The following is a 140708-nucleotide window of genomic DNA, read 5'->3' on the forward strand; positions in this document are numbered from 1 at the left end:
TGCTGCTGTCATTACGGAAACTTTGCATCCTCCGTCCCTCTCTCTGTCCCTCACTCTCAAAAATAAACAAACATTAAAAGATAAATAAAAAATAAAATACACTCAGATAATCCCGCCAGGACTATCTCACGGGAAGAGACAACCGAAATTCCGCCTGATGGAGCTCGTTCCCACTCAAACCCTCTGGGCCACAGGGTCGCGCCCACGGCCTCTGGGGGGGTGGGGGGGAGGGGGTACGCAGGGCTTCGGAAAGCCGAGAGGCTCCCCGACCTCAGACAGACCCAAGTGGGAGCACTGCTGGGTAGGCCTCCGGGTCGCGAGACCGTGGATGCAGTCGCGTGTTCTGCGCTTGCGCTTGCGCTTGCGCTTGCGCCTGTGCCTGCGCCTGCGCCTGCGCAGAGTCGGGCGCGCTGGCGGCCGGGCCGCGTGTTGCCGACGCCCCTGGGACGGTGGTCGCGGAGGCTCCCAGGGCCTGGCATGGCGCGCCGTCGGTCGTTCAGCGCCCGCTGCGAATTAGTCGCAGTAAGGGAAAGAGTCGGCGCCAGGTGAGGCGGGGGCGGACTCGTGGGGGTAAACCTGTCGCCCAAAGCCAGGGCGCGTGGAGTCCAGAGCCTCAGACGCGTGCGCGCGTGAGAACCGGAGGAGGGGCCTGTGCGACCGATTGTGACAGTCTGTGTGCGTGCGTGTGCGTGTGGCGACGCCGGCCCTGTGGTTTGTGTCACTGACCCATATCCCCGCTGCTTGCCCCGCCCTCCCCTTCGCAGCCCCGAGTGTCTGCACAGAGCCCCGTGGGCACGTTTCCCCCAGAGGACAAACCCTGGGCCCTGGGATGAAGGCTCCGGGCAGGAAAGCACAGGCCTGGGCTTGCGGTGGGACTTTTAGAGCCAGAAGGGTCCCTGGGACGGACTCCTGCAGGAGATGATGGGCGAGCCCCTACTTGGAGGCGCTGTGGACGCAGCTGCATTTTTCCGAACCACAGCGTTCCCATACCTGCAGCCTCCCTCTCACAACTGGTTGTGCGTGTGACTGCAGGGCCGATGTGGCCCTGCAGGGGATTTTCTCAGGTGCATGGCTCTACAGAAGGCCTGGCGTCTCATGATTTCCTTCTTCCCCAGTCCTGCCATTCTCCAAAAGGAGGAAGCATTGTCGTACATCAGAAAGTCTAGCGCCGAGTTTGTTTCCGCTTTGTTCATAAATGCGCTTTTGGTTTTAGTACGTCGAAACGTTTGCTTGCTTTTCCTGAAACGCCCAGTGGCTCATCCTAGGTCTGCCTTCCCAGGGGAAGGGACGATGGGCCATGCAGATGAGTGCCTCCCCTCATCTTTCATATCATTCTTCAGCATGCACTTTTTGTAACAGAAATGCCCATTCTGCGGTCTAGTTAAAGCTTTGTTTTACTGAGAATTATGTTTAGATAGAATCATACCCTTAATCTCCAAAACCTCACTTTAAAAAGTAAAATAAGGGGCACCTGGGTGGCTCAGTCGGTGAGCGTCCAACTTCCGCTCAGGTCATGATCTAACAGTTGGTGGGTTCGAGCCCCGTATGGGTCTCTGGGCTGACAGTGCAGAGCCTGGAGCCTGTTTCCGATCCTGTGTCTCTCTTTATCTGCTCCTCCCCTGCTCATGCTCTGTCTCTCAAAAATAAATATTTAAAAAAAATTTTTTAATTAAAAATTTTTTATTTCTAGGAGAGAGAGAGAGAGAGACAGCGTGAGCAAGGGAGGGTCAGAGAGAGAGGGAGATACAGACTCTGAAATAGGCTCCAGGCTCTGAGCTGGCAGTCAGCACAGAGCCCGACGCGGGGCTCGAACCCACGAACCGCCAGATCATGACCTAAGCGAAAGTCGGACGCTTAACCGACTAAGCCACCCAGGCGCCCCTAAAAATTTTTTTAAACAGTAAAATAATATCAGAAGTGGTTTGGTGTAAGTGAGAAATGACATGGTCATCTGCTCTTTAAGACTTTTGGGAGCAGGAATGTGCTTGGAAGACTTCGCATGGAAATCTGTGTCATAAAGAGGCAGGGATTTTCCCAAGGAAATCAATGGATTTAGATTTACATTGATAAAGATTTTGTCATTAGAAAAAAAAGTACATGAGTAGAGTAATATTCAGTGATGAACTAAGTAATACTCCAATTTTAAATTTCATATGAATTTCATTTACTAATATTTGAGATTGTAAAACATTTTACAAGGATTATATCCAAAGGGATATTTCCGTTGGTTACTCAGTGGAGAAGTAGAGAGAATCAAACACTGCTTTGTCTGCTTTGACCAAATTATATTTTTTAGTCTGCATATGCTGTTCACCCGATTAATGTCTGCTTAAAGAAACGGACATAACACCCTCTGCCCCTTCCCTGCTTGTGCTCTGCCTGTCTCGAGAAATGAATAAAGGTTAAAAAATATAACTTTGGGATTAACTACTTGGCCTCCCTTCTACACTGCAAGGTCTTAGACAACAAGGACTGAGTCCGCATCACCCCTGAAACCTCGGTCACTCCCTCCAGAGTGCCAGGGAATAGACTGTTGGGCGAACAGTTCTCAACAGCAGCAAAATAAGACAAAGCGCCAGACTGCAGGCCTGTTGAGGGCACCGTGTGTCACGGGGACTCAGGGGACGATCTTGCAAGAGGAGAGGACTTCGTGGTTGTCATGAAGGACTTGGGTTTTCCCTGTCTACTTCCAAGAGCCAACTACTTCCCGTCCTCTTGAAGTTTACTTCCATATTTCTAAATTACATGCTTTTGTAATATCATTAGTTTTAGGTATTAGCTGCTACCGAGTGTGAAAGATGAGGACTTATGGCGTCTTAACCACCCATTCTCCTCTCTTTTCTCTCCTGCTGCCAGGTCTCCTCAGCAGGAATCCTTCGGCTTCCTGCCCAGGGCTCTCCCTGAAGCCCGTCTTCTGCACGGCAGCCCCTCTCTCACCCGCACTCCGGGCCTGCCAGTCCAGGGACCCGCGGTCCAGCCTTTCCTGGAATAAACCTCCAGCCAGGCTGGATGAGGGTCACGGGCCCTGGAAGAACAGCTCATTCCTTACGGAGCGCCCCGGCCTGGCACACTTGGTGTATGAATCCGGATTTCCATATAGCCTTCCAGGTAGTCCCTGTCTCCAGCCCTCATCTCCAGCACCTGGCATTTCTAAAGTGGGCATGTTTCTGGGCTCCACTTCCTCAAGTCCGCTGCGTTAACGAGCAGCCATCGCCTCTTCCCAAAACCGTGTTGCCGCCAGGTCCTCTCTCCTCCTGCGTCCTTGTGAATGTGCATCCCACTCTCTTATCACCTCTTATTTTAGGGAGGTTCCAGGAAGGAGGAAAAGTTACCTTCTCCACTCCACCTGCTGTGCTCATCTACAGAGGAATCACCCCCTCACCTGCCGTCTCTTCAAGGACCTGTGACTACCGTTTTTCCTCCTACCTTCTTCCTATCTCACCTACAAAAATAGAGTGACATTCATGGGTTTGTTCAAGAAATGTTAAGTGAACACTTACCATGTGCTGGTCCTGGGACTTGAACTGTGATCGAGCCACAGTCCCTGACTATAGGAGGTTCCAGTCCAGAAGAGGGACAGGCAAGCACGTGAGAGTCAAGGGGAAATGCCAAGCAGAACGAGAGGTGTTTAAAGTAGAGACCTCAAGAGACTGGGAATTGGACCAACCAAACACATTTGTGCTCCAACAAGACCATATGGAGAAGAGCCAGAGAGACTCACAAAAGCCAGCCATCCCACCTCCTCCCATCAGCCCTCATCCCTGCTCTTGGGGACTCTGCAGGGCTGTCTCCCCGTTCTTGATACTCCAAGTGTGAGGAAGGTAGGAGTCATCAAAGACTCAAATGATCTTCTACCTCCTCTGGGAAATGCAGGCGGGCAGGTATGCCGAGGCTCTATTTTGTGGGCAAGGGCTGTGGTCTGAGGTTTGATTTCTATCCCTTTCCCCCAATTTTTTTAATGTTTATTTATTTAAAAATTTTAAAAATCTATGTTTATTTTTGAGAGAGAGAGACAGCGTGAGCAGGGGAAGGGCAGAGAGAAAGGGAGACACAAAATCTGAAGGAGGCTCCAGGCTCTAAGCTGTCAGCACAGACCCAAAAGTGGGGCTTGAACCCATGAACTGTCAGATCATGACCTGAGCCAAACTCAGATGCTCAACTGACAGAGCCACCCAGGCACCTCAGTGTTTATTTTTGAGAGACACAGAGCGTGAGTGGGGGAGGCACAGAGAGAGAGGGAGAGGGAGACACAGAATCTGAAGCAGGCTCCAGCTGTCATCATAGAGCTAGGTGTAGGGCTTGAACCCACGAATTGAGATCATGACCAGAGCCGAAGCTGGAGGCTTAACTGACTAAGCCACCCAGGCGCTCCCGTTTCCCCAAATTTCTACTGTCATTTGGTTTGAATTTTTTGCTTCTCTCTCAAACTGTAACCTAGGCCATGTACCTCACCCACTCATCTGTAGGAGAGCAGGGGGACAGAACATCCTATTCCAGGCCCAGTTTTCTCTGAGAGTTAAACTTTTAGGAAGAAATGAAACAGATGCAATCTTGTATGTTTACTGAGTAAACCAATCCTGGGTAAAGAAAAAAAAGAACACTAGGTTTTGGGACAGAGGTCGGGGAGGTGAGAGAAGTCCCCGGCCCCTTGGTGTGGGGGGAGGGGTCACTTATAAAATTCATGCTCCTGCTCGTCCTTCTTGATGACTGTCTTGTATGCTTTCTCGAAGTCCTTCGCCAGAACAATGTAGCGGTTCTCCCGGACGGCCAACATTCCACTCTGTTGAGGGAAGGAGGAGTTAGAAGTCTACTCCCCAACGCTAGTGCTGGTGGAGGGTGAGGCCGGGCCCCAAGCCCCGGGGAGGCACTGAGGTACACGAGGACCGCAGCAGGACAGCCTCAAAGAGGAAAGGTGTTTACACACGCCCTGCCCGGACCCAGAGAGAAACCCTCACTCACCTCCTGACAGATGGAGTTGATATCGGCTCCTGAAATCTTATCCGGCCGGGCTACATCTGCAGCAGGAAGTTAAGGCAACCATTCCCTGCACAAGGGGGTGAATGCCTGCAGTCGAAGTCTCCCATGAGCTTTGTTACCACCCCCTTCCCTGGACCTTGGTCTCCCAACGTGCACAAGTTGGGTCATAGAGAAGGCAGTGGTGGAAATGAAGATCCGGTCCCCAACCCAGCCGGGACCATCCCCTCACGTCTAGAGCAGGATACAGTCTTCCAAGTCAACCTCCTCAGAGAGATTCATCTTGCTGGTGATAGTGGAGAAAATCAATCTCTTCTGGCGGCGGTCCGGGAGTGGAAATTCAATTTTGCGGTCAAGGCGTCCTGGCCGCAGCAGGGCAGGATCCAGAGTGTCTGCTCTGTTTGTAGCCATGATCACCTGGCATGGGGGACAGGCCAGCTCAGACCTCTGTCCCCTCTACACCCTCTTTCCTGTCAGGATACCTGCCCCCTCACATGCCAGGCACCGCCCTTCCCCGATTCCCACACCACACCTCCCCTTGCCCATCTTGAACCCTGAACCTTGACGTTAACGTTCTGGTCAAATCCATCCATTTGATTCAGCAGCTCCAGCAGGATTCTCTGCACCTCCCTGTCGGCTGGAGAGTGTGCCACCCCGTCAGTCCAGGGCATCCCGTAAAGGGCAGCCCGAGACCCCAGGCCCCGATTAGGTATCACTCACCCCCCGTCTGGGCATCAAATCGCTTGGTGGCAATGGCATCAATCTCATCTATGAAGATGATGGCAGGCGCATTCTCCTTGGCCAGGCGGAACACGTCCCGGACCATGCGGGGGCCCTCGCCCAGGTACTTCTGTACGAACTCTGAGCCCACAACCCGGATAAATGCAGCTGATGGCAGAAGACGAGGGTTAGATGAGGAAGGGCCTCCCATGGGGCCCAAACTGCTCTCCTGGCACCGAGAATGCCCTGCAGACAGCCCTTCCTGTGAGCATTCACTCCAAGTAGCCAGGCCACCCTCTCGTGCCCCGGGAGCTGGGTCCCAGGCCCGCCAGGAGGACCAGCCACCTGCTTGCACCCCAGGGCAACCCAGCAGTGCCCATCATGAATCCTACCACAGATGTGTTGTTTTCTGACCCAACATTTAAAAGTCAGGACATTCTAAAAAAAATAAAATAATAATGCACCTGTGGCTCAATACACCACATGGGGGAGAGCAAGACACATTCATAGAGTCCAGGATAGAAAAAAATCTGGATCTGCAGAGTGCTGGAAAAAGCAGGAAGAGCATAAAGACAGGCCGTCCGTACACTAAGGCATCGATCGCACTGCTTCTCTAAGAGCTTGGCGTTCCGTTTTGGATGGGAAAGGACTGCTGCTGAGTGTCGTGCAGGGACTAGGGACCAGGGGCATGTAATCAAGTGGCGACATGGCCGAAGACAGAATTGTTCTGGGCCTCTCCTTTTTTAACTTCTTAAAGTTTAACTTATTTGTTCATGGCTGCACGTGGCTTCGTGTCACATGCAGCAACTCTCAGGACCCTCTTTCTGCCACCACAGGGGAGGGGGCCCCGCAGTCCGTGACGCAGGCCTGGTGGTTTTATGTCCTAAAGCAGGAGTCGTGCAGATGGTGGTCCTGATCACACTGCTTTTTTAATATGCTGGCCACTGGCCGCGCTGGCCACGTGTGACTGCTGGGGAACCAAAATGTGGCTGGTCCAAAAGGAGACACGCTATAACTGTGACATACTTAGGTTTCCAAAGACTTAGTACAACAAAGTTTAAAGTGTCTCAAGAAATGACCATCAAGGGGCGCCTGGGTGGCTCAGTTGGTTGAGCATCCGGCTTCAGCTCAGGTCATGATCTCACAGTTTGTGATTTCGAGCCCCGAGTTGGGCTCTGTGCTGACAGCTCAGAGCCTAGAGCCCACTTCGAGTTGTGTCTCCTCTCTTTCTGCCCCTTCCCAACTCATGCGCTTGTGTCTCTCCCCCTTTCTCCATCTCAAAAAGAAACGTTAAAAATTTTTAATTAGTTAAGATGATAAATTCTATGTTACATATATTTTACTAGAGTAAAAAGTTTACAGAAAAAAAAAAACCCCTCAAATTTTGTATCTGCTATATGTTAAAACAATAGTATTCTGAGTATACTGTTTAAATGAAATATATTAAGTTCTATTTCCTCTAACTTCCTTATTGCCCCCTTATTTTTTAAATGTTTACTTATTTTTTAACGCTTATTATTTATTTTTGAGAGAGAAAGTGTGAGTGGGCGAGGGGCAGAGAGAAAGGGAGACACAGAATCTGAAGCAGGCTCCAAGCTCTGAGCTGTCAGGACAGCACTTGACGCAGGGCTTGAACCCACGAACTGTGAGATAATGACCTGAGCTGAAGTCGGACATGCAACCGACTAAGCCACCTAGTTGGGGTGCCCCTATTTATTTATTTTTGAGAGAGAAAGCACATGAGTGAGGAAGGGCAGAGGGAGAGGGAGACAGAATCCCCAGTTCAATATGGGGCTCAAACTCAAGAACTGCAGATTCAAGATCTGAGCTGAACCCAAGAGTTGTATGCTTAACGGACTGAGTCACCCAGGTGGCCCGGGTACCTAAATCTTCAATTATAGATGTAGGGGCACCTGGGTGGTTCAGTTGGTTGGGCACCCGACTTTGGCTCAGGTCATGATCTCATGTTTACAACGAGTTCGAGCCCCATATCGGGCTCTGTGCTGACACCTCAGAGCCTGCTTTAGATTCTGTGTGTCTCTCTCTCAGAAATAAACATTAAAAAATTTTTTAAATTATAGATGTAGTGTGCATCTCTCTCTCGAACCCTGCCTATCTAAAACCACCCTGCTCTCAGTGCAACGTGCAAACTCTCAGATTAGTGCTAAGACTATATTTACCCTTTCTGATCTCCTCAGCCTCACCTCCTAGACCTGCCAAGCACAGCCCTCCTTCAGCCAGCCCTCCAACAAACATTCGCTGAGCAACTCCCACAGTTCAGTTACCAGGCAGGCACTGGAAATGTAGAAAAACACAAATATATAAGGTCCTTGCTCTCCTGGACTTCAGTCACGGTGTACTCATGACACTAAAAAGTACTTTCCTGTCCCGGGCCTTTGCACATGCCACTCCCTGTGTCTTGGATGCCTTATCCCAACTGTGTGCCCCACAGATCGCTTATACCTCGCTCCCTCTGGGAACCCCTACCCAAGAGGCCTGGGCAGCATGGACCTGTGTGCCTTCCTGCCAGGGCAATCCCACCACCTTCCCTGCTTCTCCAGGGCGTTTGCTACTCCGCAGACTGTTCCCACTCCACCTCACCTCCCATTGTGAGCCCCCTCGCCTACTCATTGGGCTGTAGGGGCCTCCATTATTCCTGCCTCACCAGATAGTCCGTCAGCCTGATATAGTTCCTCCCCCAGACATCCCTGTGATTCGCTCCCTCAGGTCTTCTGGGTCTTTGGGTAAAGGCCACCTCTTAGAAAGTCTTCCCTGACCAAGCCCCAGTTCTGGCACAGAAAGTTGCCACCCGTTACTCTCTCCCCCCTTGTCCTGCTTAATCTCATCACGCATTCAGCGCCATGGATATATAATCTGTTCGCTTGTGTATCTGCTCAAGTTCTTCCCTCAACTAAGGCATCACCTCCATGAAGAGAGGAGGCTTTGCTCCGCTCGCTGCCAGGTCTCCTGCACCTAGGACGCAGCATGGCATGTGTCAGGCGCTCAGTAAGTATTAACCGAATGACTGAGCTCTAAGTGTTTCTTTTTCTTTTTCCTCAGCCATCCTGGGAGATTCTCCACCACACGGGACATGTCTGATTCAACGCTGCATCCGTGCTCTGGGCTGGGAGAGCGGAAGTCCAATGAACTGCTAAACAAAGGAGGGACCGCGACAATGCCTATCAGTTACTGTCCACTCCCTACGTGCCAGGTATGGTTCTAGAAGCTTTATATTGATTCAGTCTTCTGAATAACTCAGACAAATAGGAGAGGGGAGTCACAGAGAGACTAACTTATTGAGCAGTTACATTAACTTAGAGGAGCCAGACTGCAAACCCAGTCAGCCTGGCTCAGAAAACACTGCTTAACTATGGCCTTCTACAGACAGGCCCCTGGTTCACACATGGTAAGATGTGCCGAGCCCTATTCTTTAGGCTTTACAAACAGTAATATAGCGACTTTTGGATGTTTTTGTCTGGAACCTACAATAAAAAAATACATCAGGGGGCATCTGGGTGGCTCAGTAGGTTGAAGGGTCCAACTTTGGCTCAGGCCATGATCTCACGGTTTGTGAGTTCAAGCCCCGCATCAGGCTCTGTGCTGTCAGCCTGCCTCAGATCCTCTGTCCCCGCCCCCTGCTCTTCTCCTGCTTGCTCACACGCTGTCTCTTAAAAATAAACACGAAACAAGAAAAGAAATATATGTATAAACCACCACAAGTGTGTTTGTGTGTGTGTGTGTATGTGTTCCTGTGTGCAGGTATGCACCCGCAACAAGTTTCACAGAATCAGAGCTCTTACTACGTGGGATGGACTCTGAGGTTTCATTTTCTGAAATGCTGGTTACAACCCATGAATTTGAACTCACGATTACTCATGGGTCACAACCCCCTGCAGGAAAAGCGCTGCATTATTTCATTCTTCACAATAACGCAGCAACACGAGTCTTCTACAGATGAGGAAACTGAGGTATGTGGACATGGAAGTAACCCCCCCCCACCCAGGACGGCACAGCCAGTAAAGAGGCACACGTTGGGGCGCCTGGGTGGTTTAGTCGGTTAAGCGTCCGACTTTCGCTTAGGTCATGATCTCGCGGTTCGCGGGTTCGAGCCCCGCGTTGGGCTCTGTACTGACTGCCAGCTCAGAGCCTGGAGCCTGTTTCAGTCTGTGACTCCCTCTCTCTCTGACCCTCCCTTGCTCATGCTGTCTCTCTCTCCTAAGAAATAAGCAAAACATCAAAAAAAAAAAAAACTTAAAAAAAAAAAAAAAAAAGAGGCACACGAGGGCTCTGACCCCACAGCCCCTATTCTTCATCACATTGCTGCGCCACTTCCCAGGGAAGATGAGAGAGCAGGGAGGAAGGTCAGAAAAGCCCAGAAGGTCAGGGCTCTGAGGAGCACCAAGGGGCTCACCTGTCGTGTGATGAGCCACAGCCTTCGCCAACATGGTCTTCCCACAGCCAGGCGGCCCGTACATGAGGACGCCTCGGGGAGGGTCGATGCCAATCTGAAACGCAGAGGGGAGGGAGGCCGAGCGGGGGAGTCCCGTCACCAGCTCAAGACACAGTGGGGCCTCTCCCTTCCTTGCCCCTCCCAGCGCCGCACCTGCTTGTAGAGCTCGAAGTGCGTCAGTGGGAGCTCCACTGCCTCCCGCACCTCCTGCTTCTGGATATCCATGCCCCCGATGTCCGCATACATCACGTCTGGCTTCTGGTCTGGTGAGAGAGCAGAGCTGGGGCTCCCAGCCTGGCCCCCAGATTCCCTTCAGCCCCCCCTGCCCTCCCAGCCCCGGGCTTCCTCCCCCACCTGAAGTGAGCATCATGATGCTGCTGTCGGCCTCGGGGGGCAGCACGTCCACCAGGGCGTTGCTGTGCTTGTGCAGGGCTACCGAGGCATTCGGCTTGAGCAGCTCGCGGTCAATGGTGCTCAGGATGCGCACATAGTAGTTGGAGCCTTTGGGAGACAGGAAGCACGAAGGGAAAATGAGAAGTGCCAGAATCTCAAAACTGTCTCCCCACCCCCGGCAAACCTCACGGCTGTACTGTCTAGGCCACCATATCTCTCACTCAGACCCTGACTGGGGCTCCTGGCCTCTGGCCTCCTCTGACTCACCCCATGTTCACGACGACAACTTCCCTGACCATCTGTAGCCCCGACTTTCTCTCAAGCTCCAGCCCGAGGTGACCAGCGGCCTCCCGGAATGCCTCCTCCTGTGTGACCCTAGAGTGTCTGTCACTCACTGTGTCCCAGTGTGTTCTCGGGGTCTTCTCCCAGATTGTGCTGCTCTTCCTGCATCTGTTTCAGGAAGGCTCACGGTCCCCGGTCACCAGCCAGAGTCCCAAGCCTCATCCTGGACCTTTCTCCCCTTCTCTCCATTGCCCATCAGTCACTGCGATCTTCCATCCAGCCTCCTGACCGTCTCCAACCAATCTCCTCTCCTCCCCTCAGAACCTCCCTGACTCAGCCCACCACACCCATCTAGGTCTCTGTGCCGGACTTCTCCCTGTTCGCCCAGCCTCGGGCTCCCCTCTCCCATCTACCTTCTTCTACAGTGCTGATGCACCCCTGTCCGGCGTCAGTGTCTCTCCTGACCTTCAGACCTGGCTGTCTAGCGGCCTCCTGACCCCTCCCTGCAACGTCCTCGACTGCCCTCATGGTCTCCCTCCAAACCTACTCCTTTGCCCATGCTGACATCTCAGGAATAGCCCCACGGTCCCCCAAGTCCTACAGGTCAAAGACTCAAGCCTCATCCTCAGTACCCACCTCCCTTCGCCACCTCACCTCCAGCCCATCAGTCCAGTTCCAGGCCCAGTCACCCACCTCTCCCCACCTTTACAAGAACATGGCTCGGTCCAAAGGAGCAGAGGCCAGAAGCAGGGAAAGATGGGTAACACAGAGACAACAACCATCATTAAGGCCAGGGCCTGAGCCCATGTTAATAACTGCAGCTATTGTATACCAAGTCCTTCCAGAGCCCAGTCTCTTCCCACTTCACCCACGGTTTCAAATGGCAGGTCCCACCCCAGTAACGGTCATGAAATCAACTGAGAGGGTCACATCCAGAACACTGTTTGAAACAAAGGCAGGCTAGAACAGAATGGAAAACATCAGAGTATATTGCACACAGGAAGGCTAAACATCATCTGGTGAAACTTTCAGTATATGTGTAGTATGTATACGTATATGTGTACAGTTGACTCTTGAACCATGCAGGGGTGAAGGGCACTGACTCCCCGTGCATTTGAAAAATCCATGTATAACTTCTGACTTCGCAAAAAGTTACCTAAAGCCCAGTGTGGACCAGAAGCCTTACCAATACCATAAACAGTCAATTAACACGTGTTTGTTATGTTTTACACATTATATATTATATTCTTGTAAGAAAATAAGCTAGCAAGGGGCGCCTGGGTGGCTTAGTCGGTTAAGCGTCCGACTTTCGCTTAGGTCATGATCTCGCGGTTCTTGGGTTCGAGCCCCGTGTCGGGCTCTGTGCTGGCTGCCAGCTCAGAGCCTGGAGCCTGTTTCAGTCTGTGACTCCCTGTCTCTCTGACCCTCCCCTGCTCACACTGTCTCTCTCTCTCTCTCTCTCCTAGAAATAAGTAAAAACATTAAAAAGAAAATAAGCTAGCAAAAAAAAATATTAAGCAAATTAAAATACATTTACAGTACTATATTGTATTTACCCCAAAAATCTGTGGCTTAGGAGATCCCATCCCGTTCAAACCTGTGTTGTTCAAAAGTCACTGTACACACACACACACACACACACACACACACAATACATGCATACATACACGTAGAGAATGTAAAATAGATGTCTACTTTTACATCAGAGTTTGAGAAGCACCATTACACTGTCTTGCCTTGTCTATTTGCTTTTCTCAGACCCCAGCACACTTCCTGGTGCACGGCAGACAACAGGTGACAGACGCTGAACAAACAGATGAGTGAATGAGGGGCCCCACGCACCTGTGGTGGAGCCCACAATGGCTGTATTCTGATCCACAGCCTCCAGAAACTGCCCAATGACCAGCGGGATGCTCTGGATTCGCTTCACCTCCTCCTGGGCGTGGAGGAATTCCTTCTTCAGGTTCTTCTGCTCATCCTTGATGTACTCCTCCTGCACCTCCAGGAACTCCAGCTCCTGCTGCAGCTTCTGTGAGCGGAGAGGGGAAAGGTGGGGGGTTGGCTCCAAGCCCTGCTAAAGCAGGCAGTAGTGGAAGGTTGTGGTTTGGGGGGGGGGGTGTGCAGGGTCCGGCTTGGGGTCGAACGTACCTTGTAGCGGCTGTACAGGTCCTCCAGGTCCTCAGGCTCCGGCCCCAGGAAGGAAAGGCCAGTCTGGGGCCGAGACACAGACAGTGCTGGGATTTCATCCTAGAACAAAGGAGAAAACTCAGGTTGGACGAAGAAGGTCCCCTCAAGAAAGAATATAGAGCATCTTCCCCACTTCACCATGAACCACTCAGCCCCTAACAGGCTCCTGACATCATTCAGGTCCCTGTAAAGAGACCCTGCAATCCTCTCCGCCCCAAAAATAGGTTCCTGATGTCACCTGGCCCCTAAGAGGGCGCCTATGTCAGCTAGCCTCCAAACCCTATTTTATTAACACGTGCCACTTGTAACATATCCCTAATGTCACCGGACTCCCAACTCGGGCCTAAACGTCACATTCACTCCTTACCAGCGCCCAATGCCCCTCAATCCCCTTCAACAGGTTCCTAAGGTCACATGGCTGGCTCAGTACAGGCTGTTAATGTCACCATGCTTTCAAGCATTCTTTTATCATCCAGTTCCCTAGGAAGGCCCCAAACCACAGAATTTACTTAGCCTCCGAACATCAGGTAGCTCCGAGGCCCAACTTCGGACCTCTTTCGGCCCACGGCCGCGTCCAATCTTATCACTCGCACCCCGACACAGTCCCAGCCTCGCTAGGCCATCGGTCACCAAGCACTCCTAGCTAGTCCTCGAAATCATTCCGTGCCAAAGAACCTCTAATGTCACTCATTCCTGTAGCCGCGCTCTCTGCGCCTTACTGCCCTCCTAACATCTTTCAGTCACGGAGCCAGGCCTCGGGACGGCACAGAGGTCTACACCGAAGGCTCCTGAATCACCCAGACCCGGGCCGGAATTCTCGAAGTCACTCAGCACCCCCACTCAGGCCTCACCCTCCCCACGAGCCAGGCCCCACCAGACCTGAGCTTTCTCCACTAAAATGCCTATCTCCTCCATAGTGACCAAGCCGGCCTCTGTGCGGCCCAGCCAGATCTAGTCACCGCTTCCGCTGACGCTGCCGGAAGACTAGCGCCCCAGCGGATTCTGGGAAACGTAGTTTAAGACTTAGGTAGAGCGGGCCGATAGGTCGCAAAGGATGGAGGGAAGGGAAGATTTCGTCCCTGGCTCCGCCCCCAAGGCATCCCCGGCGCGCTCTCGGACCGCGGTTTGGGGCGTTGCGCGTGCGCAGTAGCGCGCGGTGGCCCCATCTAGCGCGGCATCTGGGCTGGCGCTTTCTCGGCAGTAGGCGGCGCTGCTTCGTTGGGTTTTCCATCAAGAAACTCGCAAATCTATCTGGGAGAGCTTGTTGGCCAAGAGCTCCTGGATCTCATTTAGTGACGGGACTGGAGATGCTTTGGGCGGGGTTCCCCAGAGGGGTTCCTTGAGGGCGTCTCAGTGTGAGCTGTGCTGGAAGATTTCCCCCCCGCCCCTAGAGTGACTCCGCACTGGGATCCGCCCTGGGAGTTGATGTGATGTGGACTGGGAACAAAAGATGGAGAAAGAATTCTTGAGAAGTTTTCAGTGAAAGATGCTTTATGGGCCCATGGGCAGGAAGAGCTGCCCTTGGGTTCGTGAGAAGTGACTGTACATACTTTATAGTTTGGGGTGGGATGATGGTGCCAAGGATAGAGTAAGTCGCTAAGGAATTTGGAAGTTAAGCGTTCAGGACCTTGAGGGGGCTAGCTGCTGCTAAAATAAAGGTTATTTACCACCGCCTAGTAAAACATCAGTCGTGAAGCCCATCAGTTGGACATGAGTGGGCCGTATAATCTGGAGGTAATTGCGCGTAGATCTTGGGGAGTGTTTAAAGCTATCAGGGGAAGTGACACTAACGCGCAAAACTGTAACAACAGCTTTGGTAAAGCGATAAAGGAAGTCCGTGAGAGAGCCGGAGGAGTGTTACAATCTGTGAGCCTCAGGAATTCTGCAGCCTCAGGAATTCTGCCCGGAGGCTACGAGCTTGCAAAGTCTGGCCTTTGTTTCTTTTTACCCCCGTGGGCAGAGAGGAGCCCCAAAGCCCACAAGACCCTCAGCGCAAATCAGCGCGAAATCAGTGCCAATCAGGTGGAAACGGCGCAGGCATGGGGGCTGGAGAAGATGATGCAGCAGTGCGGGGACTTGGGTCCCGTGGGAGGCCTGCACACCCATGCCAGGGCCTGTGCCTGAGTCCTGTGTGCCTCAACTCATTGAATCTGAACAGGCTTTAGGTTCCCTTTTACAGAGAAGGAAAAAAGCTCAGCGCTGTGAAGCTGCTTGCCGGTCACAAGCGACACCAGACCTGTCTGTCCCCAGACAAGGGATACACACTGGCCAGTGGGGATACACTGCTCAGTGTTTGTTAAGTCAATAGTTTTATCGACGTATAATTACAGAGAAGTGTACAGATCATTAGTGTGCAGTTCAATGACTTTCTACAAACTGAACACACCTTATAACCAGTACTCAGATCAAGAGGCCAGACATTAGCCACCCCTAAAAGCCCCCCACATTCTCTTTTTCTGCCATCCAATCCCTTCTGAAGATTATCCTTTACCCGATTTTAACACTGCGGATTACTTCTGTGTGTTTCAGCCCCTGCAGCGTGTACTGTGTATTTGGCTTTTTACTTAACATCATGTTTGTGACGTTCATATTGCATGTAGGAATAGTTCTTTCGGTTTCATTTCTGTATGCTTTCTATTGAGTGGATATGCCTAAAACTGGTTGTTTCCCAGCCTGGGGTTATCCTGGTGCCTTGTACATTTCCTCGATAAACATATGGGAATATACTAAGTAGTGGAATTGCCCATCAAAGGGCAAGTATGCGGTTGGCTTTAGTCAACACAGTCACATTACACTAATTTATACTCCCATCCCTTGTGCACACACTTGATATTGTCTCTCTGAATTTTTTTTTCCCCAATCTGGTGAGTATGTTATGGACTGTCACACCACAAACCATTTGTGCATTTCCCTTTAGCTGGACAAGTTCCAAACTCTGAATCCTTACAATTGCATGCAGAGGTAGGTTTGCTTTTCCTCATTTTACAAGTGAGGAAACTGAGGCTCAGTCAGGGGACAGTCACGCCCACTGAGTAACAGAGAGAATTAGTGGCTCCTGATCGATGCCAGCCCTGTGCTAGGGGAGTTAGAGATCAATCAGATCTGGCCCTTGCCTTCCTCATTTAAAGACCCAGTACTTTTTTTTCTTGCGTTTAATTTATTTATCTTGAGAGAGAGAGCACACAGGGAGGTGGGGAGGGCAGAGAGAGAGAGAGAGAGAGAGAGAGAGAGAGAATCCCAAGCAGTCTCCACACTGTCAGCACAGAGCCCGACATGAAGCTCAATCGCACAAACTGTGAGATCATGTCCTGAACCAAAACCGAGAGTCAGATGCTCAACTTGTAGCAGGATTCACGCCCAGAGAGTCGTGACCCCAGGTTTTTTTCTTTCTAGGAAGCACCTTCATTCGTGTCGGCACGGCTCAGTTGGGTTCGTACGCAGAACTGAGACCTGAAAGCCATGTGGCATAGTTTTTTATACATTTTCTATTTCTTTGTCTCCCTTATATGTTAACACACAAACATGCAGTCTGATTACAAGGTCTCATGTTACAAGGTCATGAGGGATGTTGCCACATGGTATAATAGCCAAGTTGCCTTGAGGTGGTGTTTTTTTTTTCTCTTTAGGGAGGGGACCCTACCAGAAAATGATTGAGCTACCCAGGTCCCAGGTCCACACCCCCCCCCAAGCACTTTTATTTCCACACATAAAAATAAAACAATGAGGACAACAAATCCTCTCTTTTCTCTGCATTGGCAATTCATAGTTCTGTCTTCCGTACCTCCGCCTCCCCCAAGCGCATCCCAATTTCTACTTGAGTCTTGGAATCCATCACCTAAAACAGGATTCATTATCTCCTTCCTTGCCTTCTGTTCCCTATCCTCCTAGTTTCCAGATTTCAGACTTAAACCTATGTGAGAGCCTTGCTTTTATTCCCCCAAACCCCGTCAAGCCATCCCCAAACTCTCTCTGCCGTCTTTGACAATGATAAATCAATGAATCCCTTTGACATTTTTATGGCTGATAATTGTAAGTAACCATTTCCTGAGCACTGACTGTGGGCCTGTCTCTTTGCTAAGCACTTTACTGTATTATCTCATTCAATCCTCACAACAACCTTACCCAACAGGTAGTAAAAGTAACCAGCATTTATGCAGAATCTTTACCTTCTGCCAGGGAAGCTCAAGTGTTTTACACACATGATCTGATTGGATCTCATATTAATGTGGGACTTGAAATGGAAACTGTTGTCTTACTTCCTACTTCCTCAGGCCCAACATCAGTTACCAGGCTCAGAGGAGGTGTGAAGTCACTTGGCCAAGATCACGCAGCAAGTAAAGGGTAGAGCTGGTATTCAAATCCCGGACCTGGGCTCTTACCCTCACGTGATAGTTATCATTTGGATTGCAGATGACCTTCAACAAGTAAACTAGTCATTCTCAAGCAGGAGGACATTGAATCATTTAGAGAGTTTTTTCAAGCTAGACTCACCTTTACCTTATTTTAATGATATGACCCTTCCTCCCGTCTACTAGTTAAGAACCACCCATCTAGATAAGTTAACAACAGGCAAACAGGACCCAGGATCAGCCCAGCCTAGCTGACTAGAATTTCTCCCTCCTGGTTGAAGCCAAGGGCTTTCTTCCTCTAGACTACACTGCCTTCTAACACAAGCCCTGAGCACCTCTCAGCTTCAGTGAGGGTGTTCCTGGGTTGGGGTCTTTAGAGCCCTGCATGTGGCTGGGGTAGTCCAGGGGCCAGCAGACAAGAAAGTAAAAAGAGCCAGGCTGCCAGACAACCTATTCCCCATGGACAGAGAGTAGCTGAACTCCAGCCATGATAGCCGTGCCAAAATGTGGGCCCGGTGTTGCCAGATCTGATGTTTCCAGAGAAGTCAACAATCTAGAATTTCACGAGAATTTTTAATTTTTAAGTGTTGATGATACATTCAAACACTTCAAAACACTGTGCAGGGGAGGCTGAGCCACCATTCAGTCGGTTGAGCAATGTCAGGTCCTGGCCTCATGATTCATGAGGTGGAGCCCTACATCAGGCTTCTCTCTCTCCCTCTCTCTCTGCTCCTCCCCAGCTTGCACTCTGTCTCTCAAAAGTGAAGAAACATTAAAAAATTTTAAAAACTTTTTCAGGGAAAAGCAAATGTAGATATCTAACAATAGCTGATTTGTTAAATAAACTGAACCGTCTTTTTTTTTTTTTTTTAATTTGGAGGGGTCTGGGTGGCTCAGTCCGTTGACCATCTCACTTTGGCTCGGGTCTTGAACTCATGGTTCGTGAGTTTGAGCCTCGCATCGGGCTCTGTGCTGTCAGCTCAGAGACTGGAGCCTGCTCCAGATTCTGTGTCTTTCTCTCTCTCTGCCCCTCCCCGATTCGTGCTCTGTCTGTCTCTGTCTCTCAAAAATGAATAAAGCTTAAAAAAAAAATTTTTTTAAACTGAACCATCTATCTATTATGGCCTCTGACACAGTTTTTAAAAGTGGTGTAGAGGAGTGCATGGGTGACTTAGTTGGTTAAGCATCTGACTCTTGATCTCAGCTCAGGTCACTATCTCAGGGTTTGTGTTTGAGCCCTTTGTTGGGCTCCTCGCTGATGGCATGGAGCCAGCTTGGGATTCTGTCTCTCCCTCTCTCTGCCCCTCCCCTGCTCTCTCTGTCTCTCTCAAAACAAATAAACTTAGGGGCGCCTGGGTGGCTTCGTTGGTTAAGCGTCCGACTTTCGCTTGGGTCATGATCTCGCAGTTCGTGGGTTCGAGCCCCGCGTCGGGCTCTGTGCTGACAGCTCAGAGCCTGGAGCCTATTTCAGAGTCTGTGTCTCCCTCTCTCTCTGACCCTCCCCTGCTCACGCTGTCTCTCTCTCTCTCTCTCCTAGAAATAAATAAAAATATTTAAAAAAAATAAACTTAAAAAATAGTGGTGTGGAATATTTAATATGCCATGTGTTCACAGAATATATAATACCTAAAGGAAAAAATAGATGACAAAGTGCTAAACTATAAACCCTTTAAAAAATCTTTTTATTTTGAAATTTCAGTTCCAGAAAACTTATAAGAATGGTACATAGTCTTTGCCCAGATTCCCCAAACGTTACCATTTAACACATATACTTTATCATATAAATGCATTCTAATCCTATATATGCATTCTTATATGTGTGTCTGTATACAGATACATATTACACATATATTTTGCCATATATATGTATTTTTTTAAAACTACTACTGGGATTTTTATTTGAATTGCATTAAATTTATAGATTGATTTGGTTAGAACTGGCATGTTAATGATACCGAGTCTTCCCATCCATGAATATAGTATGTCTCCACATTTATTTAGTTCTTCTTGATTTCTTTCTTTGGTGTTTTGTTCCTTTCCTTTATGGTAGATATATCCAGGCAAACTTTGGAGATATTGCAAGTTTGGTTCCAGACCATTGCAATAAAGCAAAGCAATAATGTGAGTCAAATTACATTTTTGGTTTCCCAGTGCATATAAAAGTTATGTTTTCAGGGGTAAATGGGTGGCTCAGTTGGTTAAGTATCCAACTTTGGCCCAGGTCATGATCTCTCATGGTTTGTGAGTTCGATCCCTGCATTGGACTGTGTTGATGGTGTGGAGCCTGCTTGGGATTCTCTCTCTCTCTCTCTCTCTCTCTCAAAAATAAACATTTAAAAATTTATGATATTCAGTAAGCCATGTTGTAAACAGATGTGCTGCCATTCAGGCTTTTTTACAGGAAGACTAGTTTAGCATAATTTTTTTTTTAATGTTTTATTTATTTCTAGGAGAGAGAGAGAGAGAGAGACAGCGTGAGCAGGGGAGGGTCAGAGAGAAAGGTAGTCAAAGACTCTGAAATAGGCTCCAGGCTCTGAGCTGGCAGTCAGCACAGAGCCCGACGCGGGGCTCAAACCCACGAACCATGAGATCATGACCTAAGCGAAAGTCGGACACTTAACCGACTAAGCCACCCAGGCTCCCCTAGTTTAGCATAATTCTTAAGTGCCAAAGGATTTTAGAATGGTCAGTGAGTACTGGCTTCAACCTAAAGTCACCAGCCGCATTACTCCTAACAAGAGTTAGGAATGAAAGTTTAAATGAAGCTTTAAAGCCATGTATTGACTTTTCTTCTCTACCCATGAAAGTCCCAGATGGTATCTTCTTCCAATAAAAGGCTGTTTCATCAACATTGAAAATTTGTTTATGACAGCCACTTTCATGGATTATTTTAACATACCGCAGCTTCTATAGCAGCACTTGCCAATTCACCTTGCGCTTTTATATCATGGAGATGAGTTCTTTCCTTAAACCTCATGAACCAACCTCTGCTAGCTTCACACTCTTCTCCTGTGCTTCCTGCCCTCTCTCAACCTTCATCGAGCTGAAGAGAGTTAGGGCCTTGCTCTGGATTAGACTTCGGCTTAAGGGAATGCTATAGCTGGTTTGATCTTCTCTCCAGACTGTTAAAACTTTCCCCATATCAGCAAGAAGGCTGTTTTGCTTTCTTATCATTCGTATGTTCACTGGAGTCGGACTTTTCATTTTCCTCATGGACTTTTCCTCTAACTGGCCAACTGTTTGGCATGAGAAGCTGAGTTTTCACCTTATGTTGTCTTTTGACATGTTTTCCTCACTGAGCTTAATTATTTCTAGCTTTTGTTTTAAAGGAAGAGACATGGGGCTCTCCCTTTCACTTGAACTCTTAGAAGCCATTGTAGTGTTATTAACTGGCTTAATTTCAATATTGTGATTCAGGGAATAGGGAGGCCTGGGGAGAGGAGAGAGACAGGGGATCAGCTGGTCAGTGGGGCAGTCAGAACATATACATCTATCAATTAAGGTCACTGGCTTAGGTGTACCCAATTATAATAGTAACATTAAAGGTCACTGATCAGAGACCACCATAAAAGATATGGTAATGGAGGGGTGCCTGGGTGGCTCAGTCGGTTAAGCGTCCGACTTCAGCTCAAGTCACAATCTCACGGCTCGTGGATTCGAGCCCCGCATCGGGCTCTGTGCTGACTGCCAGCTCAGAGCCTGGAGCCTGTTTCAGATTCTGTATCTTCCTCCCCCTCTGACCCTCCCCTGTTCATGCTGTCTTTCTCAGAAATAAATAAAACATTAAAAAAATTTTTTTGTTAAAGATATGGTAATGGAAAAAAATTTAAATATTACAAGATTTACCAAAATGTGACACGGAGACACGAAGTGAGCAAATGCTTTGGAAAAATGGTCCCAATAATAGATTTGTTCAGTGCAGGGTTGTCTAAAACCCTCAATTTGTAAAAAACACAATGTTTGTGAAGCACAGTAAAGAGAATTCAATAAAACCAGGTATGCCCTTAAATACATCATTTTTTCAAGCTATTTAAAATAGTATCTTCCTAGGGGCATCTCGGTGGCTCAGTCAGTTGGGTGTCCAACTTTGGCTCAGGTCATGATCTCACAGTGGGTGGGTTCGATCCAGCGTCAGGCCCTGTGCTGACAGCTGGGAGCCTGGAGCCTGCTTTGGATTCTGTGTCCCCCTCTCTCTGCCCCTGCCCTGATCGCACTCTGTCTCTCTCTCAAAAATAAACATTAAAAAAGTAAAATAAAAGAGTATCTTTCTCAAAATAGGATAATTGATACATGATAAGGTGCACATATTTAAAGTCTGCAATTTGGTAAATTTCGGTATGTGTACACACGCAAGAAACCGTCATTAGAATCAAGAGAGTGAACCCATCTGTTGCCCTCCAAAGTCATTTTGGGTCTTTCTATACTCTTCCTCCAGACTCTCTGTGCCTCTATCCTAGGAAACTCTAATTCATTTGCAGTTTTTAGGATTTTAGAATTTTATGTAAATAGGATCATACAGTATACACTCTTTCATTCCACCTAAGTAGTCTCAAATTTATGCATGTTACTGTATATAGCATAGCTCAATCTCTTGCTTTGCTGAGGACACTGTACTGATTAATAGTCTTTGGAATGACAAGTACAGTTGCCCTGAACATTCATGTAAAAGTTGGACACGTGCTTTTATTTCTCTTGGATAAACACTCAGGAGTGGAATGGCTGGGTCCTATGGTAGGTGTCAGTTTAACTTATTAAAGAAGCCACCACATGACTTGCTGGCATGGTTCTTCCATATCACATTCCCGTCAGCAGTATGAGACTTCTAGCTATTCCACATCCTCCCCAAATACTCCCTGACTTTCAAATCAGTCTTTCAATTTTAGACATTTTTTTTGAAACTGCTTTGTTTTGGGGCACCTGGGTGGCTCAGTCAGTTAAGTGTCCGACTTCGGCTCAGGTCATGAATCTCACAGTTCCTGGGTTCAAGCCCCGTGTCAGGCTCTGTGTGGACAGCTAGCTCAGAGCCTGGAGCCGGTTTCAGATTCTGTATCTCCCTCTCTCTTACCCTCCCCTGCTCACGCTGTCTCTCTCTCCAAAATAAATGAAACATTAAAAAAAAATTTTTTTTATTAAAAAAAACTGCTTTGTTTTTATTTTGAGAAAGGGCATGCAAGCAGGGGAGGGGCAGAAGGAAAGGGAGAGAGACTCTTAAGTAGGCTCCACACCCCATGCAGAGCCCAATACATGCTCTATCTCACAACCGTGAGATAATGATCTGAGCTGCTATCAAGAGTCCCATGTTTAACTGACTGAGCCACCCAGGCGCTCCTCAATTTTAGACATTCTAATAGGTGTGATTTTCACTAGAATTTACCTAATGACTAACAGTACTGAGCCTTTTTTCATGTGCTTATTTACTATCCATTTATTTCCTTGGGTGGGGTGTCTGTTTAAATATTTTGCCCATTTTTAATTGTGTTGCTTTTTCTCTTTAATTGTGTTTCGACTGTTCTTTATTTATTCTAGTGTCTTAGTCAGGTTGGGCAAAATCATGGACTGATAACTCAGACAAAAGCAGTTTATTTCTCACAGTTCTGGAGGCTGGGAAGTTCAAGATCAACGTGCTAGCTGTTTTTGGATCTTGGTGAGGGCTCTCTTACTAGCTTATAGATCTTATATATGGCTGCCTTTTTTTTTTTTTTTTTTTTGAGAAAGAGCACACTCAAAGTTGGGGAGAGGGGAGAGTTGGGGAGAGGGAGAGAGAGAGAAAGAATCTTTTTAAAAAACAAATATATATTTATTTATTTTGAGAAGTAGAGTGTGACCGGGCGGGGGGGGCAGAGGGGCAGAGAGAGAGTATCCCAAGCAGGCTCCGAGATCTAAGGGGCAGAGGGAGAGAGAGAGAATCCCAGGCAGGCTCCTGGGATTCTTCTTCATGACCTCCATGATGAAATCAGGAGTTGGACGCCTAATCAACTGAATCACCCAGGTGTCCTGAGAGACAGACAGAGAGAGAGAGAGAGGGAGAGAATCTTAAGCAGGCTCCATGCTTAGCACAGAGCCCAATATGGGGCTTTATCCCATGATTCTGGGATCATGACGTGAGCCAAAATCAAGAGTCAGGCACTCAACCACCTGAGCCACCCAGATACCCAGATGGCTGCCTTTTTACTGTGTCCTCACATAGTGGAGTAAGAAAGGTGTGGAATCTCTTCCTCTTCTAATAAGGATTAGAACCCCATGCTTAGGACATCAATAAACTTCTATCACCTCCTCACAGGCCCTATCTCCAGATACAGTAACATTGGGAGTTAGGGCATCAACTACAAATTTTTTTGGGGGGGACACATTCAGTCCATAAGACTTACACAAGTCATTTACCAGAGGTTATTTACAAATACCTTCCCAATATGTGGCTTGCCTTTCCATCCTCTTAGTAAACTCTCTGAAGACAGCAATTCTTGATTTTAAGTCCAGTTTATCAATTAAAAAAAAACAGCAACGAGATCATTCTGTCAATGTTGTTATCTAAAAGAATCTTTGCCTAATGGAAAGTCACAAAGATTTTCTTCTAAAAGTTTTGTATTTTCATTTGCATTTAGAGCTATAATTCATTTTAAGGCTGTGGGGTTTTATTTTTGCCATGGGGTACAAAGCAGTGCTAAAGTTCACCTTTTTTGCCTCTGGATACTCACTTGTTCCAGCACCATTTGTTGAAAATACTATCGTTTCCCATGGAATTGTCATGAAATTTTGTCGAAATTCAGTCCGCTATTCAGGTGTGGTTCTACTCATAATCTGTTCTGATCTATTTTCCTATCTTGACACCAATACTACATTGTCTTAATTACTTTAACTTTATAGGGGCACCTGAGTGGCTCAGTCGGTTAAACGTGCAACTTTGGCTCAGTTCATGATCTCATGGCTCATGGGTTCAAGCCCCGCGTTGGGCTCTGTGCTGCCAGCTCAGAGCCTGGAGCCTCTTTTGGATTCTGGGTCTCCCTCTCTCTCTGACCCTCCCCTGCTCATGCTGTCTCTCTCTCTCTCAGAAATAAATAAAACATTAAAAAATTACTTTAGCTTTACAAATCTTGAACTTTGGTAATGGAAGTCTTCCAACTTTATCCTTCTTTTTCAAAGTTACTTCGGCTAGTCTAGGTACATAGCATTTCTATAACAGTTTTGGAATCAGCTTTTCGATTTTTTTTTTAAATGTTTTACTTATTTCTAGGAGGGAGAGAGAGAGACAGCGTGAGCAGGGGAGGGTCAGAGAGAGAAGGAGACCCAGAATCCAAAAGAAGCTCCAGGCTCTGAGCTGGCAGTCAGCACAGAGCCCGACGCGGGGCTTGAACCCACGAACCGTGAGATCATGACCTGAACCAAAATAAAGAGTCAGATGCTTAATCAACTAAGCCAAGCTGGAGACCTTATTTTTCCCTTTTCAATCTATATGCCTTTTTTTTTTTTTTTTCTTTCTTGACTGCTTGCACTGGCCAGGACTCTCAGAACAATATTGAATAGGATAGGTGAAAGCAAACATTCTTTTCTTGCTCCCAGTTTTAAATGGAAAGTATTCAAACTTTTAACATCATCTATCTTTCTAAATACCCTTTGACAGGTTAAGGAAGTTTCTTTCTATTCCTTGTTTACTGACTTAAAAGTCAATTTTGTTGAATGTTTTTTCTTTATCTATTGAGATGATCACACAGAGTTTATTCTTTAGTTTGTTAATACGATGAATTTCATTGATTTGCTTTTTGAATCTTGAATGAATCTTGTATTCCCAGAATAAACCCCAGTTGGCCTTTTTATGTATTATCATTTTTATATATTGATGGATTTAATTTACTAATATTTTGTTAAGGATTTTTGTGTCTATGCTCATGGGGAATATTGATTTATAGTTTTCTTGTAATGTCTTTATCTGGTGTCCAGTATCAAGGTAATGTTGGTCTCATAAAATTAGCTGGAATGTGTTCCTTCCTCTTCTATTTTCTGGAAGATATTTTTCAGAATTTAGATTATTTTATTTGATGGAATAAATATTTGAATATTTGATGGAATTCTCCAGTAAAAGCATTGGCCTGGAGATTTATTTTTTGGCAGATATACATTCAATTTCTTTAATAGTTATAGAATCCTCAAGTTATCTTTTTCATCTTTGGTGAATTTGGGTAGTTTTGGGTAGTTGGTATATTTCAAGGAATTGATATATTTCATGGAAGTTGTCAAATTTGTGGGCATTGAGTTTTTTGTAGTATTATCTAATTACCTTTTAATTCATGTTGGTTCTGTAATTACAGCTTCTCTTTCATTCACAAAGTAGATAATTTTGTTTACTCTCTTTTTCTCTTGGTCAACCTGGTTACAAGTTTATCAACTGTATTGATCTATCAGAGATCGCTTTTAGTTTCATTGATTTTTTTTTCCTATTTTTTTTCAGTGTTACTGACTTCTGCTCTTTGCTGTGTTTTCCTTCAGTACTCTGGGTTTCATTAGCTCTTCTTTTCCTAGGATCTTAAGGTAGCTAGATTTGAGAAATTCTTTTGTAATATATGTTTACTGCAATGAGTTTACCTCTAAAAACTGCTTTAATTGCTCCCACAAATTTTGATATTTTTAGATTTATTTAAAAGCATTCTTTAGGGGTGCCTGGGTGGCTCAGTTGGTTGAGTATCTGACTTCAACTCAGATCATGATTTGGCCATTCATGAGTTCGAACTCTGCATCAGGCTCTGGCTGACAGCTCAGAGCCTGGACCCTGCTTTGGTTTCTGTGTGTGTGTCTCTCTTTCTGCCCCTCCCCTGCTCATTCTCTGTCTCTCTCTCAAAAATAAATTTTTAAAAATATTTTTTCTATTTCCTCTTAACTGACTCATGGATTATTTAGAAGTCTGTGATTAATTTCCAAGTATTTGGGGAATAGTCCAGCTATCTTTCTATTATTTTTAAAACAAGTTTTAAAAATGTTTATTTATTTTTGAGAGAGAGAGAGGTGGGGGGGCAGAAAGAGGGGGACAGAGGATCCAAGGCAGGCTCTGTCACTGACAACAGCAAGCCCGATGTGGGACTTGAACCCACGAATGGTGAGATCATGACCTGGGCCAAAGCTAGATGCTCAATCAACTGAGCCACTCAGTCACCCCACTATCTTTCTATTATTGATTTCTACTTTAATCCCATTGTGGCCAGAGGATGTACGTTGTATATGCATATTTTATATGATTTCAATTATTAAAAATTTGTTCAGGTGTTCACTTTATAACACAGGATATAGTGTATCTTTTTTAAAAATTATTTATTTTGAGAGAGAGAGTGTGGGAGCAAGGAAAGGGGCAGAGAGAGAGAGAGGAAGAGAGAGAATCCCAAGCAGGCTCTGTGCTGTCAGTGCAGAGCCTGATGCAGGGCTCGATCTTGGGGCTCGATCTCTTGAACCATGATATCATGACCTGAGATGATATTAAAAGTCAAGATTCTTAACTGACTGAGTCACCCAGGTGCCTCAGGATATGGTCTATCCTAGTAAATGTTCTATGTGCACTTGATATTTATTTTATTTTTGAAAGAGAGACAAAGACAGACAGAGCATGAGAGGGGAGGGGCAGAGATAAAGGAAGACAAAGAATCCAAAGCATGCTCAGACAGAGCCTAACATGGGGCTCAAAGTCACCAGATCACAAGATCATGACCTGAGCCAAAGTCAGGCACTTAATCTACTGAGCCACCCAGGCACCCACTAAGTGCACTTGAAAAGAATGTGTTTTATGCTATTGTTGGGTGTAATGTTTCGGAAATATCAATTTGACCAGCTTAGTTGATAGTATTGTTTATATCTTCTCTATTCTGCTGATTTCTTATCTATTTTTACTATTGATTATTGAGAGATGAGTGTTGAAGTTGCCAACTATAAATATAGATATGTCTACTACTTTCAGTTCTGTCTGTTTTCGCTTAATGTGTTTTGAAGCTCTGTTGTTAGGCACAGGCACAGTCAGGGTTGTTAAATTGTCTTGGTGAATTTACTTTTATATCATTATATAATGACCCTGGTAGTTTTTCTTGTTCTGAAGTATACTTTTTTTCTGATATGAATAGGGTGACTCTTGCTTTATTCTAATTGGTATTTGGGTAGTATATCTTTTTCCATCCTTTTACTTTTATTCTGTCCACATCTTTTTATTTAAAGTGAGTTTCTTGTAGATGGCATATAGTCTAAATTTAATCTGACTATCTCTGTCTTTTATTTGGTATACTTTGATTATTTACATGTAAGGTAATATTGGTACATTGGATTTAGGTCTATCATTTTATTGTTTTGTTCTCTCTTTCCCCATTTCTGCCTTCTTTTGGATTTGAATGCTTTTCATTTAATTTTTCCATTGGCTCCCCACTTTGCCCCCACATACTATCTGTTTATAGGTGATCCTTCCCAGTTCTCTGACCAGAAAGAGAGCATTTCTCAGAATTTTTCTGTCTGCATCTGCTGCCCAGGTCTGGTATTTGGATCATGCTCTGGTTAAAGTAGAGAGGTACAAGAGGGAAAAACCCCACAGAAACCTTACCTCCACGTCAGTTCTTTTTCAAACTTTGACTTCCCTCTGCAATCTGCCTGCTCTCAATTACTTTTCAGTGTCCTTGGGTAGTTATTTTATGTATTCTGGCCAGAACTTTTAGTTGTAATCAGTGAGGGGTTACGTATAGTAGCCTTAATCAATGTTTTTTTTTTTTTAATTTTTTTCAACGCCTATTTATTGTTGAGAGACAGAGACAGAGCATGAGCAGGGGAGGGGCAGAGAGAGAGGGAGACACAATCCGAAGCAGACTCCAGGCTCCAGGCTCTGAGAGGTCAGCACAGAGCCCAACGTGGGGCTCCAACTCAACCAACCATGAGATCTTGACCTGAGTCGAAGTCAGACGCTTAACTGACTGAAACACCTAGGCACCCTGGCTTAATCAATCTTAATGACAACGCTAAGTGCGTGCACACACACACACACACACACACACACACACAAATCTTTTGAAAAGAGTGATACTGGGGCACCTGGGTGTCTCAGTCGGTTGTGTCTGACTTGGGCTCAGGTTATGATCTCACGGTTCATGGGTTCGAGCCCTGTGTCTGGCTCTGTGCTGACAGCTCAGGGCCCGGAGCCTGCTTTGGATTCTGTGTCTTGCTCTCTCTGTCTCTCTGCTGCTCGTGCTCTGTCTCTCAAAAATGAATAAACGTAAAAAAAAAAAAAAAAAAGAGTTGACATTGTTTTGAGTTTTTGCAAATCTTTTTAATGTCCAGCTTAATAGAAAACAACTGAATTCTGGGGCACCTAGGTGGCTCAGTTGGTTAAGGGTCCAACTCTTGATTTCAGCTCAGGTAATGATCTCCTGATTGGAGAGGTCAAGCCTCCCTTCAGGCTCTGTGCTGATAGTGCAGAGCCTGATTGGGATTCTCTCTCCCCCCTCTCTCCGTCCATCCCCTGCTCTCTCTAAAAATAAATAAATATTTTTAAAGAATGATAAAAAATTTTAAAGTAAAGAGACATTCTCGAAAAATGCAAAACTACAGGAACATAGGAAAGAGTAGTGGTCGCCAGGGGTTAGGGGGAGAGGGAAGGTGTGACTGAAGAGGGAAGCACGAGGGAGGATTTTGGATGATGGAACTGTTCTGTATCCTATAATAGTGGGAATGTAAATCCATACATGTCAATTTTACTGTGTACTAATGTAAAAAAGAAAGTACTCTTGGGAAAACTATTCTCCGGCTTGCAGAACTGGTGCCAATGGTAGCATCATTCAAAACAAGAGAGGGACAGGGTAGGTGGTGGGAGACAATGAGATTTGGGATCTACTGAGTTTGAAGTGACTTTGAGACATTCAGTAAGTATCAAGTCGGCAGTGAAACACACCATCTGGAGCTCAAAGGATAGTTGTGTCTGCTCTTAAAATTTTCAGAATCCTCACTTGGTATAGAATCATGGTTTTCTTATGAACTTGTATGTGACTTACCAGAATTACCATTTCACGTTCCTTATCACTGTTGTCTATGTTGGCCTAGCACCAGCAGAATCAATCCTGTCTCAACCAGTATGTAATGATAAATGAATTTTGGCAACTTACCATATGAGTGCATGCATGGGAAGAGATGTCTTGTTTCTGATAAGATATAAAACAAAAGCAGAAGGTCATTTAGAACCATCATGGGGCATGAGTCAGCAGGAGTCAGTGGTATCTGAAGCCAAGAAAGAGTTTGGGAAGGCTTAGGAAGACAGTAGACTATAAAAAGAGGCTTGAGAATGAGGGGTGACAGAAGATAAGGAGCTTGAAAGTTGCAGCTGGAGGGATTGATGGGAGATAAGGTAAGTGTGTGTGTGTGTGTGTGTGTGTGTGTGTGTGTGTGTATGTACATAAGTATGTGCTACCAGAAAAGCCAATGGAAGAAAAATTTAAAAAGGGGCACTTATTCTCTGAAAGCAGGAAATGGTCTCAGGACTTAATTACAAGGAGGTTATTTGCAGCCTTGGCTGGCATCAACTCAGAGCAGGGGTGGGGGTGGAAGCCAGACTAGAGGCATGGGGCAGGAGGTGGAAAGAAGCTGAAGTCAGGACTGTACTGAGAGGAATAGTATTCTGATGGGGGTGCCCTTCATCTTCAGTCTCTTTCACTTTATGTTGGAGCCAGGAGCTCTAACACCAGTTAGAGACATAAGAATTGGAAACTAACAGGGGCAGGTTAGGAAACTAACAGGAAACTAACCTGGGTGGCTCAGTCTGTTGAGTGCTCAAGTCTTGGTTCATGCTTGGATCATGATCTCACGGTTCATGAGTTCAAGCCCTATGTTGGGCTCTGCGCTGGCTCTTAATTTTAGCTCAGGTCATGATCCTAGGGGCATGGGATCAAGCCCCATGCCCGGCTCTGCATGGAGTATGGAGCCTGCTTGAGATTCTCTCTCTCCCTCTGCCCCTCTCCACCCCTCACACACACACACACTCTCTCTCTCTAAAAAAGGGAAGAGTTAGAAAAAAACCTCTGTTTGATTATAATATGATTATAAAACAATCAATGGAAAAGCAACCACAAATAGAACTTAGTGAAGTAGCATGACATAAAATTAATATACAGAAACCAGCTGTCTTTAACAGGATCCAGTTAGAAGAAAGAACAGAAAGGTAGACCCTACTCATGAGAACAAATAGTAATAATAATAAAATATATAGGCATTAGGGGCGCCTGGGTGGCTTAGTCAGTTAAGCGTCCGACTTTCACTTAGGTCATGATCTCGCGATTCGTGGGTTTGAGCCCCGCGTCAGGCTCTGTGCTGACTGCCAGCTCAGAGCCTGGAGCCTGTTTCAGTCTGTGACTCCCTCTCTCTCTGACCCTCCCCTGCTCACGCTGTCTCTCTCTCTCAGAAATAAATAAAACATTAAAAAATTAAAAAAAAATATATATAGGCATTAGCTTAACAAGAAATGTGTAAAATTTATAAGAGGAAAACTATAAACACTCCTGAAAGACACAAAAGTAAACATGAACAAATGCAATGGCAATGTTTTTGGACAGAAGGCCCCTGTAATAAAGATATCAATTCTTCCAAAGTTAATGTATACATGTAGTGCAACCTTCCCCCCAGATGCCATCACTTTATCTAGAATTAGAAAAAGGTTGGTTATAAAACTTATTTGAAAGAATAAGCAAACAAGAACAGCCAGGAAAACTCTAAGAAGACCATGGTAAGAGGACACCACTGGCCACACCAGATAGTACAACATGTTATAAAAACCCCTGTAATTACAATAATATGGTATTGATGAGGGACAAAAGGCAAGCTGAGGGTCAAGCACAAGCTGGCACCCCCCCCCCCCAGGTGGGATGTATGTGACATTCCTCAGCCACCCCTGGCTGCCCAAGGACAAAGGAAAAGACAGAAAACAAATGGTTAAGCAGATAAGAGTCTCCATCAGTTTTGTTTTTTTTTAAATTTTTGTTTTAATGTTTTACTTATTTCTAGGAGAGAGAGAGAGAGACAGCGTGAGCAGGGGAGGGTCAGAGAGAGAGGGAATCACAGACTCCGAAATAGGCTCCAGGTTCTGAGCTGGCAGTCAGCACAGAGCCCGACGCGGGGCTCGAACCCACGAACCGCGAGATCATGACCTAAGCGAAAGTGGGACGCTTAACCAACTAAGCCGCCCAGGAGCCCCAGTCTCCATCAGTTTATAAGTATCTCAGTAGTATTACAGGAAAAGGGCAATAGTATCAATAATCCTAATCCCCAGGAGCTCCCTGCTGTCTTAATGTTAATGCTTTGCTAGGGGGAAAAAGAGCCTTAGGTTGACAATAGCTCAGCCTCCACTAAACTGTGGGTCTTTAGCACATGGAAAATCCCTTTAAGAAACTTCTCTTGACTTTATCTCCCCCAGCCTCGTAGTATATAACTAGTCAGTCCTCACAACCCCAGTGCAGCTCTTCCTGCCCAAGGGTCTTGTCTCTGCACTTTAATGAAAGCACCTTTTTCCACCAAAGATGTCAGCAAGAATTCTTTCTTGGCCGTCAGCTCTGAACCCCACCAGCACCTCAAAACCTCATCAGTATTAGCACATGGATGGACCAAAGGAACAGGATAGAAAATTCAGGAAGAGAACCAAATGCATATAGAAATTTAGCATACAGTGAAGATTGCATCTCAAACTACTGGAGAAAAGAAGGATTTTTAAAGTAAGTGGTACTGGAGTAAGTGGGTAGCTATATGGAAAAAGTTCAAATTTGATCTGTTCCCTACCACATACACAGGGATAAATTTGAAAAGGGCCAAGATATCTAACTTGTTAAAAGTGGGGGGCGCCTGGGTGGCTCAGTCAGTTAAGCATCCGACTTTGGCTCAGGTCATGATCTCATGGTTCAATGGTTCGAGCCCTGTGTTGGGATCTGTGCTGACAGCTCAGAGCCTGGAGCCTGTTTGGGATTCTGTGTCTCCCTCTCTCTGTCCCTCTCTTGCTCATGCTCTCTCTCTCTCTCTCTCAAAAATAAATAAACATTTAACAAAAATTAAAAAGAATATAAGGCCACAAGTCTAAACGTCTAAACCAAACTGACTCCATGACAGGCTTTAAGTTTCCCCTCTAAACTAGAAGGCCTGAGTTTCAGCTTCCCCAAAACTATCAGGTAGTTACACATTGCCCAAGGCAGGAGAAACCACCCTTGCAACACCCAATCAGGAAAGTCCAGCGACCACCCTCCACATTACTAAGGGAGAGGCCTGGAGATAGAAACTATAGATAGGACCCTGTCACCTAATGTTAAAGTTAACCTGTTAGTCGCTGAACAAGACCCTAGGCTCGCTCTGTAATTGGTTGAATTTAAAGGTACTCTAAATGTTGTAATTGGATCCCGCCAAAAGTAACGAATACTCTAGACAATGTGTATGGTAAAACCCACTGTCAATAATGTTGAATAATTATGATTGGATCACTGTTCCCATGTCACAACTTCTGTAACTCCCCCATCTCAAACCCCATAAAAACCCTACTCTGCCATTATTCAGGGCTCTCAGCATGGATTCATTGCGTTGGTGAGGTCTGGGAGCCCGAGCTTAAGCCCGTAATAAAGCCCTTTGCCTTTGCATACGTGACTCAGACTCCTTGGTGGTCTTGGGATTTTGGGGAGATCGCGATCTGGCCATAACAAGAAAAAAGAAGATCCTCTTAGAAACTTCCTTTATCCCTACGCACCCCCAACTTAAAAGTATATAATCATTCCGTGCAGCTCTTTCTGCCCACAGGTCCTGTCCCCGTGCTTTAGTTAAACTACCTTTTTGCACTGAAAACATCTCAAGAATTCTTTTTTGGCCACTGGCTCTGAACCCCAAAACTGCAAACCATATAATGTTGGTGCCTGAACATGTGGCCTGAGTCTTCTCATCTGGACTCCAAGCCTCAATGCACATTTGGCGAGTAATTCATCTTCTCTTCCTTTACTTCCATTTCAGGGGCTTTTTAAAGAGCATAGTGTTTTGGAATATGTTCATGTCAACTGCTCAGGCTATGGTCCTCTAGCCCGCAGCTGCTCCCTGAGGAGGAAAAAAACCTGCCTTTTGGCTGAAAGTTAGCAGCCTGGCCAGAATGGTAAATAAGACCTAGAAGCTTGATGCCCTCTCTTTCTTTCCTGTCCTTATACAAAGTTGTCTTTCTTGGGCAAGGGACAGCCACTTAGATCACCAGGATGGCTGCCAATCTTGAGTCCCATGTGACGTTTCCTCCTCATTGGTCTAACGTGATCCCCTCCGTATTTCTGTTCTAGCCGCTTCTGGCCTCAAGGCAACTGAAACCAGCATCTGATTGAATTAAAATTCAACCAGGGACCATTTCCTAGGAAGTCGGCTGTAAAGCCGACATGTGTTAGAACGTTGCTTAGATCATGTTGAATTTCTATTTTTACTATTTTCCATCAGTGTCCCCTATTAACTACTTAAATTACAACATTGGGTCATTTCCCCTTGTAAAAGTTTTCTAGTGTTTTCCATGGGTTAAAAATGGCATGTTCTTCACAACCTTCATGGCACAGCACGACAGAGTATTTTGGTCCATTCACTGGCACCCATTTGTAGCCTAGGATGACGGAGAAGCTGTGGGGTTGGGGTGGGGTGCTGGCAGGGCAGTGATCACAGTGATTTCATTCAAGGGCCACCTCTTGTTGGCTTCTTACTAGGAATCTCTGACATATCCTGTGTAGGATGCCTCCTGGGAGTCATTGGCAACAGTGATTTTCTTGGTAATGGACCTTCTCTACTTTTCTAGAAGCACGAGATCTTCAGTTCCCAAGAACTCTCCATTGGGATGCCTTCTAACCCACTGGAAACAATTCAGGTTGCAAAATTTAAGGGGAAATTTTGTAACATTGCATACCTCAGTATTCCTTAGGAGACAAGAAAAAATGGCCCATTAACGAGATGTTAAGATTCAGTACGATTTATCAGATCTCTTCTGCAGGAAACAGGGCTAATAGACTGAGGTACCCTGTTGCCAGGTCTGCGTGCCCCTAAATCCGGACCTTGACCTAAGGACCTCTTGCAGAATGTGTTTGGCCACTAGCCAAGCTAATAAATTTCCTCCCAACGTTTTGGTTGACGATTATCTAAGTAGGGCTCCTCCTAATAAACCCATGTTGTTGGATTACACACGGGCTACAGAGCTTAATAGAGCCAGATTAATGGCTATGATAATTGTAATCAATGATCTCTGGTTAATCAACCTCGGGATGGGCAGCCGCCAAAACTTTGGTTTCAAGGAAGTTTCCTGTCTTCTCCAGCTCGACATGGACTGCCCATTTCTACTCATTGGTGAGAAGAAAACAAGTGTCTGCTCATCTGTCTTAGCTGATGAGCTTTAGAACCAGGAGCCTTTTCTCTGCCCTCTGGGCTATCGTCCACCTCCAGCTGTCTGGTGGCACCTCAGCTCTCTGCCCCCTCCCTTCCCTCCTGCTTCTGCACCACCCTGGGCGCGGCCTGCAGAACTGGTCCTGGCACCGTTGTCTCCTCCTTCCTCCCTGTCTGTCAAGGAGCAAAGAGCACCCCCTTGGACTTACACCACCCACTTCAGGTTTCCCCACCAGTGTCCCAGCTAAAAAGTTGACAATGGGGAACAAATTGATTGTCTTTTAAGTGGACCCAGGTGGAAAATATTTGGTATTTTTTAGAACTTTATTTATTTAGTTTGAGAGAGAGAGAGAGAGCAAGCGAGCAAAGAAGAGTCAGAGAGAGAGAGAGTGACAGAGAGAAAGAATCCCAAGCAGGCTCTGCACGGCCAGCATAGAGCCTGACATGGGGCTCAAACCCACAAACCATGAGTTCATCCTGAGCCGAAATCAAGAGTTGGGCACTCAACCAACTGAACCACCCAGATGCTCCTATATTCAGTACTTAAACTAACTTAAGTTTCTTAGTTTAATAAAGATGGATGTGTCTTTAGAGTTATCAGCATTAAATATAAAACTTTTATATACTACCAAGTATGACTGAAGGTCAAATAACCTTGTGTCAGCAAAAAGAGGATTTCAAATAGGGCTTAATTTTGTTTTCCTCAAAGTTTTCATGGGTAATTGTTTTATTTTATTTAATGCTTTTAAAAAAATTGTTTCTGAGAGAGAGAGAGACAGCATGAGCAGGGGAGAGTCAGAGAGAGAGGGAGACACAGAATCCGAAGCAGGCTTCAGGCTCTGAGCTGTTAGCACAGAGCCCGATGTGGGGCTCGAACCCACAAACCGTGAGATCATGACCTGGAAGTCAGACACTCAACCGACTGAGCCACCCAGGCGCTCCTTTCATGAGTAATTGTTAAGATAGCTTTCAAAGTCTTTGGTAACCTGAAACTTTAAAGTTTTCTTGGAGATGGTAAATTGCATTGAATTCATTGGACATCTAAGTCTTTTCCAAATAAGATACTGAAGCATTGATTACTGATCAGGAGGTTTATCTGCTTTTGACTTCCGATTGCAGAGAAGCTGAAGATTACTTGGGTTTGTTGGTAAATATGCTTTGTACTTTATTAAAAAAGTTGAACTATGGAAAAACATGTTTTTAAAATTGTGAAATTATTTGGGGTTCCTGGGTGATTCAGTCGGTTAAGCGTCCGACTTCGGCTCAGGTTATGATCTCACAGTTTGTGGGTTTGAGCCCTGAGTTGGGCTCTGTGCTGACAGACTGAAGCCTGGAGCCTGCTTTGGATTCTGTGTCTCCCTCTCTCTCTGCCCCTCCCCTGTTCATGCTCTGTCTCTGTCTCTGTCTCTCTCTCTCAAAAATAAATAAACATTTTAAAAAATAAAATAAAATTGTGAAATGTATTTATAAATTTCAGATCTAAAGAAGTCTGATATAACTGTTCACAATTGGTTGCTACTTAGTTTTCACTGGAAACTATGGTTTTTAGGAGTTAAAATTTGGCTGAACATAATTAAGAGTAATGGAATAAGGGCAGCAACTCTCTATGTAGGAAAGCAGGAGATATACGAGAAAGATCTAAGGAAAGGGAATACATCGTGTTGAGGAAAAAAGAAAGTCATTTTGTCCTAAAATGAGACAAGTTGTTTGGAAAGAAAAGGCCTAAGTCAAAATCTGAATGAAAAAGTGATAGAAAGTTTATGAAGGGAAATCTTCAGAAAAGAATTTTATGTGCAGTTAGGACTAAGATTGAAATGAATGGATTTTAAAAGTATGCTGGTGGGGGCGCCTGGGTGGCTCAGTCAGTTGAGTGTGCATCTGACTCTTGATTTCGGCTTAGGTCATGATCTCATGGTTCATGGGATTGAGTAGGGCTCCCTGCTGAGTGTGGAGCCAGTTTAAGGTTTCTCTTTCTCTCTCTCTCTTTCTCTCTCTCTCTCTCTCCCACTTTCCTGTCTCCCACTCATGCTCTCTCTATCAAAAAAAAAGTAAACAAAAGGTTTTCTTCTCTTTTGTCTGCCCAGAACACCAAAACTTTCAGGTTTTGTCTTTATCAGGTCTTGATCCTTAACAAAGTTATAACTTCTCAATATTAAAGGAGCTAACTTTTGCTAACAACTATATAACCCTACCTATCTGTCTTTGGAACCTCTTACTGCCATGTCGTTGTGACATGTGCTTTATAACTTCTGAGTTTTTTGACAAACCTCCCTGCAAATGAAGTCTTTTTGACTAATTAGACCTTTTTATTTGGTACATTAAGTTATTCCAGAAGTTGGGGCGCCTGGGTGGCTCAGTCGGTTAAGCGTCCAACTTCGGCTCAGGTCATGATCTCACGGTTCATGAGTTCGAGCCCCGTGTCAGGCTCTGTGCTGACAGCCAGCTCAGAGCCTGGAGCCTGCTTCAGATTCTGTGTCTCCCTCTCACTCTGCCCCTCCCCTGCTCATGCTGTCTCTCTCTCTCAGAAATAAATAAAACATTAAACGATTTTAAAAAAAAAGTTATTCCAGAAGTGCAGTAAAACTAATAATGATAAGCTTTAGGTTACACTGTTTGGGTAAATGCTATAACTATTCTGGAGATATATGCAATTCCTAAAGTTTTAATATGTTTTGGTATCAGATCATCACTCAATATTCTGATTTTTGAAGTGTTATGTGTCACAGAAATAACGGGATTTCCTTGCCAGCTACACCACAGTGAACTCTCATGTCAAATCATTACCAGTGTCCATTTTCAAGTCTTTTGTCATTTACAGCTATTGTTCTTATTCTCTTGCAAAATCTGTTTCATCTTCAAGGAGATTCATAAAAAGGGCTTTTGACAAATTCAGGTTTTTGGTAGCTTTAAATCATAAAACTAAACTGGGTAAAAATTTCTGAAACAAACAAACAAAAAAAAAGCTGCATTCAACCTGAACAAGAGTTAGTAACATGGGGGTGGCGACTGGGTGGCTCAGTCCCTTAAGCATCTGATTCTTGATTTCTGCTCCGGTCATGATCTCTCAGTTTGTGAGTTCAGGCCCATGGAGAGCTCTGTGCTGACAGTGAGGAGCCTGCTTGGGATTCTCTCTCTGTCTCTCTCTGCCCCTCCCCCATTCGTTTTTCCTTTTTCTCCCTTTCTCTCTCTCTCTCTCTCTCTCTCTCTCTCAAAGTAAATAGACATTAAAGGAAAAGAAAGAAATATAACATGGGACTGAATGAATTGAGGAAGATGTTACAGTCTTTGTGACTCTTGTTTGAAACACTGCTGGCTCTTCTGTTTGCTCTTCCAGAGTAAGGAGACTTTGTCTTAAGATACCCATGATAATATAGAAATGTGATAAAACATCCCTGTGTGAACAAATTGAAGCTTTCAACTTTTCTCTCTACCTGAATCCTCTGAAATTCAAAAGCTCAGTGAAGGGCGCCTGAGTAGCTCCATCGGTTAAACATCTGATTCTGGATTTAGGCCTGGGTCATGATTTCACAGTTCGTGGGATCAAGCCCCACGTTGTGCTCCACTCTGACACCACAGAGCCTGCTTGGGGTTCCCTCTCTCCCTCTCTCTCTGCCCCACTCCCCCTCCTGCTTGCCTAATCTCTCAATCTCTCTCTCTCTCTCAAAAATAAAGAAATACGCATTAAAAAAAAAAAAAGAAGTGGTGACTTCCAGTTTCAGACAAGAAGGCAGAGACTGATTTCTCCATACTCCTCTTCAAGTACAAGACAACTAAAGCATTGTCTGATATGGTGCTCAATGCAGATGGAAGAAATGCTTAAAACAATTATGTATTTTTAAGTGGAGGAGGTAGGGGCGCCTGGGGGGCTCAGTTGCTTAAGTGTCCGACTTCGGCTTAGGTCATGATCTCGCAGTTCGTGGGTTCGAGTCCCCACGTCGGGCTCTGTGCTGACAGCTAGCTCAGAGCCTGGAGCCTGCTTCAGATTCTGTATCTCCCTCTCTCTTTTACCCTCCCCTGCTCATTCTGTCTCTCTTTTTCAGAAATAAATAAAACATTAAAAAAAAATTAAGTGGAGGAGGTAAATGGATAGACGTAGAAGGAAAGTTTCAGTACTTCAGTCCAAGTGGTAAAATACTGATGCTAGACTTATGTGATACATCACATATTCATATTGTAATTCTTAGATCAAATGGTAAGAAAATTGTCCAAAGGAATACACTCACTAAGAATATAAATCAAAATGGAATTCTAGAAAAAAAAAATGCTCATGTAACCCACAGGAATGTAAAAACAAAAAGACAGGAATAAGAAACAGAGGAAACAAACAGAAAATGAGTAATAAAATGTCAAACTTAAGCCCAAGCATCAATAATTACTTTAGATGTAAGTTATCCAAATCATGCAAAATCAAAAACAGAGATTGGTAGAGTGAATTTAAAAAACATGATTCTGTCCCCCTAAAACTCACCTGAAATATATCAATATTGGCAGGTTAAGGGTAAAAGGGTGGGAAAAGATGTGCTGTGCAAACATGACCTTTAAAAAGCCAAACGTTACTACATTAAAATCAAATTAAGTAGACTTCAGGACAAAGAAAATTGCTAAGACGAGGAGGGGCAATTACATGGTGATGAAAGGATCGTTCCCCCAAAGAGACATATTCTGGAATAATAATAATAATTCATATAATAATATAATGTAACAATACATCTGCAGTTAGCTGCAGAGAGTAAATTCTCTCCAGTTGTGCCCTTTCTGTAAACCCCAGGCAAGCCAGAGGGTTTGGGGGTCTCCAGACGTCTTACTAGTGTAAGCCTGCCCCCTGCAGATCCTGGAGCAGAGAGAGGCCAGAAGGCTCAGATTCAAACAGCCATTTGCGCTCAGAATGAGGACTGGGGGTTCGGGGAGGGATGGATGTGTTTCTTTGACCATAAGGAAGGGTCCCCACAAGTTATATACAGGGGTTTTCCAAGAATAGACAAGGGAGTTCTGAGAATAGATGTGATACGGGGTAGACCACAGGTGTGTCATACCACACACACATATTCACACGCTCACCCCCTTGGGTCCTGAAAGAAGTGAGAAGAAGGCCCCAATAGGTGTCAAATCCAAAATATTAAATGGTGAGGTTCCCCATTTCCACCCCATTTCTAGTACAAAGGGCAGCAATGGATTTTGAGGGGACAAAGCCTCCCCTCCAGGGTCAAACTAGGGGAGACCTCAAGGCCTAGAGGAGATTGGGGGGCATGGTCACTGATGAAATATGAAGTGGGGTTTGCGAGCCAACGGCTAAGAAGGAATTCTTGAAGACGTCTTTGGTGCAAAAAGGTGATTTCATTAAAGCACAGAGACAGGACCCATGGGCAGAAAGAGCTGCACTGGGGTTGTGAGGAGCGATTAATGATATACTTTCAAGTTTGTGGAGGGAGAGGAGGCAGATAACGCGGGTCTCCAAGGAAATTCTGAAAGCAGGGTTCAGCTATTGTCAAGATAAGGTTGCTTTTAGTTTCTAAGGAAGGGTAAAAATGGAGCCATTCAGGAGCCCATAAACGCCTTGGGAAGTGTTACACCCTCGGTCCCTGACATCTGTCAATGGGCTGCAAGCTAAGGTTTTCCTGCCTTTGCTTCCCTCTTCAGTCACCCTGAGGCCCACCCTAATTCCCTGCCCCCTGGCCCACCCCCAGACCCTCAGAGACCCAGACACTACTCCTCCCCAAGCTCCCACTTCCATGAGCCCCCCAACCCCCACCCGTTTCTTGACCTTCCTGGTTCTCATCCAGTCCCCTGTTTACTCACTTCATTTTCCTGGTTGACTTTGGGAGCCATTCAGCTGTGAGCCTTTCTCTCTCTCCCGCTCTGGGAGCCTGCCCTGTGTGGCGAATGCCAGAGTCCTCACCCACCCCAGCCACCACAAGGCCCAGGCTTTGGTGATAAGAGAGGAGGGAGAAGTCCTGGGGGCAGCAGCTGCTGGGTGTTGTCCAGGGCTCCCAGGCCCTGCAGCTGCCTTTCCAGGGGAGACGCCCCCAGCAAACAATGAGTCTGATGTTGGGAGGAGGGGAGCAAGACCTGGGCCTGGCCGGCTCCCCTGGACGAACAGACCCGGTCTCAGAAAGCCCACACCACCTCTCAGCGGCCCCTTCTGCTCCCCATGTGCGACGTAGGCCCCCATTTCCCATCCCAGGCAGATCCTGGGTGATGGGGGCATAGAGTTCCCCAAAGCCTGTTCTGCCAGTCTCTTCTCTGGGCAAAAAGACCTCCCAGAAAACAAATAATTCTCCAGGAAGTAGATCCCGGTGTCTGCGTGGAACCAGGAAACAGAGGCCCCCATCCTTCTTCACACACAGCTCCCAGCCCCCAAGCTCCCACCCTGCTCTCCACGGGGGAGCCCCACGAGAAGAGCCTGCCTCCCACCTACAGTCCTCAAGGGTGTACAGAGCACGGTCCGGGAGATAAGCCCGGTGAGGCTAGTTTTGATGTTCCCATTTTGTAGACTGGGGTGGAGGCACCCGCTGGCCTAGGTCAGGTGCCCAGATTCCTGCCCACCTCAGACACCTGTCCCCACCCCCACAGCGCTGCCTAAATGCAGAATATGGATGGCTCGGGCCCAGGAATCAGCTTGTGGGGACTAGGGACCAGCCAGAACCCGGATGTAGGTCCTTTGTGATTCTTCCTGGCAAGAGGGAAAAGAAGAAATCCAACCATCGAGCCACCAAACAAGATCAAATACCACCTTCTGTCCCTACTCCCCACCCTGCCCCCGGGGACTCAGACCTTCAGCACCCTGCTCCCCAGCTGTTTTCCTCAGGGACACCACCCTTACAGTTCTGAAGTTTCCAGAAGGCCCCCAGGCCACAGCCACCAGCTGTTCTCACACCCCTCTCAGGGCCCAGGTGTCTGGGCTCGCCCTCCACCCTTCCCAGGCCTTCAGGGTCCCCATTCCACCTGGCCCGGGGATCATCAGCCTCCTCCAGGAAGTTGGCACCATCTTCCTGATAGGTGGCCCAGGGTGTGGCCCAAGGAGGGCAGAAACTCCGCTATATAGCCCAGCTCAGGGGCCAGCCCCACAGCTCCAGGGACCTGCAGGTGAGACAGGCTGGGGTCCTCTTTAGAAGTGGGACATCGGGTCCCCTACTCTGGCCCCTGGCTCCAGGCTTCCTCGCCCCAACCCCAGACCATTGGACACCCAACTCCCCATCCTTGCCCTGTCCTGACCCCCCCACCCCCAATCAGACCTACTGAACATCTGACTCCCCTATACACACACACACTGGCCCTAGGATCCAGCCCACCTCAGCCTTCCTGGTGCCCAGGTTGCCCCTGTCCTGAAACTGGGCCCTTCTGTCCTCTCCAGGACAGTGTCCAGCCAGAGGGGCCAGACTGGCCTCCTATGACGCCCTCTCTTTCCCCACTGCAGACATGGGGTCCCTGCGGAGCTGGTGGACACTCTGGACCGGAGCAACCCTCCTGTGGGGTAAGTCAGACCCAGATCCCATCCCTGTCCTTGCTCTGGTCTGGGGCACTCTGCCTGCGGGGGTCAGCAGCCTCCGTCCATACGCCCCCCACGAGCTAGCCGAGATGGAGACGGGTCCCGTGGGTTCTGCAGAGGAATGTGGTGGAATTTGCCCATTGTCTCCCTGTCCCAGAAGGAAGCACATAAAAAACACGGTCCGCAAACTAAAGTATGTGAGAACTACCACTTCCTCCATTTTCTGTAACTCAACCAACGTTTTGACTCTGAGTCTCATTCTGCGGAGGTGATGGAAATTTTCTCTAAAGTCATTCTTGGAGGGCTTGGTGCCCGGTGCCCCAGGGTTATGCCCAGGCCCCAGAGTCTCAGATGAAACCAGGGCACTAGGGGAAAGGTGGGAATCTGTCAGCATCTGCTTAGGTTACTTTTGAAGCCTTCATTGTCCCTGATCCCCTGGCCTCGTGGGACACTGGGACATCCTCCCCGCTCCCCTTATTCAGCAAACAGTCCTTCTATAAACCCCCATGCCCTCTCCCAGGCCCTGCTGATCTCCCCTCCTTCTCCCCCCCTTCCCAGCCCTGGAGAATCTCTTCCTAGTTGGGGGTATTGAAAAGCACACACTCCTCTCTCTTTCTAGGAGATATATTGTCCACACTCCTATAATCTTCTTCCCTTTATCCCCTTTATACACCCCCACCCAAGTTTTATCAAGACAGAAATCTGTAACAGGCACCTGAATCCAGCCAGTTTGAGCCCCAGAGTACTTAAAACAATTTGGGGTTGGAGATTTCCCAGGGAAATTCAAAGAGCCAGCTTCTCTTGAAAACATGGTAAGATCTGGCATAAACAAAGAAAAAAAAAGAGCCCATAAACCATCATAATAACAGGCCGAAGCTGGTAGCAGCACCCCGCTTTCCTTGGTGTATGAATGCTCCGGTTTGCACACTCCCCACCCAGACTGTTTCTCACACTCACATTGCTCGCCTGCCCCCATCGGCCTTGGAGTCTGAGATCCCCTTTGGAAGTGTTCAGGGTTTTAGAAAACCAAAGCCAGAAAGGCCGGTGGGTGAATAAAAAGAAAGGAGAGGGAGAAGGGGGGCGGGGAGTGGGGGGCGGGGAAATGCTCCAGTCACTATTTCAACCTGGCATCTAGGCACAGTGCAAGCGGTTACTTGTCTGCTGGGGAGGGTTGGACAAGCGGAGCCATAACTCATTCTCTCCCCCTCAGGGGTGACCCAGGGGGCCTCGGTGAACCCCCAGGACACCGGGGAGGTGGAATTCTTCGCAGCCTTCCTACAGAACTACCTGCCAGGGTACCGCCAGGCCTCCCTCCAGCTCCTCCTCTCCAGCCTGTCGGACAGCCCCGCCTCAGTCTCCATTGCCAGCCAGGCAGATGGCACCTCCCAGAATGTCATAGTGAAGCCCGCGCGGTCAGTCATGGTCACCATCAGCGCCGAAGCTGAGATGGTCGGCAGTAATACCTTCCGACGAGCGGTGCTGATCCGCTCAGACCGCGCGATCTCTGCGCAGGCCGTAAACACTAAGCCCGACACGGCAGAGCTGACGCGGCTGTGGCCCGTCCATACCCTGGGCACTGAGTATTTTGTGTTTACGCCTCCCAGCACCTCCTCCAAGCACTTGAAGGAGTTCGCTGTGGTGGCTGGGGCAGCGGGAGCCTCAGTCAGTATTCAGCTGGTGGGGGCAGTGACCTTCAACAACAAGTTCTACCCAGCGGGCAGTGTCCTGAGCCTGACTCTGGAGCCCTACCGCGTGGCCCAGGTGCAGGGCACCGCTGAACTGTCGGGCTCAAAGATCACGGCCAGTAGCCCCGTGGCTGTGTTCTCCGGCCACAGCTGCGCCCAGAAACACACCAACTGCAACCATGTGGTAGAGCAGCTGCTGCCCACGTCCGCCTGGGGCACCCACTATGTGGTGCCCTCTCTGTCCTCCCAGACCCGCTACGACCTGGCCTACGTCGTGGCCAGCCAGCCCACGAAGCTCACCTACCAGCAGGGGGGCACCACCGGCTCCCGCGGGCTCCGGGCAGGTGATGTGGCCGAGTTTGAGGTCCGACCGTCCCAGCCCCTCTACCTATCTGCAGACGTGGGCATCCAGGTCCTGCAGTTCGGCACAGGTGCCGTGAGGGATGGAGTCACCTATGACCCCTACCTGACCTTGATCCCGGACGTGGCGGCTTACTGCCCTGGCTATGTGGTGAAGAGCATGCCAGGCGCTAAGGGCGTGGCTGTGGTGGTGGCCCGGACGAACGCTGTTAAGGAGCTGACCACGGAAGGGCGCAGGGTGGGGGCCGATCTCTTGTGGACAGCTGTGCCAGGCAGTGAGTTCTCGTACGCCGAAGTGGAGCTTGGCACTGCTGACAACATCCACATGATTGAGGCCACTACCAACTTCGGGCTGCTCACCTTTGGGCTGGCCAGCGCCATCAGCTACGGGACAGTAGGTGCCTGCGGCCGAAGTAAGTGACGGGAAATGACCCTGGTGCCCCTTTCCAGGCTAGCTTGACTCTTCCCTCTTCCCACCTACCTGCTCCCCTGTGGCTTCCTGGCTAGGCTGGGCTTTCCCCACCTCACCTCCATCTTCTGCCACCCCTCCCTTCCCTAAGGCTTCCCAGCTCCTCCCTCCCCTGCTTCCCCAGGGAAGAGCCACGTGCCTGGAGGGAGGGAGGGATCTCTGGGGAAGGGGGAGGGACTGGATCAGGTCAGCTTCTTATCAAACAATTTGGAAATATTTTGATATATATTTTTAATGCTTATTTCTTTATTTTGAGAGAGAGAGATAGAGATCGAGAAGGGAAGGGAAGGGAGAGAGAGAGAGAGGGAGACAGAGAATCCCAAGCAGGGTCCTCACTGTCAGTACAGACCCTGATGCCGGGCTCGAACTCACAAACCCGTGAGATCATGACCAGAACCGAAATCAGAAGCCAGGTGCTTAACCGACTGAGCCACCCATGCGCCACGGAAATACTTTAATATTTTAGCCACTATACCAGTTGCTAACTACCATTCCCCCACCTTATATAGGAAAGTTTATACCGTAGCTCAGGAGGTCTGAAAGTATGATCATAATGATGGCTACCATGCTGGGGGGAGTTACCTCTCAACATACCAGAGACTATTCTAGGTGCCTTGCATGTGTTAATATAGTGAATTTCTAGGACCCGGCCTTATGTGTAAACTTAGGCTCAGAGCTGCCCCCAAACAGTACACTGTGGTGCCAGAGTCATACATGCTAAAGCCAGACTTCCTTGGTTCAAATCCCACCTCTGCTTGGGCGACCTTGGGCAGGCATGTGACCTCACCTCTGTTGGCCTCAGTTTCCATGTCTGTAAAATGGAGATAATAGCTGTCACAGGATTGTAGTGAGGGGGTAATAAGTGAGATTTGTAAAGTTTTTAGGGGGTGTCTAGTACGTTTTTATGAGCAGACAGAAAACAAGAGCTTTTGAAGACTGGGAGGCAGGAAATTGCTATTTCTTCCTGTGTGGACCCCCTGCCTCAAGCTAGGACCCTGGACATTAGGGTCCCCAGCACTGGCCAAAACGTCCCCTCCGACCCCAAGCATGGAAGCCCCTCAACTTTAAAGAGCCACTTTGAGTTTGCATGGTAGAATGGGGGAGGGGTGGGTGATTAATCATAACAGGGACCAAACACTCAGAGGACCTGGGGGTGGGTCATGCCTGGGCGGTTCTCTCCCTGTGAAGTTCCAGACCTCAGTTTCCCCACTTCTAAAATGGGTCCTCGCAGCAGGAGAGCTCCGGGATTCCCACCAGCAACGATACTCCTGACTCTTTCTCTGCTGCCCCTCCCCCGCCTTCCCCAGCCCAGGAGACCTGCCAAAACGTGCAGTGCACTCCCCAGCAGCAGTGCCAGGTGGTGGGCAGGCAGGCCCGGTGTGTGGCGGTCCCCGTGGCCACCTGCCGCGCCCAGGGTGACCCGCATTACACCACCTTCGACGGCCGCCGCTACGACATGATGGGCACGTGCCTGTACACCGTGGTGGAGTTGTGCAGCGAGGACCAGAGCCTGCCCGCTTTCAGCGTGGAGGCCAAGAACGAGCACCGGGGCAGCCGCCGCGTCTCGTACGTGGGCCTGGTCACCGTGCGCGCCTACAGCCACTCCGTATCGCTGGTCCGCGGGGAGGTCGGCTTCGCCCGGGTGAGTATCCAGAGGCTTCAGGTTGAATACCTAGGAGCCTCCAGTTGGAAGCAGGAGGCAAAGGCTGGGGCGGAGCGGGCGGAGGGGGCAGAGGGGGGAGGTGGGAGGAGGTGGGGGGAGGCGGGAATTTGAAACTGGCAGAGCGTTTAAATCCATTTCGTCCGGTAATTCTACTTCTAGAAAATTAAAGGATACTCAGAAATATGGTTCAGAAAAAATAAAAGTTTCTGCCAATGTCAATTGTGATAGCAACAGGAAAAAAAGGCAACAAAATGTCCAATAACGGGGAATTTCTTAAGGGACCAAACACTAAACTTAGTGAGCCCTGCTATGTCCTGGATTTGTTTCTTAGTGATTTCCATGTATTAATGCATTGAGTGCTCACAGTGATCTGTGGGGGTAGGTGTTATTGTTGTTTTCGTTTTTGTTTGTTTGTTTTTGAGAGAGAGCACTCCTGAGTGTGAGCAGGGGAGGGGCAGAGAGAGAGGAGAGAGAGAGAGTCCCAAACAGAAAATCCCAAGTCCCGACCACAGGGCTCCATCCCATGATTTTGGGGTCACGACCTGAGCCAAAATCAAGAGTCAGACGCTCAACTGACTGAGCCTCCCAGGCGCCCCGCATTATTATTATTACTTCTAGAAAAGGAAACTGAGGTCCAGGGAGAGGGGTGACTTCCCAAGGGCCCAGAGCCAGTAAGAGATGGAGCTGGGAACCCAGGCAGGCTGGCTTCTGAGTCTCTATTCTTAACCTCTTCACCATTCTGCCTTACACAATATTTTATCACTGTTTTGTTCACTTTTGATATCAAATGTGCAAATAATAAAATACATAAATCTCAAGTCAAGGAGTTTTGACAAACGTGCAACCCAGACCTCCATTAAGATACAGAATATTTTTGGGGTGCCTAGGTGGCTCAGTCGGTTAAGCGTCAGACTTTGGCTCAGGTTATTATCTCATGATTTGTGGGTTCTGGGTTTGAGCCCCACGTCAGGCTCTGAGCCGTCAGCACAGGAGCCTGCTTCTGGTTTTGTGTCTCCCTCTCTCTCTGCCCCTCCTCTGCTCACCCTCTGTCTCTCTCTGTCCCTCAAAAATAAATAAACATTAAAAATTTTTAAATAATAAAAAAAGATACAGAATATTTTCATCATTCTGGAACATTCTTTCATTCCCCTTCCTAAACAATCCCAACCCACTACCAGTGGCAACCACAGTTCTGATTTTTTTTTCCACCATGGATTAGTTTTCCCTGTTCAGGAACTCTGTGTGTGTGTGTGTGTGTGTGTGTGTGTGCGTGTTCAAGAACTTCACATGAACGGAATCACACAGCATAAGGAGCTCTTTGCGTAAAGCCTCTTTTGCCCAGTACAATACTCGTAAGTTTCTTCCATGATGATGTGATTAATTTTTTTTAATAGGTAGAGCATTCACATAGCTCAGAACAAACAGGGTATGTTGTGAAAGGTCTGACTTTCTTTTTTTAAAAATTTTTTTTGATGTTTATTTACTTTTTGAGAGAGAAAGAGACAGAGTGTGAGGGAGGGAGGGACAGAGAGAGAGGGAGACAGAATCTGAAGCAGCCTCCAGGCTCTGAGCTGTCAGTACAGAGCCTGACACGGGACTCAAACTCACAGACAGTGAGATCATGACCTGAGCTGAAGTCGGACGCTGAGCCGACCGAATTACCCAGGTGCCCCTGGTTTTCTTTCTGTTGTTGGTTTTTTTAATGTTTATTTATTTTTGAGAGAGAGAGAGAGAGAATATCCCAAGCAGGCTCTGAGCTGTCAGAGCAGAGCCCTGCATGGGGCTTGAACACCATGAACTACGAGATCATGACCTGAGCCGAAATCAAGTGTCCTAAGACATTTAACGTGCTGAGCCCCAGGCGCCCCTAGGTCCGGCTTTCATCCCCGTCTTCATCTGCTTTGCCCCTGCTCCCCACAGGTAGCTAGTTTTGTTGATTCCTTGCGGGTTCCCCTAGGGTTCCTTTATGCCAGTACAAGCAGCGTAAACAGTGCATTCTTCCCTCTCACCTTTCTTACCCAAGAGTACTGTGCCGTCTGCTCTGTTCTGCTCTTTGCTTTGTGCACTGAGTGGTACCTTTTGGAGCGGTTTCCAAATCAGCCTGAAGGGAGCCTCTGCTTTCTTTCCTTTTTTTTTGTTTTTGTTTTTGTTTTTTTACATCCGCACGGTTCTCCATTGGATGGATGCCTCGTCATTCATTCAACTCAGTCCCCCGCGGATGGAGGCTTTTTCCACGATAGCCACCAGCACAGCGCTGAACAGCCTTGTACCTCCCTTGTTTTGTGCGCGTGTGGGTGGATCTGGGAGCCGGATCAGTAAGTGGATTCAAGTAGGTGTTCTCCAGACCTAGAGGGACTGAGCAGCAGTGCAGAGGGACTTCCAGCTGCAGAAGTTACGTGAGGAACTTTGAACAGGCTGTGCAGGTTTTCAGAGAGAGAGAGAGGGAGAGAGAGAGAGAGAGAGAGAGGCCCTCTTCCTTTTGTCAGATCCTTACAGAGGTCGGTGACTCAACAGAGGTTTAGAGCTCCTGATAGAATCATGATCAGGGTGCCTGGGGCAGCTCAGTCCGTTAAACGTCCAGCTCTGGATGTCAGCTCAGGTCATGATGTCTTGATCTTGAGATCAAGCCCCGAGCTCCATGCCGACCACGGAGACTGCTTGGGATTCTCTCTCTCCTTCTCTCTCTGCCCCTCCCCTGCCCTCTCTCTCTCTCTCTCTCTCTCTCTCTCTCTCAAAATAATAAATTAAAAAAAAAAAAACATTAGGGGTGCCTGAGTGGCTTAGGCAGTTAAGCGTCCAACTTTTGATTTCGGTGCAGGTCGTGATCTTGCAGTTCATGGGATCGAGCCCCACATGGGGCTTACAATGTGTTATCACGGTGATAGTGCAGAGCCTGCTTGAGATCCTCTTTCCCTCTCTCCACCCCTTCCCTACCTGTGCTCTCTCTCTAAACAAATAAATAAATAAACTAAAAAAAAAAAAACATTAAAAAAAATCATGATAGGATATCCCCGAAACATTGCTAGGAGAAAAGAGGGCTTCATGAAATGGGGACTTCAGCAGGGTCTCATTATTTAAAAAGAAAAAAAAAATCATGAATTAAAAGGTAGAAAAAACAACCCCAGCAGGCAGATTTTTAAATGTACCTCTGTGCGCATGCATGCACACACGTGTGTCCACAGCAATGTGAGTGATTTCTCTCTCCTGATTTTTTTCTCATGAGGATTTTGTAAGTTTTCTGTGATGAGCGCCTATTACTTGTGTCATTTAAAAATAGAGATAAGTATAGGCTCCCTGGGCCCAGAGCCCGTGAGTGTCTTGGTCACGGCTGCATCCACAGCACTGCCCAGCACGGTCCTGGACACACAGGAGGGCTCACGGAGGCCTTGCTGACCCACTGACTGAATGAAGATCTATCTTACCTCCTGCGGTCCCCTCTGCCTCTTTTTCCTTTTATTTTTTTCATACCCCATCCTCTTAGCTAAGATAAGCATATGGGAAGAAAAAGTTAAAAAGAAACACTCAGAAAGAGGAAACTGGGCCCAAAAGACAGAGAGACACACTCCTTATCTCCTGGCCTGACTCTGTCTCCACTTAGGATATTTGCGAAGGAATCCCCTTCCCCATGTCTCTCTGGCTCTCCCTCACTGATCCTTTAACAGCTCAGCTCAGCTGTCCCTGCCTCCAGGAAGCCTCCCCTGACCTGCAAGATTGCGTCTGGCTCTTCTTCTAGACGCCCACAGCGTCCTGCGCGTCCACCATCCCAGTCCTGATCACTCTGATCTGTCGCTCTGATCTCGTGACAGTTCTGTCTCCCTTGTTGGACTGGGAGCCCTATGAGAGCAGGCTCTGGGTTGTGTCGATGACCACTGTGTGCCCGGGATCTCCCGGCCAGGGCCAGGCACAGAGGGAGTGCCCAGTGAATGGTCGTCTAACGCAGCAATGCCTCCCTTCACTTACTGAGCACTTGCGATCCTACCAGGCACCATTCAAGACACTGGAGACGGAGCAGTGAGCAAAGCAGACCAAACTCCCGTCTTCGTGGGGCTGACAGTCTACGGGGCAAGGCAAACGATAAACATGAGAAGTGTGCCGATGATATGTTAGAAGCCTTAGAAGCTATAGGAAAAAAAAAAAAAACAGAGCAGGGAAGAGGAATACAGCATAGGGAAGGGTTGCCGCACAGAATAGGGGCATGTCACTGCCATGGTGACATTTGAGCAAAGCTTGTGTAAGGGACCAGGGAGTGAACCACACGTACGTCTCGGGGAAGAACCTTTCAGGCCACAGGGAAGCAAGGGCAGGGAGCCCAGGGCTTGGTTGGTGGCAGCAGCAGGAGGAAGGAATCCCGGCTGGAGCAGGGGAAGGGAGAGAGGGGGGAAGGGGCGAAGGCAGAGCACACGGGATCTGACCACCCGCTCCTCCCCCCCACAGATCGACAACCAGCGCTCGCGCCTGCCCGCCTCCCTGGCCGACGGTCGCCTGCGCGTGTACCAGAGTGGGACGCGGGGCGTGGTGGAGCTGGACTTCGGGCTGGTGGTCACCTACGACTGGGACTGCCAGCTGGCCCTGAGCCTGCCCGAGCGCTTCCGAGAGCAGGTGTGCGGACTGTGTGGCAACTACAACGGCAACCCCGCCGACGACTTCCTCACGCCCGAGGAGGAGCTGGCGCCGGACCCCATGGAGTTCGCCAGTAGCTGGAAGCTGGACGACGGGGACTTCCTGTGTGACGACGGCTGCCAAAACAACTGTCCCTCCTGCACCGCGGGCCAGGCCCAGCACTACGAGGGCAGCCGGCTCTGCGGCATGCTGACCCAGCCCGATGGCCCCTTTGCCGCCTGCCACAGCGCGCTGCCGCCCCGGCCCTTCCTGGAGGAGTGTGTGTACGACCTGTGTGTGCTCAGCGGGGACCGGTCCAGCCTGTGCCGCAGCCTCAGCGCCTACGCCCAGGCCTGCCTGGAGCACGGCATCTCTGTCGGAGACTGGAGGTCACCAGCCAACTGTCGTGAGTCGATGCCCTGGGGGGGCTGGGAGCTCGCGGTGGGAAGGCCCGGGACTCCTTGCAGCCCCTCAGGGTCTGAGCACTTCTTGTGTGTGGTTCAGCCTGAAGCTGGACCGCGCCAGGAACACAGGGATGGCTGAGGTGGCCAGACGGTGCCCGCGCTGAGCCTGAGGTTGGGGCAGACACATCACTAGCCAGTGACAGTCCCGAGTCATCCCCGCTGGGCTCGGGGAGGCACAGGCCGAGTGGCCAGGAAAACTGCTTGACTCTGCCTGGCGGGGTCAGGGAGGATTTCCCAGAGGAAGGGATGCCCAATCTGAAAGCTGCAGGAGGAACTGACACTAGGCAGAATAAAGGGGAGCAGGAAGCAGGTTCGGGGGTGAGAGAGGAGCACGTGCAGGAGCCGGCATGAGACATCGTCCTCGGAGTCCCAAAGCAGAAATGTGAACAGCTCTTCGTTTGTAGCCCTTTCGCGGCTCCCCCGATGCCCTCTGGGTAAAGTCCAAGCTCCTTAGTCAGGTTCCATCCACTTACTCATTCACTCATTCATAGGGGCCCCTGTCTGGCCCCATCCCTCTGCTGGTGTGTGCTGGCCCCCCCTGACCCTCCCTTGTGAGGCTCCCAAAGAAATTTTCTGGAGACAGAAAGTCTAGTGTGCAGGGAAGGAGATGTGCCCAGACCCAGGCCTAGGGCTTGAGACAGGGACTCCAGAGGAGGAGTAAGTCTTGGGGAGACACTGAGGCCATGTGGGATTTGTCTTGGTCACTCCTGTGTCCTCGATGCCCAGCAAACGCCCGCCCCCCCGAGCTCCCCAGGGCCTGGTGCAGAGGTGGAATGAGCGAGCATCTCCTGTGGGCCAGACCTGTCCTTGGGGCTGGCGAGTCAGCTGAGGTTGAGGCAGATCAGATCCCTGCTCTCAGAGTTCATATTCCAGCAGGGGGGACAGACAGTAAGCAGTAAACTGTGGAATATCTTCAAAGAGCAAAAGAAAGGGCCTTTGTGTAAGAAGAGGAAATGGGAGGCTCATAGGAAGGCCTTTCTGAGCAGGTGACATGGGAGCCGAGAGCAGCAAAGGGCAATAGAGTGAGCTAAGTAACAATGACACAATGGGGTGTCTCTGCATAGATTAACTCGTTTACCCCTCACCACCCTGTGACGTCAGTACTATTACTATCTCATTTTACTGATGGGGAAACTGAGGCATGGAGCCAATGGAGTCGTTTGCTCACAATCACACAGCTTAGGAAGGGGAGACTGGGATTTGAACCCAGGCTGTCCAGGCTCCAGCAGCTTTCTCTTAGCCACATGCTGCACTGCCTTCGGAGGAAAGGCCACTACACGCATCAGGAACAGCCAGTGCAAAGGCCCTGAGGTGGGAGCGTGAGGACCTGTGAGGAAGCCTCTGTGGCTGGGACAGAGTGAGCCAAAGGGAGAGGGAGGGGGGAGGAGGAGGGAGGTGATGGACTTCCTGACAGATTGGTCGTCTGTGAGCGAAGAGGGAAAGGAGTCAACTGTGTCTCTGAGGTTTGGGGTCCCAGCACCTGGAGGGATGGAAGTGCCATTCGGAGCTCTGGGGCAGGAGCATGATTGGGGGCGGGGGGGAGGGGGGAGTCCCTGTTGAGCGCTTTGGGCAGGGCGCCCTGCCAGGAAAGGGGACAGCCAATGCAACAATGCAACACCCTCGCACCCGCCTGAGCACCCTCCCCTTCTCCGTCTCCCCGCAGCCCTGTCCTGCCCTCCCAACAGCCGCTATGAGCGGTGCGGCCCCGCCTGCCCGGCCACCTGCAACTCGGAGGCGGCGCCGTCCAACTGCTCCGGCCGCCCGTGCGTGGAGGGCTGCGTGTGCCTCCCAGGCTTCGTGGCCAGCGGCGGCGGCTGCGTGGCGGCCGCGTCGTGCGGCTGCACCTTCCAGGGCCGCCCGCTCGCCCCGGGCCAGCAGGTGTGGGCGGACGAGCAGTGCCGACGGCGCTGCACTTGCGACGGCGCCACCCAGCAGGTGCGCTGCACCGACACGCAGGGCTGTCCAGCGGGCGAGCGCTGCCGTGTCCAGAATGGCCTCCTGGGTTGCTACCCCGACCGCTTTGGGAGCTGCCAGGGGTACGGGGACCCGCACTACGTGAGCTTCGACGGCCGGCGCTTCGACTTCATGGGCACCTGCACTTACCTGCTGTCCGGCTCGTGCGGCCAGGCCGCGGGGTTGCCTGCCTTCCGGGTGCTGGTGGAAAACGAGCACCGGGGCAGCCAGACCGTGAGCTACACGCGCGCCGTGCGCGTGGAGACCCGCGGCGTGAAGGTGGAGGTGCGCCGGGAGTACCCCGGGCAAGTGCTGGTGAGTGATGTGGGGTTCCCGGCTGGGGGGGGGTACTAGAGGGGAGGCAGGAAATCCCTCTTCAGGAGTAGGGGCTCTGAACCCCAGGTAGGGCTGGGGATCTGTTCAAAGACATGTGGTTATGTCCTGGGCCCCAAGCTGGCGGTGCTGCCTCTCCTTCGCCCTGTGGCTGTCTCTTCCGTTGACTGTCTCTCCAGGTTTTGTCTCAGGGCCGCCTTCCGTCAGCACGTCTGCCACACAGCAGAAGTCACGAACCACTAATTTTCTCTTAAAAAAAAAAAAAAAGATAAAAATCAAGAGGTGGGGTTGTAAGATTCACAACTCCAGTGAGAGAAGGATGAATTGGAAATGGATGGAAAACTGAAAGAAATCTCCGTGTGTCAGGCACCACCCCTGAACCCTTTACAGGCCTTAAGTCATAGTCCTCAGAATGACCTCACGGTGAAGGAAGTTTTGCCCATAAAGCCGAGTGTTTGGCATAGAGAAACTTCTAGATAAACAGAGGGCATAACAATTGATATTTATGTTCCCATCTCTCTGAGTCTGAAATAATAATAGCCAATACATATGACATTACTCCTAGGTGTTAAATGCTTGACATAGACTAACTCACTGAATCTCTACAACAACTCTGTGAAATAGCTAGATGAGGAAACTGAGGCACAGAAAGGCTAAGCCATCTATTCAAGGTCACACAGCTAATGAGTGACCGAGTCACAATTTGAAGCCAGGCTGTTTGGCTCCAGGGACCATACTCTTTTTTATTTTTTTTTTAATATTTTATAGTTTATTTATTTTTTGAGACAGAGAGAGACAGAGCATGAGAGGGGGAGGGGCAGAGAGAGAGGGAGACACGGAATCAGAAACAGGCTCCAGGCTCTGAGCTGCCTTCACAGAACCTGACGCGGGGCTCGAACCCATGAACTGCGAGATCATGACCTGAGCCGAAATCGGTTGCTTAACCGACTGAGCCACCCAGGCGCCCCATCCAGGGACCATACTCTTAACATGACATCCTCCTGCCTCTCCTGAGGAAAGAGATGAAATAGACAGGGACAGAAGTAGATGAAAGAGTACTCCAAGCAGAAGGAACAGTGAGTGCAAAGGCCCTGAGGCAGGAACAAACATGAGGGGCAGAGGAACAGCCTGGGGGCCTAGGGGGCTGGAGTGGGGGCAGGGGATGATTTAGGGGACAGCTGTGATAGAGGTCTTGATTTAAACCAAAATCTGAAGGACAAAAGAGAGTGAAGGGTGGTGGTTTGGAAACAGGGAGCAGCAGATACAAAGGCTGAGGCTGGACTGAGCTTGAAGACTCAAGAGAGCAGCATGGAGCCAGTGTGGCTGCACCAGAGAGTGAGGCTGGAGAGAAGGGGCAGAGCGGGTGGTAGGAGATGAGGTCAGAAAAGTGGGGGGAGAGGGGGTCTGTTTTAAGCCAAGACGTAAAGGGTGATGGGGAGGTAACCAGGCAAAGAATAGGGATGCGGAAGACAGTAGGAACGTAGGAATGTCGCGAGCAGAAGGTACCGCAAAGGCCCCAAGGCTGGGCTGAGCTTGCTGGGTTCAGGAGGTCAAAATGGCTGCGTGGCTGGAGTCGCAGGGGCGGGGAATGGGACAGTACTATAGAAGAGATTGGAGAGTAGCGAGGCTCAGATCACCTGGGGCCTTTTAAGCCATCATAAGGGGGTTGGATCGAAGCTAACCCCTAACAGATGAAGTAGCACTGGGCAAGGAAAGAGTACTGGGGAGAGGGTATCTAGGAGGAGGGCATGGCAAGTGCAAAGGCCATGAGGTGAGAGTGCATTTGATGTGTTCAGGGAGACAGCAAGGAGGCTGAGTGAGCAATATGGTAGGTGATGCCGGTACAAAGGTGGACAGGGCCAAGGTCAAACTAGACCCTGTCGGAAGGGGCTTGGATCTGCACCAAGTCCTGAAGGCTGAAGGACAAGCAGCCAGGAGAAAAGTGGTGGGTGATGTTCTCAGCAAAGTGAAAAGGCCCTAAAGTTGGACTAAATTGAGAGAAGTGGAGGAATATCAAGACAGCCAGTGTGCCTGGAACAGACTGAGTGAGGCGGGGGGAGTAGGAGGCAGGAAGGTCAGGGAGGTAATGGGGAGACAGATGCTGTAGGCTCTGAAGGCCATGGGTTAGGGATTTGGATTTAAGCCAGTAAGAGAGGTAGATGGTGTGCCAGACAGAGGGAATAGCAAGTGCAAAGGCCCTGCGGGGGAACCAAGTATGATGTGCTAAAGCAAACGGCAAGGAGTTGAGAATATTTGGAGGCAAGTGAGTGAAGGGTGGGACACAGAGCCATGAATACGCTGACCCCGTGGACCTCCTTCACCTCTACCCAGGTGGATGGCGTCCTTCAGCACCTGCCCTTCCAGGCCGCAGACGGCCAGGTGCAGGTGTTCCTCCAGGGTCAAGACGCCGTTGTGCGCACGGACTTTGGCCTGACCGTCACCTACAACTGGAAGGAGCGTGTCATCGCCAAGGTGCCCAGCAGCTATGGCGGGGCCCTTTGCGGCCTGTGCGGGAACTTCAACGGGAACCCAGGTGACGACCTGGCCCTGCGTGGTGGAGGCCAAGCTCCCAACGCGCTGGCCTTCGGGAACAGCTGGCAGGAGGAGACGAGGCCAGGCTGCGAGGCCACCGAGCCAGGTGACTGTCCCAAGCTGGATTCCCTGGTGGCCCAGCAACTGCAGAGCAAGAAGGAGTGCGGGATCCTTGCCGACCCTCAGGGGCCCTTCCGGGAGTGTCATGCCAAGCTGGACCCACAGGGCGCCCTGCGTGACTGCGTCTACGACCGCTGCCTGCTGCCGGGCCAGTCGGGGCCACTGTGTGATGCACTGGCCACTTATGCTGCTGAGTGCCAGGCCGCTGGGGCCACCGTGCACCCCTGGAGGAGTGAGGAGCTTTGCCGTGAGTACCTGAGTGACGGCGGGGGGCTCAGCCTCGTTTGTGTCCACTAACATATAAGTATCGTTAATTCATGTAACTCCGACAGAAGTATTATGAGGTGGGGACTGTAGTTATACCCATTTATCAGATGAGGAAAGAGAGGCTTAGAGAGAGTCAGTTACACACCCAGGATCACGTACAGCTAGAAAGTCATGGTTGCAGTAAATATTTGTAAGATGGCCAAAAATATCTGATGGCCCTGGGTCTAATTCCTATGGCAGGGGTCATTCAGAGATAAGTAGCAGTGCTGCCTTTAGAAGAAGCCTGACCCTGGTCCCCTCTCCCGTTTTTCTGGACCATCTGGTCTACTTCACTCATTTACAGTATCTGCCAGGATGGTACATATCGCTCTCTGTTGAAATACACATGATAAATACATGAATGTCACATCATTTCTTTTTCCCCTTCAACTTATATTCATTCATTCATTTATTCAACACATATTTGTTGAACACCTACTATGTTCCAACCACTGAGGATATAATGGGGGAGAAAAAAGGGGAAAAAATTCTTGCTCTCTTGAACTGACCATCTTATGGTTTTTAGTTCCAGCAGAACATAACCTAATGTAATATATATATATGGAAATCTCTTTTTAAAAAAAAAAGTCATTTTTTTTTTTTGAGAGAGCATGCACGTGCATGAGTGGGGAAGGGACAGAGAGAGAGAGAGGCTTTGGGATGTCAGTGCAGAGTCCGACATGGGACTCCATCTCATGAACCATGAGATCATCACCTAAGCCATTTTCAAGAGTTGGATGCTTAAACCACTGAACCACCCAGGTGCTCCAGAAAGTGTATTTTTATTTTTTTATTTAAAAAATTTTTTTTAATGTTTATTTACTTTTGAGAGAGAGAGAGAGGAAAGAGACAGAGTGAAAGCAGGGGAGGGGCAGAGAGAAAGGAAGACACAGAATCCAAAGCAGGCTCCAGGCTCTGAGCTGTCAGCACAGAGCCTGATGCGGGACTCAAACCCACAATATGTGAGATCATCATCTGAGCCAAAGTCAGACGCTTAACCAACTGAGCCACCCAGGCACTCCAGAAAGCCTCTTTTTAAATCACTGCATGGGTTAGTTTTTGCTGTGTAACAAATATCCCCAAAGTTAAAAGTGATATTGTTTTCTCATGAGTCTGTGGGCTGGGCTGTTCTAATCTGGGCCAGCATGGTTTATCACTGCAGTCCTACTGGCAGTCCTGTGAGGGCTGGACGGTCTACAGTGGCCAGACTTTACACAACTGGCAGGCTGGGTGGTTTGGGGGACCTTATCGAGGACGGCTTGCCCCTGCTCCACTTGGCCTCATCTTCCAGCCAGCTAGCACAGGCTTCCTCACACAGCAGTCTCGACATTCCAAAGAACAGCAAGAGTGGACAAGCCTCAGTAGGCAAACACACTTCAGGCCTCTGCTTGGCGTCACATCTGCTGTTATTCCATTGGCCAAAGCCAGTAGTGTGGCCAAGCCCAGAAGACCGGGTGGCTGTTCTCAGTCTGTCCCAATCCCCATCATACTTCTCTGCCACAAACATATACACATGTGAACATTTCATTATTTTTAGAAATTCCTGAGACCATCAGATTCTAAGTGTTAAAAAAAAAAAAGTAGGGGGGGCTCCTGGGTGGCTCAGTCGGTTAAGCATCCGACTTTGGCTCAGGTCATGATCTCACGGTTCGTGGTTTCGAGCCCCGTGTCGGGCTCTGTGCTGACAGCTCAGAGCCTGGAGCCTGTTTCAGATTCTGTGCTTCCCTCTCTCTCTGACCCTCCCCTGCTCAAGCTGTTGATCTCACTCTCTCTCTCTCTCTCTCTCTCTCTCTCTCTTTCTCTCTCTCTCAGAAATAAAGCATTAAAAAAAAACTCTGGCCTATATCAAGGCCCATCTTTAAAAAAAAAAGATGAAATGAGTTATCATTGCAAATATCATTAGTACACAACTGATAGAGCATATAAAACAGTAATATATTAATATTTATATAAATATATTAAAACAGAAAAATACTAAAAGATATAAACATGAAAACATATAAAAACATAAAACATATAAACATGAAAAGCAGAATGTATTGGAAAGGCATCTCTTAGTGAGATGGATGCAACTTTCCCCCCAATAGTTCCCTTTGTGTTTTTTTATTTTGCTGAAATATTTTATTTTTATTTTTTTATTTAAAAAATTCTAAAGATTTTACTTTTAACCAACCTCTACACTCAGTGTGGAGTTCAGACTTAAACCCTGAGACCAAGAGTCCCATGCTCTACCAGCGGAGCCAGCCTTCGTTGAAATATTTTATTTTTAAAAAAAATTTTTTTTAATGTTTTATTTATTTCTAGGAGAGAGAGAGACAGCGTGAGCAGGGGAGGGTCAGAGAGAGAGGGAGTCACAGACTCCAAAACAGGCTCCAGGCTCTGAGCTGGCACAGAGCCCGACGCGGGGCTCGAACCCACAAACCGCGAGATCATGACCCAAGCGAAAGTCGGACGCCTAACCGACTGAGCCACCCAGGCGCCCCATAGATAGCACCTTTAAAGAAACATGCCACAATGCGGTTATTACCAGTAACAAAAATAACACTGATTCTTTAACATCATCTAAAATTCAACTGAGGTTCAAATTACCCCAATTGTCTAAAATTTTTTAAAAATGTGTTTTTTCAGTTTATTTGACTCTGGATCCAGACCAAATCCACATACTGCATTGGGTTGGTTTTTCTTACATCATTAAAAATTTTTTTTGTAAGTGTTTATTTTTGAGAGAGAGAGAGCACAAGTGTGGGGGAGGGGGCCCAGAGAGAGAGGGAGACAAAGAATCCAAAGCAGGCTCCACACTCCATGCTGATAGCACAGAGCCCGATGTGGGGTTTGAACCCACGAACCCGTGAGATCATGACATGAGCCAAAGTCAGACACTCAACCACCTAAGCCACCCAGACACCCTTAAATCATTTTTATCCTATAATAGCACTTTTCCATTTTCTGGCAACATATTATTATGAAATTTTTCAAGTGTATAGAAAGATGGAAAGAATTTTACAGTGAATACCCATACACTTACCAGCTAGATTCTACAGTCGACATTTCACTGTACTTGCTTTATCACATATCTGTCCCTCTATCTGTTTTGTTTGTACCATTTATTTATTGGTGAGGGGAGGAGTCATTTGTCCTGCAGAATTTCCTACTTTGTGGACTTGGCTAGTTGGTTCTTTGTAGTGTTATTTAACTTGTCCCTCTGTCCCCTGATTCTCTTGTAAGCTGGTTATGAGATCTCAAACAGTGCTGTCCAATAGAACTTTGGTGATGATAGAAATGTTCTGTCCCTGAGCTACGCTGTATGATTGCCACCAGTCATGTATTGAGCACTTGAAATGGGGCTAGTGTGACCTAGGAACTAAGTCTTGTTTTTTTTTTTTATTTTATTTTAGAGAGAGAAAAAGAGAGAGAGCTTGTGCACAAGCTGGGGAGAGAGGCAGAGGGAGGGAGGGAGAGAAAGAGAGAGTGAGAATGAATCTTAAGCAGCCTCCATGCTCAGCACAGAGCCCGACACCAGGGCTCAATCCCACGACCCTGGGATCATGACCTGAGCTGAAATCAAGAGTAGGACACTCAACTGACTGAGCCACCAGGTGACCCAATCTTCTGTTTTTAAAATTGTAATTAACTTACATTTAAATGGCCACAAGTGGCTATCACATCAGCACAGATAGAGACTTTATTTGGCTCAGTTTTAGTTTTTTTGTTTTGTTTCAAGGAAACCACCTGTTGTATAGTTTGGAGCGACTGGAGTTGGGACAGAGGAATGATTATTCTTTTCCTCTTCACAACACAGGCCACATATTTTAATTTGCTACTACTATATCTCTCCCAGAGAAGGAAGAAATCAAAAACACTGTATTCATGAATACATTGCATTGATCACACACACACTGTACCTGCACATATTTGCTTAAAATACGTCATTAAAGGGGCGCCTGGATGGCTCAGTCATGTAAGTGTCCAACTTCAGCTCAGGTCTTGATCTTTCAGTTCATGAGTTTGAGCCCCGTGTCGGACTCTGAGCTGTCAGCAGCTGGAGCCTGCTTTGGATTCTGTGTCTCTTCCTCTCTCTGCCCCTCCCCAACTCATGCTCTGTCTCTCAAAACAAACAAACAAATAAACATTTTAAAATATGTCATTAAAGACATTACAGATAACCATCAACCACAGTGAAATTGGAGTCGAATCCTACTTATCAGGACCAGATTCACTGTGATATCATCCCCCCCTCCCCGAGAAGATGATCTCACAGAGTAGACAGATTATACAGAGGGCTCCCTGCACGGGCCGCTTACGTGTGAGCATGGGAGCACGCGTGTGCCTGCATGAGCGTCGCCAGGGAGCGGGGCCCGTGATGCTCACAGCGGCTCTCCCCACAGCTCTGAGCTGCCCGCCCCACAGCCACTACGAGGCGTGCTCCCGCGGCTGCCCGCTGTCCTGCGGAGACCTCCCAGTGCCCGGGGGCTGTGGCTCCGACTGCCACGAGGGCTGCGTGTGTGACGAGGGCTTCGCGCTCAGCGGTGAGTCCTGCGTGCCCCTGCCCGCGTGCGGCTGCACTTACCAGGGCATCTACCACCCGCCGGGCCAGACCTTCCACCCGGGCCCCGGGTGCGATTCCTTGTGCCGCTGCCAGGAGGGCGGCCTGGTGACCTGTGAGCCCTCCACCTGCGGGCCGCACGAGGCCTGCCGGCCAGCCGGAGGCATCCTGGGCTGCGTGGCCGTGGGCTCTGCCACCTGCCAGGCATCGGGAGACCCCCATTACACCACCTTCGACGGCCGCCGCTTCGACTTCATGGGCACCTGCGTGTATGCGCTGGCTCGGACCTGCGGGACCCGGCCCGGCCTGGAGTCCTTCGCCGTCCTGCAGGAAAATGTGGCCTGGGGCAATGGGAGGGTCAGCGTGACCAAGGTCATCACTGTCCAGGTGGCTAACTTCACCCTACGGCTGGAGCAGAATCAGTGGAAGGTCACGGTGAGAGCAGGGGCGGGTCGTGAAAGGGAGGGGGCCTGGGATAGAGGGTGCTGGGTGGGTGTGACATGGGCAGGACTCAGCCCAGGGGTGGGGGCGGGGGTGGGGGAAGGGCTCGGATCTGGGAATGGATGTGGAAGGCACAGGGTTCCCGAGGAGAGGAGGTGCCGGTCAGAGCCCCAAGTGGAGAGCGGAGGGGTGAGGAGGCCTTTGGGACCTGGGACCTGCTCCCATGTGACTCAGTTTCCCCCTCTGTCTGCTCCTTAGTCTCTCCTCTCCCTGCCTCTGACTATCCCCTCTGAGCATCTCTCCCAGCCCCTTCCCTTCCCCTGCACCTTCCCTGCACCTGGCCCCTGCCCCAGCCACCTCCCTGGTCTCCTAGCCAGCAACATGATACAGTCAGAGACGGGGCAAGTTCAGGGATGGGAAAGGTTCAAGGACAGAGGACAGTCTGGGGTTGACCCCCTCCCCCCTCCCCAGCCATAATGACAGTAACAGTAGCTACGGTTTTTACTCGGCTGATCCCTGACTTTGTTGGCCGCTCAGCACTTCACATCCACAGTGTCATTTCATCCTTGTCGCCGGAAGTAGGACGAGTTGCTTTATTCTTTAGAGGGGGAGGGCCCATCACTGGCCCAAAGTCCACCAGCAAAGACAGGACTTGAGCCTAGGACAGCATGCCAGGAGACAGCACATGGGATCTTGGGGGCTCCGTGCTGCCTTTCTGAGAAGGACTTGGTCTCATGTAAAAGCTGGAGGGCTTTCCCCAGAGATCTCACTAAAAGGCAGGCGCACAAGTCTCGTACTCGTGCAGTATGGGCAATGAACATGCTGAAAAATAGCCGACTTTTTCAGGTGCCTATATGCATTACACTGGCCACACATTAGATGCTTTAACAGAGTCCCTGAGGTGGCGCAGGCTCCTAGGATAGTGACTGACATATAGCTGACTGTGAATATACGAGTGGTTGGTGTTATTTGCATCTCCCTGAATCCCCCAGCTTCTCCATGAGGTGGAAACTATTATTATACCCACTTTACAGGTGAGAAAACTGAGGCACAGAGTATGTCACTTGTCCTTAACTGCTCCCTGTCCCTGCTTGAGAAGTATGGCAGGTGACAATGTTTTTAGGAGCCACGGACAGGATCGTGTCTGCCTCTTGCCTTCTCTGATTCCTTAATCTTCCAGAAGACTCCGATGCTTGTCATGTCTGCATTAAGGAAGGATGAGCAAACGTGTTAATCAGGAGGGGATTTATAAGACTTGGTTGGTGCCCAGCAGCCTTCAATCACAACCACTGGTTCTTGGCTAGGGGGCCCGACGTTCATTTCCCATGAGCCTATGGTCCACCCCCTGATGCTTAACGCAAAAAGCCTCAGCACCCACTTATTTGGCAAAGTAAAAATCTTCTAATCATAGTTCATCCCAGTAGCAGATGCTCCCCAAACACCCATTCTGTGCCAGACTCATTTCCCTGCACTTGACAAATATTGGTTTATCTAATCCCCACTGCAACCCTGTGGGCCCCACTCCGTAGATGAGGAAGCAGGAAACCCAGAGAGGGGTCTTCACCTGCACAAAGTCACAGAAAGAGTAAAGCTGTGTTAGAACCCAGGCTGGTGGCTCTGGGACCCTTCACTGCGTTATTGATCGGTAAGTGGAGAATCAGGGGTAGCCGGTGAGCATGTAACTCTGTCGAGACCTGTATGAGCATCCTGTGGCTGCTGTAACAAGTTACCACAAGCATGGTGGCTTAAAACAATGGAAATGGGGGCTCCTGGGTGGTTCAGTCGGTTAAGCGTCTGACTTCGGCTCAGGTCATGATCTCACGGTTCGTGGGTTCGAGCCCCAAGTCGGGCTCTGTGCTGACAGCTAGCTCAGAGCCTGGAACCTGTTTCAGATTCTGTGTCTCCCTCTCTCTGACCCTCCCCTGCTCACGCTGTCTCTCTCTCTCTCTCAGAAAAAAAAAAATTTTAAAAAAACCAAAAAACAGAAATGTGGGGTGCCTGGGTGGTTCAGTTGGTTGAGCATCCAACTTCGGCTCGGGTCATGATCTCACGGTTCATGGGTTCGAGGCCTGCATCAGGCTCTGTGCTAATGGCTCAGAGTCTGGACCCTGCTTCGGATTCTGTGTCTCCCTCTCTCTCTCTGCCCTTCCCCAGCTCATGCTTTCTCTCTCTCTCAAAATAAACATTTAAAAAATTTAAAAAAAAAACACCAGAAATGTGTTTTCTTACCCTTGTTGAGGCCAGAAGTCCAAATTCAAGGTATTGGCAGGGCTCTGGAGGAGGATCCATCCTTGCCTCTTCCAGCTTCTGGAGGCCCCAGGCTCCTTGTTCCTTGTTCCTTGGCTCACGGTCACCTCCCTCCCATCCCTGTCTTTGTCTCCACATCTCTGTCTGTCTCCTCTTCTGGCTCTTATCTTTATATAAGGAACCTGGCCACTTCCGGCCTTCCCTAATCCAGGATGATCTTGAGATCATGACCCTAAGTACATCTGCAAAGACTCTTATTCCAAATGAGGTCATATTCAGGGCTTCCGGTAGGACATGGCCATTCCACCCACTGCAAAGACTCGGCCATGCTGCCCATTTTACAAATATGGAAACAGAGGCCCAGAGAAGTGAGGTCACATGGATCTCCAGTGTCAGGCAGGGGCTTGAACTAGGGCCCACCCTCCCAAAGTGTGCCCCCTGACACGTGGAATCTCCCACCTCCCAGGTGAACGGCGTGGACATGAAGCTGCCCGTGGTGCTGGCCCAGGGCCGGGTCCGCGCCTTCCAGCACGGCTCAGACGCTGTGATTGAGACCGACTTCGGCCTGCGTGTGGCCTATGACCTCGTGTACAATGTGCGGGTCACCGTCCCAGGCAACTACCACCGGCAGCTGTGTGGCCTGTGCGGGGACTATAATGGTGACTCCAAGGATGACTTCCGGAAGCCGGACGGCACACAGGCAGGCGGCCCCACCGAGTTCGGCAACTCGTGGGAGGAGGCGGTGCCGGGCTCTCCGTGCCTGCCGCCACCCACCTGCAAGCCGGGTGAGGGCTGTGGCCCGGACCTGGAGTGTAGACCTGAGCTGCAGGAGAAGTACCAGCAGGAGAAGTTCTGTGGGCTCCTCACCAGCCCCACTGGGCCGCTGGCCGCCTGCCACAAGCTGGTCGATCCCCAGGGTCCCTTGAAAAACTGCGTCTTTGACCTCTGCTTGGGTGGTGGGAACGAGAGCATTCTCTGCAGCAACATCCACGCCTACGTGAGTGCTTGCCAGGCGGCTGGAGGCCAGGTTGGGCCCTGGAGGACCGAATCATTCTGCCGTGAGTAGAGGGCAGAAAAAGGGGAGCACAGGGAGGGGAGACTGAGGCACAGAGGGGGCCAGACTCTGGGCCCTGCAGCCCCTCCCTCTGACCAGCACCCTCTCTTTGTAGCAATGAAGTGCCCCCCCAACAGCCACTACAAGCTCTGTGCAGATACCTGCTCCCTGACTTGCTCGGCACTCAGTGCCTCCCCCCAGTGCCCGGAGAGCTGTGCCGAGGGCTGCCAGTGCAACCCCGGCTTCCTCAGTGATGGCCAGGCCTGTGTACCCATCCAGCAATGTGGCTGCTACCACAACGGCGTCTACTATGAGGTAGGACCCCGGTCATTGCGGGCAGAGCCTGAGGCCTCGCGCTGGACCCCCTCCCACAGCCCATCACCCCACAGCCTGTCCACTCGGCCTCCTGAATGTCTCTCCTCACCTTCCCTCCCCACCATCATGGCCCCACCGTGGTACCTTTGTCCTCTCCCACCTGCTCCCTCCACACCCTCACTTTTGCCCCTTCTGGGCCACCCTCCTAATGGCAGTGGGAAGACCTTTCTCAATACAGCCATGGGTCCTGCAGCTTTAAACCCTCTCCTGGCTCCCCAGCTCTAGACTGTCTCTGCGACACAGTAGGCACTTCCAGCTGCTTCCCTCTCCAACCCTCACCCACTTACTCCTTTTCTTTTGATTTGACTGTGTGTGTGTGTGTGTGTGTGTGTGTGTGTGTGTGTGTAACATCTGTCCCCTCAGAAGACCACGAGCTCCATGAGGCCAGGGACCCTCTCTGCCTGCTCTCCTCATACAAAGGACAGTGACAATAAGCAAATAGGTGGTACTTCCTACATGCCAGTCACTGCTTGCACTCCTGGTACACAGCACACATGCGTTACACACACATAGGAACGTTTATTATGAAAAATTTTCAAACATGCAGACGTCAAGAGAACAGTGTAAATCTCCATGTATCCGTCCCTTGCCTTTCGCGACAACCACGTTTTTGTGATCTTGTTTCATCTCTTATCCCTGTTTCTTCCCTAATCAGGATTATTTAAAGGAATTCCCAGGGCGCCTGGGTGGCTCAGTCAGTTGAGCATCCGACTCTTGATCTGGGCTCAGGATCTCAGGGTTGTGGTAACGAGCCCCGTTTCGCCCTCCGTGGTGAATGTGGAGCCTGCTTGAGATTCCCTCTCTCTCTCTCTCTCTCTCTCTCTCTCTCTCAGTCTCTCTCTCTCTCCATCTGCCCCACTCGGCGACTCATGTACTTTCTCTCTTCTCAAATTAAAAAAAAAAAAAAACGAACTCCCTTTCCCCTGTACCTTATGAGTATTATTAATTAAGTTATACTATCATAGGTAGGTGCTATTAGTATAGACAGTTTACAGATAAAGAAGCTGAGGCATAAAGAGGTTAAGCAATTTGCACAGAATGATACAATCTGGAAATAGCAGGATGAGGCTTCAGACCCAGGGAGTTTGCTCGGGGCCTTTGCTCTTAATTAGTACATTATACTGTTTTTTCTGTACAGCAGACATTAAGTGGATATTTTGGAAAAATGAATCAATGAATGAGTGAATGAATGAATGAATTGGATCCCAAGGCCACGTGGTGCCTTAGTTTCACAGACAGGGGGCCACCCTGCTGAAAGATGTCCCTTTGATGTCCTCTTTCCCTCTATCCCTGGGACACTGGAGATGCCGATTCAGTTCCCGCCCTGATGGCCGTGCCCTCTGTCCTCACAGCCGAACCAGGAGGTCCTGATCGACAGCTGCCAGCAACAGTGCGTGTGCCACCCCGGGAAAGACCTGGTGTGCCAGGCCCACAGCTGCAAGCCAGGGCAGGTGTGCGAGCCTGCAGGAGGCGTCCTGAGCTGTGTCACCAAAGGTGCTGGGCCCCCTGGGGCTGGGAACAGAGGATGGGGACTCTGGAGCAGCGGGAGGTGTGAACTCAGATTCTTACAGTCGGCAGCACAGAGGACTAAGGACTGAAGTCTCCGATCTGGGGCCCCCCAGGCTGGGATTCCCAGGGCCAGGGGCACAGGGCCTCCAGACCGCGAGGTGGTCTTCCTTATGGTGGAATCCAGGTTCTGGGGACCCTCAGGGTGAGGTTCCCTGGAGCAGAGGTCAGAGACCCTTGGCATAAGGCAAAGACAGGCAAACTTTTCCCTTAAAGGGCCAGATGGTAAAGATTTGAACTTGCAGGTCTTATAGTCTCAGTTGTAACTACTTAACTCTGCCACTGTGGCATGAAATCAGCTGTACACTGTGTAAGTGAGGGGGTGAGGCTCCAATAAAAGCCTCGGATATGTATAAAAACAGGCAGCTGGCTGTGGCATGGGTCGCTGACCACTGGTATGGAGGATTAGGCTCAGGGCTTCTACTACCACCTCCCCTTAAAGGTAGGGGAAAGGGGGACCGACAGGTACAGAGACAGAAAGCACAGTCCTGAGGTCTCAGGCAGAGACCCCAACAAGGCTTGGGTCTTAGATTCAGGCCCTCCCGCCAAGAGGAGGATCAGGATTTATAGGGAAACAGTCTCAGACCTGGGACCTCCCCCAGATTACATCAAAGTCACAAAGCTGCCCCCCAGAACTGGTTTCTTAGCATGAAGGGCAGAGAATAACTCCTTATTCCCAAAGATACGAGAATGGAGCCCTCAGAACTGACTGAGCCTTGGTGCCGCTGCACAGGATAACAGGGTCTTGAACACGGATAACTCTGGGGCTATGGATGCCCTCAGGGCTGGCATTGCAGATACTGGGAGCCCCCGGGCTGGGTTCTGATGCAAGGACCCTAGAGTCTGAGTCTTGGCGGTCAGGTACTCGGGCCAGGGGTCTCAGACAGCAAACTGCAGGGCCTTGGGTGTGGGAGCCTTTGATGGGGTCTTAGACACAGTCCGCCGCAGGGCCTGGATTTCCAACGCGGGGGACCCCAGAGGCCTGGTCTCAGAAACAGCCAACCGCAGGGGCTGAGTCTCAGATGGGAGGCCCCTGGTGTCTGTCCTCACCTTCGGGAGCCCTTCCGGGGCCAATGCTGGGCAGCCCCACGAGGTCCTCTCTCCCTGCCTCCAGACCCGTGCCACGGTGTGACGTGTCGGCCACAGGAGACATGCCAGGAGAAGGACGGCCAGGGTGTGTGCGTGCCCAACTACGAGGCCACGTGCTGGCTGTGGGGCGACCCGCACTACCACTCCTTCGATGGCTGGGACTTCGACTTCCAGGGCACCTGCGACTACGTGCTGGCGGCCGCCGGCTGCCCAGGGGTCAAAGCCCAGGGCCTGACCCCCTTCACCGTCACCACCAAGAATGAGAACCGGGGCAACCCTGCTGTGTCCTTTGTCAGGCGCGTCACCGTGTCTGCCCTCAGAGTCAACATCTCCATCCACAAAGGCGAGATCGGCAAAGTCCGGGTAAGTCCTGCAGGATGGTCCCTTGAGCCCCTTGGTCGGGGGGAGAGGGGTCCTGCCAGCCACAGTTAGAACCTGAGAGCTCTCTCTTCGCCCAGCGCTCAAACTAAATGACAGCAAAAAGCAACAAAAATAACAACAAACATCACCTCTCTGTGGGGCATTAAAGGAGCCTAGCCCTTTGCTAAGGGTGTAGCCCTTTACTAAGGGTGTGGGACTTCAGCACTAGCCTTTTTAGAGACCTGGGCTTGAATCCAGTCTCTCCCTGTGAGCCGTGTGATGTTGGGCAAGTGACTTTTCCTGGTGGTCCTCAGTTTCCTCACCTGTGAAACGGGGATCCAATGGCACATGATAAGTGCTCAGCAGAGGGTCTGACCCGGGTGAGAGGCCGTGAATGTTTGCGAGGGAGTAAGGGAGAGGCCCAGGGCCTCCAAGTGGAGTGAAATTCAAGGAGATTGGGGGGAAGGTATGGGGGGGAGAGACCACCCTTCCTGCCCATGGTAATGGAGTTGCAGATTAATGGCAGTTCACAGGGGGAGAGAGAGACAGATATGGAACAGGGTAGGGTCTCAATAAATGATACTGAGCGAGTTGAAGAGATGTCCAGACACAAAGAGACATACAGGAAAGAGAAAGAGCCAGAGAAAGAGTACGTGTGTGTGTGTGCACCTGTACACACACACACGCACAGAGATGCAGAGTCAGTGCACGCGTGAGAGAGACAGAGAGGGAAGGGAGACCCAGAGAGAGAGAGAGACACCGAGTGAGAGAGAAACTCAGAGAGGGAAAGAGAGATCCCAGAAAGAGAAACAGGTTTAGATGTGGAGAGAGGGAGAGACAACACAGAGAGAGGAAGGGAGGGAGATGGGGATAGAGAGACCCAGAAAAAGAAGCAGCGTGGGTTTCAGCAATGTCCACAATGTCTGTCAAGTGACCCACGACCATCGGTGGCGAGGAGGGCCTTGGCGGCTGCCAGCCATGGCAGGCTCGGGGAGGGAGGTGGGGGGGCCAGAGCTGGAGTCCCCCCCTCCAGTGAGCTCTGTGCCTCCTTTCCCCCTCAACCCCCAGGTGAACGGGGTGCTGACGGCGCTGCCAGTCTCTGTGGCCGGTGGGCGGATCTCGGTGACCCAGGGCGCGTCGAAAGCGGTGCTGGCAGCCGACTTCGGGCTTCGGGTCACCTATGACTGGGACTGGCGAGTGGAGGTGACTCTGCCTAGCAGCTATCACGGCGCAGTGTGTGGGCTCTGCGGGAACATGGACCGCAACCCCAGCAACGACCGAGTGTTTCCGAACGGCACGCTGTCCCCCTCCATACCGGTGTGGGGCGGCAGCTGGCGAGCTCCAGGCTGGGACCCGCTGTGCTGGGATGAGTGTCAGGGCTCCTGTCCATCGTGCTCTGGGGACCAAGTGGAGGAGTACAAGGGCCCTGGCTTCTGTGGGCCCCTGGCTCCTGGCGCAGGAGGACCCTTTGCTGCCTGCCATGCCCAAGTGGCTCCCGACAGCTTCTTCAAGGGCTGCGTTCTGGATGTCTGCTTAGGCGGCGGGGCCCATGACATCCTCTGTAAGGCCCTGGCCGCCTATGCCGCTGCCTGCCAGGCCGCCGGGGTCGCCATTAAGGATTGGAGGGAGCAGGCTGGCTGTGGTGAGTGAGGAGGGGAGCAGAGCAGGAGCTGGGCGGGGCAGGGGGGGCAGTCTTGCCGAGTCTTTTGGTTTGTTTCTCTCTTTGTTTTTGTCTCTCAGTTTCTTGGTGCTTATCTCTTTGTCTCCCTTTGATCGTCTCTCTGCCTCTCTGTTCGAGTCTTCCTCTGTGTCCCTCTCTCTGTTGGTGTCTCTTGCTGTTTCTCTGTCCCTCTTTGTCTCTCTCTACCTCTGTCTCCTTCCCATCCTCTGACCCCACCCCCCTGACACCATTCTCTTCTCTTTCTCTCCCTCCCACTCCTCCATCCACCCCTACAGAGATATCCTGCCCCGACAACAGCCACTACGAGCTCTGCGGCCCACCCTGCCCGGCCAGCTGCCCATCCCCCACGCCCCCCACGACCCCAACGCTATGTGAGGGCCCCTGTGCTGAGGGCTGCCAGTGCGACTCAGGCTTCGTGTTGAGTGCCGACCAATGCGTTCCCCTGGACGGCGGCTGTGGCTGCTGGGCCAACGGCACCTACCATGAAGCTGGCAGCGAGTTCTGGGCCGATGCCACCTGCTCCCAGAGGTGCCACTGCGGGCCTGGGGGTGGCTCGGTGGTCTGCAAGCCTGCCAGGTGTGGGCCAGGCGAAGAATGTGCCCTGCTGCCCTCGGGCCAGCTCGGCTGCCATCCCGCCAGCACGGCTGAGTGTAAGGCCTGGGGTGACCCCCATTACATCACCCTGGATGGGCACCGATTCGACTTCCAAGGCACCTGCGAGTACCTGCTGAGTGCGCCCTGCTCCGCACCAGCCCAGGGTGTTGAGAACTTCACAGTCACTGTAGCCAATGAGCACCGGGGCAGCCAGGCCGTCAGCTACACCCGCAGCGTCACCCTGCACATGTATGGCCACAGACTGACCCTTAGTGCCCGCTGGCCCCAAAAGCTGCAGGTGAGGGGCATGGAGAGGAGCCCTGGGGTCATCTGGGACAGTTAGGGGTTTACCATCCCCCTGGTTACCTTCCAGTGGTTAGTGGACATGATGGGGGAAGGGGGTTCAGAGTACAGGTCTTGGAGGAGGAGGGCTTCCCCGTTTAAACTAATTAGTTTATTCTTTTAGTTTAGCCTTAGTTTATTCCACTATAAGATGGGTCTAAGAAAAGTACCTGCTTCACAGAGTCGTGTGAGGAGGCAGTGGCATCGTGTCTATAGATGCTCCTTATTACTACTACTATCATCATTATCACAAAGTGTAGATCACATGCTCAGCCACCCCACCCCCGCATTACCCACTCCTTAGGGAGTGGAGTCAAAATTCGAACCTGTGCCCACGCCGTTCACGACCCCTAACCCTACCCCGTGCCCATAGGTGGACGGCGAGCTCGTAGCACTGCCCTACCAACTGGACTCGCGCCTGCGAGCGTACCTGAGTGGCGCAGACGTGGTGGTGACCGCCGCCACCGGGCTCTCTCTGACTTTCGACGGCAACAGCTTCGTGCGCCTGCGCGTGCCGGCGGCGTACGCGGGCGCCCTCTGTGGCCTGTGCGGGAACTACAACCGGGATCCAGCCGATGACCTGAAGGCTGTGGGCGGAAACCCAGCAGGCTGGCAGGTGGGCGGCCAGGAGGGATGCGGGGAGTGCGTGCCCGGGCCATGCCCGCCGCAGTGCACGCCTCAGCAGCAGGAGGCCTTCGGCGGCCGGGACGCTTGCGGCGTGATCTCGGCCGCCGACGGCCCGCTGGCGCCCTGCCACCGCCTCTTGCCGCCAGAGCACTACTTCAAGGCCTGCTTGCTGGATGCCTGCCAAGCCCAGGGCCATCCGGGTGGCCTCTGCCCTGCCGTGGAGGCCTATGTGGCAGCCTGCCAGGCCGCGGGGGCCACGCTCGGCGAGTGGAGGCGGCCGGATTTCTGTCGTGAGTACTGATCCATGCGTGGTCCACCCCGTGGGGTCATCCCTCCTCCCCTCTTCACGCAGCTCAAAGACAAGAGTCCTCTCCTCTTCCGTGGGGCTCCGGCACCCCCTTGCCTCCCATGAGCCAGATAGGTCCTGTCAAAAATACACCGGGGCATTTATTCCCGAATTGTACCAGGTCGCATATTGCCATGGGAGACATTCAGATACACCCGGTCAGAAACGCTGAGTACCGGACCCTCTCTGGGATTCATGTGCTCAGATGTCTCACTCAGATAGACTGGGGCGGTTGACCCTGTCACAGCTATCCAGCGAGATACACATGGTCAAGTAGATTCTCTCAGGTACCCTGGGTCACAGAGACCTAGAGACTTCCACCTGGTTAGATGCACCTACACTGTTTCAAACACTGACATCTGCAGGGTCAGATAGAATTGGTGGGATAGCCTAGACAGGGACTCTTCTGGTTAGAGACACTTGGACAGATACTCGCAGGTACAACCGTGACCCTGAAATAGCCCCAGGTAGATATATACAGGTTCATGGTCAGATAGTCCAGATAGTTCCCCCCTTAGGCACATCGCCTTGGTCAGATTTATGCTGGCGGCTCCACCAATCAGATACACATGGTTAGAGTCACACTGGACACCAGCCTTGTCTGTGACACTCCATCAGAGGCTCCAGGACAGGAGTCCACAGTCAGGTATATTCATACCAGAGATGCAGGATACGTTTGGTCCCGTAGCTCGGTCAGAGTCACCCCCCCACACACACCGAGATACCCACATATTTGGTTCCAATCCTGCATATCTTGGTCAAATATAGGTGGTCAAACTCACCCAGTCAAATTCACTTTATCTACAGAAATTTTGATCAGATTGACCCGCAAAGTGGTCAGAGAGACTTGGTCTCCACAGCCCCATCTCGAATCTTCCAGTTAGATACACTGGGTCAGACACTCCGCTCAGATCCCTGGATGGATTCGCTCATGAAATATTCTCAGGCAGGACATACAGATTCACCTGGGCAGGTTCTCCCACTCTGTGCCTCCCCTGAGTCCCCATGTCCCCCCCCCCCGGTGCCCGCCTGGCTCATTCCCCTTTTGTCCCCACAGCCCTCCAGTGCCCTCCCCACAGCCACTACAAGCTCTGCGGTGACTCCTGCCCCGTGAGCTGCCCAAGCCTGTCTGTGCCCGAGGGCTGCGTGCAGACCTGTCGGGAGGGCTGCGTCTGTGATGCCGGCTTCGTGCTCAGCGGTGACACCTGTGTGCCTGTGGGCCAGTGTGGATGCATCCACGACGGCCGCTACTACCCTCTGGGCCAGTCCTTCTACCCGGGCCCTGAGTGTGAGCGGCGCTGCGAGTGCGGGCCGGGTGGCCAAGTCACTTGCCAGCAGGGCGCAGCCTGCGGGCCCTACGAGGTGTGTCGAGTGGAGGACGGCGTCCAGGCCTGTCACCCTACAGGCTGTGGCCGCTGCCTGGCCAATGGGGGTGTCCACTACGTCACCCTTGATGGGCGTGTCTATGACCTCCATGGCTCGTGCTCCTACATCTTGGCCCAAGTCTGCCACCCAAAGCCTGGGGACGAGGACTTTGTCATTGTGCTTGAGAAGAATGCAGCCGGAGAGCCCCAGCAGCTGGTGGTTACTGTGGCTGGCCAGGTGGTGGTGCTGGCACGGGGGTCAAGGGTAAGTAAGGGGACATGGCCTTACCCTGGGGGCTTGAAGGACACATGGACCCATTGGCGGGGGGGGGGCAGGTTCTGAGCAGGACAGGGCCCACCTGGAGGGCTTGAGGGATCTATGACCCCACTCCAAGGGGACTAAGGGTGACACAGATCTGGGGGTCTGAAGGTGACACAGTCCCTCCCTTGGGCAATCCAAGGACATGGTGCAACCCAAAGGGCCTGAGAGGGACAGAACTCTACCCCAGGAGTCTGAGGGGACTACCTCACTGTGGTACTATGAGTCCCTGACCCCTGGCCCTGGCCCTTCCACCCAGGTCACCATCGACGGCGAGGCTGTGGCCCTGCCTGTGGCTGTGGGTCGTGTGCGGGTGACCGCCGAGGGCCGGAACATGGTTCTCCAGACAACCAAGGGACTGCGGCTTCTCTTTGACGGTGAAGCTCACATCCTCATATCCATCCCGAGCCCCTTCCGTGGCCGGCTCTGTGGCCTCTGTGGGAACTTCAATGGCAACTGGAGCGACGACTTTGTCCTGCCCAGTGGCGCCGTGGCCCCCAGCGTGGACGCCTTCGGGGCCAACTGGCGGGCGCCCAGCTCTTCCCAGGGCTGTGGCGAGGGCTGTGGGCCGGGCGGCTGTCCCGTGTGCTCAGCGGAGGAGACGGCGCCCTATGAGAATGTCAAGGCCTGCGGCCGACTCCGGGACCCCCACGGCCCTTTCGCGGCCTGCCACGCGGTGCTGAACCCCTCCGAATACTTCCGCCAGTGCGTGTATGACATGTGTGTCCACAAAGGCAACACCGCCTTCCTCTGCCGCAGCCTGGCCGCTTACATGGCGGCCTGCCAGGCGGCCGGTGGGGCCGTGAAACCCTGGAGGACAGACAGCTTCTGCCGTGAGTGTCCGAGGGGGCCCTCGGAGGACTCCAGACCAGGCTCAGGGACACCCCCTGATCTGCTCCTGTCCTGTCTGCCTCTCAGGAGCAGTCCTGCCCTCCTGAAGCCCCCTCCCCAGCTTCTGCCACAGCACACCCTCCCCCCTTTCTTCCTGCCCCGCTGACTCGCCTGCGGGCCCCCCCTCCCATGGCTCCTGAAACCACAGACAGAGCTCTTCCCCAGGACTCATCCTGAACCCTTTCTGTGGGGCCCGGGTGGGCTGGTCAGACAGGCCAGTAGCTCACATAATAAAGCCCGAGTCTGTGACTCACCTGGACCCCCCCCCCTCCCCCAGGATGGGACCATGTCCCCTCAGATCCTCCAGGACAAGGCAGTTGCCCTCAGCCCCCCAGCCCAGGACTGTACCTCTCTTAGGGGGTACGTTTCCATCAAACTCCCAGGGCAGGGCCGTGTCTCCTTCATTCTCTGCAGGACAGCACCCATGTCCGGGGCCATCATCTACCTCTGTGGCCTTAGATCTGTCCTGTGCTGACAGTAGACGCTGTCTGTCTTTGGCCCTGAACCCTCTCCTGACTGCCAACCTCTGGGGTCCAGTGGCTTCCTGGACAGTTTTCCCTGGGTGTCCTTCAGGTTCTTCACACCTGCTGTGTTCCCATATGACATCAGCATCTCACCCCAAACCTGACCCTACCATTCTGTGACCCCAAGTCTGCATCTCAGGACAGCCACACCATCCATGGATTGCTCAGGCAGAGCCCAGGGCCTCACCCTGGATGCTTCCCGTGTGTCCTTATAACCCCCTGTTTTGGCCTCATCCGGGCCCTGACCTCTCTGTCCACGCCTCCCCCTGCAGCCCTGGTCACGCTGGGCCGTGACTACCTGTCCACTGATAATGAGCTCCATGGGGCAGGGCATGAGGCGGCTTCCTAGCCGGTGTGCCCAGCACTGCCAGCCCAGATCCGGCGAGCGGGATGCCAAGACCAGGGTCCGGTGCCCCCAGGCCTGACCCCGCCCTCTCTCTGCCCGCCCGCAGCGCTCCAGTGCCCCGCCCACAGCCACTACTCAGCCTGCACGCGCTCATGCCAGGGCTCTTGTGCTGCTCTCTCCGGCCTCACGGGCTGCACCAGCCGCTGTTTTGAGGGCTGCGAGTGTGACGACCGCTTCCTGCTCTCGCAGGGCACCTGCGTCCCCGTGCAGGACTGCGGCTGCGCCCACGATGGTCATTACTTGCCGGTGAGCCGGGGCTGGAGGTGGGCAGGGAGGGTAGAGGAGCTGGAGGGAGACTCTGAGCTTCTCTGCCAACCCCCTCAAGGATGGGGACAGAGGAGCCACCTCCAGTTTCCCACCTGGGTGACTCGATGCTTGTAAAGTGTCTATATTTCAGGAGGCTGCTGAGACAAAGGCCACAAGCAACCTTGGTGGCTTCAAACCAGGGAAATTTTTCCTGCCAGAGTTCTGGAGGCCAGCGTCAGAAATCAGGGTCAATGGGGCAAAATCGAGGTGCCGGCAGGACAGCACGCCCTCCGGGGGCCCCAGGAAAGAATCTGTTCCTTGCCTCCCCCCATTTTTGGTGGCTGCAGGCATTCCCCGGCTTGTGACACTCGGCCCCAATTTCTGCCTCTGTATCACGCGTCCCCTCCTCTGGTGTGTCACAAAGCCTCCCTTTTATAAGGATATGTACGATTGCATTTAAGGCCCACCCAGGACAGTCTATCCGGCTCCAGATCCTTAGTTTATCACATCTGCAGACACCCTTTTTCCATAGAAGGTAACATTGACTGGTCCCAGGAATTGGGGCCTCATATATTTGTGGGGATATTACCCGGCCTACTACACTCCCCTCTCTGAGCCTCATTTTCTTCCTCTATAACACGAGCTTAATCATCACCCATGCACCACGGGTATCTGAGGATGGGATGTCATTGTGCCTGAGAGGTCCCGACCGGGCACGGGGCCTCACCCTCCGCCTTCATCATACAGTAAAAATGCCAGCACTTTACAACAGCACAGTAGGTAGTGAAGCTGGCAATCGTTTCGTGGTGGAAATTGAAAATTTGATTTCTTTTCATCCTTGATGTTTCCTGAGCTCTTGGTGTGTGCCAGGTTTGTAACAGATATTAATTCATTGAACGATCCTTTTTTTTTTTTTTAATATTGATTTTTGAGACACAGAGAGAGCGAGTGCCTGGGCGGAAGCGGCAGAGATGGGGGCGGGGAGGATCCGAAGCAGAGAGCCAGATACAGGGCTCAAACCCACAAACCGTGAGATCATGACCTGAGCCCAAGTCAGACACTTAACCGCTTAGCCAACTGAGCCACCCAGGCACCCCAGACTTTTATTTTTAGAGAATCCAAACTTAAGAAAACCTGCGAGAATCGTAAAAAGCACTCCCGCAGACCCATCGTTTAGGTTCTTGTTGACCTTTTGACATGTGTGCTTTCCAACCTCTCTGTATAAGTTTAAATGCACATTTCTTCTGAACCGTTCGAGAGTATGATGCTGACCTGGTGCCCCTTTACCCTAAGTACTTGAGCACACATTTCCCAAGAATATGGAAATTCATTTATAGGATTATGATGGGATTAATTTCCAAATCAGGAAATGAACAGTGATTCAATATCTAAAAGATTGTATTTGAATTTTACCAGTTGTCTCCATAACGTCCTCTGTAACAATTACCTGCCCCCCCAATGAGTCCCAATGAGGATCAGATGTTGCTTTCAGTTTTTATGAAATTTAATGAGATCATCAGGTAGCAAACATAGATGAAAGACAAAAAGGGTCGAAGGACTGAGCCCAGAGCAAAGTAGCGTTAAGGATTTCAGAGATAAGAATGAACCATGAAGAGAGAGCAGCCAGTCAGGCAGGAGGGGAAAAAAAGTTATTAAGTTAATTTCCAGAGTCAGACTCCCAGAGCCCTCTGTGTTCTGGTCTGTGGGTGCCAGGACTCCGGGATTTCTGCAATGCCCACTCCTACCTGAACCCGTTAGCTTTTGCTGGGTTACAATTTACCCCAAAACACGGCAGCTTTAGACAACTGTTTGTTTAGTCCATGACTGGGACTCTGCTGTTTGAGTGGGCACAGCTGTGTGGTTCTTCTGCTGTCCCGGGGGGGTCACTCAGACATATGTACCCCCGGGGTGGGTCAGCTGAGGGCTGGCTGGAGTACAGTGGTGTCAGCTGGGATCATTGTCTCTCTCCCATGGGATCTCATCCTCCAGCAAACTAGCCCCCGCTTAATCTTATGGCGGCCGGGCAGGGTTCCAAGAAAGAGAGAGAGAAAGTGTAAGGTCTCATGAGGCCCAAGCTTGAACTTGGTCCAAGCACTGCTTCTGCTGCATTAAAATAACCAAAGTATAGTTGTAAGGTGAGCCCAGATGCATGGGGGAAGGGGAAGTAAATTTCATCTCTTTTTTTTTAATGTTTTTTAAAAATTTATTTTTGAGAGATAGATAGAGTGGGAGAGGGGCAGAGAGAGAAACATACACAGAATCCAAAGCAGGTGGTCAGCACAGAGCCCACCGTGGGACTTGAACTCACAAACTATGAGACCATGACCTGAGCTGAAGCCGGCTGCTTAACCGACTGAGCCACCCAGGCACCCTGTAAATTTCCTCTCTGAAAGGAAGTTGCCGCAAAAGCATTCTGCGTGGGCCCAGAGGGTTGGAGGATTGTGCCCACGGTTCCGGTCCGCCACACCGCAGTAACCTGGCCCCGCTCTCTGTGCGCAGGTGAACTCCTCACTGCTGAGCTCAGACTGCAGCAAGCGCTGTTCCTGCTCCTCACGCACCGGCCTGACGTGCCAGACGGCCAGCTGCACACCAGGCCGTGTATGTGAGGTCCAGGCTGGGGCCCGGGACTGCTGGGCCCCCCAAGGTCTCTGTTCCCTTTCGATGGGTGCCAACCTCACCACCTTTGATGGGCTCCGCAGAGCAGTCACCTCCCCGGGCAGCTACGACGTGTCTTCCCGCTGCCCAGGACCACAGAAAACCATCCCCTGGTACCGTGTGGTCGCTGATGTCCAGCCCTGCCACGGCAGACTCGAGGCTGTGGGCCGGACCCACATCTTCTTCCAGGACGGGCTCGTGACTGTGAGCCCCATGAAGGGCGTGTGGGTAAGCGGGGGCACAAGGCGGGGGTGGCTTGTCTCCCCTGGGCTTTTGTGATTCCTGCTGCAGTGTCCCCACAGTCCTGGCTGCCCTCTGGCCTGCGTTTTCTTTGTCCAGATCTCTGCAATGTAGTCTCTGGATTTGTGTTTGTCTCAGTATTTCAAACTTTAGTCCCAGTGCCCTGGCTGAGTTCTTGAGGAGCAAAACACACACTCAAGCAACTTAGTAGTTTTGAGAGCAGTGTTCATCGAAACTCTGTTGGTCGCAAGTAACAAAATGAATTCAGATTGCCTTGAGCAGAAAGGAATTTACTGGCCCACTGAACTAGAAAATCCAGGCATAGAGCCTCAGGAGCGGCTGGATCCAGGCGCCCTGGCAGTATTATCTGGATTTATGCCTCCATCTTTTAGACTTGCTGTTCACCAAATCCATTTCATTCCCTGTGGTTCCCCACAACATCCCCACAAGACAGGGACTGCTATTATCTCCATTTTACACAGAGGATAAAGTAGGGCCCAAGAAGGTGAAATCATTTATTTAAGTAATTCAGTCAGTGCCTGAGATCCCACCAGCATTGAACCCACCAGCCCCAGGCTCAGTTCCCAACGACCTTGGGTGGGAATGAGGTGCTGGTGGTAACCGTGGCTACAAGGGACCAAGATGGTTTCCAGGAGCTCGGTGGGAACTTCCTCTGGACTCGGACAAACCTGGGCCACAGATCCTTCCCTCACCTGCCCTTCATCTCGCTCTTCGGGACCCCCTCGGGCCTGTCATTGTTTGCCTCCAGGAGTCTGTTCCAGCCCCGTTGCCCTCTCCCTTCTGCCCCTTGACTTCCTCTCACGTAGAGCTGCCTTGTGTTTACGAACCCCATAGCTCTCACTATACCTGCTCCAGATTTCTGAGAGGGAATCTGTTTGGTCGAACTGAGAGCTGATGCCAACTTATGGTCTAATGGTTCATGGCCCACATGTTAGAGACCCGGACCCAAGCATGGATGTCAAGCTATGCTAAAGTCCCTAGAGGAGCATGTCTCTATTTCCATGACCTGTTTGTGGATTGCAGAGACATCCACTGAGGTTCTCTGGACTCAGCGGATATCCAGCCCATGCCCCACGCACGTCTCCCTCAGTGGATGGTGCGTCCTCCCACCAACGCACAGACATGGTCCAAGACTCAGAAGCAGGGCTTGAGTTCTCTTTAGGGTAATCAGGACCCATCATTCCTTTTCTCTGGCCATCTGCCTGATCCATAATTCAGGTTAACAGACACCTAGTCTTGACCTTCCCTTGCCGCTCTATCATGAAACAGTTCTCTATATGCCAGGCAGATGCTCTAAACGTGTGTATCAGATCAGGGGTAAAACTCTATGGTGGCTTCCCAGAGCAGCATTCCAAACCCAAGCCACTTGCCTCCCTTGGCCTACAAGGCTTTGTGTGATCTGACTCCTGCTGGCCTCCAGCCCCACTGCCTGTAACTCTTTCCCTCATTAGCCGTGCTAATGATCGGCTGAGCTGGCCTTTCTGCTATTTGTACAGCAGATCAAGCTTGTTCCCACCTCAGGACTTCACGTTTGCTATTCCTGCTGCTACCGGGCTCTTCACCCACGTGGTCTGCATTGACTCTTTCTCACACTCCAGGTCTCAGTTCCAATGTTCATTGTATAGCAAGGCCTTTTCTGACTACCTACAGAAGCTCTCCCTGTCCATCCCAATCTCGATGCTATCACCCTGTCTTACTTCCTTCAACATACTTCTCGATATCTGAAGTTATCCATTATTTGTTTGTGTTTATTGCCTTTCTCCATCACCAGAATATAATCCTCAGGTTGGACAATGGTCATGTCTGTCTTGATCATCGTTTTGTTCCCAGTATCCAGAATAGGGCCTGGCCACCGGAAGATGATTCCCAGGAAAAGTTTGGTTTTGTGAATACATTCAGCCCTGTTCCCTCTACAACAGGCTATGTTCCGAGTGACACAGATGTTCTTCCCTATCTTCTATCCATCCACTCACCCATCTACCCATCCATCCATCCATCCATCCATCCATCCATCCATCTATCCAGGGATATCTACCAATCTTTCCAATCATCTGCCAGAGGAAGACCTAGACCCAAAACATTTAGGAAAAAAGAACTTTTCTTTCAAAGAAGGTTTTCTAGAGAGTCTAACTTTATAAGGATTAACTCATCAGTGAAAACAGACAGTAGTTACTTAACTCATATAAGGTTACAAAGGATACTGAGTCCACAGCTTATGATAGAGAAACAGTAATTTTCTCACATGACTGTGATACTTTCCAGGTTGTTACTTGTCTTTAGACATCAGCATTGAAAAAATAAGCCATGCAGTTGTTTTTGTTAGAGAACCATCAACTTACAGGACATGCTTAAAGGTTCTTTTATCTTGAAAAAGTAGAACAGGATGATACTGGGGTTTGATTGTGTATTTATCTGTCTGATATAAAGGGCTCCCCACCACCCTGGCTGCCCTTGGAATGCTTTGTGCATGCCTGTTTATCCATTGATGCATCTCTTTGTCCATCTCTTCTCTGTCCTTTTAACCCTCTGTCCAAATTTCCAGCTAGCTACGTCCACATCTCTCCATACAGTGCATGCATCCACATCTTCATCTGTCTCTGCTTTTGCTCCTTGAACTTCTTGTCTTGCTTAGAGTCTCCATCCTGGTAACACTCTGTGTTTTCCTCAACCACCACCAGGTGAATGGTCTCCGAGTGGCACTCCCAGCTGAGGTGTTAACATCTGTGTCCGTGCGTCAGAACCCCGATGGCTCCGTGCTAGTCCAGCAGAAAGCAGGGGTCCAGGTTTGGCTTGGCACCAATGGGCAGCTGGCTGTGATAGTCAGCAGGGACCATGCTGGGAAGCTGTGTGGGGCCTGTGGAAACTTTGATGGGGACCAGACCAATGATGGGCTTGACTCCCAGAAGACGACATTGGAGAGCTGGAGAGCTCAGGACTTCTCCCCATGGTGAGGAATATAGCATGGAAGCCAGGCCACTTGGGCCAGGGGCACCTGGGTCCCCATGGGAAGGCAGGAGGTGGGGGTAGGTGCTCAGTGTGCAAGAGGAAGTGCTAAGAGTCTGTCTTTTACAGTCACACCTGATCAGCCATCCACCAGGAATGAGGACTTCAGGACCAGATTCTCCTGGAGACTGCAGTAATTGGAGGCTGCACAGTGTCCCTGTGTGTCCCTATGCTATTCTACCCCTTTAATGAGCCACTGAGGCCAACTGCAAGAGCACTGAATAAATATCTTAGGCTAAGCTGCATGCCAATGTGTGTGTCTTATGCCTTCTCCTCCCTGACTCTCCTTCCTGCACAGCAACTGTCAGATGCCTGGGGCATCTGGCACATAATGAATATTTATTGGGGGGGAGGGGTCAAAGCATGGATGGGTGGGTGGATGGGTGGAGGGACGGATGGATGGATGAAAAGGACAGGGGAGGGAGGGAGGGAAGGGACATGGATGGGTGGATGGAGGAGTGGAGAAATAGGAAGATGGGGAAATAGATGCTTAAAAAAGTAGATGAAGAGAAGATGAACCATTGGATGGAGGGAAGGGTCAAAAAGGGAAAGAGGGGGGCACCTAGGTGGTTCAATTGGTTAAGCGTCTGACTTTGGCTCAGGTCATGATCTCAGAGTTCAGGGGTTTGAGCCCTGCTTCGGGCTCTGTGCTGACAGCTCAGAGCCTGGAGTCTGCTTCGGATTCTGTGTTTCCCTCTCTCTCTGCCTCTCCTCCACTCCACTCACGCTCTGTCTCTCCCTTTCTCTCAAAAATAAATGAAAGTTAAAACAATTTTTAAAAAGGGAAAGAGGGATAGATTCTATTCTAGCTTCATCATTTATAACCCAACAAGTTAATTTCTCTGTCACTCCGTTTTCTCATATGTCTTCGTCTGTTCAGCTATCACAAAATATCATAGAACGAGTGGCTTATAAACAATAGAAATTGATTTCTCACAGTGCTGGAGGCTGGCAAGTCCAAGATCAAAGCACTAGCAAATTTGGTGTCTGGCAAGAGACCTCTTCCTGGTTCATGATTGGCTATCTCCTCATGTGTCCTTATGTGGCTGAGGGGTAAGAGGGCCTTTGGGTCTCTTTTATAAAGGCAACTAGTCTCATTCTTGAGGGCTCCACCCTCATGGCCTAATCACCTCCCAAAGGCCCCACCTCCAAATACCATCACATTAGGGATTATGTTCCAACATAAGAATTTTGAGGGGACTCAAAGTCTCAGTCAACAGCATCATATTTAAAGCAGAGTTTGGGGCACCTGGGTGGTTCAGTTGGTTAAGCCTCCGACTTCAGCTCAGATCTCATGGTTCGTGGGTTTGAACTCCACGATGGGCTCTGTGCTGATAGTTCAGAGCCTGGAGCCTGCTTCAGATTCTGTGTCTCCCTCTCTCTCTGCCCCTCCCCTGCTCACATACACACACTCTCTCAAAATAAATAAACTTCAAAAATCTTTGAAAAATAAAAATTTGTTTTTGACCATTGAGGAAGTACAAATATGTGGCTGTGTTATTTGATTATATGAGGGACTTCTTGTTAATTTTGTTAAGTGTGACAATGTAAGAAAATGTTCTCTTTTTTCTTAAGAGATGCATACTCAAATATATGGGAGTGTAATAGCAAAATATTAAGATTGGCTTTAAAATGCCCTAGCAAAAAAAGAGGGCAATTGGGGTGCCTAGCTGGCTCAGTCAGTGGAGCATGTGACTCTTGGGGTTGTGAGTTCAAGCCCCACATTGCATATAGAGCTGATTTTAAAAAAAAAGAAAGAGGAACACCTGGGTGACTCAGTTGGTTAAGCATTTGACTCTTGATTTTGGTTCAGGTTATGATTTCATAGTTCGTGAGTTCGAGCCCCACATCATGCACTGATAGTGTGGAGCCTGCTCAGGATTCCATCTCTCTCCCTCTCTCTTTGACCCTCTCTTGCTCGCTCTCTCTCTCTCTCAAAATAAACTTTTTTTTTTTTAATTTTTTTAATGTTTTATTTATTTCTAGGAGAGAGAGAGAGAGACAGCGTGAGCAGGGGAGGGTCAGAGAGAGAGGGAGTCACAGACTGAAACAGGCTCCAGGCTCCGAGCTGGCAGTCAGCACAGAGCCCGACGCGGGGCTCGAACCCACGAACCGCGAGATCATGACCTAAGCGAAAGTTGGCCGCTTAACCGACTAAGCCACCAGGGCGCCCCTCAAAATAAACTTTTAAAAAAGATTAAAAAAGAAAGAAGGAAAGAAAGAAAAAGGAAGGAAGGAAGGAAAGAAAGAGAAAGAAAAAGAAAAAGAAATGGGGCAAAATGTAAGGCTAAGAAAGCATTGATAGTTTTTGAGGCTGAATGATGAGTAAATGGGGTTTCTTCTATTCCTCTACTTTTGTATAGGGTTTAAAACTTTGTTACACATTTTTAAAAAATTGAGGCATGAAGTTCCCCATCATAACAGCCCCTGATGAGTTCTGCATACTTGGTCCTAATGTGTTTTTTTGTTTTTTTTCACTGAAAAGTGCACACAACGCCAGTCCTTTTGACTCCACCTTGGCCATTCCTCCATTCATTTGATAAATGTATTTGAGGATGTACTATATGTTAAATGTGAGATTCCTTGTGTTAGGTGGAAAATGCTCTGGAAAGATCAATGCTGTGATTAGAGGGCTGGAACTTTCAGCACCCAGCCTCCCCAACCCATCCCCCTCCCCTGCATCACCACCACCCCTGGGAAAGGAAATGTGACTGAAGATTGATTTAACCACCAATGGCCAATAACTTAATCAATTATGCCTATGTATAAGATCTCCATAAAAACTCTAAATAATAGGGTTCGGAGAACTTCTGGTTGGTGAACACACTAAGGACCTTGGAGAGTGACACGCCTGGATTGTGTGTGGAAGGTCCATGCTGCTTCCTCCACACCTTGCCCTATTCTGAGCCTCGCATCAGGCTCTGTGCTGACAGCTCCAAGCCTGGAGCCTGCTTTGGATTCTGTGTCTCCCTCTCTCTCTGCCCCTCCCCTGCTTGTGCTCTGTTTTTGTCTCTCAAAAAATAAAATAAAACGTTAAAAATTTTTAAAAAATAAAATAGGTCCAACCACTTTGGAAAAACAGTGTGTCCCTTTCTTTAAAAAGTAAGCACACGTTGGGGTGCCTGGGTGGCTCCGTCAGTTAAGTGTCTGACTTCGGCTCAGGTCATGATCTCATGCATTCGTGGGTTCGAGCCCCATATCCGACTCTATGCTGACAGCTAGCTCAGAGCCTGGAGCCTGCTTCAGATTCTGTATCTCCCTCTCTCTCTGACCCTCCCCTGCTCACGCTGTGTCTCTCTCTCAGAAATAAATAAAAACAAAAAATAAATAAAAGGTAAGCACACGTTTATAATAGGACTCAGTCATTTGACTCCTAGGACCCTTTTCAAAAAAAAATGAAAGCATACTTCCACACAAATATCTGTACATGAATGTACAGAGCACCGTTATTCAGAATAACCCAAAACGAAACAACCCAAATGACCATCATTGTGTGATTCCCTTAGTAGGAAAGGGGAAGATGGAAGTATTCTGAAACTGGATCAGGTGATGGTTGTACAAATAATAAAAATTTACTAAAATTCATTGAACCATATCCTTATGGATTTTATATGTAAATTATGCTTTGATATACCATTTAAAATTTAACATGTTGCCGATACTACTAACAGGGAAAATAAGAAATGAGAGGGGTGTTTCAGTTAGTTAAGCGTCTGACTCTTGGATCTCGGCTCAGTGTCTGGTGCATAAATGTTCTTACCATTGCATGAATGTGAGCCCAGTGTCTTCCCTATTCTTAGGGGTGGAAATAGGTCAGGGAAGGCTTTTGGGTGTACAAGCGTCCTTAGGGAGTTAATTGGAAATAGAGACGAGGGGCAGAGGGCACAGCCTGGGGATGACCCCTGATTACGAGTTGGAGGTAGGGTGGGCTCGTACCGGTGAAGAGGAAGCAGGAAGCGCATTCTGAGTAGAGATCCCTTAACTGGCAGCGCGTAAAGCCACGGACCCGGCGGTGCCCTGAGGGGCTTGCGAAGCCCCGCCCACAGCGCGCGCGCAGAGCTCCGGCCCGGGCTGGGACTCCGAGAGGCGGGGCTTCGAGGCTGCGTCACACGCCGTGCGTCGCCGCGCGTGCGTTCCATTCCACGTGCGAAAGCAGCAGACTCGTGTAGCCTGGGACGCTGCAGGGTTCCGAACAGCCGAGCTGAGCTCCCGTCATGAAGCCAGGTGCCGGCCGGGAGTGGGGTCCGGGGTCTGGGACTGGGGCGGGCACGAATCGAGGGGCCAGACCGGAATCGGAGGGGCGGGGCCTTGGCCTAGGGGTAGGGGATCCGGTCTCTGTGCGGAGGGGGTCCTGGTTCCGGTCTTCTGTGACGAGGGGGCTCTTGGTTCAGCCTTGTGATTGACGCTGACCCCGGGGTTCGGGTTCCTGGTCTGGAGATGTGTGACTGGCTTCGGAGGTCACGGTCGTGAGTCGAGGGTCCTGGGCCTGACATGGGGATGCCTGAACTAAGATTTATCTCAATGAGGCCGTCATTAGGGGTCTTGGTGATTGGGCAGGGGGTGGCAGTGGGGAGTACTGACCCAGGGTCTGGATCCAGGCACCTGGCATCTTGACTCTCTGGCCTTGGGATTTCGGGGTAATGTCTTGGTTCAGAGGTGGAGAGTCCCGATTTGGGGTCGTGGAGAACCCCCTTAGCCTTGCGTATCACTACCGCAGCGACCGTTCCCTGGGCCCCCAGCCCAGCCGAGTCTTAGAGAGGGCCGTGGTGAAGGAGGACTCCCGGTTTGATAGTGTGTGGCCTGCTCTGTCCCACTTTCCCGCTCTCTACTCTCCCAAGGGGGCGGATCCCTGAGATTTGAGCGATCAGGATAATTCGCGGTGAGAATTTACACAAGCCCAAGATACGCTTAGCGGTTGTCGGAGTCGATTGTGGGAGTTGGCGGAGAGCCGGGCGGAGATAGTCACAGGAGAGGAGTGGTTTTATTCATTTGATTTTCCCCCCGAGACCCTGATGAACCCACCCCACCTCCCTCATGGCAGATTGATGAGAGTCCTGACTTTGACAGCAGAAAGGTCTCAATTCACTTCTTTGCTTCTGAAGCTACTGTGTGACCTTGGGCAAGTGGCTTTACCTCTCTAATTCTGTTATCTCCTGAGTAAAATGGCGCCCAGTTACCATTTAGCAAGATCGTGTTAAGAAGAAATAGCATGTTGCGGTGATCATTTTGCAGCGTGTACGTGTACAGATCGACAGGTTGTAAGTGGTCGCCTCATGCGATGTTGTGTGTCAGTTACATCCCAGTAAAGTTCAGGAAAAAGCATAGAGTTTGACATGATAGTATTGCCTCTCATTGTTATCTTTATCTTCTCAAGAGGAACAAAATCAGGGTCCTTCTCCCTGGTGTCTCAGCTCTTCCTAAATCAGGCTGTGCCCCTCCGCCCATTTGCCCCACTAGAGTTTAGGGAAATCTTCCACCGTGACCCAGAAGGTCTGCTTCCTCCTTCAGGTCTTCCTTGTTTCTTTGTTGTTTTCTTTAGTCCATGTGTGGAGAAATGGGGTGATCTGGTGGGAGGGGGGTTGGATCCACGCCCCCTCCCAGCCTCCCTTCCTCTTCAGCACTGGGCTGTGTACCTCTGACGGTGGCGCGCCCCAGGCACCCTGTGATCTGGTAATGCCTGCTCCCTCCCAACTCTACCTTCGCTGTGTTAAGATTTGAAGTTGCTGAAGTTTAATCTAGGGTCGGCTCTTCACTTCATTGGGGCCGATGGAGAGAAGAAGCCTTTGGGGGGTTTTGAGCAGGGACAGGATGCAGTCTGACGGGCATCTTTAAAAGGATGGGCTTCTGGCTTCTGTGTGTGAGGGGCCTCGGGGGAGCAGAAATGTGGAAGCAGGCACATTAGTGGGAAGTTCGTTGCCGTGATCTAGTGGGAGGTGATGTGGCTTGGACCAGGGTGACAAACTGTCACCTACCTGACACATTGTCACTATTGGGAAATCTGCTTTGAAGGTGGAGCCACCAGCTTGTATGTGGGGGTAAGAGAGGGGTCAAGGGTAACTAAGGGCTTGGGCGCATGTAACTGGAAGGGTGGAGCATCCGTTTTTGAGATGGGGGAAGGTTATGGAGGAGAGCAGGTTTTAAAGCGGAGGTTGGGGGGGTGTCTGTGGACCCTCCTCCCAAAACTTCTGGGAAAGTCTGTGTGAGCATGTGTTTTCCCGAGGAGCCGGTACTTTGGGTACATTTTTGTAAGCTCCCCAGGACCTGAAATGGAATAGGCTATGCTTTGAGAATCCAGGACTGAAAGTTGACACTCCTGTCCCCTGTGCCCCATGCCATGCCCACCCTTCTCCTGTCTCTGTTCCATCGGGCCTGGTTGAGTCTCTTAAGCCTAGTGGTTTCTCCTCTAAGTAGGAAGGAGGGGGCCTCCCTCTCCCCTCATTGAATCCTCATTTTCAATCTGTGTGCCAGGCTGTGTATCGAAGGAAGTGCTTTGTGCATATCAAACCATTTACTTACTCTTTGCAGCTGTGTTACCATCGTATCTCTGTCTTGCAGATGAAGTGTTCAAGCTTCCCATGAACCTTCCCTACTCTCCAGGGCCCTGAATGGCATGGCTATAGCCCTGTGTGGGAGGCACGAACTGGTTGGGGGAGGGGACCAGGGTGCTCAGGTCACCGTGTCATCACCCGCTTCCTGAATGAACAGAGAGGGTGCTTTTTCCTGGAGGCAGAACCCAGGGAGTTAAGAGTCCTCAGCAGACAGTTGATTCAGTGTTTACCAAGCCCCCCACACTTTGTGCCAAGTGTATGCATGGTGCCGGGGCTGCAGTGTGACCGGAACAGTTAAAACATCCCTGTCCCTTTGGGCTTTGATGCTGGTGCAGGAGTCAGGCACTAATAAAATAAAAACTGCCATGGATTCCCATTGCCGGGGAGAACAAGAAGGCGGGGTCAAGGTAGGGAGCCCAGGGGCTCTTCTGAGGAAGGAATGTTTCATCAGAGGCCTGAGTGCAGTGAAGAAGCCAATGTCCCCGGGAGCCAGGCGGTGGGAACGGCCGATATTAAGGGTCTAGAAGCTGGAGGATGAGTTTGAGGAGGAAGCGTGTGAGGCCCAGCAGAGAAAGAGGGAGGTCACAGAAGTCAGCAGGGCCTTGTGACGACAGCTCTTAGTTCCGGCAGCACATTTCGAATCTCCAGGGAACTTTGAAAAGCCCCTATGCTGGCCAACGAAATCAGAGTCTCTAGGTTCCAGGCCTTCGCCAAAGGTGAGGCCCACTGATCTGGGGCTTTGGGAGCCAGAGAAAGGCATTTGGGTTTCATTTTCAGTGTGATGGAAAACCATTCAGGGGATTCAGGCGGGGGCATGAAGAGACGGCGATTTGCGGTTTCGAAAAGGTCAGTCGCCGGCTGCCCTGTGGACAGGAGAGCGTAGACGGAGCAGAGGGAGAAAAGGTAGACCCCTCTCTCCGAAAGTGTTCCTTTGTAACACTTCCATCACGAATGGCGCTCAGAAAGTTCTACGTTTTCATCTTCAACCCCGTGGCAGGATGCATGAAGCTTTCAGAGAGGGGAATACGGCACGCCTCTCCAGAAACTCCAGCAAGCTCAGTACTGAGCAGTTTTACATCGAGGGAGATTATTTTTTTAAAGCATCACTAATTTTCAAGCTATTGTGGTTGGCGGAAAGGACGGCAGAGGAAACTGCCCCAGGAGAACACGGAATCTTGTTCGCACCAGAATTCCATACGCCTCTGTCATCGTTTTGTGCTCAGTGAAGGGAACAAGTTTGATCTGACCTGAGCTGATGAAAATAAAGCCTCTCTGAGTCTCCTTTTCTTTTTTTCCCCTATCTATCTATCTATCTATCTATCTATCTATCTATCCATCCATCCATCCATCCATCCATCCATCCATCCATCCATCCATCCCCCTGAGCAGGGAGGGACTTCTGCAAGTAAGTTTGCAAGCAGAGAGGTCAGATAGCAGAAAGGATACACCATGCCGACCTCCCCTCTGTTTGAGGGTTGGCGTTTTCTTCCAGACACCGGTTCAGGAGCGGGAGGGCCTGGAAATGTTTCCAGGGTCTGAGGGACCTTGCTGCCACGTGGTTGCGCCTCTCTGGACTAATACTGAACACAGGACGGAGGGGCAACTGGGTGGCTCAGTCGGTTAAGTGTCTGACTTTAGCTCAGGTTGCAATCCCATGGTTCGTGAGTTCAAGCCCCGCGTCAGAGCTCATGGCTGTCAGTGCAGAGCCCTCTTTGGATCCTCTGTCTATACCCCTCAACACTCTCTCAAAAATAAACATTTAAAAAAAGAAAGAAAGAAAATAGAATGGATCCTGCCAATCTGCTACCCAATCGAGAGAAAAGCAGGATGTTTACAATAACTGACGTCAATCTATGTGTCCCTCCCCTACCTGCACTGTGTAATTTCTCCCTTTCGATACTCAGTATTGTGAGTTTTGCAGTTATCCCTTTGCCTCTTTTTTTGCGGGGGTGGGGTGGGGGGGGCACGGGGCGTGGATTACCACCTACATCAACACGGCATGGCATTGTTTAATTTTAATTGTTGCTGACCTTTACAAAAGATGTTATGTTGAGCATGGTTTTCTCTGACTTGCTTTTTCACTTACATTACGACTCTAAGATGTTCATAATCTATCTGTCGCGTGTAATGGTAGCTCCTCGTCATCGTTGATGATGAATGTGCCCCCCATTCTGCCGAGGGACGTCTAGGTTGGGCCTGATTTTGTGGCTACTGTGGGTATTCGAGGACACCCCCCAGCGGAACTTACGAGACGCGGGAATAATAACATCTCCAGCTTCGTTGCCCTGATTCCTGTTTCTGTTGCTACTGCAGGTTTCAGCCCCCGTGGGGGAGGCTTCGGTGGCCGAGGAGGCTTTGGTGACCGTGGTGGACGCGGTGGAGGCCGAGGAGGCTTCGGCGGGGGCAGGGGTCGTGGTGGAGGCTTTAGGGGCCGTGGCCGAGGAGGAGGAGGAGGAGGAGGACGAGGTGGTGAGTGATGGGGGGGTTGGGGGGGGCGGGGAATGCAGTCAGGAGGCTGTGCCTGGGCTTGGGGTTCAGGGAGGAAGAGATCACGGGGTCTCCCTCTCTCACTGCACCTCTGCCTTGTAGGAGGAGGGTTCCAGTCTGGCGGCAACCGGGGTCGTGGTCGGGGAGGCAAGAGAGGAAACCAGTCGGGGAAGAATGTGATGGTAGAACCCCATCGGCATGAAGGTGAGCGACGAAGGTGGGGAGCTGCCGAGGGTGGGGTGCGCTGGGGCGTGGCCCAGAGTCTTCACCCCGCACTGCTCCCCTCACTTAGGTGTCTTCATTTGTCGAGGAAAGGAAGACGCGCTCGTCACCAAGAATCTGGTCCCCGGAGAATCAGTTTATGGAGAGAAGAGAGTCTCCATTTCGGTGAGACCAGGGTCCCAGCCGACGGGGCAGCCAGCCGTCTGGCCCCCCTGCCCGCCCCCGCATGCGTCCTGTGCAGGCCAGCCAGGGGGTCATCTTAATACCGAAGGTAGATCCCCGTGGCCGCCAGGACAAAGTGCCAGGTCCTCAGTGTGCCCCAGAAGACAGGGCGTTCCAGCTCCCCCTCCCTGCCCCTCACCTAGCGTCTTCCAGCCACACAGACCTCCTTGCTCACCCCCCAGCTGGCTCCTTTCACCCCCAGTGTCCCTGGTCGGATGTCACCTTGTCTCTCTCACAAGGCCACCTTGCACCACCCAGTCTGTCAAAAGCAGCCCTCACCGCACACCCTCTGCCTTGTGATCCCATGTTCTTTATGGCCAGGCCTGCTCGGGGCCCATCTGTGTCCTTTCTGCGCCCTCTCCTGCTGCCGAGAGTGCGCTTCCCCAGGTGGCTTGCCTGGCCCCGGCCTCCCTCGGGGTCTCTGCAGGCGTCTCCTGGGCTCTTCCCTGGCCACCCTTTCTCATTTTCACCCGTCCCTCAGCCCGCGCCCCATGCTTCATGTCCCCTTTCCTGCCGTGATCTTTTCTCCTTAGCACCCGCCCCTGGCTGCTGCACCGTGTGTTAGTTCAGTGCATACTTAGTCCTTGAGGGCAAGCGTCTCTGTCTCATTCACTGTGCGTCCCCGGTCCTGGCCTGGATGCGGCGCACAGGGTGTGCTGGCACAGCGAACGTTTGTCGAGTGAACGCAGGTCCTGCGTCCATTGCGGTCGTATCTCTGTGTTTTCTGTCTGTCCCCACCCTTCTGCCTGAGTCCGGAACCTCCATGAGAGGGCAGGCCCTGCACGTGTTTTATGGTCATTGACGTGTATGTGTGTTCATTTCCCTCCCTCCCTCCCTTCCTTCCTCTCTCTTTCTCTCTCTCTCTCTCTCTCCCTCAGAGAGAGAGTGTGCAAGTGAGCAAGGGACAGGGCGGGGGGGGGGGGGGGGGGGGGGGGGGGGGAGAACAGCAGGGCTCGTGGCTCACCCAGTGTAGGAACTCAGGAACCGTGAGATCATGACCTGAGCCCAGGTCGGATGTTTAACCAACTGAGCCACCCTGGTTTCCACCTGTGTTCATATCTTGAACAGCGAATGAACGCCTGGGGCCTTAGGGCTAAGGGCGGTGGAGTCTAGCGGAAGAGCCCAGCACTGACTGGCTTCCATCCATCCCCCTCTTTCCCGGCCCAGGAGGGAGATGACAAGATCGAGTACCGTGCCTGGAACCCCTTCCGCTCCAAGCTGGCAGCAGCAATCCTGGGCGGCGTGGACCAGATCCACATCAAGCCTGGGGCCAAGGTGCTCTACCTCGGGGCTGCGTCCGGCACCACCGTCTCCCACGTCTCTGACATCGTAGGCCCGGTGAGTGGATGGAGGGGTGGGTCAGGGCCGGTGGTGAGGTGGAAGGGAGGGAGAGGCTGCCCCTGACAGCCTGGAGGCCGTGGCCGCTTCCCTGTACCGGCTAGCTTGGAGCTAGGCCCCTGCCTCACTCCTGAGTTCTTGGCCTGGAGGGAAAGGAGCTGTATAATTTAGTGGTTCAAAACACCAGGCTCTGATGTGGGCATTTAACAGTGAGGTGGCTTTCAGGAAGTTATTTATTTAACCTACCTGGGCCTCGGTTTACCCCTCTGGAAAATGGGGTTACTGTGAAGATAAATGAGGGAATTCCTGTAAAATACTCAAGAGCGGTGCCTGGCCCATTGTAAGTGTTCTTAGCTGTTAGGACTTCACTTCTGTACTGGCCCTGCTTCTTGTTATTTTTTTGTTTTTAAGTTTTATTTCTGAGAGAGAGAGGCAGCATGAGCAAGGGAGGGGTCAGAGAGAGAGGGAGACACAGAATCTGAAGCAGGCTCTGAGCTGTCAGCACAGAGCCTGACGTGGGGCTTGCACCCACGAACCATGAGATGGTGACCTGAGCCGAAGTCGGACGCTTAGCCGACTGAGCCATCCAGACGCCCCTTTGCTTCCTCGTTTGAAGATTATATTGAGGGACTGGGCTTTCAGATCGAGCAAAGTGAGATTCAGTCATCGTAGGCCGGTGACTTTATGTCTCTGGACCTCACTTTATTAATCTGTAAGATGGACATAACAGTAGCTGTTCAATGGTAGGGTTTTGATTTGGGGATTTGAAGAGATGCTACGAGAGGTGTTTGGGCCCAGAGTGGGTGTTCCATCTAAGAACTAGTATCAGTATTTATTATTTGCTTTATTGTAGGACGGTCTGGTCTATGCAGTTGAGTTCTCCCACCGCTCTGGCCGTGACCTCATTAACTTGGCCAAGAAGAGGACCAACATTATCCCTGTTATCGAAGATGCCCGGCACCCGCACAAATACCGCATGCTCATTGGTGAGGGGTCCGGGGTTGTGCAGTCCAGGCCGCGCCACGACTCCTGGCCAACGTGGCCAGGGCCCTGATCCGAGTGGAATCAGAGTGGATGAGCAGGCCTGAGTCTGCAGGAGTGAAGAGGGTGGGGGGAGCCAGGTGATGGTGTCTGGCGGGCCTGGAGGAACAGCCTCCTTCCTGGCCTCTCCCTAGGCACCCCTGTACTTTCGGCTTCCCTCCAGAACATGGTATTTTTATGCTGCCCCTGGCTTATGTATAAAAGCCCCCTTCAGAGATCCTCCTCCTCCTCCTCCTCTTCTGGTGAGATCATAACCCAGAAAACACAAACTGAGTGTGGCCTTCGCCGAGAGGGTCCTGTTGTGAATATTACTTTGTTCTCAAAAAAAAGTTTGGAAGCGTGATGTAAAACTGGAACTCCTTATAAACCACCCTCAGAGGTAACTGATTGATATGAGCAATTTAATAAGCTGCTTTTCCCAATTAAAAAAAGTCAGTTTTCATTATCCCCTCCTCCCTGCCCTCCCCCACCCCCCATGACACTAGCTTAAAAGTAATACTTTGCATTCCGCTGGTTTTCTCTTGAGGTGTTTCCCCCCATGCGTTCATACAATAACCTTTGTCCCAGCGACTTAGTTAGTTATTTAGACAATCCTGCAGGCATTCTTGCCTGTAAGTACTTACCTTTACTTGCCTTTTTGATGAGTGTTTGTCCCCCCACCCCCACCCTAAGACCCGGGAGCATCTTGAGAGTAAGGTCTGGGTCTGACTCCTCTCTGTCCCCCACAGAGACAGGTGGCTATCGCGACTTACGAGAGGAATGAATAGATGGCGAGACGGGGTTTCTTGGACCCATCCTGGGGGCGCTGCAGAGGGAGGAGGGTCAGTGGGGGGAAGTGAGACTGGAAGCAGGGGAAGGCTCTGCCAGGAACCTGCTGGTAACCGGGGTGCAGGCCTCATGGGAGGAGCTGGGAAGGTCTAACGGGTCCCCTTTGTAACTGCTGCATCTTTCTCCCTAGCAATGGTGGATGTGATCTTTGCTGATGTGGCCCAGCCAGACCAGACCCGGATCGTAGCCCTGAATGCCCACACCTTCCTTCGTAACGGAGGACACTTTGTGATTTCCATTAAGGTATGAGGCTTGGAGGAGTCCAAGATGGGGTGATAGTATCTTCTCTCTAACTGCCAAGCAGTCCATCAAAACAAGGGAGGCCTCCATCCTGGATGCCTAATCCAGTCAGCCTCTATCCCTGCCCCCAAACAGCACCTGATGAAGAGTGTCTAAAACAACAAGGCTTTGCTTGGGCGTGGCAATAGAATGTAGTGGTCAAGTGAGTGATCGGCAAGTCTGACCATTTGAATTTGAATTCCAGCTTGCTTTGTGACTTTGAGCAAGTTCCCTAACTTGGTACCTATTTCTTCACTTATAGAGTATAAATATTAGGCGTGTGTCTTTTAGTGTTGTATGTAAGGATTAAACTAATATATATGAAGTGTTTAGAACAATGATATTCAAATAAATTTAGGTAAATGCTAGGTGCGTTTTCAAAAACATTTTATTTTAAAATAAAGATCTTCAGCTAGAGTCACCATTTGTTGGGCTTTTGTTACATTTGATTTTGTATTTATTGTTAAAGAAAGAGAAAGTAAAACAAAACAAAACCCAGCCTGGGTATAACATTTAAACACGGGCTTTTAAATAAAACAAACACGGGCTTTTAGATAAATAGGTCTCTGGTGAAATCTTCCTGTTCCAAATCCAAACCAACTTGAAAATTTCTCTAATGAAGTCTTTCTCCCTCCATTCCCAAAACCGGAGTTTCACGGAGTTTCCAATAAAAACAAATACTTGCGGTTTAAAGAGCACAAAAAAAGGGAAAACAGCTCAAAGCCTTGCTGCAGACTTCAAGTTCTCTCTCCTGCAGGCCAACTGCATTGACTCCACGGCCTCTGCGGAGGCCGTGTTTGCCTCTGAAGTGAAGAAGATGCAGCAGGAGAACATGAAGCCCCAGGAGCAGTTGACCTTGGAGCCATACGAAAGAGACCACGCCGTGGTGGTGGGCGTGTACAGGTGAGCAGGGGGCCCAGGAAGCCACCAAGACAGCCCTGCAGGTTGGCGCTTGGTAGGAGTGCCAGAAAATGGTGACAGGCTCTGAATCCCTTCTTTCCTTCCTCTTACAGGCCACCTCCCAAGGTGAAGAACTGAAGTCCAGCGCCATCCGGATTGCGAGAGATTGTGTTGCTACTGTTACACGTGTGTTTTTCTATTAAAAGACTCCTCCATTGCTCCTGTCTGCTGATTGCTCAGCGACCTCCGTTCAACAGGGCGCATGCTCCCTTCGTCAACCGGCGCGGTGGTGCGGGCGGGCGAGCTCATCCGGTCACACGTGCGCATGCTCCTTGCTTGGCTGCCTTTTGCGCAGTCGCAGTCCGGATTTCGGTGTTAGGGCGGGGTTGGTAGCTTTCTGTGCGTCGTCTACCGGTAAGCTCCGCTGCGCGCAGGCGCGGAGTGTTACCTTGGGTCACGTGGGGGAAGCGAACGGGGGGAGTGGGGGCGGAGCCTGGGGCGGGAGGGGGGCCGGTTTGTTGTGGTCGCCATTTTGCTGGTTGCATTACTGGGTAATCGGGGCCCTGGCTCGCCGCGTCCGCCGGATACTTTCAGCCAGTGGGCAGGTCTGAGCTCGGGCTTCCCGAGCAGCTTGAGTCCCCTTGCCCGCGCCCTCAGGTAACAACGCGGCTACAGGTGGGGCAGCAGAAGCCCGCGGGGAGGGGGCAGTACGGACCCGCCCTGCCTGCGTCGCTGCGAGACTTCGCACGAGGCCGAGGGAGGGCAGGAGGGCGGCGGGCAGGTGCAGGCCCAGGGAGCTATGGCTATTCATAGTCGGATTCTTGGAAGGGGCTGAGCCCGAGGGAGCAGTCTTGGGAATGAGGCAGGGAGGGGGTAGCGGGGCCCCGCTCCCGCCCTTTGTTTGGGCTCGGCTCCTCCGGCTGCATCGTCGTCGCCTAGCAACAGCTGTTCTGAACTGCGATTGGGTGAGCTCTTGGCAGCAGCGGCCAATGGCACGGTTGTTGCCATGGCAGGTGCGGACTGCCAAGCTCAGCTCAGCGGGCCCCGCCCGCCGGGGCTTCTCCGACTGGGGCGGGCCTCCAGGGTGGGGGGCGGGACGCCTGGGTCCCCAGGGGCGGGTGGCTGCGCGGGGCGGGGCCGGCGGGGCGAGGGTTAACCCGCCCCTCCCCCGTCCACCTGCTTTTCCCCTTCCCCCGCGTGCCCCGGGCTGACCCTCGTTCCCTCCTCTCCCCGCCCCCGGCGGCGGCGGCTGCTGTTGTCACCCACCGGGCCGCCTGTCCCGCTTGCCCTCCCCGCCGCGGGGCTTGCCGGGCCGGGACAGGCGGCCGTCTCCTCTCTGCCGCCACCGCCGCCATGCTGGCCGCTCGCCCACCCCACTGGGGGCCCCACCGCACCCCAGCCCCCCGTGGGCCCCGCGCCAGCCCTGACCCGGGTAGGGGGTGGGTGCTGGGAGAGACGGTCCTGCCGTGGGAGGGCCCCGGGGAAGAGATTGTTTCGGGCGAGGGGCGGGAGAGCTCCAAGAGAGAGGAGGGATCGTGGAGTGGCAAGGCTTGGCATCGAAGAAAGGGACTGACATGGGAGAAGGCCAGTGGGGAGAGGATTTTGGTGTGGCAGGTACTCTGAGAGGGGAGAACTCCACATGATATTTGGGGAATTTGGTTCTGGGGGGCCTTCTAGGAATTGGCACAGTTGTGGATTGACCCTGGTGTAGAGAAGAGTAACTGGAGAAAGGGCCCTGGTAGAAATGTTGGATGGGAGGAGGAGGGGAAGATCCAGTGTAGGGGAGAGAAGGGCGAGAGAGGAGAAGCCTCCTCCTTGTTCCCATCAGGAAAAGTGAGCCTTGATTCTGAGGGGGACTGTGAAGTAATACTGTGAAGTAACACCGGGGCCACAGGAGAAACTACCTGGAGCAGCGGTCCCTGATGTGGGAGGAAATGATATAGGGAAGAGGTCCTGGCTTGATGTGGGATGGGTCCCCTGGGGGCTGGGGGCTGGTGGATGAGAGTGCCATGGGGTAGGACTCCGTTGTATAAGGATAATCCTATATAGCAGGATAATCTTGGCTTCGTCCCCAGGACCCTGATGTGGTTTTAGGGACCTGCAGAGGACTCCGTCATGGGTTTGGAGGGGGCCCAGAGTTCTGTCATGTAGTTTGGGGGATCCTAGAGTTCTCTGCATTGAGGGATCTACTGGGAAAGGTAGATCTTGAAGTGGAGGGACCTTGCTCTGATAAGAGGAGACCCTGACCATCAGGGAAGACTGCAGGAGGGCAAGATCTTGTGTGAGGGGGTGCTGGGGAGGGAGGGCCACAGTAGAAAATCCTCCTTCCTATACTGTCTGTGGTTTCTGTTTTTTTCTTCTCTTCCTCCCCCCAATTATTGGTGTCTTTCTGTCCTTTCTTGTCATGGCCTATATCCCTGCCTGGCTTCCAATCATTCCCTTTCACATGTTCCCTTCTTTGTGCCACCTACTTCATTTATTTGGTAATCATCTGTTGAGGGACTCCGCTGTGCCCTCACCCCCACCCCTTCTCTCTGCCCCTTCTCGTTACCACCTGTTACTCTTTTTCTCCTCTCCCTGTCCCCTGCCTTCTTTCTGATGTCCACTTCTTTCCTGCTTGGCACTGGCCCATACATCCCCTTGTTCCATGTTGTTCCCCTGCCTCCTGCCTGCTCTCAGGTCTCAGCGGCGGTGGCAGCCGAGGTGCAGGATGCGAGAAGGCGCCCCCCGGCCGGGCTCCCGCTCCAGGCCTCGCTCCCCTGCGGCCCTCTGAGCCCACCATGGCCATCCCACCGGGCCATGGTCCCTTCTCTGGCTTCCCGGGGCCCCAGGAGCACACGCAGGTATGCTTTCAGCTGGCTCCTCACCTGCCTAGGGTAGGGGGAGGCTGGGGACAGAAGGGTCTTGGGGTGAAAGATAGTTTGGTTGCCCAAAACCGTTTCCTCGGGGCATGAAGGGTCCATCTGGAGTGGAAGATAATGGAGTTGCTGGCAGAATCCGTTTGGAGAGCCTGGGTTCAAATCCTGACATGGTGGTTAAATTTCTTAGGTTCTTCCTGCTTCAGTTTTCTACTCTGTAAAATGGAGCCAATAATGATACCTACCTCACAGAGTTGTGAGAATTAAACAAGTTACTGAAACGCATGTAAAACACTAAGAACGGTGCCTGGCTCATAAAAAAACACTCAATACATGTTCACTAAGGAAAAAAGTGCCAGAGTGAAAGATGGGGGAGGGAGGTGGGGTGAAAGGGGGTGAAGGTTGAGCCCAAAGGATCCTGGAGCCAGCAGCATCTTAGGGTGCAGGGGAAAGACATTCACAGGTAGCGACTGTTTAAGGCTCTGAAATTAGAGCTTGAAGCAGGATGGAATAGCTAGATCCTGAAACACTGGGTAAAAATGGTGCAGACTTGGAGGTGAGGGAGGAGAAGACCCAACCAGATGAGGGCAAAGCAAGATGGGAGCCCTCAAGATGGGACACCCAGAATGGATGGTCTCTTGGGCAAAGGAATGCAAGGGGCAGAGCCCACGTGTTCTCTCTGATCTCTCCCCCTGAGGTTCAGAAAAGAGTAAAAGTGTGGGATGAAAGGTCAGGGGTAAACAGGTCCCCATTCATTCACTCGGCAAACCTCTAATGACCATCCACTATGTGCCGTCCTGCACCAGGCACTGGAAACACAGCAAGAACCAGACAAGTCTCTGCCTTTGGGGAATTCCTAGCCTCACGGGGTGGTCACGTGATGGCCCAGGCCACCCATATAGCTCTCCCTCTGGAGGTCAGAAATGAATGCCTATCTTCAGTGCCCGCCCCTTGCCCCGCTCCGCAGGTATTGCCTGATGTGCGGCTGTTGCCACGGAGGCTGCCCCTGGCCTTTCGGGACGCAACCTCAGCCCCGCTGCGCAAGCTCTCCGTGGACCTCATCAAGACCTACAAGCACATCAATGAGGTGGGCAGAGGGTGGGAGGCCCAGCTGGGTGCCGAGGGGTCCTGGCTGCCAGCACAAGTCACTCAGTAGTCCTTATCTGCTGGCCGGCGGGGCAGGTATACTACGCGAAAAAGAAGCGGCGGGCCCAGCAGGCACCACCTCAGGACTCGAGCACCAAGAAGGAGAAGAAGGTCCTGAACCATGGTTATGACGATGACAACCACGACTACATTGTGCGCAGTGGCGAGCGCTGGCTGGAGCGCTATGAGATTGACTCACTCATTGGCAAAGGCTCCTTTGGCCAGGTGTGGAATGCCACCCCCCCCAACCCAGGGATTGGGGGCCGTGAGCACCCACTGATAATGACCCGCAGAAATGTGGTGCTTTGTTCTGTCCCACACCCCCCCTTCCCACCCCCCCACACTCCCCATTCCTCACTTGGTGACATGCCCCCTGCCCTGGCAGGTGGTGAAAGCCTATGATCATCAGACCCAGGAGCTGGTGGCCATCAAGATCATCAAGAATAAAAAGGCCTTCCTGAACCAGGCCCAGATTGAGCTGCGGCTGCTGGAGCTGATGAACCAGCACGACACGGAGATGAAGTACTATATAGGTGAGGCCTGGGGCAGCCATACACCCAGTACCGGATGGGGCTGGTGTCCTCAGGGCAGGCTCTGGTCTGTAACTCTGACATCAGTGGTTCTCCTTCCGCCTTCATGATTTCTGCCCTATTCCAGTGCTCACCAGAGTTTATGGGGTGCCCACTAAGGGTCAGGCTCTGTTGCAACCACATGTTGAATTAACTGGTTTCAGTATGACCACAGCCCAGGGGGGAAGGGGCATCATGGCACAGCTCGGAGTAGGAAAGGAAGCTTTCGGGTGCTATCACTTGCCAAAGGTCACAGAGTTTGTACTCCGTGAAGCTATAATATCACCAGGCAGTGGACTCCAGAGCCTTTACTCCTGACGTCTATGGCTTTTTCCTCTTTCCAGCACGGATTCCTCTTAGAAAAAGCAAGGGCAGATTAAAGAGAGTGTTTCTTGAAATACATATCGTTACTGTAAATGAAAAGCGAGTGTCCTCTGCCACAAAAATAAACAGAACTGAGACTAAAACAATGTTACAGGATTAAGGAAATGGAGAAGGGTATTAAAGACCTATCAGCACCAAAGGGGAACGTTCTCTTTGGTTTATCAGAAAGTTGGACAGAGACTTGAAAGAAATGAACTTCTCTTAATCGAGAAAATCTTTTTCTTGACGTGAATCAAGTTATGGGCCATATAAAAACACGCTGACCGGCAACTGCCTCCCGTGGGCACATCACGATCCGTCCGGTGCTCACACGGCAGAGGCACAGATCTGCTTATGGCCTCATTATTGTGTGTCCCTGGCCGCCCCCGGCCCTCTCTGAGCCTCTGCTTCACCGTCCGCCCCCATTTCCGCCCCCTTCCCCGCAGTGCACCTGAAGCGGCACTTCATGTTTCGGAACCACCTGTGCCTGGTGTTCGAGCTGCTTTCCTACAACCTGTACGACCTCCTGCGCAACACGCACTTCCGCGGCGTCTCGCTGAATCTGACGCGGAAGCTGGCGCAGCAGCTCTGCACAGCGCTGCTCTTCCTGGCCACGCCCGAGCTCAGCATCATTCACTGCGACCTCAAGCCCGAGAACATCCTGCTCTGCAACCCCAAGCGCAGCGCCATCAAGATCGTAGACTTCGGCAGCTCCTGCCAGCTTGGCCAGCGGGTGCGGAGGGGCGGGGCTCGCGGCGTGGGTGTGGCCCGGGCGGGGGCGGGGCCTGAAGTGGCCGGTGCCTGAAGGGTAGTATTGGGATGGGGTGTTGGCGGTACGGGAGGCTAAGGTCAGTGGGTGAGGGAGGTAAAAGAGAGGGCCGCACGGGGTGTCGTACCCAGCAGGAAAGGAAGAATAAGGCCCGAGGAGGCAGGGCCAGATGTGGGCAGAGTGAAGTCAGGTTGGCTATGAGCTTAGAGTGCCGCTTTGCTGGATTTGCCCTGTCCCCTTAAGAGAGGACGGGTGCTTTAGTTTTGCAACTTCATGTGAACAGACATTTGAGATGGCTTGTAAAGGGTCTGGATGGGGGGGGGGGGGGGGGAAGGGCCTTGGCTTGCAGCCTGCCAACCTCAGGATCAAGAGAAGACCAGAGTCAGGCTTCGGGATGGAGATCAGGGTGAGCCTAGGCCAGCAGAGACTTCTGAGGCTGATGAAAAAGGTGATGGTAGTGGCTCCTGGACAGCAAGGGTGCTGGTAACATCCAGGTTTGGAACCTCCATCCTTAGTTTTGGTGGAAGGAAGCTGGCCCCAGCTTTGGGTATGGCCACGGCACCACTAGGGCAGGCTGGGACCTCTGACAGCTGGCTTCTCCCCTGCTCCGCCTCCCCAGATCTACCAGTATATCCAGAGCCGCTTCTACCGGTCGCCTGAGGTGCTCCTGGGCACACCCTACGACCTGGCCATTGATATGTGGTCCCTGGGCTGCATCCTGGTGGAGATGCACACTGGAGAGCCCCTCTTCAGTGGCTCCAATGAGGTGTGCTCCCGAGGAGGGGGTGTGCTGGAAGGGGCGGAGGCCTGGCTGGCCTGACAACCCTGACTGCCCACCTGACTGCTCACAGGTGGACCAGATGAACCGGATCGTGGAGGTGCTGGGCATCCCACCAGCCCCCATGTTGGACCAGGCACCCAAGGCTCGCAAGTACTTTGAGCGGCTGCCTGGGGGTGGCTGGACCCTACGAAGGACAAAGGAACTCAGGAAGGTGCGGCCCCTGCCCCATGCCGCTCCTCCCACCCTGGTGGCCCCTCACTCTCTCACACTTGGGGCTTCCTCTCCCCCTGCTTCCTCTCCCTTGTGTCTTTCCCTTCCTTCCTCTCCCCCTTGTCTGTCCTCTCCTTCGTCCCAGCCCCACCCCCGTCTCTCCTACCCACCCCACGACTCTTCTTAGCTTCTCTCCTTCCACTTTCTCTCTTGTGCCTCTGTTTCCCCGTGTGTGTCTCCCTGCCCCTCCTGCCCACTGACGGCCACTCTCTTGCCCCCCCTCCCACCCCCTCCCTGCCAGGATTACCAGGGCCCCGGGACACGGCGGCTGCAGGAGGTGCTGGGCGTGCAGACGGGCGGGCCCGGGGGCCGGCGGGCGGGGGAGCCGGGCCACAGCCCCGCCGACTACCTCCGCTTCCAGGACCTGGTGCTGCGCATGCTGGAGTATGAGCCCGCCGCCCGCATCAGCCCACTGGGGGCTCTGCAGCACGGCTTCTTCCGCCGCACGGCTGATGAGGCCACCAACACGGGCCCGGCAGGCAGCAGTGCCTCCACCTCGCCCGCACCCCTTGATACCTGCCCCTCCTCCAGCACCGCCAGCTCCATCTCCAGCTCTGGTGGGTGCCCAGGGCCAGGTGGGCTAGAACAGGAGGGTGGGCGACATTGGTTTGCTCTGACACAGGGGACCTTGCCCACTGGGCCTTCATTGAAAGCTTTGAAACTGCGTGATCTGGACTCCAAAATGGGTGGGTGAGAGAGCTCTGCCTGGCCGTGACCTGATCTCTGAAATTGCACTTGGGCTCACACCTCTAAAACTGCTTCTGACTAAGCTCTGGTCCATAATCTCAGAAGTGGACCCATCCTTCAGATAGGCTCTGATCCCAAAGCCTGGGCCTGAGTCGCCAGCCACCACGTCTCCTCCTAAGGCTTCTCCTCATTTCCTCCTCTGGCACTTCCAGGAGGCTCCAGCGGCTCCTCCAGCGACAACCGGACCTACCGATACAGCAACCGATATTGTGGGGGCCCCGGGCCCCCCATCACCGACTGTGAGATGAACAGCCCACAGGTACTGGGGCCTTGGGGCCTTGGGAGGTGGGTGGTGGGTTATCTGCACTTCAGGACCTGGGTCTCCATCACCCACTGTTCCTCTGCTCCTTTAGGTCCCACCCTCCCAGCCGCTGCGCCCCTGGGCAGGGGGTGATGTGCCCCACAAGACACATCAGGCCCCTGCCTCTGCCTCGTCACTGCCAGGGGCCGGGGCCCAGTTACCCCCTCAACCCCGATGCCTTGGCCGTCCCCCGTCACCAACCTCACCACCACCCCCGGAGCTGATGGATGTGAGCCTGGTGGGCGGCCCTCCGGACTGCTCCCCACCTCACCCGGCGCCTGCCCCCCAGCACCCGGCTGCCTCAGCCCTCCGGACTCGGATGACAGGAGGTCGTCCACCCCTCCCACCCCCTGATGACCCTGCCACTCTGGGGCCTCGCTTGGGCCTCCGTGGTGTACCCCAGAGCACGGCAGCCAGCTCATGACCCAGCCCCCTCCCTGGGGCCCCTCCTGAAGCCATACCCCTCATCTGGGGGCCCTGGGCTCCCATCCTCATCTCTCCCCTTGACTGGAATTGCTGCTACCCAGCTGGGGTGGGTGAGGCCTGCACTGATTGGGGCCTGGGGCAGGGGGTCAAGGAGAGGGGTTTAGGCGCACCCTCCCCACTAAGGACTGGACCCTTGGCCCCCTCTCCCCCCCTTGTTTTCTATTTATTGTACCAAAGACAGTGGTGGTCCGGTGTTGGGGGGGAGACCCCCTTCACCCTAGGGCCCTAGGAGGGGGTGGGGGCAGGTAGGGGGAGATGGCCTTGCTCCTCCTTGCTGTACCCCCCAGTAAAGAGCTTTCTCACATGCCTGCCTGAGAGTTTGCAGGGCCTCGGCTCCCCTCACCTGGCCCTCAGAGGCGTGGTGGGGAACGGTGTTTGGGGAGGGGGTGCCAGAAAAGCTCTGTCATGTGGGATGCATCCCTGGGGAAGTTACGGCTATTGGCGCAGACACGGGGCTGCAGGAAGTCTGGGGCTATGGAATCCTAGACAGAGATCCTGGATAGGATCCTAGCCCGTGTTTGTCTTTTCCGTGGGAACAGACACCCCGAAAGAGTAGAGGCCGGGCTCTGACCTGTCTCTGGAAAACATCAGGATCTGCCCTAATAAGCCAGGGCTTCCACAGAGTCTGCACAGGAGTGGCTCCTTACGCCAGGCAGGCATCTAGTAGGTGCCGAATGCTTGCAGCAGGCCCTCTTCGTACCACCTGGGGGATGGCTGGCAGGCAGGCAGTGTAAGGTGCAGACTTTACCCCCCACGTCTGGTCTTACCGTTTGGAACCATGAAGGAGCAAAGCGTTTTGAGATTCTCTGGCAGAAAGATATTCCCGGGGTTTCAGGTAAGTGGGTGTCTGTTTCCATAACAATTTGGAAACTTCTCTCTCCCAACCGGCCAGTCGGGCGCCTCCTGATTCTAAGGTACCTAACCGTGTCCCGTCCCTGGGGCGCGGCGCTTCCTGGGAAATGGAGTTAAGGGTTGCAATCTTTTTTCCCCTTTTTCGTCAGGGGACTACAAAGACCAGAATTCTTTTCGCTCACGAGCTGGGGCCGGGTTCTCAGGCAGCCAATCGGTAGTCAGAGGTGGACCGGGCCCGGATGCTTGAGGCAGGCTGTAGAGAAGGGAAAGGCCGTGATTGGGCGGTGTTGGTCAGGCGGTTCCGGGTGTTGAGTGCTGTCAGGCGTGCGGAAGATGGGCCACTGTGCTGCTCCCCGAGACCGAGCTGGTTAGGCGTCTGCGGCCACCGAGCAGGAGGTAGGCGCTGAGGCCTGAAGCGGCCCCGTCGCACAGAGCGTCACCGGCCGCGGTGTCCGGCCCAGCTCACAGGAAGCCCAGGTCGGTAGGAGAGAGGCGTGGGCGCCGTTATGGACCTGCGGGTGTTCGGGAGGGGGCGCAGTGCGGAATGCTGAGGGAACCCCAGAAGAGGCACGGGTACGGGAACATTCCCGGAGGAGGAGGAGGTGTCTGAGCTGAGACCTGAAGACCCGATGGTGGCGGTGGGGCGGTGGTTTGCGCACAGGCAGCGACGAACAACAGCCTGTGGTCTGACTTTGAACCGCGGGTGATGTGGTGTTGGAGATCTAATTGAAAAGTTCTATCGGGATTGGATCGTGGAAGATTTTGTTGGCCATTTAGGTAGCTTGGGTTTTGTCCTAAGGACATTGAGGAGGCACGAGAGGATTTCTAGAAGGGAAGGGTCATGGCCCAGTTTGCTGCCATCTAGAAATAGATTGATGGGAAAGAGACCAGGGTCTGGGAGCCCAGGGTGGTGGCTGTGGCACGTTCCGAGGCAAGCGATGTTGGGGATGAGCCAGGGCAGGAGCCTTGGTTGGGAGGGGAGACGGGATGTAGGTGGGAGAGACGACCAGAGGGCTGAGTTGGCAGGATGTATGGCTTACAGGCTGTGTGGAAGGGGGAGGCAGAGAGGGGTGAGAAAGGGGTATCTCCAGCAAGTAGAACAGTGACTAGCATATTATAGATGCTTAACAAAAGATTTTGTTTTGAACAGACAGTTCTGGGAGGCAGATTCTATTATGATCTACCTTTTGCAAATGAGGATACTGAGCACAGAGAAAGTTAAGTAACTTAACCACGATCACATAGCTAGCAAGCGGAAGGCCCGGGATTGTGTGCGTGTGCGTGTGTGCACGTGCCATTGATTTAGCAACATACAAGATGAGCTTCAAGACATCATCAGGGTCCAAATCACGTAGGTCCCTTAAGGAATTTGGGATAAGTGTGGAAATGTAGATCCCACATTTCAATTTCCAGCCCAAAACCTCTCCCTGGCCTGCTGACTGCCCACATGATGCCTCCTCTCTCAAGATATCTGTAGTCATCTGGAGACCAAGATATCTTGACCAAATTGGACTCCGGTCTTTTACCCAAAACCTGTTCTTCCCACATTCTCAGTAAATGCCTCCTCCTTCATTGTCTTATACCCACATCTGCTCCATCAGCAAATTCCTTCAACGTATATTCAGAACCTAATCTTTTCTTCCCACCTCCACTCTTGTCACCCTGGTCCTGTCCACTCTGTCCTGCCTAGACCATCATGGCAGCCTCCTCAGTGGTCTCTATGCTCCCCACAGTCTTTCTCATATGCAGCAGGGGGACACGGAATACCTGTATCAGGTCACATTTCTCTCTTACTCAGTACCCTCTTGCGGCGTTATCTCACACAGCAAATGCCGGTGTTCTTTCCGTGACCTTTGTAAGGCCCTTGATCCCTCATGATCTGGCCCTGTTACTTCTCCACCTGGTCATTTTACCCTGCTCACTCTGCTCCAGCCACACTAGCCTCAGGGCCTTTGCGCTCACTCTCTTTACCTGGAACACTCTTCTCCAGATAGTAAGGCTCACCTTCACCTCCTTTAGTTTTTACTCAGATATCATCGCCTCCTTGAGAACTTCCTTGACCACGCTTCTAGAACTATATACTACTAACATTTGTATATTAATTTCCCTTTAGCTGTTCCTTAGCATTAATCATATCACTATTTAACTCACTGTATAGGTTATCTTGTTTATTGTCTGTTTCTCCTCTGCACCCTCAGCAGAGCATAAGCTTCATAAGGGCAGGGGCTTTCGTCTGCTTTGTATTTTATCTTTAACATCTAGAAGAACTCTCGGCACATAGTAGGGGCTCAGTAACTATTTATTGAAGGGATGGGTCAGTGGGTAATTTCAGAATGTAGATCCTGGTCCCAGCATCACAGGGACTCTGCAGATCCCTCTTCCACAGAACTTCAGAGGACTGCCTTAAGATTTTCTGAGGTCTCAGACGTTTAACAAGTATTTCATCTTGCCTCTGCTCCGTGCTGAGCATCAGGAACACAGCATGCTGAGAACAAAACAGTTTTCCTGTTCCCCAAGAATTCACAGAATCAGGGCTGGAGGTTCAAATCATCAGCTGATCACACAGATATGAAATTACAAAGAAAGGTAGAAAGTGCCATAGGAGCGCTTGGCCAGAACTCTAATCTAGATCCTAGGAAGTGGGATTGAAGCAATGAAAGTATAGGCATTAAGCATTCCCATTAAGAGGGGGGTGTGTGTGTGTCTGTGTGTCGGTGTGTTCATGTAGTGGTTGGAGCCCAGAGGCTGCTGGCGAGCAAAAGGCCAAGAGGCCAGGTCATGTGGACCCTGTAAGGACCTGGGCCCTTAACTCCATGCGTAGTGGAAAGTCCCAGAAGAACTTTAAGCAGTGAGAGGAGGCGTGGTCAGTTCTGTATGTTAAAAGATCCCTCTGGCCATCATGTGGGGGAACTGATGACAGGCGGTTAAATATTGAAGTAGCGAGACCAGCGAAAAGGCTGCTCTCCGGAGATTAAAATAGCTGCCTCTATAGAAGGCCACACTTTCTTTGCTGTTTCTCCCATCAAGAGGCGGAGCCTCTCCCCTCTCTAATCTAGGCTGGCCCGCGATTTGTTTTGACCAGTAGAGTGCAGCGGCTGATGGTGTGCTGGTTGGGGCCCCTGAGGTGCCTGCAACTTCTGCTTTCATTCTCCTGGGGCCCTGGGCTGCTGTGTAAAGCCCAGCTCCTCCACTGGAGAGAGATGTGGACAGAGAGAGGCCCAGCCAGCCCCCAGCTGCCCCGCTGTTTTAGCTGATATGCAAGACAAGAGTGATGCCATCTTGGATGTGCTAGGCTGGCTCCCAGCTGACACCATGTAGAATAGACTCCCCTTGCCCTCCCCACTTTGCTCAAATTCCAAATCGTGAGCAAATAAATGGCTGTTATTTTAAGCCACTGTGTTATGGGATGATTTGTCACTCAGCAATAGCTCACTGAAAGAAGCTTTCTGACGTCTGACCATTTTGTGTATTAGCTCACGTAAGCCTCACCGTCACCCTGTGTGGCAGTACTGTTATTCGTGTTACACAGAGGAGGAACTGAGGGCACAGAGAAGCTAATGGAGTATTAGCAAGATATCTAGCAGGTAGTAGGTGCTGAGTTTGTGTGTGTAAGAGGTGTGATAGCTGTTACTCATTAGCATGAAAATGTTCATAATTGTTAAAGAAGGGGTAGTGAGATGGTGCAAGCGTTATTAACCCACTTCCTAGTGGTATGATTTTAGGCAAGTGGCATCACCTCTCCACGGCTCAATTTCGTCACTGTAAAATGGAGATTATAACAATATTCGTCTCAGGGTCTGACGTAGCAAGCGCCTAGCGTATGGCAGGGATGATTACTTGAAGCACACAGCCAAGGTTATTGTAGACAGTGACCTTAGGACCACAGGGGAGGCCAATTTCCTGGAATTTCTAGTGGAGAAACAGGTCCTTAGTGATATTGTTGAAGTTCTGGGTCAGGCTTCACCTGATGTGGGTTCCTTCTGGACTTTGTCATTAGGGAAACCAGTAAATCTCTCTTTCATTTTCATTTACACCAAGCTGAACTGTTATTTGGAACCCACATCCTAACTGATTCTAGGGTTTTATTCATTTATTTTTTGATTCGTCAACTACTGAATACCTACTGCATTCCAAGCACAGTTTCAGGCGCTGGTATTATAATAGTAAGCAAGGTGCTCCCAAGTTCTGACCTTGTTGGAATTTCCATTCTCCTGGGGAAGGTGGAGGGTCAGGAAATCAGTGTTGGGGATGAGAGCTAGGGGGATTGGTGGGGGAGGGGTCGAGGAGAGAGGGGTAGAGAGTGACAAATGGGGGAGGGGGAGGGGGGGGACGCTTATATAAGCTCTGTGGAAATGTTAACGGAAGAGAGTCCTGACCAAAAGGGAGGAAGCCAGCTGAGCGTGTGTTTTGGGAAGGACATTCCAAGTAAAACAAGAGAGCAAATTCAGAGGCCCCAGGTATGCAGGGGTGTTGGAAAAGCAGGAAAGAGTGAACTGGACCAGAGTGAAGCAGTGGACGGGAGGGGACGAGGGCCCAGGGCATACGAGCTTGATGGGCGACTTGAATTCGATCCACAGTGAGGGGGGCAGGCATTCAGAGCGTTTGGGGCTCAAGAGTGATGCGATCTAACATCTTCATAGGATTCTTCTGGCCACCGTGTGGGCACCGGGATGCAAGTCGTGCGGAGGCTACACCTCTCCAGCCGAGAGATGGTGCTGGCTTGGCCAGAGGTGTGGCCGAATTTAGGACATAATTTGATGGAAGAGTGGACAGGATTTGGGGTACAGGCGTGGGGTGAGAAAGAGGAGTCAACAGCTCTAAGATTGGGAGGAGGGAGTACCAGGAACTGCGCGGGGGAGACCTGGAGAGGCTGGGGGGGTCTGTGAAGCGTCCCCATGGACTCTCTGAGCACGTGGGATATACGAGTCTGACATTCAGGGGCCAGATCTGGGCTAGAGACGCAAACGTGGGAGTCACTGGCACTTTCGCGCCGTTAAGGCCCAGGACGAGGCTGTTCAGGGAGAGTGGAGGTGGAAACAAGGTCTGGGAGCAAGAGTAGAGCGCCCACGAGGAGTTAGTGCAGTAAGCTCGGTGACAGACCGCGGTGGCCTGCACCGGGGCCGCGGCAGGAGTGAGCACTGCCGACAGCCCGTGGTAGATTGGTCATGGGTGACAATGGAGAGAAACAGACTGGAGCCTGGTAAGAGCAGGATAGAGTCCAAACGTGGGGCAGCGACTCTGCTTTCCTCCTTCCCCTGGGCCCTGTGGTCCCCGCCTCCCCCTGCATTCTGCAGGCAGCTGGGCTGGCCCAGAGTACACTCTTGCACTGACTCCCTGCAACCTTCCAGGGCAGTGCCCTGCAGCCCCTCGGGCCCCATTCCAGATTCCCCAGATGAGAATTAGATGGGGGTCTGGTGTCCAACCCGGCTGAGCCTGTTGTAGCTGGAGGATCCCTGCTGGGAGGGGTGTGACTGGGCAGTCACCTTCTGTGTCCACAGTCACCGGGTGTGTGACAGTCAGTGTATGGGAGGCTGGCATGTGGGCAGGGGGGATTTGGCCCTGTTCTGATAGGTGGGTGGGACAGACCGTCTGTGTGGCCTCAGATGTGCCCTGCGTAGGGTGAGTGGGGTCAGGGAGACCAGGAAGGTGGGCTCTGGCCGGCTCTGGGCTCAGAAGGGGGAAGGCTCGGGCTCGGAGAGGTCACGCCGCCGTCCCCAGCGTTCCCAGACGGTTCCTAGTCAGGGAGACGCCCCCCACTGCTGGGGAGACACGGCCGTGGCGGCCTCCCCGCTGCCCTCACAGGCACAGGGCTGGGAGCCCCGAGGGAGCACATGACTGTGGCTAAGGCGTCAGGAAGGGCTCCCCAGAGTAGAGGCACAGGAGGTGAGATCTGAAGCGCTAGATGAAGGGAGCGAGGGACTCTGCTGGGCCGACTCATAGCCACGTCCGCAGATACTTTAAAATGTTCTTATTTAATAATTTTGGGTTTACAGAAAAATTGCGAAGATGGTACAGAGACTTCCCATATACCCTACACCCAGGTCCCCCTCACGTTAGCATCTTACATAACAACAGTTTTGCTCCTGTCAAAACCAAGACTTTATTCATATCCCACCCGTTTTTCCACTAATGTTCTTTTTCTGTTCCAGGATCCAATCCAGGATACCCCGTTGCATTTACTCGTCCTGTCTCCTTGATCTCCTCCAATATGTGACAGTTTCTCAGTCTTTTCCTGTCTTTCATGACCTTGACCTATTTGAGGCGTACTGGTCAGGTATTTTGTAGAATGTCCCTCAGTCTGGGTTTTGTCATATTCTCCTAGTTAGACTGGGATTATAGGCTTGGGGACAAATCCCACTGAGACTCAGGTGACCTCACTTGATGAAGGTGGCGTCCCCCAGGTGTCTCGCCCGCAGTGGTACTGTTCTGCCCTTTCCTTACTGTGTATGTGTGAGGAGCAAGTCTCAGGACCCAGCCCCCTCTCAAAGGGAGGAGAATTAAAGTCCGGTCTTCATATATAAAAAGCAGCACAGTAATTGATAAACGTGGGAAGACACCTTGTGGCTGTGCGAATGTCCAGTCTCCTCAAAGTTCCTCCCCCTGGCCCATCAGCGGATCTTGCCTGGGACAGTGAATACCTCGGTGGTCTGTTTTTTTTTTTTTTAAATAGGCTCCATGCCCAACATGGGGCTTGAACTTGCGACCCCAAGGTCAAGAATCATGCTCTGCCGACTGCGCCAGGCAGGTACCCCTACTGTGGTACCCTAAGGATGCTTTTCTGTTGCCCTCGGTTCTACCCTGTATTTTATTTAGAGTTCTTCTCTATGAAGATTTGTCCATCCCACCCCATTGATCTTATTTGTACAGCCATTAATTTATATCGATATACACTCATGGATATTCTTTGTATTCTTTCAGTATAACCCAATACTATCACAGTTGTTTCACTCGGGTTTTTATAGGTTGAGCCTAGAGGCCCTGTTGGGTTGGCTCCTGTGTACTTTACTCTTTGTTGTTGTTTTTTATCCCCTCAAAGCACCTCCTTACTTTCCAGCTCTCTCCCTGCCCCAGCCCAAGGGAGCCGTGGGTCCTTTTGCTAGAGAATGGTGGTAGAAACCAAGGTCTGCGCACTGGGCGTGTTCATCGCCGGGTGTCACTGCCTCCTGTCCCTCTCAGCTGGCAGAGTTTGGAGATATAGATCTGTGTACAAACTGGTGTGAACACACACATCTGCATTTTTGAGTGTGTGTGTGCAGGTAGATGTCCGTGTCCCTGCTGATGAGTACATGCTAGCCAGCTTTAACCCTAATCTAGGCCTGGAGGGTTCGCTCCGGCCTCCCCCCACCCCCTTGCTTTCTTTATAACTTCTTTCTCTGGTCAGCGGGCACCTTTTAGTGGTCGTCTTATCGGCCACCATGGCAAAAATCAGCAGTGTTGGCCGTGCCTGCCTTCTCTAAGGACACTCTTCCCTTGGTTTCTGTGATGCTGCTGTCTCCTGATTTTCCTCCTCTGTCTTGTTTCTTTGCAAGAAGTTCCTCTGATTTCACCAATTCCTTAAGTGTTGGGGGCTCTTCTCTCCTCTCCCCCACCCTGCCCTCTTACCCGCTTTTATGGTCTGTTTCCTGTCTCTGTGCTGGTGAGGCCCACTCTCTGTCCTTAGTAGCAGCCTCTGCCTTAAGCCCCACACTTGGGCGCCCTCAGCCCTGAGTGATCCCTGGGCCCTTAACACTCACTGTATCCCAAATTCTAAACCTTCTCCTCCTCCAGGGTGGCCCCTCCAAATCCCAAGTTCCCATAAAGAGCCCTGGGCCTCATCCTTGATGCTCCCCTCCCCAGCACATACACACAAACGCGCGCCCAGCCCACCCCATCAGCCTCCACGGCTTGTGCAGTAGGCCTCCTGGGTACCTCTCCCACCTGCCCTCTGCTCCCCTTTCATGGCCCTGCCTTGGTCCAGCCCTGCCTCTCCCACCTCATCTCTGCCTGGCTTCCTCCCTTGGCCCCTAGCCTCCTATGTCTCACTTTAACCCACCTCCACTTGGCAGTTAGAGGGAGTTTTGTGAAACACCACTCGTCATGTCTTCTTGCTTGAAGCCTTTCCATGCATCTCCAGTGTCCTCAGGACAAGGTTCTAGCCGATCCTAAAGGCCTGTGTGATCTGGCTCCTGACCACCACTCCGCCTGTCTCCCCAGCTGTTCAAGCTCCAGACACACAGAACTTCTGTTTCCTTGACGTGACCAGTGCTCTCACGTGGCCCCTCCCCCAGCCCCACCCCCTTCAGTCCCTTCAATTCTCCCCCAACCCACACTCCACTTCCGGTCTTCCCAGGCCTATTATTTTGAAAGGATCCCAGACATCATCCTCTATAAGGATGATGAGCAAAATGTAACCACTGGTTATTTCTGAGTGTTGGAAGGGGGCGGAGGCCTTTACTTTTAAGAAGTTTTCTGCAATGACTGTGTTTTTACCGAACACTAACATAACACCAATAGAAGCTGTGGGAGAAAAAGTTAGCAAGGGAGAGAATCCCATCGTGTTTGGATTTTAAGAGGAAAAACCTTTCAGGAAGCATCTTACAACTTTGAACATCCTGCGGCGGGGGCGGAGGCAAAGCGCGGGCCTGTCTCTGTGTGCGCTGCAACAGTCCACAGGCCGGAACAGACTTGCAAGGCGTGCTTGTCAGCTTTCTTTTGAATCTCAGTGGCTGAGGGGATTTTCTCCTATTGATTTTCACAGCGATTGTAAACACATCTACTTATGCAACTTCTCTAAATGGTGGGACGCAAGCACTTGGGACAACTGTCACATATAACAGGGTTTCAGAGGTGTGAAGGAAGGCAACTGAAGTATATTGGCCTGGGGACAATACTTGTCTTTACTCTGATACCAGGGACTATTGGGGGACAATGAACTCCATGTAAAGAAAGTAGGAACACACCCACATGGAGACACCCCGTGGTTTTGAATCTGGCTGGAACGTGCTTTATCACACCTACCTGCATTTCCACCGCGCTTTCTTCACACCAGGTGCCATCGTAAGCCCTTTCCATGCATGAATTCAGTCATCCTCAGCCCTTAGGCAGCTACTGTTGTCATCCCCGGGTCTCCATGAGGCATGAGTGTTGACATTGGTGACTTCAGGTTCCCTAGCTCATTAGTGACAGCCCCAGGATTCGAACCCAAGAATCCGAATCTGCCTTGAACCACCTTCCTCCCGATTCCATTCTTAGGGGATGCCCACATTTCTGATCATGCGACTTCTTCTTTTCAGAAGAAGGGCTTCAGTGAGCTTCTCCATCTGCTCAAATCTTTTTCGACATCCGCGATCATTTATAGAGAACAAGATGTTTTTTCACTTTTAGGGAAATTTTCAAACAAACACAAAAGCAGAGGGAAAACTCTAATGAATGTCCCCATCTCCCGGCTTCAACAGTCACGGCCATTCTTGTCCCATCCGTATCCTGCACATTCTCTCCCGTGCTCAGTTCCTTTGCAGCAAATCCGGGCATGTCTTATTAAAAGACCTTTTTTAGAGGAAAGGTCACCTACTGTTCCTTGCCCCCCGTCCTCCCCCCTCTTGGCAAATTGACCGCCTTCCCGATCCTCTCTTCCCTTTCCCCTCGTTTTCCACATGCAGGCTGGTGGGCATGTGTGTGCCACTGTCATCGGGCTCTGTCCCTGGCTCGTTTCGTGTAACCCTACCCCCCAGGCACTTCTCAAGCCTGAAAACGATCCCTCTTAGTGACCAAGGACAGGCTGGTGTTGCTTGGCCAGCCCAGCCTCTGCAATGGGACATTTAATCTGCTTGTGGCATTTTGCCATGATAGTGGCCTCTGCCCTTATTTGGGTTATTTTCTGGATGCCCTCTCCACTCATCCCAAGTTCATGCCTCCTGAATTTGCACACCGTAACCCCACTTTAAGCACATATCCTTACCACAGTCAGAACAAAAGAGAGGTTTGGGTCCTTCTCTATTAATTGCCTGGGGGCTCCATGAGGTCAGGAGTCAGGTCTGTCCTTATCCCTGCTGTGTCCCCAGCATCACCCAGCCCAGGGCCTGGGACGCAGTAGGTGCTCAGGGGTGGTGATGCACTAATGAATGAATGATTGCCAAGGTCAGGAGCTGGGTATTTATCACGAGGGCAATAGGAAGCCACAGAAGTGTTTCAGACAGAACTGGACCCATTTTTCTCAAAACTCATGTGCATGTGAACCCCCTGGGATCCTGTTAAAATGCAGATCCTGAGTGAACGGGGCTGGGGGAGCTTTAGCAAGCCCCCTAGGGGCGCCAGTGCTCTGGGAGCAAGGGTCTAGGTGCTGCTCAGTGTAGCACGTGGCTGTCGAGCACTCAGAATGTGGCCAGTGTGAACTGAGACGTACCCACAGTGGAGGATGCCCACCAGAGTTCAAAGACTTAGTACAAAAAAAGAGAATGTAAAATATCTCGTTAATAATTTTTATATTGATCACATGTTAATATGGTAATATTTTGGATATATCAGGTTAAATAAAATAGATTATTAAAATTCATTTCAACTGTTTCTTTTTAACATGGCTGCTAAAATTTTTTTAATTACGTTCTGACTCACGTTTGGTGTTTTCCTTATGTTTCTGTTGGATGGTGCTGGTCTAGAACACTCCAGACTCCCTCTCACCTCTAAACATTTGCCCATGCTCTTTCCACTTTTTGGAGCGCCGCTCCTTCGCCTGACCGCCTCTTCACAACTAACTCCATATGGCTTTTGAGTCTCAACGTCTCCTCCTCCAGAAAGCCTTCCTTGACCCCCAAGGTGGGTCAGGTGCCCCTCTGGGCGTCTCCAACTCTGACTTACCCCCATCTCAGCCCTGACCATCTGTGATTTCAGCAACTCATGTCTGCCTTCCTCTCAAGACAGATAAGTCCATGAGGACAGGGACAAAGTCTGTGTCGGTCACCACTTTATCTCCAGAACCTGGCACAGAGTTAACTCAACACTTGTTAACGGAATGAAGAAACGACAAGAAGTGGGCCATGCGCACATTACAACTCTGGACAGTACCCTGGGAACGGCTTTAGAGGCCTTGTTTTGATGTGCCCGCCCCCCACACATGGTCACTGCTCTACCGGCTTCACTGGGAGTGCGGGAGACACAGGGTGGGGGTCCTCGGTCCCTTTGTAGACTTGTTCTACTTCTGCCCTGAGCTGCTCAGGGCTCCCATCTTAGCGTGTGTCCTCTGCTGGCCGCACAGCTCTGAATGAGGACTTCCTTTGTTAATTCATGCAAGCTGTCGTTCGTATGACACAGATTTTGATACAGATTGTCCCCAGCCTGAGATTTCTTTTTCTTTTAATGGCACAGAAACATTGCTTTTAGGGGCGCCTGGGTGGCTCAGTCAGTTAAGCTTCCGCCTCTTGATTTAGGCTCAGGTCACGATCTCGAGATTTGTGGGACTGAGCCCTGCATCTGGCTCTGCAATGACAGCATGCAGCCTGCTTGGGAATCTCTCTCGGCCCCTCCCCTGCTTGCATGCACACTTTCTCTCTCTCTCTCTCTCTCTCTCTCAAAATAAAAAAACTTTAAAAAAAAGAAACATTGCTTTTAAAAAGTGGTCATTAACAAATAGTTTATTGGCCTTCTCCTTTGGGACTATTCTGTGCTTCGGTAGTGTTGTCATTCATTTGCTACAGAGAGATGCTCCCTTCATCAGTAATCGGAGGAAGACCAACGAAGACGGCCCCAAGGTCATCTTCCTCTCCGTCCAGCCTGTTTGTTCATGTGCCCTCGCTGCAGGCCCCCCGCTGTCAGCGTGGCCCTGACCTTGGTTCCCACGCTCTCCCCGCCCCCGTCCATCGCATCCACCCTTTGTCATCCCCACCCTGCCCATGTCCCTACCCATCCTAGATTCAAAATTGTAATCACTAAGTTCTCTTCCTCTACCTTGACCCCACCCAGCTGACCAAAGCCATCCCCTCACCTAGAGGGGAAAAGAGAGGGCCACACTGAGATTCTATTTTATGTCTTCAAATTAGCAAAACTTCAGATGACTGCAGGCGACCATTGGGATTAGGGCATCTCGTGCACTTCAGGTCGAGGAGCCAGTCAGTGCACCCGTGTGGAGAACCATTTGGTATTTGAAAACTTCAGCCATGTTGAAGCTCTGAGTCCCTTATACTCAGCATCTCCATTCTGGGTACCTAAAGAGAAGAAATGTGAGCACACACGCTATGTGAGCCGTCCCAACAACGTTTGTAGTGATTCACCAGCAGAAAATTGAAAACAAACCTGACATCCATTAAAAGGAGAATGGATAGGGCGCCTGGGTGGCTCAGTTGGTTAAGAGTCTGACTCTTGATTTCAGTTCAGGTCATGATCTCATGGTCGTGAGATCAAACCCCGTGTCAGACTCCACACAAGCATGGAGCCTGCTTGAGATTCTCTCCCTCTTCCTCTCTCTCATGAATGAATAAATGAGCAAATAATTAATAAAATACATGAGAATGGATGAATTGTGGTGTATTCGCACAGAAAAGTATGATGTAGCAGGATGGACCTACAGAAGCACAAGAAGAACATTGAGTGAATAGAACAAAGTTCAGAAGACTCCATATAGGAAGCTATTTTTGTAAAGCTCAAAACCAAGCACAAGAAGACATTGTTTAGGCACCCAAAAATGTGTGACAAAACTAAATGTTAAAACAGCAAGGGGCAAGAAAACCTTTTGGAATTCATTGAATTGCATATGTAAAATGGGTACATTTTATTGCATGTAAAGAATGCCTCAAAGAGGCTGAGTGAAAGAGAAATATGGGCTGAAACTCTGTTCTGTCTCCAGATTTGCTGAGTCAGGAGGTGACATTTTGGGCAGGTGCCACTGTCTGGTGACTCCTCTATCATACCGAGGATAACGCAGAGAAGAAAAAGGACCTAAGTTCTCAACAAAGTCACTGAGACCCACCCCCACCAAGGGACTTGGCTCTCTTTGCTTGATCTCCAGCTTCTAGAACTGTGCGTAGCAATTAGTTGGCATTCAATAAATGTGCATCTTTAAGTAAAAGTTGTATTGAAGTATAATTTAATTAAATGTGTCTTAAATGTTTGAACTTAACCCCTGGGACACCCTCCCCCTGGCTTTCTTGCCCTGAGAAATAACACATTTCCTTCTGATTCAAGCCCTTTCGATTTGGGTCCTCATATGTGCAACCAAATGTATCATAACAGGTGACCTACACCGTGAGTGAGTTACTGCTAACATTTTAGGACTATGTGTCAGGCCCTGTGTCGAGGACTTTACCTGCATGACATCTTTGAATCTTCAACAACACCCCTGTGAGGTTGGTTTTGGGTCCTCCATTTAACTGAGTGCGCCCTAAAAGAGACCAGATGGTCGTGCTTGGTCTTGCCGTCCACTGGATGCCTCCCGGCCCAGTGTGCCGGCCCAGTGTGCCGGCCCAGTGTCTACACACTGCTGTGCCACCATCGCCTTCAAGGCGTTCCAACATTTCAGTCCCATATTTAAGATCAAAGGCAAGTTTTCTGTATTCACCTTGCAGGAGCCACTGGAGGCATCCCAGTGGTTCCAATGATCTACTATGTAACAAACCACCCCAAATCTTAGTGGCTTGAAACAGCTTATCATTATGTCACATGGTTCTGTGAGTTGACTGGGCTCCACTGGGCAGTTCTTGCTTAAGGACACTCCTACCATTGCAGTCGGACATCAGCTGGGTCTGAGTTACCTGTGGCCCAACTGGCTGGATATCAAGATGGTTGCCTCACATGGCTGGCAGTTGACATTGACTGTGGCTGTGGGCTGTGGCTGCAGTGCCCATATGTGGCTCTGTTGGGCTTCTCAGCATGGTGGCTGGGTTCCAAGAGGCAGCATTCCAAGACTGAGCTTTCTGAATGCCCAATCAGAGACTGGAAGGCTTTTTTTTTTTTTTAATTTTTTTAATGTTTATTTTTATTTTTAAGAGACAGAGACAGAGCATGAGAAGGGGAGGGGCAGAGAGAGAGAGGGAGACACAGAATCTGAAGCAGGCGGCAGGCTCTGAGCTGTCGGCACAGAGCCCGATGCAGGGCTCGAACCCACAAACCGTGAGATCATGACCTGATCCAAAGTCGGACACTTAACCGACTGAGCCACCCAGGTGCCCCTGGAAGACTTCTTATGGTCTAGCCTCAGAGGTCCAGAGGATCATTTGCTCTGTATTCGCTTGGTAAATCAGGAAGGGCAGGCTGGATCTAGGGAGAGGGCACCCGATCATCTCTCTCTCTCTCTCTCTCTGTCTCTCCCCTCTCTTTAAATGTTTATTCATTTTTGAGAGAGAGAGAAAGGGAGGCACAGAATCGGAAGCAGGCTCTAGGCTTTGAGCTGTCGGCACACAGAGCCCGATGCAGGCCTCGAACTCATGAACTGTGAGATCATGACCTGAGCTGACGTCAGGCGCTTAACTGACTGAGCCACCCAGGTGCACCTCTCTCTCTCTCTCTTTTTTTTAATGTTTATTTTTGAGAGAGAGAGAGTGGGAGGGGCAGAGACAGAGACAGGAAAACAGAGGATCCCAAGCGGGCTCTGTGCTGGTAGCAGAGCCCAATTCAGGGCTCGAACTCATGAACCACCAGATCCTGACCTGAGCCGAAGTCGGACACTTAACTGACCGAGCCACCCAGGAGTCCCCCCATCCCCCCACTGCCGATCATCTCTTGATGGGAGAAGCAGTATGTGTGCTCTCCAGGTGTCTGCTTACATTGACATTTTACAGTGAGTTATGACTCATCACCAGGAATGGCCAAGCACTGAGCCCCTCTCTCCATGGTGCCATTATCTCCAGGGCTCCGGGCCAGAGCCTTCACCTGGCATCGAGCCTTCTGTGGGGAGGGCCAGAGGTGGCTTAAGGTTTTGCTCTCTATCTGACTTTCCTCTGATGTCCTTCAGCTTTGAAAATTTTACCTTTTCATTGTTGTTAAGTAATTTTCTTTTTTACTAGAGCATAATAATACGTGCTATAAAGTGCACAGATATTAAGCTTAGAGTAGGTGAATAAACTTCCACCTCCAGCTCCATGGCTGGGCCTATTGAGGGGTGCGAGACAGATCGTTTGTTCTTGTGACACTCACGGTCACAGTGACTGGCCTCTGAGGAGCGCTCTGGTTCTCTGGGGGTTTTCTAGACAAACCTTCTGGGTGTAGGAAGACAGAAAGCCTATTCAGAAGCACTTTCATCTCCTCCTTCAAGTACTTGTATTTTAGTGCGTGTTTTATATTGTACATGTTAGTACAGGGTAGCTTGTCAGGTACACACATAAAGTGGAGATGCGTACGGGAAACTTCTGGGGGGGTGTGGTCCAAAAGATCGGAAGTCTTCTGGTCTAGAATTTCGGGGGGTGGGGGGACACAAACAGGACAGACAACTGAAGGTAAGGTGGTGTATTATAATCGAGGCATCACTGGGGCGCCTGGGTGGCTTAGTCGGTTAAGCGTCCGACTTTTGCTTAGGTCATGATCTCGCGGTTCGTGGGTTCGAGCCCCGCATCGGGCTCTATGCTGACTGCCAGCTCAGAGCCTGAAGCCTGTTTCAGTCTGTGACTCCCTCTCTCTCTGACCCTCCCCTGCTCATGCTCTCTCTCTCTCTCTCCTGGAAATAAATAAAAAACATTAAAAAAATAAATAAATAAAAAATAAAAAAAAAATAATCGAGGCATCACTAGGCCCCATGGCGTTAAAAGGACTGGGGACTGGAGAGGGTGGAGGTGGGGGATGTCGGTGGTGGTTTTCTGGAGGAGAGGACAGTAAAGCTGAGATATGAAGGGTGAGAAAAGTCTCGAGCTTCATGTACAGAAACTCCAGAAATGAGTTTGTGGTGCCATTTAGAAAAATGCAACTTGGAGTGCGTGGGTGGCTCAGTTGAGTGAGCATCTGACTCTTGATTTCAGCTCAGGTCATGTTCTCACGGTTTGTGGGTTCAAACCCCACATCAGGCTCCATGCTGGCAGTGCAGAGCCTGCTTGGGATATTCTCTCTCTCCCTCTCTCTCTCTCTCAATAAATAAATAAACTTAAAAAAAAAGATATTTTAAAAAATGCAGGGGCGCCTGGGTGGCTTAGTCGGTTAAGCGTCCGACTTTCGCTTAGGTCATGATCTCGCGGTTCGTGGGTTCGAGCCCCGCGTCGGGCTCAATGCTGACTGCCAGCTCAGAGCCTGGAGCCTGTTTCAGTCTGTGACTCCCTCTCTCTCTGACAACTCCCCTGCTCACACTGTCTCTCTCTCTCTCTCCTAGAAATAAATAAAAACATTTAAAAAAATGCAACTGGCTGTAAACAGCATCCAGATTAAGAATCTGTGGGGCGCCCGGGGGGCTCAGTCGGTTAAACGTCCAACCCTTGGTTTGGGCTCAGGTCATGATCTCACCGTTTGTGAGTTCGAGCCCCATCGGGCTCTGTGCTGGCAGCACGGTGGAGCCTCCTTGGGATTCTGTCTCCCTCTCTCTCTGTCCCTCCCCCACTTGCTCTCTCTCTCTTAAAATAAATAAAAATAAACTTAAAAAAAAAAAAGAAACAGTGTAGCTAAGTCCCAGAAGTCCCCTTCATACCCACTCCCAACCATTACCTCCCTGTAGCATTTTAGTTTCTAAAAAAGTTGGGGCACCTGGGTGGCTCAGTTGGTTAAGCGTCCAACTTCAGCTCATGTCATGATCTCACAGTCTGTGGGTTTGAGCCCCACGTCGGCCTCTGAGCTGACTGACCAGAGCCTGAAGCATGCTTCCATTCTGTCTCCTCTCTCTGCCCCATGCACACTGCTTGTGTGCATGTGTGCGCTCTGTCTCTCTCTCTCAAAAATAAATAAACTTAAAAAAGAAGATGACCCCAGCTCCAGCCATCTGACTATAACCGCATGAGAGACCCCAAGCAAAAGCCACTTGGCTGAGCTCAGCTACCTTCCAGAAATATGAATGATAACCGTAATCCATTATCATTGTTCTGTGTCAGTAAGTTTCGGGAGGTTTGTTATGTAGCAAAAATAACTGATATACCCCCTCCCCACTGATAACCACCCTCCTGATTTCTAACACCATAGTTATTGGGGGGGGGTTGCCTGATTCTTTATATAAATGAAATAATAAAATACATCAAGTTCTCGGTTTTCTCCTTTACCATGATCTCTGTGCTTGGGCCCTTCTCAAGAGAGGTTTTTCCCCCCCAAGAGAGTTTTAAGAAGTAGGTACACGTTTTGGCTTTCCGGTGCCCTGTCCTTTGAGGGTGGTGTAGTAGACATGTGTTATATTAGTCTGTCCAACCTCCATTCCCTTTTCTGGTTACCCAGAATTCACACACACACACACACACACACACACACACACACACACACCATCGGTCTATGTTTTGGATGCAGCTGAGGCCACCGGCTGGTCTCAGGGGGCGAGCCAGTAACCCAAGCCTGATGATGAGAATATTCCATCTCCCTGCCCGCAATGATTGTTCAGCAATGGGCCAGTGACCCTGGTGGCCTGGCCACTGAGAGCCAGGGTGGGTTGAGATCGGAAGAAAGGGGATCTCCTTTTGGGATGTGGTTCCCTGCTGTGGAATCTAAGGCTAGAGCAGCTGGGGGCCACTGTGAGAGGCAAGCTCACCTAAAAATGAAGACAACACAGGAAGTCAGAGGGAGAGAGAAAAAGAAAGTCCAGACTACCTCCTTGGCCCTGGGTCCACAGCAAACTTAACCTGTTTCAGTGATGTGAGCCTCTAAGTATCTTTCTTTTTTTTTTTTTTTAATTTTTTTAATGTTTTATTTATTTTTGAGAAGAGAGATAGAGACAGCGTGAGCAGGGGAGGGTCAGAGAGAGTGTGGGATACAGAATCCCAAGCAGGCTCCAGGCTCCAAGCTGGCTGTCAGCACAGAGGCCGACGCGGGGCTCAAACCCACGAACCGCGAGATCATGACCTGAGCTGAAGTCAGACGCTTAACCGACTGAGCCAGCCAGGCGCCCCTAAGTATCTTTCATACTTAAGCCACATCAGCATCACCCAGGGGCCTCGAGAGAAATACAAATTCTTGGATCCTCCTTTACGGAACCACCAGCTCTGGAATGGGCTCCAGCAAGGGTTTTAGGAAGCCCTCTAGGGGCTGTGTGCCAAAGCGGATGGAGCACAGAGGGCCCCACTTGAGGTTCAAGCTACTTCTCTACCTCTGGCTCTGAATTTAGGTGAATTACGGAAATGACCATGAGATCACGACCTGAGCCGAAGTCGGACGCTTAACGGACAGAGCCACCCAGGCGTCCCTCCTATTCTGCAATACTGGTGTGTGGACCAGTGTGTTCCTAGAGGTAAATTGCTCGGAAGAGTGCCTGGGACCCAGTCCGTGCTCATTAGAGTGAGATCTGTGCTTCTCAGACTTGGTCGCACATGAGAATCTCCTTGGAGGGCTTGTTCAAACATTGGCGGCCGGGCCTTCCTCACCCCACAGAGTGTCTTGCCTCTCGTTAAAGGGAGCCTGGGAATTTGCATTTCGAATACATTCTCAGGCCAAGGTGATGCTGCCGTCCAGGGAACCCTGCTTTGAGAACCGCTGAGTTAGCTGTCCCTGTCCCTGATCTCCAGCTCCCTTTCTGGTGCTTCTGCGGTCACCTCAGGTGCTCTGGCATCGCTCTTTCCGCTGACTCGGGCCTCTGTCTCCTCCGCTCCCTCCCCTCTGGCACCAGTTTTGATAGTTGGATTCTCTGTGCTGGTAATCGGAGCTCTGAGCCCAGCTTTCCGCTGAGGGCGGCCCCAGCCTCCACCTGTTCGGGGCACCTGATTGATGGGTGCATCCACCACAACTGTTCCTTTTTTGGCGGCCTTCAGAACGGTCTCCAGCTTTCTTACATAAGCAGACACCTTTCCTCCCAACCCCAGGGAGGGGCCCCCTGTCACTCCTGACACCAGCTGTCCGGCCGTGCCAGCCCCAGCCACTCCCACTCACCCGACCCCCATCGCAGACATTTCTTTGCTTTGCCAACACAAAGGGCTTTAAAGGCAGCGCCAGGGGAGCCCGGGTGACTCAGTGGGTTGGGCATCTGGCTTTGGATCAGGTCACGATCTCATGGTTCATGAGTTCAAGCCCCACATCGGGCTCACTGCTGTCAGCGCCTAGCCCACTTTGGATCCTTCCTCTCTGCCCTTCCCCTGCTTATGCTCCTCCCCCACAAAAATAAACAAACATTAAATATTTAAAAAATAAAGGCAGGGCAGACATCTGAAGCTAAGGTCACATTGTGTGTTGGCTATACTCAAATGTTTACAGAATTAAAAATTACAAATTGAAGACAGGGCCAGGGGTGCCTGGGTAGCTCAGTCGGTTAAGCCTCTGACTTCAGCTCAGGTCATGATCTCACGGTTGGTGGGTTCGAGCCCCGCATCGGGGATTCTGTGTCTCCCTCTCTCTCTGACCCTCCCCTGCTCACACTGTCTCTCTCTCTCTCTCTCAGAAATAAATAAAACATTAAAAAAAAAAAAAGAAGAAGAAGACAGGGCCAATTGAGCCCCCTCCACCAAACTCCTCTGCAGTGTGGCCTGCTAGCTGAAGCAAGGAGGTCAGTGCAGCTGGAGCTGAGCGCGAAGGGGAGGATGGCAGAGAGAGGGACAGAAGACAGATCATATAAGGCTTTGTGTCATGAGAAGAGCTAATAGTGGTAAAACTTTTAAATCATTTTTTAAATTGTGTATATATTGTATATATAGTACTATATATACATTATACATTTATATACATGTATCTTTGTATACTATATATACATTATATATAATACTGCATATGATATCATATATCTTTGTACACACACATATTTGCACATTTATACATATATATATAGTTGAAAAAATTATACAGTGAGCACACATGTAGCCACTACACAGATAAGAAATGGGATATAGCTAGGGGCACTTGGGTGGTTCAGTCGGTTAAGCGTCCAACTTTGGCTCAGGTCACGATCTCATGGTCTGTGAGTTTGAGCCCCGTGTCAGGCTCTGTGCTGACAGCTCAGAGCCTGGAGCCTGCTTCCAATTCTGTGTCTCCCTCTCTCTCTGCCCCCCTCCTGCTTACACTCTGTCTCTCTCTCTCTCTCAAAAATATATGAACATTTAAAAAAAATAAAAAAATAAATGGGACATAGCCAGTCAAAATCATCCCTAACATTTGTCAATCCTGGACCAAAAGTATAAATGGAGGCACCCTACCTGTAGTTCATCCTCGTCTCTTCCCACTTCTGTCCGCATCCTGAATCCTTGAGGGGTCATCCATGCAGGTATGTGGACTCCCTCATCTCCGTGTGAGAGCTTGGTCCATCTTCCAGATCACCTCTTCCCCGTCTTGGATCTAAAGCCATGGTCTTGGATCTAGAGCCGTGCAGACCAGCATGACCTGGCCTGGGTGTAGGGTGCAAGGTGGGCTGGGAAGAGACGCACACAGGTGCTGGAAGCAGGTTCCGGAAAACTTGGGGGGGGGGATTCTAGAGAACTGGGGACTCTGAGCACCGTCTAGAACTTCACTGTCCAAGAAGGTAGTCACTAGTCACATATAGCTATTTAGATTTAAATTAATAAAAATGCAATAAAATTTTAAAATTCAGTTCCTCAAACAGATAAAATAAAATCAGTTCCTCAGTAACTCATTAAATAAAACTCATAAAAATAGGGTACTGAAGAATATAAACTTGGGGCGCCTGGGTGGCTCCGTTGGTTAAGCCTCCGACTTCAGCTCAGGTCATGATCTCACAGTTCGTGGGTTCCAGCCCCGTGTCGGGCTCTGTGCTGACAGCTAGCTCAGAGCCTGGAGCCTGCTTCAGATTCTGTGTCTCCCTCTCTCTCTGTCCCTCCCCTACGCACGCTGTCTCTCTCTCTCGGAAATAAATAAAACATTTTTAAAATTTTTTTTAAAAAGATTATAAACTGAATATATTCTCAAGTTAGTTAACATACAGTGTAGTCCTGGCTTCAGGAATAGAATCCAGTGATTCATCGCTTACATATGACACCCAGTGCTCCTCCCAAAACCAAACATTTTTAACCTCATCTCAAGATCTGAGTCCTGGGTGTACTTGCTGCTACTGGGTTTAACATTTGTTTTGATTACAAAATAATATGCCATATTTGATCAAACTTAAGATGCCTTGTAGTATAAAACACAGCATTGCTCTATTTACCACTAGGAAAGAAAAATTGCTAACAGTTATACTAACACAGTGCTTCATTACCACTTATAATATTTAGCATATATTTACTAAAAGAGCACTTTTAGATTTATTTAGAAAAGTTTTTTTTTTTTAATGTTTATTTTGCTTTTGTGAGAGACAGAGAGACAGAGCATGAGCAGGGGAGGGGCAGAGAGAGGGAGACACAGAATCGGAAGCAGGCTCCAGACTCTGAGCTGTCAGCGCAGAGCCCAACGCGGGGCTCAAACCCACGAACCGTGAGTTCATGACCTGAGCCAAAGTCGGACACTCAACCGACTGAGCCACCCAGGCACCCCTAGAAAAGTTTTTTTAAGATTTTATTTTTTTAGGGGCGCCTGGGTGTCTCAGTTGGTTAAGCGTCCGACTTCGGCTCAAGTCATGATCTCATGGTTTGTGGGTTCGAGCCCTGCGTCGGGCTCTGTGCTGACCCCTAGCTCAGAGCCTGGAGGCTGTCTTCAGATTCTGTGTCTCCCTCTCTCTCTGACCATCCCCTGTTCACGCTGTCTCTCTCTCTCTCTCTCAGAAATAAATTTTTAAAAATAATAATTAAAAAAAAAGATTTTATTTTTTTAAGTAATTTCTACACCCAACACGGGGCTCAAACTCACAACCCCAAATCAAGAATCGCAGGCTCCACCGACAGAACCAGCCAGGCGCCCCTAGAAAAAGATTTTTTTAACAGATAACTCTTTGTTATCTACAATGGAAAATATAAGCATAACTACTTGGTTCAGGTATTTCTACAATTTCTTCATGCTCAGAATCTGACTTCTCCATCGTTTCCCTCAAAAACTTTATTGTGAAAATTGTTGAACATACAGTGAATTTGAAAGAATTTTATAGGGACCATATATCAACCTAGATTTACTATTAATATGCGTATATAGTTTTTACACCTGCTTTATACACAACTATGCATCTATCTGTCCATCAATGCAGACATTTTGACTCATTTTCTCATCTTCTGACTTCTTTTCTTTTTTTTTTTTTTTAAAGCCCCACTTCTGCAGGTAAGGTTTTTTTTTTTGTTTGTTTTTTTTTCCTAGGAGAGAGAGAGAGAGAGAGACAGCGTGAGCAGGGGAGGGTCAGAGAGAAAGGGAGACACAGAATCTGAAACAGGCTCCAGGCTCTGAGCTAGCAGTCAGCACAGAGCCCGACGCGGGGCTCGAACCCACGAACCGCGAGATCATGACCTAAGCGAAAGTCGGACGCTTAACCGACTAAGCCACCCAGGCGCCCCTCTTCTGACTTATTTTCTGACTTAAGAGTTCTTGATGTTTGTGCTTCCCCATAAACATCGTCCTTGTGAAATCAAGCGTGTTGTTGATGGTGCATTTCTTAGAAAAACGCTCAACTATTGTCTCCAAACTCGGCTTTTTCCGTTCACTTGTTTCAGTGCCAGGGCTTCCAGACAACAACCGGGATTCATGTTCCTTCTTCAAATGGTTTTTAAGTGCTATGTGCTGAAACATTACGGCATGCATCAGGACTGCTGTCCAGTGGAGAGCAACTAACAATATGATGCCTTCAATTACGGGATTAAATCCGATTTCTAGAGATCTTGCAAAGTGAAAAAACAGTAAACAGCAGCTCAGAATTAATAAAATCATGTAGACACCACTGACTGAGATCTTACTATATGGCTAGTGGATGTCACTGTGATGTTTTTCAAACTTTTTAATTTTTCTTAATGTTATTTAGTGTTGAGAGAGAGAGAAACAGAATGTGAGCAGGGGAGGGGCAGAGAGAGAGAGGGAGACACAGAATCCCAAGCAAGCGCCAGGCTCTGAGCTGTCAGCACAGAGCTCGATGTGGGGCTCAAATTCACCAACTGAACCGTGAGATCATAACCTGAAGTCCAACGCTCAACAGACTGAGCCACCCCGGCGCCCCACTGTGATGGTTTTCGGATGAGGAAATGACTCTAAGGATCTCTTCCCCTCAGCCTCCCTCCTTCTGACTCTCATCTCCCCACCTCCCACCCCTGCCTCTCTACATTTCCCTCTCTGCCTCAATCACTTTCCCGGTGTCCCCCACCCCCACTTCTCTCCACCTCCCTTTCTCTCTCTCCCTGGTCTCCCATCTCAGGAGCTCTCCCTGTTTTGCCGGCTGCCCTTAAGGTGACTCTCCTCACCGTTCTCACTCTTCTCCAAGCTGTAAGGAATGGCGAATTTGAGCTCCAGCTTCCTGGCCCTCCAGCTGAGGAAGCTGGAGGAAAGGCAGAGGGAGGAGGTGCTAGAAAGGTGGGCCTCTCCTGTGAATGTGCAACATTTCTATGCCTTTTGAGATGATCACATATCATTTCATCTTTAACCTGTGAGTGAGCTGGGACGCACGGGCACATTTTTTAAAGTTTATTTATTTATTTTGAGAGAGTGAGTGTGTATGTGTGTGTGTGTGCGCGCGCGCGCGCGCGCGCGCGAGTGGGGGCGGGGCAGAGAGAGAATCCCAAGCAGGATTCTCCATCGCGGGAATCCACACGATCAACCATGAGATCATGACCTGAGCAGAGATCACTAACCAACTGAGCCACCCAGGAGTCCTTCAAAAGATTTTGGTAGTGTTCCTTTCTTTTTCTATTCTCCGGACAACTTTCAAATCCGAGGAATTCTTTGTTTGACTGTATGGTAGAATTGGCTATAAATCATCTAATGCCATTCCTTTTTTTTTTTTTAGTATTTTTTAATTTATTTCTAGGAGAGAGAGAGAGACAGCGTGAGCAGGGGAGGGTCAGAGAGAGAGGGAGTCACAGATTCTGAAATAGGCTCCAGGCTCTGAGCTGGCAGTCAGCACAGAGCCCGACGCGGGGCTCAAACCCACGAACCGCGAGATCATGACCTAAGCGAAAGTCGGACGCTTAACCGACTAAGCCACCCAGGCGCCCCTGTTCGCTTCATTCTTTTTTTTTTTTTAATGTTTTATTTATTTCTAGGAGAGAGAGAGAGACAGCGTGAGCAGGGGAGGGTCAGAGAGAGAGGGAGTCACAGATTCTGAAATAGGCTCCAGGCTCTGAGCTAGCCGTCAGCACAGAGCCCGACGCGGGGCTCGAACCCACGAACCGCGAGATCATGACCTAAGCGAAAGTCGGACGCTTAACCGACTCAGCCACCCAGGCGCCCCTCTTCTGACTTATTTTCTGACTTAAGAGTTCTTGATGTTTGTGCTTCCCCATAAACATCGTCCTTGTGAAATCAAGCGTGTTGTTGATGGTGCATTTCTTAGAAAAACGCTCAACTATTGTCTCCAAACTCGGCTTTTTCCGTTCACTTGTTTCAGTGCCAGGGCTTCCAGACAACAACCGGGATTCATGTTCCTTCTTCAAATGGTTTTTAAGTGCTATGTGCTGAAACATTACGGCATGCATCAGGACTGCTGTCCAGTGGAGAGCAACTAACAATATGATGCCTTCAATTACGGGATTAAATCCGATTTCTAGAGATCTTGCAAAGTGAAAAAACAGTAAACAGCAGCTCAGAATTAATAAAATCATGTAGACACCACTGACTGAGATCTTACTATATGGCTAGTGGATGTCACTGTGATGTTTTTCAAACTTTTTAATTTTTCTTAATGTTATTTAGTGTTGAGAGAGAGAGAAACAGAATGTGAGCAGGGGAGGGGCAGAGAGAGAGAGGGAGACACAGAATCCCAAGCAGGCGCCAGGCTCTGAGCTGTCAGCACAGAGCCCAACGCGGGGCTCAAACCCACGAACCGCGAGATCATGACCTAAGCGAAAGTCGGACGCTTAACCGACTCAGCCACCCAGGCGCCCCCATCTAATGCCATTCTTAGAGTGTAGACCTTTTGCTTCCTGTGTTACTTCTTTGGTTATTGGTGTATTCAGATTTTCTACTTTTTCGTATGCCAATTATTGTCATTAATACTTCCATGGAGAAGCCCCTATTTTCATTCATTCGTTTGTTTGTTTGTTTATATTTTGGGGGGTATAAAATATCCTCTGCTCTGTTGGTGCCTCTAGGATCCAGCCATTGTGGATCCTGACTGGACATCAAGGATAAGGGGTGGGTCTTAAGTCCTGATTGACATTGCTGGAAACACTCTCGTAAACTTGGATAGAAAATCCTCAGGCAAAACGGGTCGCAGTGGCTAAACACACGCCCACTCGTGTTGACTGACCAGTTCGTAGACCTGGGAAGCAGCAGTCCCTGTAAATGGGGTGGAGGAGTGCTGCTCACCCCCAGTGGTGAGGACCGCACCATCACCGAGCATCATCTTGCATGTTATGTGCGTCTGGCGCCCTCTGGAGCTCAAATGTGGGTAGTGACCCTAGAGCTAGGCAACGCGGCGGCGGCCCAGGTGGCGCCCAAATCTTGGCTACGCCTATTAATCTCAAACTCTTAGGACCTTGCTTGGTGCCCTCCAGGGTCACACCACCTAGTCAGGGTTCCACCGCCAGGACCCCTGCTTGGCTGCGGTATAAGACGCAGCCTCCAATTCGTCCAAGGACAGACACCTCCGCCACACGCAGGAAATTGGTTAAAGGTCTCTCCCCACTACCACCACCCCCGCCCCCACTTCTTAATGTTTTAATTTTCTTCTCTGTTCATACAGCAGAATAATAAGATGAACACGCGTGTATCTACCACCCAGTTTAAAAAATATCTTGGGGGGCGCCTGGGTGGCTCAGTGGGTTAAGCGGCCAACTTTGGCTCAGGTCATGATCTAACAGTTCATGGATTCAAGCCCTGCGTCGGGCTCTGTGCAGACGGCCAGCTCAGAGCCTGGAGCCTGTTTCAGATTCTGTGTCTCCCTCTCTCTCTGCCCCTCCCCTGCTCACACTCTTGTTTCTCTCTCAAAAATAAACATTAAATTTTTTTTAATATCTTGGGTTTTTGCTTAAATTTTAAAAATTGTTCATGGGCACCTGGGTGGCTCAGTGGGTTGAGCATCCGTCCAACTGCACCTCAGGTCATGATCTCAGGGTTGGTTAGTTCAAGCCCGGCATCGGGCTCCCGGCTGTCAGCGTAGAACCTGCTTGGGATCCTCTGTGCCCCCACCCCTCTCTCTCTGCCCCTCTCCCTATTGGCTCTCTCTCTCTCTGTCTCAGAATAAAATATAATTAATAATATTAAATAATAAATGTATGCTCACCATAAAGAAAAGTCTAAACAGCACAAGTGTATAAGACAAACCCCCCGCCTGTGGTCTCACCCTCCAGCCCAGAGGCGGCTCCTGGGAACAGGGTTAGGTGCTCCTGCGTTTGCAAACCTGTGCTCACCACCTGGGCACGCTTTGTGCCTCTGCTCCTGTCCTGGGCCATCCTTACCTCCTGGGGTGTCATCGGTCAGCATCTGAAGCCTCATCGCCTTCTTGCTGGTAGCTGCGTTCAATGTTCAGAGTTAGATGCTTGGAGAGTTTCCCCCGTGTCCCTTTCTTCACGTTTTACCTCCAAACGGGTTCCTGCTGTGGTTTCCCCCAGGTGGGTCCGTCCTGACAAGCAGTGACTTCCTGTACTTGCCTGTCTCTCTCTTCAATCTTGGGGGCGGCAGCATGCCTTGTGTCTCCCCTCTCTTATGAATCCAGGAAGGGCTGTTGATTTTTCAGTCTGTTCATCTTTTTACTTGTTGACTTCCAAGTGCCTTACGTGTGGACCTGGAAAGTGGAAGTCTGAGGTCTGCATTCGCATTTTTTTTTAAGTTTATATATTTATTTTGAGAGGGACAGAGAGAGTGGGAGCAGGGGAGGGGCAGAGAGAGAGAGGGAGAATCCCAAGCAGGTTTCACGCTGTCAGTTCAGAGCCCGATGCAGGGTTCGAACCCACAAAACTGTGAGATCATGACCTGAGCTGAAATCGAGAGTCGGATGCTCAACCGACTGAGCCACACAGGCGCCCCCTTAGGTCTGCATTTTTAAAAATGTACATCTCATCACATACTCTCCCCCCACCTCCCAGATTTCATTCTGTATCAAACTCAGCTCAAAACTGTCTCAAACTCAGTCTACTTCCCCGGACATCATGGTTCCTGGATCAGTTTGGCAGTTTTCTGTGTCCATTTCCTGATCTGATTTAGAAATGCATCAATATGGCCAACTTCAGCAAAAGGCAGTTAAATTAAAAACCTGTGTAAAACCTCTAAACGTGAGGGACTCCATTTGGGGACTAAAACTTGATCCTGGTTTTAAAACCAGGACCTGAGGGACGTCTGGGTGGCTCAGTCGGTTAAGCCTCTGACTCTTGATTTCGGCTCAGGTCATGATCTCACATTTCTTGGGATTGAGCCCCAAGCGGGGCTCTGCGCTGACAGCCTAGAGCCTGCTTGGGATTCTCTCTCTCCCTCTATCTCTCTCAAAATAAATAAATAAATAAAAGAAAAATACAAGAGCTGAGGGGCATCTGACTGGCTTAGTAGGTATAACATGCGACTCTTGATCTCGTGGTCATGAGTTGAAGCCCCACATTGGGTGTAGAGATTACTTAAACAAATAAATAAAAACTTAAAAACATATAAAAAATAAAAACAGGAGCTGAACTGAACCACTGAACAGGACAAAGGCATATCACTGAACACAGGACTGCTGCACCCAAATGATCATATTTTAATAATGCAATTATTCGCAATATTACGGAGTATCTGCCTCATATCAAAAACTGTTGCTTGGCCTCAGGAAACTCAGAGCCCTGAAGGGAAAGACCATTAATAAGACACAGAAATACAAGACCAATGTGATAACTTCTATGAAGATGTACCCTAAGGGCACCTGGGTGGCTCAGTTGGTTAAGCGTCCAACTTCGGCTCGGGTCGTGATCTTGTGGTTCACAAGTTCAAGCCGCGCGTTAGGCTCTGTACTGACAGCTCGGATGCTTCAGATTCTGTGTCTCCCTCTCTCTCTCCGCCCCTCTCCTCCTCACACTCTGTCTCTCAAAAAATAAATAAACATTAAAAACAAAATTTAAAGATGTACCCTAGAGGCCACCTGCTCTAAGTGTGGTTCCTAGACCAGCTGCAGCTCCACCACCTGGGAGCTTGTTAAAAATGCAGAATCTCCAGCCCACGCCACACCCACGGAATCAAACTCTGCAGTTTAACCAGATCCCCAGAGACTTAAAGGTGTGTTCAAGTTTGAACAGCATCATTAGAGACAGCCACACAAGCAGAAAGCCTGTCTGTGCCCTGAGACAGCCCTGCCTCCTCCCTCGCAAGTTGTCTCAAAGGGAATTTCTCTCTCCTGGTACCTCTGAAAAAGGATCTGTGTGAGATGTCCTCCTTCCACCTGTTGGGCTTTCTAGAGTGTTCCCCCCACCTTTCTGCAGAACGCATCACATTCTCTGGACTTTTACATGGTGCGTTATACCCTCCACCTGCCACATCAGACTCTCCCCACCTGCCCAGGTGATTTGACTCTGGGTGGGTGATGAATTTATCCCTCCAGCCACTCACCTCAAGTGACCTCCTTCCCAGCCTGCCTTGTGTGGCCGCACCCAGGCAAACTAAGCTAAGGGTGGGTGGTGGCCCAGCAAGACCAAAGAAATGACCCAGAGGCAGCGATCAAGACATAGGTTTGGGGTGCCTCGGTGGCTCAGTAGGTTGATCATCGGACTCTTGATTTCAGCTCAGGTCATGATCTCACTTTTCGTGAGATCAAGCCCTGCATCAGGCTCTTTGCTGAGAGCACAGAGCTTGTTTGGGATTCCCTCTCTCCCTCTCTCACACCCTCCCCCTCTCTCTGACCCTCCCCCACTTGCATGTGTTCCCTCTATCTCTCAAAATAAATAAATAAATAAACAAACCAAAAAAAAAACCATTGTATTGCATATTTTTTTAAAAAGACCTAGGTTTAATGGGGGAACTTATACACAGGGAGTCCAGGAGTGGCTGAGGGGACAGAATGTCCATTGGAGAGCATCCGTTTCGGCGAGATTTTACAGTAGGCAACTTTCTCTAGCCTCTCCTGACCTGCATGGCCAGAGATCCAAGGAGATCAAGGCCCGCCATCTGGACATTCTTCCTTATAAAGGGAATGCCCTGGGCTGACCACGCCCAGAGCCTCTGAGCTCAAACGCCGAGCAACAATTTCTCTACATATCCTGCTTGATGGAAAATATAGAGGGAGGACGGGAGCTGGGCCTTCCCAAGAGAGTGATGAAAGGGGGCATTCAGGGTGCGCTTTACAAACCAGCCATCTAGCACCTACCTTACACTTGAGCACACACTCAGGACAGCGCCATCACCTGGATCCGGTCCAGGCGCATTATCTCTGCCTCAAACCCCCAACTCGAACTGTCAGCGCCTGCCCTTCCTGATCTCCTGCAATGGCTCCATAAAGTCCAGCTGTTTCCGTTCTGTCTTTCATACACTCCAGTCCTATCCTCTCCCGTTCCTGTCCTTCCCCTTGCATTCATGTATCTCACTCTTCCTCCCACCAACACCCTCCTGATAGGGATCACGCCTCCACTCCAACTCCCCCCACCCCGCCCTTTTCTCCCTTCCTTTCTTCAACCACCCTACTTATGCCTGAACATTTCAGTGCACTTTGGCTTTCTCTTGTCCTGGTCAGATTTAGTATATCTCTGCAGCTTCAGATTAAGGGATCTGTCATTTTACAGGTGATTTTGGAAGGGGAAGACAGGAAGACATGACACATCGTAGAGGTGTAGAGACCAATGTGTAGCTTTCTCTCCTCCTAATGTCTGCTTTGTAACCCATAATTCCTGTCCTGCAGCTTTCTTACCTCTCTGAACTTTGGTGCTCTTCTCTGGGCACTTTGGCACCTAAGCTGTGACACTGAGATTTATAATAAGAAATACGTATTTGGTCTTGTCCCTGTTCCTGGCACAGAGCTCCTAAAACCCTTGGAAATTCCCCTGACAAGAGCCATAAAAGTGCCTTTTGTTACATTAATGAGGTGACTTTTGAAAAGCACCAAGGATGGTAACATTTTGGGTAGTATGGACATTTGAACAATATTAAATCTTCCAATTCAGGGTTCCTGGGTGGCTCAGTCGGTTAAGCATCCAACTTCAGCTCAGATCATGAACTTGGGGTTCATGGATTTGAGCCCAGAATTGGGCTCTCTGCTGTCAGCTCGGAGACTGCTTCAGATTCTCTCTCCCCTTCTCTGCCCCTCTCCTGCTCATGTTCACCCTCAGGCACTCACATAAACATTTTTTTAAAATTCTTGCAATCCATGAACATAGGAAGTCTTTCTGTTTATCTGTGTTTTCTTTTATTTTCTTCATCAATTTTTAATCTTATTAAAAAATTTATGTTTATTTATTTATTTTGAGAGTGTGAGAGAGAGAGCATAAGCAGGGGAAGGTCAGAGAGAGAAAGAGATAGAAAATCCCAAGCAGGCTCCATGCTGTCAGCACAGAGCTTGACATGGGGCTTCATCCCACAACCCTGGGATCATGACCTGAGCCGAAATCAAGAGTCAGACGCTTAACTGACTAAGCCACCCAGATGCCCCCATCAATTTTTTAAATAAACTTCACTGTATTATAAGTCTTCACCTGTTTGGTTAAGTGTATTCCTGTGTTTTAATCTTTTTGTTGCTGTTATGAGTGGGATATTACTTTCTTTTCAGGTAGTCCACTGTTTATATACGGAAATGTGACTAATTTTTGTGTGTTGATTTTATATCCTGCAGCTCTACTAAATTTGTTTATGAATTCTAAAACTTTTTATTGGGTTGTTTTCTACATATATGACTGCAAAGAAAGACTCTTCTCCTCCGCTGTCAATACTTCACATCTGACACAACATGTGTGTGGATTTTCCCACACCAAGTACTTCTCAGACACCAACAGGGTGTGGGGTGTCCTACAGTTTAATTCAGTTCTGACATTATCTACCTGTCATAGCATCAGATCCCACACGGAAAGGTCTTAGTCCTACAAGACTGTCCCCCATGTCCAGCTCCAACTATAAGTACAAATTGTCACCTGTGCTTCTGACCCACCAGCTAGAAGTCAGGGGTTCCCAGTCTCCCTCCTTCGGTTCAGTTATTTGCTAGAACTGCTCACAAAACCCAGTAAACAGTTTACTTTATCAGATTACTGTTTATTGAAAAGGTTATGGGGGGGGGGCGCCTGGATGGCTCAGTCAGTTGGGCGTCTGACTTCGGCTCAGGTCGTGATCTCACAGTTCGTGGGTTTTAGTCCCGCGTCGGGCTCTGTGCTGACAGCTCAGAACCTGGAGCCTGCTTCAGATTCTGTGTCTCCCTCTCTCTCTGACCCTCCCCTGCTCATGTTGTGTCTCTCTCTCTCAGAAATAAACAAAAACATTTTTAAAAATCTCTTTAAAAAAGTTATTGGGGCACCTGGCTGGCTTAGTTGGTAGAGCATGTGTCTTTTTTCTTAAACATGATTTTTAAATTGTTTTTTAAATGCTTTATTTATGTTTGAGAGAGAGAACGAGTAGGGGAGGGGAAGGGAGAGAGGGAGACACAGAATCTGACGCAGGCTCCAGGCTCCGAGCTGTCAGCACAGAGCCCAACATAGGTCTCAGTCGGACACTTAACCGACTGAGCCACCCAGGCACCCTAGAGCATGTGACTCTTGATCTCAGGGTTGTGAGGTCAAGCCCTACGTTGGGCCTAGAGTTTACTTTAAAAAAAGGGGGGGGGGGAGAATAAAAAGGTTATTAATTTTTTGGTGAACTCACTGACCATTAGTGATCAACTTAACCTCCAGCCCCTCTCGACCCCCTAGAGGTCTGGTTGTGGGGCTGGAAGTTCCAACCCTCTGATTGAACCAATTCCACCAGGATTGGTTCCCTGGCAACCAGTCTCCACTCCCCACCCTGGTTTCCCAAAAGTCACCTCGTTAACATAAACTCAGGCTGGTTGAAAGGAAAAGGCCTTTTTTTTTTTTTTTTAATGTTTATTTTTGAGAGAGAGAGTGCAGGGTAGGGGCAGAGAGGGAAATAGAGGATCCGAAGCAGGCTCTGCGCTGACAGCAGAGAGACTGACGTGGGGCTCGAAGTCATGAACCATAAGATCATGACCTGAGTCAAAGTTGGAGGCTCAACCAACTGATCCACGAAGGTGAAAAGGGCTTGTTTGGAACAAGACACTCATTTCACCTTCAGTGCATGGAGGCTGTATCAGGAACTGTGGGGGGAAAGTTTAGGAATCCCCTGGGTTTACACCTGGGATTAACAAGGCATAAAGAAGTACAAAGCCAGAGGATGTTCACACCCAATTTTGGGTAAACAAGATTAGGACCTCAGGATAGAGCAGGGAGGGGCAAAGCCACCCAGGTTAGAGAGGGGGGTGCAAAGGCACCCAGAATAGAGAGGTGGGCAAAGACCCCTAATACAAAGGTATATGAGGTAAGCAAGATTAGGTGTTCAGGGGGGAAAACGCTCCCCAATTTAGTACTATAGCAGAAAGCTGCTTTCACAGGAAGTAAGGATTAAATTAGGTAAGCAGGTAAATAGGGCTGTAGACCCACTGCACTGTGGGGTGGGGAGGGTGAAGTTGCCCAGAGCGGAGATGATTAACAAAAGAAAAGATGCCTTGTTAACCCTGAGACAGATTCCTACCTGTCTCATCCCCCTAGGCTAGCTAAGATAAACAGAGGTGGTGCTTCATGTCTGCTGTAAACAATCTTCTGTCCGACTGCCCAGCACCAGGATTTTGTTCTGGACTAACACAAACCCCTAACCCCAGATATCTTCAAGACCCCCTTTCCCTCACATCTCCAAGTTAATCTTCATTGTCTCTTTGTGCACGTCCATCACCATGTTTGTAAACCTTCTGATCCTAATAAAAATGGGGCAAGGACCCTTATTTGGAGCTCTTGTCTTTTCCTGGACATTAGCCATTTCTAGTTTTAATCCCGCGTCCCGCTTTCTTGCTAGACAAAAAATAACTTTATTTAGACTTAGACTCTACAACAAGGAACCAAGCACAGAACCCAAATATTAGGACAAAAGATGCCCCTAAGGCTCTAACCACTGGTGAAATTACAGGATTTTGAGTGCTGTGAGCCAGGAGGAAGACTAACATATACAGTTGACTGTTCGGAGCCATTCTGAACTCACTAGTTGAGAAAACTCCTTGTGAGGTTAAGGCAAGTTTGCACGGTCTCTTGCCGTCAGATGGCCACCGATATCCACCCCCACTTAATTGTTTCTGCTTGGAAGGGAAGCACATTGTTTATTGGTATTCAGAGTGACTTATTCTGGCTTTGAATATGCTGATTGCACCCTGTGCAGGAGCCTATTGTAGGAACTTCTTTTTTTGTGATTATGGGAGCAAACATTGCACCTCCTGAAAAACCTGTTTTTCTTAATACTTCCCCTTAAGCAAACAGGCTAATGACCCCTGCTCACAAAGAACTAACTTTTGCCTTTGCTATGCTAAAAACGTTGTCTTGTTTGTATCTGAGTGCTAAAGATACCTAAATCACCTACATCAGTCACTATTGATAAAGGTCGTGCATGAGTCTTCTACAAATCTATGTGCTGGGAAATTTTTACATATCAAAGAAATTTGTCATCAAAAACCATTGTCTAAGGCAAATGCTACTTCTGTGCTGTCCCCTAAACACTTAATAAAGTTGAGCCTTAGTCAGAGCCGAGATGCCTGCCTGGTGACCAGAAAGCATCCCATGGCTCTCTCATCCCTCCCTCGTCAACACTGTTGGGCGAGAGCTGTTGACCCTTGAATAACATGGTTTTGAGCTGCATGGATCCACTTATAAGCTGATTTTTTCATAAAATATATATCTAGCACTGTAAATGCATTTTTCTCTTCATTATGATTTTCTTAGTAACACTTTCTTTTTTCCAGCTTTATTGTAAGAATACAGTATATTCCGCATATATAGAATATGTGTTAACCAAGAGTTTATGTTATACGTAAGGCTTCCGGTCAATAGTAGGCTATTACTAGTTACATTTTGGAGGGAGTCAAAAATTGTACACCGGTTTTCAGCTATGTGGGGCTTGGTACTGAAGAGCCTGAAATTAAGTCCTCCATTAAGAGCAACCTCGGGCTGCACCGTAGCCCATTTCCAGGAAAAGCTTCAGCTGAAGCCACCCTCAAGACCACCCTTGGGTTAGCCAATCAAAAGAAATGTGTAACATTCCTGTGGTCTGAGTCAGGGCTGGGAACTGCAGGTAGTTACTCTGTACAAACTAGCCAATCACTCACTGCTTGCCTAAACCCCAGGTAGGCCCTTGAGCTCACCTTATAATTGGTCATTTTCAAAGGATTCTCAAAGGTCATGATTGGGTCCCGCCAAAAGTAACAGACGCCTCACGGATACTGAATGGTCAAAACCATAGCTATGGGTGTTGTACAATTATGATTGGTTCTTATGTGATGATGCAAAATGTACAACGTGTGCACTGTAACAGCCCCCTCCCTTACCCCATAAAAACCCTGTTCGCCATTGTTCGAAGCTTCTCCTTGCTGCCGCTGCACCGGTAGATGGGTGAGCCCCTGCTCCAGCTTGTAATAAAGACCCTTATGTACTTGCATCAGTGACGGCTCCTTAGGGGTCTCAGGGGACTCACGATTCGGCGACAGCAGGCACTGCTAACCATAGTGTCCATAATGTCCAGGGATCAACTGTACTTTCTTATTATATCACAATATCACAGTCCACCCCCTGATCTTCAGATACAGATCTTTTAAAGCAAATTGATTATAAAAGTCAAAGAATACTAGCACACTACTAAGATCCTATTTCAGTTATTAATCTAGTCCAATATATATAAAAGTGTCAGGACACCTGAATGGCTCATGTATATATATATGAAAGTGTCTCCAGGGAAAGGCTATCCAGGTTTGAAGCTGCCATTTGATCTTGTCAAGGTTCCAAAAGCAGACATATTCTTGGCAAATGTAGCTTCACCTGGTCAGGCATTGGGTACAATTGAGCTAAGAGACAATATTATTTCTTGCTCTGAGCCTCTTTTGACGTGTTAATGCAATGTTGGATCTCTCCCTCATTACGTAATCCATGTATTCATTCCTTTACCCTCAGCTACTATTCCTCCTTTCTCCATTTATGCCCAAACTTTTCCACCCTTGGAAGACACCTTGAGTTTGGCCATCATACTGGTCTCGATTGCAACAGAAGAAGGAGTCCCTTCCCCAAGCCCACTCCTCCCACAGGCTATCTCCACCACCAGGCAATAGAGTTGCATCTGTTGTTAACCCCAGTTTTGCCAGATGGGATGAAGGCACAACCCATCCCATCAGGCCCTTAGGAATTCTGGGGCGCCTGGGTGGCTAAGTCGGTTAAGCATCCGACTTCAGCTCAGGTCATGATCTCATGGTTCATGGGTTCGAGCCCCGCATCAGGCTCTGTGCTGACTGCCAACTCAGAGCCTGGAGCCTGTTTCAGATTCTGTGTGTGTCTCTCTGACCTTCCCCTGCTCACACTGTCTCTCTCTCTCAGAAATAAATTTTAAAAGAACGTTTAAAAATAATAAATTAATTATTTTTTTTAAAAAAAGAAATTCTTACATAAGGTTTAAAATCACACAGTTTCTTAATTAGGAACCATCCTCTTCCCAGCTTCTGGTGTTGTAACCCAGGTCCTGTGACCGCCGCGTCAGATAGGGTACAGACTGTAGAGGTGATATGGAGAAGAAAGTACATCAGCCCCTTCCCACCCCCTTTCCCCAGATCCACAAAAAAACAGAGGCTCTATCCAGTAGGGACACTCCTTTAGCTACACTCATGTTGAGTGTGAGTGAGCACACACTCGTGAAGGTGTGTGAACCAGTCTTTCATGCTTCTCTGAAAAGCATGCACCTCCCCATTTTAGACAGCCAGTTTTGAATTTCTGGTTCCAGCTCTCCATCCCCCTAGTACTCTGGCGAAGAGCTCTTTCTGTGCGTTGTCAGACACTGGGGGCTGTAGTGTGTCCCTCATCTGAAGAAATGACAGTCAGCTATCCAAACTGGTACCATCTT

General features: G+C 50.3%; 4 protein-coding genes across 8 annotated transcripts; 3 read left to right on the forward strand and 1 right to left on the reverse strand.

Moving 5' to 3' along the window:
* Nucleotides 1–4544: 4544 nt before the first annotated feature.
* On the reverse strand, nt 4545–13993 carry PSMC4 (proteasome 26S subunit, ATPase 4). The gene is made up of 11 exons (XM_039249841.1): nt 13886–13993; nt 12968–13066; nt 12662–12848; nt 10499–10645; nt 10298–10407; nt 10106–10199; nt 5695–5862; nt 5535–5611; nt 5223–5391; nt 4960–5015; nt 4545–4780 (listed from the first exon to the last, which is right to left on the reverse strand). The coding sequence occupies exons 1-11, from the start codon at nt 13919–13921 to the stop codon at nt 4667–4669; spliced, it is 1257 nt and encodes a 418-aa protein (XP_039105772.1). The 5' UTR covers nt 13922–13993; the 3' UTR covers nt 4545–4666.
* Nucleotides 13994–42129: 28136 nt separating this feature from the next.
* On the forward strand, nt 42130–81862 carry LOC120243268 (Fc fragment of IgG binding protein). The gene is made up of 20 exons (XM_039249364.1): nt 42130–42184; nt 43410–44657; nt 46006–46355; nt 50811–51381; nt 53103–53707; nt 56057–56624; nt 61069–61661; nt 64381–64972; nt 65084–65283; nt 66696–66837; nt 68024–68361; nt 69427–70000; nt 70315–70931; nt 71349–71892; nt 73006–73577; nt 73891–74464; nt 75499–75698; nt 78198–78581; nt 81293–81561; nt 81687–81862. Exons 1-20 carry the CDS (start codon nt 42130–42132, stop codon nt 81694–81696), a joined length of 9006 nt encoding a protein of 3001 aa, XP_039105295.1. The 3' UTR covers nt 81697–81862.
* Nucleotides 81863–85737: 3875 nt separating this feature from the next.
* On the forward strand, nt 85738–95706 carry FBL (fibrillarin). Its single transcript, XM_039246656.1, has 9 exons — nt 85738–85841; nt 90479–90634; nt 90755–90856; nt 90945–91039; nt 92264–92434; nt 93288–93420; nt 94434–94546; nt 95340–95485; nt 95596–95706. Exons 1-9 carry the CDS (start codon nt 85832–85834, stop codon nt 95618–95620), a joined length of 951 nt encoding a protein of 316 aa, XP_039102587.1. The 5' UTR covers nt 85738–85831; the 3' UTR covers nt 95621–95706.
* Nucleotides 95707–95994: 288 nt separating this feature from the next.
* DYRK1B (dual specificity tyrosine phosphorylation regulated kinase 1B) lies at nt 95995–104076 on the forward strand. Of its 5 annotated transcripts, XM_039246629.1 has the most exons (12): nt 96691–96914; nt 98162–98325; nt 99308–99427; nt 99523–99711; nt 99872–100019; nt 100865–101151; nt 101807–101953; nt 102039–102179; nt 102480–102515; nt 102600–102795; nt 103138–103244; nt 103339–104076. In XM_039246629.1, exons 1-12 carry the CDS (start codon nt 96836–96838, stop codon nt 103708–103710), a joined length of 1986 nt encoding a protein of 661 aa, XP_039102560.1. In that variant the 5' UTR covers nt 96691–96835; the 3' UTR covers nt 103711–104076. The 5 variants fall into 5 exon arrangements, with proteins under 5 accessions (XP_039102577.1, XP_039102560.1, XP_039102541.1 ...); XM_039246646.1 differs by lacking the exon at nt 96691–96914 and adding an exon at nt 95995–96139 and having other exon boundaries at nt 102480–102795; XM_039246610.1 differs by having other exon boundaries at nt 102480–102795.
* The last annotated feature ends 36632 nt before the right edge of the window (nt 104077–140708 follow it).

The sequence above is a fragment of the Hyaena hyaena genome, unplaced genomic scaffold, assembly GCF_003009895.1.
Source record: "Hyaena hyaena isolate Hyena2069 unplaced genomic scaffold, ASM300989v1 scaffold_9, whole genome shotgun sequence".
Lineage (NCBI taxonomy): Eukaryota > Metazoa > Chordata > Mammalia > Carnivora > Hyaenidae > Hyaena > Hyaena hyaena.

Bases quoted from the DNA above. Each gene is read 5' to 3' on its own strand.
- DYRK1B (XM_039246610.1), top strand. From the start codon at position 96,836: ATGCTGGCCGCTCGCCCACCCCACTGGGGGCCCCACCGCACCCCAGCC. The intron at 99,712-99,871 runs GTGTGGAATGCC...CTGCCCTGGCAG, and splicing joins GCAAAGGCTCCTTTGGCCAG to GTGGTGAAAGCCTATGATCA. The intron at 102,796-103,137 runs GTGGGTGCCCAG...TGGCACTTCCAG, and splicing joins CAGCTCCATCTCCAGCTCTG to GAGGCTCCAGCGGCTCCTCC.
- PSMC4 (XM_039249841.1), bottom strand. From the start codon at position 13,921: ATGGAGGAGATAGGCATTTTAGTGGAGAAAGCTCAG. The intron at 13,067-13,885 runs GTCTGGTGGGGC...CCTTTGTTCTAG, and splicing joins TTTTAGTGGAGAAAGCTCAG to GATGAAATCCCAGCACTGTC. The intron at 5,392-5,534 runs GTTCAGGGTTCA...CCCCCATGCCAG, and splicing joins ACCAGAACGTTAACGTCAAG to GTGATCATGGCTACAAACAG.
- FBL (XM_039246656.1), top strand. The intron at 90,857-90,944 runs GTGAGCGACGAA...CCCCTCACTTAG, and splicing joins AGAACCCCATCGGCATGAAG to GTGTCTTCATTTGTCGAGGA. The intron at 91,040-92,263 runs GTGAGACCAGGG...TTCCCGGCCCAG, and splicing joins AGAAGAGAGTCTCCATTTCG to GAGGGAGATGACAAGATCGA.
- LOC120243268 (XM_039249364.1), top strand. From the start codon at position 42,130: ATGGGGTCCCTGCGGAGCTGGTGGACACTCTGGACCGGAGCAACCCTC. The intron at 44,658-46,005 runs GTAAGTGACGGG...CTGCTGCCCCTC, and splicing joins AGTAGGTGCCTGCGGCCGAA to CCCCGCCTTCCCCAGCCCAG. The intron at 53,708-56,056 runs GTGAGTGATGTG...ACCTCTACCCAG, and splicing joins AGTACCCCGGGCAAGTGCTG to GTGGATGGCGTCCTTCAGCA.